This window comes from Hemicordylus capensis, chromosome 3 (genome assembly GCF_027244095.1).
Source record: "Hemicordylus capensis ecotype Gifberg chromosome 3, rHemCap1.1.pri, whole genome shotgun sequence".
NCBI lineage: Eukaryota > Metazoa > Chordata > Lepidosauria > Squamata > Cordylidae > Hemicordylus > Hemicordylus capensis.
The window spans coordinates 349,110,539-349,241,977 of NC_069659.1; the positions used below are offsets into that span (position 1 = coordinate 349,110,539).

General features: G+C 49.0%; 1 protein-coding gene and 2 non-coding genes across 21 annotated transcripts; all 3 read right to left on the reverse strand.

Annotated features, from left to right (window-relative positions):
- Positions 1-1,181: 1,181 nt before the first annotated feature.
- On the reverse strand, positions 1,182-105,959 carry EIF4G1 (eukaryotic translation initiation factor 4 gamma 1). Of its 19 annotated transcripts, XM_053306673.1 has the most exons (36): positions 105,822-105,903; positions 100,356-100,399; positions 92,306-92,365; positions 87,844-87,952; positions 87,345-87,434; positions 86,878-86,910; positions 73,983-74,003; positions 72,372-72,545; positions 69,018-69,117; positions 58,727-58,827; positions 41,003-41,095; positions 39,318-39,384; positions 33,798-34,655; positions 32,504-32,592; positions 29,946-30,120; positions 28,369-28,502; positions 27,764-27,883; positions 27,290-27,463; positions 25,446-25,643; positions 23,593-23,739; positions 21,660-21,896; positions 20,422-20,526; positions 18,564-18,720; positions 17,929-18,029; positions 16,033-16,135; positions 15,836-15,938; positions 13,755-14,014; positions 13,540-13,655; positions 11,629-11,801; positions 11,169-11,294; positions 10,989-11,070; positions 8,018-8,116; positions 7,723-7,857; positions 5,034-5,115; positions 3,401-3,541; positions 1,182-2,426 (listed from the first exon to the last, which is right to left on the reverse strand). In XM_053306673.1, exons 4-36 carry the CDS (start codon positions 87,916-87,918, stop codon positions 2,245-2,247), a joined length of 4,851 nt encoding a protein of 1,616 aa, XP_053162648.1. In that variant the 5' UTR covers positions 87,919-87,952; positions 92,306-92,365; positions 100,356-100,399; positions 105,822-105,903; the 3' UTR covers positions 1,182-2,244. The 19 variants fall into 19 exon arrangements, with proteins under 19 accessions (XP_053162648.1, XP_053162651.1, XP_053162654.1 ...); XM_053306676.1 differs by lacking the exon at positions 100,356-100,399 and having other exon boundaries at positions 87,844-87,948; positions 105,822-105,959; XM_053306679.1 differs by lacking the exon at positions 100,356-100,399 and having other exon boundaries at positions 87,345-87,431; positions 105,822-105,959.
- LOC128352705 (small nucleolar RNA SNORD66) lies at positions 27,629-27,705 on the reverse strand. Its single transcript, XR_008320599.1, has one exon. It is a non-coding gene; the product is annotated as a small nucleolar RNA SNORD66 (small nucleolar RNA).
- Positions 29,815-29,891, reverse strand: LOC128352704 (small nucleolar RNA SNORD66). The gene has a single exon (XR_008320598.1). It is a non-coding gene; the product is annotated as a small nucleolar RNA SNORD66 (small nucleolar RNA).
- Positions 105,960-131,439: the final 25,480 nt, after the last annotated feature.

Consider the following 131,439-nt stretch of genomic DNA (forward strand, 5'->3'; position numbering starts at 1 on the left):
AATTCTACAAAACACAGAATAAACCAATAAGTTTGTCCTAACAAATCAGGGGGGCACCAGAGGAGGCAGCACTGGTTGCTCCTGTCCTGGAGCAACATTAACCACTCCGCTCTACCTGATGAATGGCCAGCCTGCAGGCAGCATGGATGCAGCTCGAGTTGCAGAAACTGAGGAACAGCGAGCCCAAGCTGCCTCCTTTGGCTCCCCCCAGCTAGTTAGGACAAGCCACTACTGGGAGCTCAGCCATTTATGAACATATGGAGCTCTCTTAGAGAGGTCAGACCATGGGTCTATCCATGGGCATTCCAAGGTGATCTGCTGGTGTAAGACAGTGTCCTGGCCCTTCCTTGCAGCTCGCTTGCACAGAGAATGGTGTCTGCACACACTTTCCTTGATTCTGGTCTCATCCCTACTGTTGACATGTTTGATTATAAACTTCTAAGGGGAGGGGGCCTGGTTTGGTTTTGTGTTCTGTTTGCAATTTTTACTCCATAAGAACAGCTGGCCAATCTAGTCCAGCATCCTGTTTCACACGGTGGCCCACCAGATGCCGCTGGAAGCCTACAGGCAAGAGGTACGTGCATGCCCTCTCTCCTAATGTGGCTCCCCTGCAACTGGTATTGAGAGGCATTGTGCCTCTGAGGCTGGAGGTGGCCCACAGCCACCAGACTAGCAATCATTGATAGATGTATCCACCATGAATCTGTCTAAACCCCTTTTAAAGCCATCCAAGCTGGTGGCCATCTCCAGCCTTCAACTCTGTAAAACACCGTTGCCCGCTGATGACATTATAGACTTCATCGGCACTCACTCCCATACGAACTGCCTGCATTTTTTAACCCTGTAAAACTGAAAAACAGCAACACCCCAAATCCCACCTCCACCCAAGTGTGACGCAGCCCACAGCACAGATCCACCAGCACTGCCTGCAGCGTCCTCTGCTGCCAGACCCCTCCCCACTCCAACCCTGGGGAATCCCACAGGCTTCCGTTGGCACAAAAGCATGCATTCCCTTCCTTTCTCCCACCCTGGCCAAGTGCCCCACCGGCCCCATGCGGAGGGAGCGGCTTGATGCAGACGGCAACTCCTGGCCCCCTTTTCTACAGACCAAGGGGTGGGAGCCAGGTGCAGCAACTCCGCCAAGGTGAGGCAGAGTGGGACAGCAGCACACGGCACCTGGATTTAGCAATGTTCTTTTTTTTATTTCCAGTTTACGGTGAAAAGATGCCTTTAAATCTTCAATTAAATACTCCATAAAGAAAACAAAAAAAGCAAAAAAATATTTACAAATTCTTGTGAGCGGTAATTGAATCCTGGTTTCATTTTTGTTTGCTTCCTTGTTTAATAACAAGCGCAGCTCCTCTGAACCATTCGGCAGAGACCAAGTGGATCGCACAACCGTGGGCCTCCCTGGGGGCGTGGAGGAGGAGAGGGTGGATATGTGGAAGGGGAGCCAGGGGCAGGGCCGGCCCAAGGAGCCTGCGCAGCACTGGTTGGGGGGGGGGGAGGGGGCAGAGCTCCACCCCCACCCCCCACCCCTCCGCCGGCGACACTCCAGCCGCTCCCAAGCAAGGTGGGCGTCCGAAATGATTTCCCCCCCCTCTTAAAAAATAAAAAATAATAATCCATCAAGGTTTGTGTGATTTCAGGCGGTGATCCAAGGGTGCAGATTTGGGTGGGAGTAAGGAGGGCAAAGTTTCCGGACAGCACAGTCCCAACCTCTCAAACCTCAAAAGATTTAATAAGTCTATATTTATATTTTATATATATATATTTATATCATCTCTCTCTATTTCAGCAATAACTGGGAGGGGAGGCGGGGGGGAGGGGAGGCCTCCGGCTCCTCGCCTCGTTCCGCAGACAGACAATGTGTTTCAGGTACTTTGCACCTGCAAGAATTGGGCCCCCGCTCATTAAAATCAGCCAGGTGCCCGGGCGGGGCCTGGGGGTGGGGGGGCTGAGCGGAGTGCCCACAGCAACACCTACCTCCTTCAGCATCAATTTATTATCATCGTCAGACACAAACCAATACAGGCCTTTTAAAACAAAACCAAAAAAAAAAAAAAAAGGAAAGGAAAAAAGGAAATTAAGTCGTCCTAAGGGGGGGAGGGTTCGGGCAGCGGCACCCAGTCCTGCGCTCCCTTCCCCACACGCCGCCCCCCCAGGGAGTCCAGGGCTCCAGGGAGAGGTCAGAGCGGCCAGGTAGACGCAGCCCGGCCGCCTCCGCCTCCCCGACGCTGGCGCTCAGTTGTTGTCGGATTCATCCTCCGCTTCGCGCAGCCAAGTGTAGAACGCCGTGACCGACTTGAGCGCTACCCCCTTTCCTTGCTGTTCGGCCGGGTCTTTGCTCGACTCCCACTTGTAGAAGGCTTCCTCTTTAATCACATCCTCATCATACAAGGCATCGAAGAACATTCGAAGCAGATCTGGAAGAGGGAGGGAGAGGGAGTCATAACAGGCGGAGACAGCTGTCAATCATCTATACCGAAAGTGAGGAGGTGGCAGGTCAGGAACGACCCATAAGCCTCTGGGTGACTTGCATTCGAGCAGCAAATGTTTAGGGCTGCAAAAGTTTATCAGTAGTAGCAAGGAAAAAGGTTTTCTACTGCAGTCAGTAACTGGCTCTGCTTCCTCCCCACATTTCACAGTCAACTCCAGGCCAAGAGCTCACCTAGCCCAGCAACTGGCTCCACAATGGATAGTGGCCATCACCATATTTTGCAGCTGCAAATGCCATAAGCCAGGGGTTCTCAAACGTGGGTCCCCAGTCGGGGTGTGCGAGCTGGTCGGCCCAAGCTGGACTCGAACCCAGATCGAACCACCCCGGCTCTGAGCTCTACTAGTAAAGGAGAGGGGGGCTGGAGTGGGTGGGCGGGTGGGACGTAAACAACTACTTACAAGTGCCGCATCTGTCACACAATCATGCAAATGGCCTCTGTGCATGCAGGGATATCGCTAAAATGGTCTCCACACATACCCAGAGACCCGAACTGGGCCGAAGAAGGCCCAAACCGGGCTGTTCGAGGGAGGCTAGGGGAGAGCCCCCCACCCGTAGCTGCCATCAGCACTTGTAAGTAGGTACTTACTCTCCTCCCGCCTGCTCTACCCTTAGGGAAGCCCACCCCCTGCCCCACTGCTGTTAAAGGGGAATCCTCACTGGATTTCCCTTTACCAGTAGGGCTCCGGTTTGGTTGAACTGGCTCGGTTCGAACTCAAACCGGGTCCGGCTTGATCGGGCACAAAACCAAGCCGAACTGGCAAAACTGGTTTTGTGCACATGCCTAGCCCCCAGATGTTTTTGGACTTCGAACTCCCACAATCCCCAGCCACAAAGGCCCACGGTCACACAACTCCTCGATGTACCCAAGTCAAAGTTCAGCTTCCCAGGCCATAGACTTACTTGCGGGCTGGTCCAGCTTCACCACAAGAGCCTGTAAAGCGTAGAGGGCCTGCAGCTCCTTCTGTTCGTCACTCACGTATTTCTGCAGCAGCTTGGCCCGACTCTTGATTACAGGGCTGTCCATCCGGTAAGGATTTTCGACTGCAGCAGGAAGAGGGGAGTCAAGCGACACTCAGAAGTGGAAGGTTGCCTGACGCTTTGCATTCACACCACACTCCCCAACACCCAGTCCCACCATCCCAATCTTGTGCCTGTTGCTCGACCCAAACTCGGAGAGCATCCCGCCCCAACAGGATCCCGTTCTCGTCTCGGGTCTCATTCCTTCACAGGGGGAGCCAAAGCAGGCCAGCTAAAAGCCCAAATGACTCACCAGTGCTTCCAGTGGCGACAGTATCGGAAGCTACTGTGGTTAACAAATAGTATCCCAAAACCTGGGATCAAATCCCCACTCCATCATAAAAGCTCACGGTGTGCCTGGTCGTCATCTCTCAAGTTTAACCTACCGCCCAAACTTGTTGATAAGATCAATTGGGATGAATAATGCTATTTGTCAGAGACAAACAGCATACGCCACACTGCGCTCCTCTGAGGCAGGACGAAATAAGTGTAAAACACAGCAACACAGGAAGCTGCCTTGAATCAGACCCTTGGTCCATCTAGCTCAGCACTGCCTACACTGACTGGCAGCGACTCTCCGAGGTTTCAGGCAGGAGTCCCTCCCAGCCCTACCTGGCAATGCCAGGAATTGAACCTGGGACCTTCTGCATGCAAGCAGACGCTTTTCCACTGAGCTGCAACCCCATCCTCTCAGGAGAGTGTCTTGCAGTAAACAGTGTCCTCATGTAGACACCCCATTCAAATGCAAACCAGGGCAGACCCTGCTTAGCAAAGGTGGACATTCATGCTCACTGCCACATGACCAGCTCTCCTCCCCATCAACCAACAGGGCAGTTGGCTTTTGAACAAGCCAGTTCATCTGCTCAACTACCTGTGCATACCTGATTATACTACCCCCAGATACCCAATCCGGTATCTGGGCTGTTGGGAGACTCTGGGTGCAGCTTGTGGCTTACCAGCTGAACGCAGTCCGCCATCCACAGCCTGCCAGGCGCGCCCTCAACATTTCATAGCCCTGGGCAGGCAGCAAAGCGGACATTTATTGAGAGCCTGGCAAAGTGCTGGGATGTTTTGGCTTGATGAGTGGAAGTGGTCCAGATCTTGCCCAAGCCCTGCTCTCAGCTGGCAAGCCAGCAACCCAATTAAATTCCAGCTACAGAAGATACCTAGGAACATAGGAAGCGGCTTTATACCGGACTGGACCATTAGCCCATCTAGCTCAGTACTGTCCATGCTGACCGGCAGCAACTTTCAAGGTTTCAGGCAGGAGTCTCTCCCAAACTCTACCCTCTCATGGGTTGAACTGGGGACCTTCTGCATGCCAAGCAGATGTTCTGCTGCAGAGCTAGGCCCCATCCCTTGAGGGGAATATCTTATAGCACTCGCATGTAGCCACCCATCCAAATGCAAATCAAGACAGATCCTGCTTAGCAAAGGGGGACAATTCACCCTTGCTACCACAAGACCAGCTCTCCTCCGCTAAGACCTCAGCCCGCCCCGCAACACAAGTGCTTACAGACAACTGCTGAATGGCACACCGACATCATCAGGGCCCTGACAAACACGTTGGATGAGATCTGCTGTTCGCTCAGGTTTGCCTGGTGGAAGAAAAGGTGTCAAGGGTCAGCACTCAGAAATGCCTACTTGCAAGGCAAAGAAGGAAGACTGGGAATCCGTTGGAAAAAACCCAGAACCCTCTTGGAACCTTCTATGTCACAGAAGCGGTCATGTCCGCATTCCACCCTCAAAGCTGTGAGAGAGAGCAAAGGTTGGGAACCCCAGGCCTAACCAAGGGACCCCTTCGGGTGCAAATCTTCAGCTAAGGCTTAGTTCCCCACAGAGATTTAGAATGAGAGAGAGTACACACACACACACACACACACACACACACACACACACACACACACACTCACTATCTATACATACATGCACAGACAAATTTAAATGCTACCGAACTACTCTAGGCACTGACTCACATTCAGACTAAGTCCTTCATCAATATTCTCACGGAAGTTATTGGGACTAGGGGTGTGCACAGAACCGCGGAGCTGCGGTCCGGCACTGGGGTGGGGTGTTCCAATGAGGGCGGGGGAGGTTTTACTTACCCCTCCTGCGCTTTACAAATCAGGCGGCAGGATACCTCCCTGCCGCCCCTTGGCTTTAAGAAGCCTTTTGCAGCCAAGCCTGGAAAGGGGCAGCAGGGAGGTATCCTGCCGCCCGATTTTGGAAAGGAGCCCAGTGGAAAAGGGGCAGCAGGGACCTCCCTGTCGCCCCCTTCCCCACTGGGCTCCCTTTAGAAATCGGGCGGCAGGATACCTCCCTGACGCCCCTTTCCCAGCTTGGCTGCAAAAGGCTTTAAGAAGCCTTTTGTGCATGCACGCGCAAAAAGCTTCTTAAAGCCTTTTGCAGCCAAGCCTGGAAAGGGGCGGCAGGGAGGTATCCTGCCGCCCGATTTGTAAAGGAAATACGGCGCCGGAGTAAGGAAAGCACGGGAGGGGTAAGTAAACCCTCCCCCGCCCTCAATGGAACCCCCCACCCCAATTCTTCCGAACCAGACCGCCGCGTGTCCGGACCATTCCGCAGGCCTGTATAATGGCCTCCGAACCGGTCCGGGCACATCACTAATTGGGACTACTAGCCTGTTTCATAACTGTAACCATTAAATTTGTGAATATATAGACATATACTTAAACACCAGAAGTTTCGTTAGGGTTATGAAACAGGGTACTCCAAATCACTGACTCACATCCAGACTAAATTACTCATAAGCACTCTTGCTGAAATGAATGGGGCAAGTTTACTTGTCCTATTAATTCCAATGGGAGTGCTCCATGCTAATTTTCTAAAGCCTGTCATTCAGGGAGAGGAGGAGGATATTGCTGAGCTTCAGGACATAGGCAGCTAATCAGGAGCAGAGGAGTGGGGGTGAGAGGAGAGCTGCCATATACCGAGTCAGACCCTTGGTCCATCTAGCTCAGTATTGTCTACACAGACCGGCAGCGGCTTCTCCAAGGTTGCAGGCAGGGGTCTCTCTCAGCCCTATCTTGGAGATGCTGCCAGGGAGGGAACTTGGAACCTGGAACATGGATGCTCTTCCCAGAGCAGCTCCATGCCCTGAGGGGAATATCTTCCAGTGCCCACACATCAAGTCTCCCATTCAAAAGCAACCAGGGTGGACCCTGCTTAGCTAAAGGGACAAGGCATGCTTGCTTCCACAAGACCAGCTCTCCTCTCCCACCGCAGCAGACATATCATGGAGGATGCATCGGCTTGAAACCAGTGTCCCTCCGATAGGGAACAAAAAGCGTGGCTGCAGCATGGGGAAGCAGGAGGGCTCCGAGCACTGTTAAGCAAACCCTGGGGCTACTAGTACCCCCACTCGGAACTCCTGAGCTAGGTCACACGCCCCACACTGCCTGCTAATAAGGGTGCCCCCCCTCCCTCCCTGAAGGCCTTCAGCTTCAGGGATGTGCCAGAATTCTCCCAATAAGCCTCAGCCAACTGGCAACTTAGGAGAGGGGGACGGACTGGCAAGGATTCCATTCCTGAGCACCAAATGCCGGAGAGGGCAGGCAGAGCTTCCCGAGACTACAAAACGGCACGCCCCAGCCAGCACCAGATTGGTGGGAGGGTAACAAGTCCAGAGAGGCGGATAGTGAGGAACACAGGAAGCTGCCTGCTACCAAGTCAGACGATTGGTGCATCTAGCTCAGTATCGTCTGCGCTGACTGGCAGCGGCTCTCTCAGGCTCTCTCCTCTCTCTCTCTCTCCTTTCGGCATGCAAGCAGATGCTCTACCACTGAGCTCTGTCCTCGTATCTTGCAGAGCTCCCAGGTAAGTGCCAAGCCATGCAAGGACCAGCTCCCCTGGCCAGCCCTGGGAGCAACAGGATGTACCTGGCGGCTCTGCAGATCCTTCAACCAGGAGCCTGAGCTCCGGCTAGTAACTTGTGAACCAATGTGAGAGAGAAGGGGTCCCTGCCACTTCCTAGCCACCAGCGATCCTCCCCGACAGCAGCAAGAGAGACCAACCAACGGAAGGGCAGCCTCCTCCTCTGGCCCGCACCTAACTCCATCCCAGCTTTGCACTGCAAGAGCCACCTCCCAGGACTCAACACTTCCACACACTCTCCCACAACCTTCCAGACAGCAAACCCTCTGCTGGCCTGGGCAAAAAATATATATATATATTTTAAAAAATCTCACCTCGATCCAGTCATATATTCTTTGGTTATTTGCATTCTCTTTCAATAGTTTGTCTAGCTGCTTGCACAGCTCTTCGGAGGTGAGCTCTTTCCGGCTGGGTGCATCTGAACTGTCTCCCATCGTGTACTCCACTTTCTGAAAAACGGGAAGGCAGAAACGAGTCAGGGCAAAAGTCTGCGGCAACCCCCACCCCATCGCTGGCTCCGATCAGCAGAGGAGGCTTCACTGCAAGCGGCAACCCCTTTGAGTTACAGAAGCAGACCCTGGCCTGCCCACAAAGGCCCACTGCGCTCACCTGCTCTGTGATGAACTTATTGACATCCTGGTCCTCGGGCAGGAACTCCTTCCAACTAAGGCCCCCTTCTCTCCACAGCGATCCTGCCTTCTTGTGGCTCTACAGAGAAAGGAGGACTCTCTCAGGGCTATTCCACAGCACATGGGCACAAACTCCATTTGGCACTGAGCAGGCACTCAGTGGGAAGATGCAGCCTCTTTGCAAAGATCAGCATCGCCCCACAGGTACAGGGGCCAAACACGCCTGCCGCTTTTGCCCTTTGTGGTCTTTAGGTGGACACCTAACACACGGCAAGGATACACCTAAAGGTGCAACATGGGGTGTGGCCCCTTCTGGTCTGCAGACGTTGGGGGCAGGAAAGATTCTAACCTGGCAGCAGGGCAGCTAGCATGAGGAACAAAAACACAACCTCAAGCTGGTGCTTTAAAAATGCGTTTCAATACTGATCTTCCTCGGGACAAACACACACCATGGGCAACTCTCATCAGCAACCAATGGCACAGGTGTCCAATGCGGCATGCAAAATGGTTCTGAATGGCACTCACACTGCTAGGAAGACCAGCGGCTACGGAGCCTGATACCTGCCCCCAGCTGGTGTGTCACTGCTTGCTGTAGCAGCAGCAGACATGCAGGATCAGCATCAGAGATCTCTCTGGCTCTCTCGCACGAGTGTTCATTTCTTCCAGCGTGTGCATGTTCAAGAGAGAAGGCCAGCCAGCACAGCCAGAGAGACCTCTGCTGCTGACCCTGGATGTCTTCCACCTGCGGCAGCAAGTAGTGACAAGCCAGCCAGTGGCAGGCAGCGGGCGAGGTAGTGGCCAGCCTCTCTCCTCTCCAGCAACTAACCTCTGTATTTTGTCTGCTCCCAAAATGGAGGAGACAAAGCAGCAAGGTTTGCTGAAGAACGGAGAGACAGGCTGGCTGGTGATGCTTAATGCTGACTGGCAGACAGCACTGAACACCGCTGGGAAGAAGAGAGGCACTGATCAATGCAGGGCTTCTGTCCAGCAGGGTGAGTCAGGCAGCTGGAGTCAGGGGTGGCATCACAGCCCAGCTGACACAGGGGTGGAGCTAGCAAGGCAGCGACGCCAGCACCTCGCCTCAAGCCGCCCCTAAAGACTCGGCAGAGTGCTTGTGGAAGGTTGCCAGCTCCTGATTTGGACAATGCGCTACCACTGGGACAAAGCAGTGCATGATGGCTTTGCCCCACCAGAAGATAAGCACTGAGGAACACGGGACAGATTATAAGACATGTTCCTTTTTGGATCACGTGTGGGAGGCTTCACCTCTTTGGGGGATACTTGGCACTGGCCCCTTCTGCCATTAGGATAAACTTCAAAGGTCAACCCCGTTTTGTTCCAGCAGGCCGAGAGAGCCTTCTGCGCAGCTACAAGGCAGAACTCCATCATCAATTCAGGGGCGTAACTACTATTAGGCAAGGGGAGGCGGCTGCCTGGGGGCCCCCACGCCTCGAGGGGCCCCCCAGAGGCAAGTCACATGTGAAGTAAGTGTGTGTGTGTGTGTATCAGCGAGGGGCCCATTTTAAAATTTTGTCTCTGGGCCCACTCCAGCCTTGTTACACCCCTGCATCAATTGCTGAGAACATAGGGAGTTGCCATAGACCGAGTCAGACCCTTGGTCCATCTAGCTCATATTATCTACAAAGACTGGCAGCGGCTTCTCCAAGGTTGCTGGTAGGTGTCTCTCTCAGCCCTATCTTGGAGATGCCTGGGTGGGAGCTCAGAACTTTCTGCATGGTTCTGAAGGAAGGCAGATGCTCTTCCTAGAATGGCCTTATCCCCTAAGGGGAATACAGGTGAACAGCACCATTTGCAGACCCGGTATCTGCGGTTCTGCGTATCCGTGGTCAAGTAACTGACACCTGACTTCGGCATATGCAGAAAACAAAGTGTGTTCCGCGTATCATTTTGGGGAGAAAGAGCCATTTTGTAGTTCTTTAAAAAAAATATTCCCCGCAGAAAAATGGAGGACTGGGTACTTTGGGGGTGGGGACATTCCTGGGCAGCTGGGGACCCATGGAGCACGTTTCCCTTTATTGGCACGTTTCCCTTTATTGCAGTTTTGTGGCTATTCTTCCAGCCACCAGGAACCTAACTCCCACATTCCCATTGCCTGAATGCCCCGTGGAAATCTGTAGGATATCCACGGAAATTTGCAGTAATGGAAGCCCCATGGCTAGCGGGCTCCACCAGTATCTTCCAGCGCCCACAAAGGTCATCTCCCATCCAAATGCAAACCAGGGCAGACCCTGCTTAGCAAAGGGGACAATCCATGCTTGCTACCACAGGACTGGCTCTCTTCCTCTAATAGAGGAGGCTGGTTACAGAACAGTGGCCCTCTGTAACTGCTGCATCATTATTTCTGAGACAACTGCCGTTGAAGGCTTTAGCCAAGGAGCGAACTCTCTCCGGGTCTGTCAGAGGAGTGCTGGTTTTAGACAAAGTTCAGTGAGGCATGGGAAAGCTGTAGCTGCTAGTCAGCCACATGTTTCCCATCCCTTCCCTGCAAGTCAGCAGAGGAGGTTAATCATGGCACGAAGGCACAATGAGGCGCAAATCTAGGACCAACAAATGGAAGTACTTTTTCACACAACGCATAATCCACTTGTGGAATTCTCTGCCACAAGATGTGACAGCCAACAACCTGGATGGCTTTAAGAGGGGTTTGGATGACTTCATGGAGGAGAGGTCTATCAACGGCTACTTGTTGGAAGGCTGCAAGCCACCTCCAACCTCAAGGGCAGGATTCCTCTGAGTAGCAGTTGCAGGGGAGTAGCAGCAGGAGGGAGGGCACGCCCTCAACTCCTGCCTATGGCTTCCAGCAGCATCTGGTGGGCCACTGTGCGAAACAAGATGCTGGACTAGATGGGCCTCCTTGGGCCTGATCCAGCAGGGCTGTTCTTACGTTCTTATGAGTGAGGTGCCTGGTTTTCTCCAGGACAGCAACTTACCATCCCTTTGCATAGCAGGCCTAGGATCTCCAGCAGCAGAGTCGTGGCCTTGCCGATAGGGACCAGGGGCTTGGCAATCTCCCTGCAAAATGCACAGAGGGGCAGGTTACATTGCTGGGCGATGGAATCGGGCGCATGTGGGCAGTCCCCACGAGGGGAAGTTAGGAGGTGCCGGCTTACCTGAACAGCTCCTCCATGGGGATACCGCCTTCTCTCAGGATGGGCGTTATGATCTCTGCCAGGTACAGCCATATGTGTGGGATATCAATCTCCATGTCCTCCCCAATCTCCAGGATTTCATGCAGCCTATGGGTGAAGGGGTGGGGGTGGGGGTAGAGAGAGATCAGGGTTTCCGAAACCAATGAAGGCTGACTCTCTGGCCTACTGAGTAAAGTAAGGTATAAAGTGTGCTGTCGATATCAACTCCTGGCGCCCACAGAGCCCTGTGGTTTTCCTTGGTAGAATACAGGAGGGATTTACCATGGCCATCTCCCGCGCAGTATGAGATGATGCCTTTCAGCATCTTCCTATATTGCTGCTGCCCAATATAGTACCAGCGGGGATTCGAACCGGAAACCTTCTGCTTGTTAGTCAAGCATTTCCCCACCATGCCACACCGGCCAAAGCAGGGCGCTCTTACCCTTTGTAGTACTGTTCCTTGGAGAGGTTGCCTCCCTTGACCAACTGGTAGAGCAGCAGGCCCATGTGCTCGCGGGCAATGGTGCTCCGCTCCAGCGTGGACTCGATGCCGTTCCGCACAAAGATGTAGAGCTGAGAGGGGCAGCCCAGTTCCTGCACACACTGTAGGGCCTCCTATGGAGGGGTGGGGGGGAGAGAGAGCGAGCATTCAGCACTGCACCCTTCACGGTAAAAGGTCATCCTGGTCTGTCCAAGGCCCACGGCCAGCAGATGTCCACAGACTTTCAGAGATGCTGCACGGGCAATACTACAGAGTACAGACACACCCACAACAAGCACCAGTGTCCATAAGAGGTTGCTGTCCAGGTGTTAACACCTTTAAGCAGTCACTGATCACGCTGGGGTTCTAGTCTTCCACCCAAGAAAACCAAAGCAACTTACACTTTGCTACTTCCACACCACCCAATGTGGTAGGTTCAGCTCAGAGATCGGTGACTGGCCCAAGCTTCATGGATTATAGCAGGGATTTGAACCCAGATCTTCACGGTCTGAATCCAACGTTCCATCCACTACCAACACTGGCTCTCCAGCTAGCAGGGCCATTCATAAGTCCTGAAGGGGACCTTCTCCAATTTTATCAGTGTTCTCAAACTTGGGTCTCCAGATGTGTGGGACTACAACTCCCATCATCCCCTGCCACAGTGGCCAAATGCTGGGGATGTAGTCCAACACCATCTGGGGACTCTCAAAAGTTTGGGAACTCCTGAATTACAGAGGACAAATTTTAGTGCATCAAGTAATCTGTTTTCCAGATTGCCTTTTCTCGGGGAATCCTTGCCACATCATCAGCTGAGAAACCCCTGCACATCTGCAGCAGAACCCCTGTTGATGGCAGCAGGTTCTGGGGGAGAATCAGGGGCACAAGACTCTGGTCACACAGAGTACCAAATGCAGCCCGACAGGCACTTGCTTTGCATGCAGACAGCCCCAGGTTAAAGTCCCGGACAGCTCCAGGTGGGGCTGGGAAGCTGAAACCCTGAAGAGTTGCTGCCACCAGCCTGAACTAGATGGACCAAGAGTCTCCCTCAGTAGAGAGCCATTTGAGATGCTCAGCACCACGTAACAGTCAGGAGGACAGTGCTGTCTTGAAGGTGGTTTTCTGCCATCACTTATTTAGTCATCAAGACACCACTGAGAAGCTTTCAGGAATCCCGTTTGAAATGCCACTGACTTTGTTGATTAACACACAAGTGGTTAAAACTAAGCTATTCAACTGATCTGTTAACCTTCCTAGTATGATTTTTATACGAGAAAGTCCCAGTACCCCTGCTAACTGAGCAGAGGGGCACCTTTTAAAGTGTCGGCTCACTTTCGCGGGTGGTGGGGGGGTGGGGGAAGGAGAGCGCATCTGTCCCTATCCAACCCTGGCCAGTACAGCAGCTCTCTGGTGGCTGTGTTGATCTTGCTACTTCTTCTTAGACTGTGAGCCCTTTGGGGACAGGGAACCATCTTCCTTCTTTTTGTACACAAACTGCTTTGTGGCTTTTTTGTTGTTGAAAAGCAGTGTATGAATATTTGTAATAAAAAGCAAAATCAATACTCAAGGCCTCTGAGCAGGCAGGCAGAGTCAGGCTATGGGTTCCCAAACACAAGGACCAAAAGGCCACTGGCACTGGGGATGATGCGAGTTGTATTCCAGAAGCATCTGGGGACCCATTTGAGACCCACCCCCACCCCCCCAGTTTAACCGGATCTCCGACATCCAAACTGCACTGCACCATGCTGGCCATGCTCCAGGTTCCTGCCTGCCATCCTCCATAAGGGCAACATCTTTCCCACCCTAGAATGGTAAAAAAAAAAAGGGGGGGGGGAGGGCCTTCTCAGCAGGCTCTGCTCTGCAACCTGCACCAACCTTCATGTCATTGATGTGCAGGTATTCCTCAATGATCGCCTTGGCTTTCTTCTCCAGCTCTTCCTCAGACAAGGCAGGTTTGGAAGGCGCCTCGGGGGCCACTGGTTCACGCTTTGCTGCAGAGAGAGCAATCGATCAGTGCCGTTTCTGGGCTCAGAACTGGAGGAGAGAGAGAAACAAATCCAACCCTGTGCCTGTACCGCCCGATGCCTCACCGGGCTCTCTGCTCCGGTCCCGTTCCTCTGTCATGCTGGACACTTTCCGCACGCTTTCAAGGACTCCTTGCCGTTCACGCTCCCGACTCCTGTCGTCCATCTCCTTGCTGAAGCTGCGCTTGGTGACAGGAGTCCGGTTCCTGTCTGACCGTTCTGGCCTCTCTGACCGCTCAAGGCGCTCGCCTCTTTCCGGCCGCTCACGTTCCAAGCGGTCTCCTCGCTCGCCACCTTTTTCAGAACGGTCGCGGCTGGTGCTGCTTCTGCAGGGAGAGTAACAGACAGCTAGAACCCAACTGCTATCCAGGCTATTGCTGGTGCTCTGAGTAGACAACAACTCTCCACAAGAGAAGCTAGAGAGCTTTCTGCCAACCCAATTGCAGTGAGCTCGGGATTAACACAGCAGGATGAAGACCTATGAAGCTGCTTTAAACTGGCCATTGGCACACCTGGCCTAATGCGGGCTACTCTGGCTGTCAGGGGGATGTATTTCCCCAGCTCCGTTACCAGAAATCCTTTAACTGGATATATCAGCAGTTGAACCTGGGACCCTCTGCATGCAAAGCAGCATTCTACGAAGGCATGACCTTTTCCTTTTCCATTTTCCTTTCCCTTAAAAATAACAGCTTGTGCATAGAAAAAGGGGGTGAGGAAAACAGAAAAGATCCTCAGCAACAAGGAAAGGTCTTGAAACTCAGCCTGCACAGGATTCCAGAGTCTGGAAAAGTAAACCCTGTCCTGTAGTTCTTAAAGGAGCAGAGAGACACCTTCAAAGTGGGAACTCTCTTAAATTTAGCAGGATAAGAGCAACTGTTACTATTCAGCCCCAGCAGAGCATCCTTCCAGCAACTGTTGCTGGTGTCATATCTTAGATGTCTTTCTAGACGGTGAACCGGTCAGGGAACTATCTTATTCCTTTTCTATGTAAACCATAGTGTTTACATAGGACCCAGAGTTCTAGTGTTGCGTGAGCCGGAGAGACCTCTCTCTGTCCACCACACCATGTAGCACTGTATAAGTCTTAAGTCATGTGCCCCCTTGGTCATCTTTTTTCTAAACTAAAAAAGACAAAAACCCCAAACTGCAACCCTTCCCAGTAAGGAAGATGCTCCAGCTCCTTGATCCTTTTAGCTGCCACCTTCTGCACATTTCCCAGCTCTACAACATCCTTTTTGTGATGCATCAACCAGAACTGCACATCAAATTCCAAACATAGCAGCACTACAGATTTATATAAAAGTATTATAATATTAGCAATATTATTGTGAAGTTCTTAATTCTAATGACCCTCTAGCATGGAATTTGCCTTTTTTTCACAGCTGCCAAATGCTGGGTAGACATTTTCACTGAGCTCTCCACTGTAAACCCCAAGATCTCTTTCCTGAACAGCCACCTACAGCTCAGACCCCATCCCTGTCAGACTCCATCCACTTTTGCCCAAATGCACATCACTTCATTCTTATTTGTACTGAATTACAATGACAATTGTGTTGTCCATTCACCCAGTTTGAATAGATTCTTTCAGAATTCGTCACAATCCATTTTGGTTTCATCACCCTGAATAGCATGGTGTCATGCCCCCAGTTCCAGATCACTTATGAACAAAAGCATCAGTCCCAGTATAAATTATGGAGCAATGTTTCTTCTTCCCTGTTGTGAAGGTTATCAATTTATTTTTCTCCATTTCCTGTTCCTCACAGTGTTACCAATCCATAAAGGACTTGTCCTCTAATCCCATGACTGCTATGTTTATTCAAAAGCCTTTGGTGAGTGATTTTATCAAGAGCCTTTTGAAAGTCAATTGTACAATGTCAACCAGATCACCCTCCATCCACATGACTCAGCATTCACAAAGAACTCTAAAAGGTTAGTGAAGCAGGGCTTAGCTTGCAGAAGCCGTGCTGATTCTCCTTCAGCAAAGCTTGTTCTTCTATATGCTTAACCATTCTCTCTTCAACTATGCTTTAATATACCGGTACAGAGGCTGTTTATGGCAAAAACTGAACCCCTAGCAGCTCTTCTTCCAACTGGTCTAAGCAGCAAGAGGGTTCCTTTGCTCAAAGGATGGGAGGGAGGAGACTGACCTTTGTACCACACGCCGAACATCTTGACTCTCTACGGGAGCCGACTGTTGTAAGGCTGAGAAGCGATTCAAGGTACTCGTGGCTGGTCGGTTGGAGTCGGAAGCTGGGCAAAGAAGAGATGATGGGTCAGAGGACCAGCAACCTGCACAAGGAACACTCTCACTCTGCACACTTTTCCTTTCCACCAGCTCACTTACCTGGTTCAGCAGGCTTGGCACCTGATCCACCACTGCTGCCCTTTCCCCAGCTCAGCCGCCCACCAGGTGCAAAGAGCTGATTGCTCATGTCAAGTGAACCAGGCTGTGGGGGAGCGTAGAGGGGAAAAAAGATGGGTTACTTGCTGAATGGAGGAAGTAGAGAAGCAGCTGAAGCTGATTTCATGGGCACATAATCTGTCATTCTCAAGAACCTGAGCTCTTATTAGCAGTTTGTTTCTACACTAGGCCTGGGGCCGGATTCAGCCCCCAGGGGCTATTTTACTGGCCCAATATGCTCCATGGTGTGCCCAGTGAGGCTTGTTCCCATGTAAGCATGCCTAGCAATGCAGCCTGAAAGCAACAAGACTTTAGGGAGAGGAGAGGACTTGGCATTTGTTTGGGGCTGACATGCACTCTAGGGGCCCCACTGATTGAGCAGGGATGGGACCTATTCTCTGGCCACTATCCTCGGTTAAAACTGTGGGTCCATTGACGGGGAATAGATCCCCAAGTAACTAATAATATTTTAAATGTTAATGTTAATGTTTAAATGTTAATCTCAGCTTTTTAAAACTTGTTTTTAAATTGTTTTGATTATTTAATTGTTGTTTTATGATGTTTTTAATTGTTATTGTTTTATGCTTTATAATTTTTATTTAATTATTAATTGATTTTAATGGTGTTTTAATGTAAACTGCCCTGAGCCTTTTATAACCGTAGTCGAGAAGAATGAAAAACAAGTTAAAATAATCAACATGGCAATACCAGGGGATAGCAGAATAGAAGAAAAAGAAATAGAAAAAAATCACCAAATACAAAGATCTACAAATTGAAATTGAAAGGCTGTGGCAGAAAAAGACCCAAATAATTCCAGTGGTAATTGACGCCCTGGGTGCAGTTCCAAAAGACCTTGAAGAGCACCTCAACACCATAGGGGCCACAGAAATCACCATCAGCCAACTACAAAAAGCAGCTTTACTGGGAACAGCCTATATTCTGCGACAATATCTATAACCATTGACAATAAAATTCTGGCATCCCAGGTCCTTGGGAAGGACTCGATGTCTGGATAAAACAAACCAGTCAATAACACCTGTCTGACTGTGTAAACAAGAAATAATAATAATAATAATAATAATAATAATAATAATAATAATAATAATAATGTGCTAAAAATTTGACCTCAGCCCACCAAGTTATGGATGGTTCTGGCCCACTAGGGCATTTGAGTTGTGCAGCCCTGTTCTAGACATTCTGAATTTGGACAGAAACCTAGAAGCATATGGGCAGCAGCCTGTGGGGTAGGTGGATCAGATTAGGAGTTTTAGCAGGCAGCAAAACAGTGGGGCCATATTATTCCAAAGGATTAATATTGCTTTTCAAGCAACGATTTGTAAAAGCTTTAAAAAAAAAAAGGGAAAAAAAGGAGAAGGCAGGGGGTAGGTACAGCAGTCAGAATGTATAATTAGTAAACCTACCTGTTCCTTCTCTACCACCACCCCTATTTAGCTACCTGTGTACAGTGCAACACACTGATTTACCCCTTGCGTACCCTGTATGTGTCAAAACATATCCACCTCCTGTTAAATCCTGCCTTTTGGAAGCAGAACTATACCAAGCCAACTCAGACCAGTTTGCATGATCCCCGCAGCACAGCACGGAGGTTCCCTGGCAAAGAATCTGCTGCCGTCTCAACACAACAGCAGGCAAGGATGTAGGGATACAAGCCTGGGTACTGAGCTCCCTGCTGCCTGAGCGGGGCAAGCTTTATGTCAAGCTGGTTTATGCCTCGTTCATCACAACGGAAGGAAATGGGGCTTTAACCGAGAACAAAGACAGCAAACCCCCTACGCTGCGGCACCAAAACCCATTCCATCCCCACAGCCCACAGCTTACCTTGGTGATCTTGGTGATCCTGCTGGTATCAATCGGCCGGTTGCCCTTGCTGATGGGAACCGTGTTCCAGCCGTCGTCGGAGACAAGGCTCCCTCGCCCACCTGCAGAGACAGCCAAGTCAAGGCCCCGAAAAGGCAAGCCACCTGTGTGCGTGTGCATGGGCATGTGTGGGGAGGGTGGGTGAACACTTGGCCAGTATTCCTATTGGAGCAAGAAAGCAGACTGGAAGCCAGGATGCCATAGACTGCCTGCACTGGGGCTGGCAAAGAGCATCAGAGGAGCCCAGCTGGATCAAAGCATTCAAAGCCTGCCTTTCATCTCCCACCAGGGCCAACCCAGATGCTTCCAGGAGGCCCACATGGAGAGCCCAAAGGCACACACTATTCAGTAGCAGGCCATGCTGCCTCTGAACATTCAGGCTGCATTTTAGCAACATGGCTAGAAGCCATTGACAGCCCTCTCCTCTTCCACACATCTGCCCGTTCCCTTTTGAAGCCGCCAAAGCCAATGGACACTACCACCCCTCGGGGACCCCAAAGCTCCCCTTTCTGGTCCAGGTGCTTCAACACAGAGGGCCCCACAAAGGCACAATGGACTGAGGAGCCAAGATCCCTTCCCTGCTTCCCCCTACTCACCTGCAGACGACGGACCTGGAGGCCCCCTCCTCTTATCTTGCTTGGACATCAACTGCTGCACTTTGATGTGCTCGCGGTGTTCCTCCATCTCCGCTTCCTTGTGGATCTGGTCAATGGTCTTGGGACCCTGGTCTCCTCTCCTTGGCACCCAGCTGTTCTGCAAGAGGCATGGGGGGGGGGAGAGAAGGGGAGAGAGGTTACAGCACCCAGAGAGCTCAGCTGCAGGAAAGGAGACAGAGTCACCCTCTCCATCAGTGTGGCTGGCACCACTGTTCACTGTAACAGGGACTCTCAGATGCTGTTGACTACAATTCCCATAATCTCCAGCCAAAAGACCACTGCAGCTAGGGATTGTGGGAGTTGCAGTCAACATCCGTAACATTCCCTGCTACAGGGAACACGGCCTCCTCCTTCCCAGAACAGACTCCATCAGCAGCCAATCCTCAAGCAATCGCATCCCATGTCTGAAATGGCACGTTTTCTTCTTTCCCCTTCTGTCCTTTATTCCTCTCACTGTGTCCATGAAAGATCATGAACTGCAGGGCTCAAGAAAACCGCTTGTCTGTGACGAGTGAAAAAATGATGCCCAACAAGCAGAAAAAAGTATGTACTAACATAGTTCAACGAGTGAAAAAACTATCTGAATAATGAACAGAGCCAACGTTCCTTGACCCCAGTGAAGTGTTCTGACAGGGGCTTCTCCATCTTGAATCTGTATGCAGTGCTTAGTAAAATTTTAAGTTCACTGAAGTTTATAATAATTAGGGTTGTAGCCTTTAACTAGTTAGATTAAAAAGACACCCTCAATTTACTGGTTAACTCTTATGAATGTTATTTTTTTTAGTATGAGTACTTCTAAAAACTGCAACTGGCAAGCCACCCCGCTTTGCTCTCATGCAGGAAGCAACGCCTCTTCTAAGACGGCCCCTGCTGCGACACAGACATGCGTCATCTAAAAACGTGTGCTGCTGGTTTGCTCATATGCAAAGGCATGCAGATTTGGTCAATCAATGAGATTTCTTCCATTCAAGTGACAGCCACTGTTCCCTGTAACAGGGGTTCCCAGATGTTGACAACTACAACTTCCATCACGCCCAATCAAAGGCCACTGCAGCTGGGGATGCTAGGAGTTGTAGTCAATATATAGGAATTCCTGTTACAGGAAACACTGATGGTGGTGGTGGATGAAAACAAACCCTAGAATATACAGCACCACTGGGTGAAAACCCATGCAATGTAACAGCTCAGCCCAAACTCTCCTACTTTCTACTGCTGTTTGAGCTTTTCCTGTGGCCCCCTCCAGGTAGGCAGGCAGGCAGGCATTCTCCTCTGCATAACCTCAAGGTAGCCCTTGTATAGCAACAATCCTGAGCCCTTGCAGCATTTCCAGGGGCAAGACCCTTTGCTCTTGCAATTCACACGCCGGCTCTCAGACAGCCGTTTCCTCTAAGCGCTGTGATGCTTCTGAGATGCTGGCAGTTGCCATCTCAAGGGTTTGGGACACAGTGAGCAGAGACAGCCTGAGTGTGCTCCCGGCTAGCACCCTCTCCTGGGTTGTGGCTAAGGGTGTTGCAGCCTTTGGCACAGAAAGGGTCAGCATTGGGAGCCTTCCTGCATTAAAACCAGCTGCTTGCAGTACTATCAGTCCACTGCCCAAGCCACACAAGCCAAGGACTACAGGCTAGAACGGTGTCTAAGGGGCTACTCAAACAGGAAGAGAGGGTGTTGCTTTGTGCTCACCCCCAGCTAATCCTGGGGGGGAAGAACCTTACCCAGAGTCACGCTGGCCTATCCCAGGAAGGGGGCAGGGCTGCCATCTAGCCCGAGGGCCAGATGGGCACTGCGGTCTGCACCTTACCCGCCTGAGGTCGATCACATCCTGCAGCATGAAGCGGATGCGCGAAGAAGTTTTCTTCTCTTTGATGATCTTCTCCATTTGGTTGAAGTACTGATCCATACGAGGCTGAGTGAAGGGAGAGGAGGAGAAACTGAGAAGGGCAGCCCACAGCACTGCAGAGCCAAGGGCGAAGACTGGAGCCTGAAGGGGTTGATCCCTCCCACGGGCTCAACGTGTCTTCTTCTGATTGGCCCCGTCTCTGAGCAGGTGGAACAATCCATCCTTGGACACACTCCTCCGAACTGAGGGCAAATAAGCAGCCACTGCACTGTTCTCTGGAGCAGGGGTCCTCAAGCTGGGGTTGAGAACTCCTCAATGTTGCGGTGTGTATGTGTGTGACAGGAGTTTTAGTCCAACAATATGGGACTCAAGCTTGGGAAAGTCTTGCTCTAGAGCAGAAATCCAGCTTCCTGAGTGAGAGAGTGTGTGTGTGTGTGTGTCTCCCCTCTTTGTTGCAGCTGGACCCTTCCAACTAGGATATAATCCTGTTCCTCCACACAGTAGCACGGATGGGCAGGAAACTGCTCTCGCCAGGTTCAAGTAGGCATCGGGGGGTGGGGGGGTGGGCAGGGGAGAGAGGAAGAGAAAGAAACCAGCCCAGTTGGCCCTATAGGCCAAGTTCTGAGCCAACCACTAAGAGCCCTCTATACTGGGACTTGTGGTCTCTAAGCTACAAAGCTTGCATTCTCGAACAGAGGCTCTCATCCAAAGCTGCTTAAAGCTTGGGGGAATTTCCATTCCCCATCTCATTTTATGTATTGCATTTACAATCCGCTCTTCCTCCAAGGAGCCCAGGGCAGTGTATGTGGTTATCTCATCCTCACAACAACCCTGTGAGGTAGGTCAGGCTGAGTGTATGTGTGTGCGCCCAGCCCAAAGACACTCACTTAATTTCATGGTTGAACAGGGATTTGAACTCAGGTCTCCCCAGCCCGAGTCCAACACTTTAACCACTCCTACCCTAACTGGCACATGAGAAGAGAGGGAGAAAAAAGGAGAGAAAACCAAGGGCAAAAAGTTCTACCGGAAGAGCAGGAACTCTTTCCAGGCCCTGTTAGCAGGAGCAGGACAGGACGGAAGGAAGGTGGTGGTGGTGGGGAGCAGCTACCACTCGCAGCATTGCACAACCCAGTCTCTGTGGGGCAAATGGGAAGGACAATGGGAAGCGATACCCTCCTCCTCCGCTGTGCAAGAAGTACCTTGGCCTTCTCAAAGTCCAAGTCTTTGCCGATGGTTGTGAGCAGCCGACATAAGCACTCCAGCGACTCGTCGTCGTGGTTCTTTAGCAGCTTCACCACACAGTCATGCATGATGGCTTCCGTCAGCATCTTCAGCTTAAACAGCTCCCCGATGAACTTGATGTTGCCCAGAGAGCGCCGCCGGGCCTTGTCTCGGGCGTCATCCAGCTCCTCTTTCAGGCGAGCTCTCTCTTCAGGCTGTGGACAGAGGAGGGGTGGAGGTTAGAGCCGGTGGATTTTCTCTTTTTATAAAATCTTTCCGATTTCAAGTGCACAACCGTTCATCCCATAAAGCAGGGGTTCCCGACCATGGGTCCGCAGGTGCTGTTGGACTACAACTCCCATCATGCCCAGCCACAATGACCAAAGGCGGGGGATGATATGAGTTGTAGTCCAACATCTGGGGACCCACGGTTGGGAACCCCTTCCATAAAGCATAACATTAGGGAGAGGATACAGGTCGAGCATCTACTTTGCAGAAGACAAGAGCAGCTCTAGAGAGGAAAGTGACCCCTAAGTCAGTCCCCAGGGAAGTTCTTCTTCAGAAAATCTGTCTACTGGCGGGTGGAAAGGTAATGATTCTTCTGAGTCACATCCAGACCACTGGAAGGAGGCCAGTAGGGAGAACAAACCAATCCAAGTCTAGAGGCAAACCAAGCCAAGTCTAGTCCAACAGCACCTAAGGGAGCCTTGTGCCTTTCTCCTTGGACACAATACTGGCACTCCAGGAACCAGGGTGATTTCTGAAGAGTCCTTAACAATGTGCTCTATGTGGGGCTGCCTTTGTACATAGTCCGGAAACTGCAGTTGGTCTGGAAGGTGGCAGCCAGGTTGATCTCTGGGTCGTCTCAGAGAGACCATATCACTCCTATCTTAAAAAGATCTACACTAGTTGCTGATAAGTTTTTGGGCAAAAACCTATAAAGCCTTTGGCCCTGGGTATTTAAGAGAGTCTCCTTTGCTATGAACCACACCGCCCATTGGGATCATCAGGGGAGGTTTGTCTGCAGTTGCCACCGGCTCGTCTGGTGGGTACTCAGGGACGGGCCTTCTCCGTTGCTGCCCTGAGGCTTTGGAACATGCTCCCAACTAAAATAAGAGCCTCCCCATCTCTTACAACTTTTAAAAAGGTAGTCAAGACACATCGGTTCACCTATGGTTTTTAATTGTTTTAATTTTTAATAGTATTAACCTTTTAAATTTTACATTGTTGTAATGTTTTAATCTTTTTGTTTTTATTGTTTTGTCGTAAAACGCCCAGAGACTTGTGTTTTGGGCGGTATACAAATATGTTAGATAAAATCTAACTGATCATCTTCCATCAAATTTGCTGTGGAGAATCTGTTCCATTTATAATATTGTCAGCACTGTCTTTAGACGGTCTAAACCCCGGGAAGTTGTGTATCTGAAGTTTAACTTAAACAGACAAACTGGCAATGCTAGCCTAACTAGACCTAAGCTTTGTCGGTAACAGAGATTTTTATTTTTTAAAACAACAGGGTCTAAGGCAATGGATCCCAACCTGGGGGCCTCCAGATGTAGTTCAGAAACAACTGAAGGCCCCCTAGGTTGGGCGCCACTGGGGTCTAAGGTACTGGACATCCACAGCTCGTTCCCAGCTCTGTGACTGCCCACACCCATTCCTCCTGCAATGACCAAGGACTGAAGGAGAAAGAACCTTCCTCCTAGACCTACAGCCAAACCTTCCCATTTCTGACACAGTCCCAGAGGCTGACCCAGCTGATCTCCTTTGCTTTGAGTGTGTGGGAAGGAAAATAAGGGCCCAAGTCAGAGTGGCATGTAGTTCGAGCACAGAATTCTTCCAATACACACAGACTGAACGAATTGGCCAAAGAGCCCACGCCCCACAGAAGCGGGTTCAGGCACCACTTACGCCAGCTGTGTCGTCCATCTCCTTTTGCTTCTTCTCAAAAATTTCATCGTCGTCCTTGTCCTTCTCAAACTCTTTCTGGCACCGATTCAGGAGTACCTTGCGGAAGTTGGCCATCACGGTCGGTTTGTCAGTAGAGGGGACTTTCAGCTAGAGAAGGGACAAATGTGAATCACAGTGAGAAGAGGGTCCGAACAGGCTTTTGTTTACCCATCACTCCGAGCACCAATTAGGAATTGGGCCACAATTCCTAATTTGCCTTTAATAGACCAATATTTGTTTTAAGGATTTGTGTTCTGCCTCTCCATTTTAAGGAATACCCAAAGTGTTTTGCGAAAGAAAAAGAGAGTTTAAAAATGTTTGTTTTTTTAAAAAAAGCAGCTGCAAGAATGAGAAAAAAAAGACAGCAGCTTTTTTGGACAGAAAACCTACAATTAAAACAAAAACCAGAAACAAACACCTGTCTACATACTCAAAATAGCTGTAGTCATGCCCCAAAGGACAGATGGCAGCTTTTAATGTAAAAAAGTGTTACAGTTAAGTTCTTAAGAATCAGAATTCAGTTCAGATGCCTGAAAACAGGCTGGTCATTTCTGCTAAAAAGGGGTTGCCAAAAAATCTGGGTGGTGCACCAATCATAACTGGCAGCTTTCCAACACAGCCCAACACTTCTATGTGCTGGTCTCTTCATTCGGGCCTTCTACCACCAGCCACAGCCCTGTTTCCTCTGTAAATTCCATACAGAAGTACCTGCATGAAATACAAGTCTTCATGCTTGCCTAGAATGTATAACTGGGTCACCATTGGGGAAAAGGAAAAGTTTTTAATAGTTCTAAATCAGTAAGAGCAAGAGCCTACAAACCCTGAATCTTTTTAAAGCTCATCACCCACAATCATAGGGCCCTTGTGGCTGTGGATGATGGGAGTTGTAGCCCAATGACGTCTGGGAAAGTTAAAACCCCTGTTCTTAAAATAGTGCTGATAAATACCTCTTCTTCCTCTGCCCCTTGCTTCCCCTCTCATGGGTGGTCTTCCCCTAACAGGTAAAAGGGGCAGGGAACTGTCACCCTTGTGGTGTCGTCGTTAAAGGGTGTACCCAAACGAAAGAACCTTTATAGTCAGTCTCTAGGAAAATACCCCCTTTCCCAGAAGCGGTTTCACAAGGCCAAAGATGCCCATTGGTCAAGATTGTGGGGTTTTCTCCCAGGCTGCAGTGTTCCCTCACTGGTTTCTGAGCTCTGCGCCATCTCTTGTGACAGTTCTCAGGAATGGTGTGGCTTCCCTAACTGCAGGTCAGCCGTCCCTGAGCAAGGAGAGAAGATCTTAGGGAGGAGAGCTGGCCTTGTGGCAACAAGTATGAATTGTCCCCCTTGCTCAACAGGGTCCACCCTGGTTTGCATTTGAATGGGGGACTACATGTGTGAGCACTGGAAGGTATTCCCCTGAAGGGATGGGGCCGCTCTGGGAAGAGCACCTCCATGCTCGCATAAAGAAGGTCCCAGTTTCCCAGAACCTCCAGGAGAGGACTGAGAGACTCCTGCTTGCAGCCTTGGAGAAGCCGCTGCCAGCCTATGTGGGCAGTACTGAGCTAGATGGATTAAGGATCTGACTTCCTATGTAAAGCTACAAGGCAGCTTCCTCTGTTCCAATTTCTCGTTTCAATGGCCCACCTAACATGGTCAAGGGCTGTCAGCCCTGACTGCCAGCAGCTCTTCAAAGATCCCTCAAGTGGAGATGCTAGTAGGTAACCATGACAATTGAGCCGTGATCCTGGCTTAAAGAGTGTCTTTGCACTTCACAGTCCTTTGCACCCAAAGATAGTTGCCTAATTTTGGCTCGGAGCCTGCTGCACTCACCCCCATAAGGCAACGGCACATGTTGGCATAGGCAACGGAGAAGTTTGGCTCAGAGATGGCCTTCTCAAAGATGAGGTCGATGACGCCCTTGAGGCGCTCCTCTGTGTCTATCGCCAGCTCTGTGACCTGCTTCATCAGCTGCTGGAACATCTGCGGCGTCAGCTTGTTTAGAATGCTACGCACACGCCGGAACAGATCCTGTGGGAAGGAGATGCACAGAGACAGTGAGAGAGGAGACAACACTCCCTGCCTGTTCTACTCACTCTGTCCTCTCCAGGTACAGAGACAAGTGTCTATGGGGGCTCAGAAATCTCACATCCCAGAAAGCCAAGAGACCAGCCAGCAAGGAAAGATTCGTGCCAGAGCTGGTTCTGTCTTAACAAGCACATGCAGACAAGGGAAGGGTCTTTGAGCCTCAAGCACTAAATCCAGAGGGATCTTGCTTCACCTCTCATGGGTTGGAAGACGCCAATCTCCCTCCCTTCCATCAAAATTGTCCTTGCAAACAGAAAAACCAGCACAGCAGGCAAAGTGCTGGGGCAGAATCTTTCTCCCAATGCACCAGTTCTCTATTGGCAGGATTTTTTGCCAATTTGCATGGAGGAGCATTCAAATCTAGAACCCACCACCTCCAAGTCTGAAGTGTCACAGCTCTTCCTCTTCCCCTCCTTCCTAGTTCACACTCCTGCATATGTAGACCAGGCCTGTGTCTCTTGCTGTTGAGGGGATAAAACCTCCACTTACTCGACTGTCTTGGGGGCCTTGCAAGGGTTCTCAGACTTGGGTCTCCAGATATTGTGGGCCTACAACTCCCATCATCCCCCAACGGCCACTGCAAAGGTTATGATGGATAGGCCCACAGGACCCAAGTCTGAGAAGCCCTACCTTAAGGCTCTCTCATACTTTTAAAGCAGAAGCGACTTTTGAAAACCCTCCCTTCTCACAGGAACACTTTACCTCAAAAGAGGGAGGGAGGGAGGGAAGGAGGGAGGGAGGGAAGAAAGGAAGGAAGATGGGTGGGCCGCAGCAGGAATGTCAACCTCCACATAATATTTACTTTGTCCCAGAGGTTCAGGCAAGGTGTGAAAAGAACATGATGGAAGGGGGGCCGTTTCTCTACCTCCAGTGAATAAAATAGCAGACACCCATCTTTACCCCAAGGCAGAAAACAAACTGGAACAGAAGTGTCCCAAAATAGAGCTACTGAAGGACACCCATCGACAACTACCGTATTTACCCAAATCTCATTATCCACAGATTCATTATCCGTGGTCGGGGGAAAGAAACTTGATCTCAGCAAACATTGGGGGGGCGGGGGCGCGCACATCAATCTCACAAATCTGTGGGTCGGAGGTGGCCGGAAATGACTGGAGAGGTCATTTTTGGTTGCCATTTTGTTCATCTGAGCCACAAAATGGCTTCCTTCCTTAAAAAAAAAAATCACAATGGTGATTTTCAGCCAATTTTAGGGCATTCTGGGGGCACAGCACGACTTGTGGGGAGCATCAAAGCATGATAAGGAGCTCTCTCCCCCATCATTGCCCCCACCGAATTAGCCGATTTTAGGTAATTTTGAGGCATTTTCGGCTGACTGGGAACCTAACCCGCACAAATACATTGACTTTAATGCCTCAATATTCGCGGTTTCCATATCTGTGGTACAACTGTGGAACTGAACCACCGTGAGTACCGAGGTCCTCCATTATTTAGAAAGCAAAAAGATCCCCTTCTATTTTTGCTCACTGCTTTGAAAAAAGAGTGGTCTAATTTAGACCAAGTTCCTAGTCTCAGAACCACACTACATTCCCTGGCAGGACCGCTGGGCCACGCCTGTCCCTTCCTACCTGAGTTTTGACATTTTCAGGGTCCTCTGCTTCGCTCGCCCGCTTGCTGCTGGGCTTCCAGGCCTTCTCAGCCTTGTTGAGCTTGACGTCTTCGTTCAGGGACACTGTGGCAATGATCTTCCGGGTATCCTTCCGCAGGCTCTGCTGGGAACGGCGCTGGCCTTGCCCCGCAGGCTGCGGAGGCAAAGGGGAGAAGAGAAGCAACGTCAATGCTTCATTCAGGTCATCTCGGCAGTGGATGCAACACTGAGCTCAGCAGTGGGGCTGCCAACCCAAGGCTGACCTGACTCGCAGGATGCTTAGCTACCACAGATGGGGGGAGCCAACAGGCTCGCCTGTCTGCTCAGATCCTCAGTTCCATCACAGAGCATCAGTGGCCCAGACACGATGGCACTAACTAGGAGCTCATCATGCAGACAAACACGGCAGGGAGGAAAAAACACAGGAGAAAAGACAGAGCTTAACAGTACGTACTGGCCCACGGTTGGGCGGGGTCGGCCGGCCCAGATTGGCGAAGGAGGGTGTGAAGTCGGGTCCACAGTTCATGGTGCTCAGGCGCACGGGGTCCAGTGGCCGCAAGGGCATTTTATTTGCCTGTTAAGTCGAGAGACAGGGATTAAAAAGAAGGCAATATACACACAGAAAGGATTTGAGAGCCCAAGGCCGAGTAGCTGCTGTCTATTTACATGGGTAGTTTGCCACTGTGGATGTGCCCAAATTCCCCTTCCCAGAAACCCTTCCCAAATTCCACTTCCCCAGGCCTTTGTCCAGCAACAGCTGATGCCAACCATGCTGCCACTTCTCCTGTGTGCCCTTTGGGCTTTCCACTGGCCTCCCAATCCCTGGGGACTGAGCCCAACCTGTGTGGCAGGCCAGAAATCACGACCAGAGGTCCTTCTCTATTCAAGGGCTACACAATTCTGGCCCTCCTGCAGATGCAGGACTACAACTCCCATCAGCCCAGACTATTGGCCACTGTGGCTGGGGAGGATGAGAGTTGTACTGTAACAGCAGCTGAAGGGTCAAAGCCTACAAGAAACCAAAAAACATGGGCATATGGACTCAAAAGCACCACTGACCTTCTCCAGCACCACATCACTGATATGGGGCAATCCCTCAGGCTTCTGCATGCTAGCAAATATGAACTGGAAGCCCAACAGGAACTCTCGGTCGTATCTCTTCTTCTCTTCTGGGTTCAGGGGCTTCCATTGCTCTGTTAAGGGGAAGAAGTTGGAACACCACAAACTCAGGACACTGCTCTTGCCATCATGATTACATTCTAGACAGGAGGGGGTCAGGAACTACTCCCTAACCTTGTGGAGGATGAAGAGAAGCAGCAGCTCCACACGCAGGACAACCAGCAGCAGGTGTGGGGGCTCCTCCCCACCTTCATTTTGAAACTATTTAGTGGATTTCTATACCACCCAACATACACGCTTCTGGGCGGCTTACATGATATACCTAAACTTAAGAACAACTAGCAAGAATTAAAACCATTAGCACACATTTAAAAATAACTTAACTTTTAACACTTACTAACTAAAGGCCTGATATTTTATATGTACAGTGGAGGGTACCACCTTAAGGATACCCTTCACTATCATCTTGATTTTCTTGTACCTCCATTTCCAGAGATGTCCCTCAACCCCACCCTTGATCATTTAACACAGGCTGCCAAATCTTTAGATGGTGACTGCCATGCTTCCGTTCTGTATAGCAGCTGGCACAACACACACACCCTCCTCTCACCCAGTTCATCTTAGCAACTAATGCAAATTTAGGGCTAAGCTTTTAAGGCAGGGGTGCACAACTGTGGGCCTCCTGCAGACACTGGACTACAACTCCCATCAGCCCTGACTTGGCCACTGTGGCTGAGATTGACGGGAGCTGCTGTTCAACAGGAGATGGAGGGCTGCAGTTCCACATCCTTGCCTTAACGAGACACATTTACACACAGAATAAGAAGTCTCTCTGTGCCTGTAATGGCGCCTCTGGTTCCAAGAGCCAGTACAGGTACCAGAGGATGGAGTGCTGCTTCCTGCCCACACCTCAAACCACTAGCACCTTTTCATGTCCAGAGAAAAACCAGGACAACATTCAAGGGTGGCTGCCATTTCTTTCTAGAAATGGTTATCTGCTTTTCTCCCATCTTCCCTCGCCAACTTCGAGAAGTGGGCAGAATGGAGAGAGGCCTGGCCTGCCCTCTCTGGCAAGGTCAGGGCTGTTCTGCAGGGGTAGTGGGGATGAAGGAGGCTCTCAGCTTGCTAAGAGCAGGGGGTAAATTCCAAGCTTGAAGTGGGAAGCCCAGGCATAAGCGGCAATTACCAGCTGTTGGAATTTGAAGCCAGAACAGAAAAGGCCTTTTGTAGACATTTATTGCAGAGCAAATGCATGAAGCCACCCTTATGGGAATGAATGGCCGTTCTATTTAAGTGACCAGATCATGGAAGAGGAATTCCTGCAAAGCTACTGCAACGACCCCAGAAACGCAAAGGCCTTGGTGACAAGCTCAGGAGATAGCCGGCCCGCTCAGCTCCTCAGATCCATCACAGTGTGTCAGTGGCCCAGACACGATGGCTCAAAGCGGATGTCATCACAGAAGGCTCGACAGGAAGCAAAAGAAGAGGATGGGGGCCATCATCCAAGCCAGGCTCACCTTCCTTGTAGCGGTACTTTTGGTCCGCCTGCTTGGCCTTCTCGGGGTCAAGTTTGTCCTCCTTCTCTTCCCACGTCTCCTCATTCTCCTCCTGGGAGCGTGCCGGGGCAGGCTCCTCAGGCTCTGGGGCTGGCATAGGGGGCTGGTTCTCTGCTTCAGAGCCACCCTCGCTGACCTTCAAGGGCAAGCAGAGAAGAAACGCCGGTCAAGAGCGTGCCTAGGCAGGACCAGTGGCTCCAACAGGTCAACACACTGCCCACCTGTGGGCCACAGTTTCCTATGTGCCTCCCCCTATTCTCAACTCAGCCCTCCTAACACATCAGAAACTTGTGTGCAGCAGCGCACACATACGGCACATCTGCACGGCCAAATGCCAGAAGGTTGCCATCACCTAAACTGCCATGGCCTCCCTCAAGCAATTTTGGGATTTGTCGTTCTGCAAGGGGACCGAGCGATCCTTGAGTCAAGAATGCCCTCCATACACCAAGTTAGACTGGCAAGGGCAGGCAGGCAGACAGATTTGGGAGATGGTCCCTAGTTTGGGAAGTTCCACCCCTATCTAAAGCACTGTGAAACTTCATACCTCCCACAACTATCGCCCTTTTCGTTGAAGCAAGCACCAAGTGGCCGAGGATAACAAGACAGCTGGTTATTATGACACTTTCTGTAATTAGTTTTTAATATATGCAGCCTCGACAATAGCTTCTGGTTTTGAATAATCAACTATTTTAAAATTTGCTTTGAGTCGGTAAGGTTATCTTCATGTTGGAATGGCTACTCCACAATCACTACAACGACGACAAATATTTATATACCTCAAATATATGTATTTGAAATATATTTATATTTCAACAAAAGTTCACAAAGTGGTTTTAACAATTCTGTTCTACTCTAGTGTGAATAATCTATTTCCAGTGGTCGGGGGGAGGAGGCTTGAGGACCTCCCTAAGTCTTTGCCCTTCCACCTTGAGGAACAGAATATATTGTGGAAATGCCACAGAGAGTTCAGACACAATCTTGTAGTAAGGAATAACAAAACGTTTATCTCATTAAGGTGTGTTTTTGCTCCAAAGAAAATGAATCAAAACTGCCCATATCAACCTTTTCTCCAGGCTGAAGGTACTAACAATCATATGTTGGATGCAAATTAATTCACTCATATAATAGATGCCAGACACGTTTCTACCTTCAGGTCTTCATCAGTTGGCTAGTAATAGTAAATAAATGTATTTACCTGAAATGGACTATCCCCCCGCCCCACCAACCCCCAAGTTCTTTAATATTGAAAATTAGGGCTTTTCTTATATGTAAAGTCTTCTTCCTGTTATAACGTGTATTTTTAGTTCTGAACAGAGTCGGCTTCTATTTGCGTATTACCCCAAATATTACATAATGCTGGAAGTTACTTTAAATGGATTATGGCAGGGCATCAGTTCTTTCCGTCGGGTTAAATGTCTCTGTTTTCTCATCCTTAGTTATCTCCATATGTTGTCATTTTATCATAATAGCTGCCTCCTTTGTATGGGAAATTTTTTTAACATGTCCACAGTGAAGCCATTTTCACTGAAATGCAGCCCACCCCAATGCGGAGAATGCGGTTCAGCACCCTCCCCGAGACTTCTGAGGTTTTAACAAGCACTGGCCCACACATTTCCAAAAACACCTTCGAAGGTGGTTTATTAAAATATTAAATGAATAACAAAAGTTGAGGCTCATGACATTGATACCGACATCCAATGCCAATGCCAGGCTCTGCATTAGTTCAGTTATGAAATTCACACACCCCTCCACAATGTTTAAAAACCATCACCGCCCGCCCCATACCTTGGTTAAAAACCCACGTAACTAGACTGCTGGTGCCCCTTTCAGGACACAGACTGGCTCTAGGGCAGTGAACTCCACTCTTTTTTCAAGCAGGAGCCACTTGGGCAAGAGACCTTCCGCATGAGAGCCACTTCCCACAGTGCTGCGAGGGCCCTTTTAAGAGAGACGGGGCCCTCTCTTAAGAGCTCCAGGAGGAAAGCGCTGGGAAGGGCTACGCTCCCCAGCACTCTGTGCATGTCTTTCAACAAGGGTTCAAGAGGGCTCCGTTTCCCTTAAGGACCTCCCAGTGTTGAGCAAGGCACAGCCCTGCACAGTGGGCATGGTTGCCTCCGCATGGTGTCAAGGGCACTCTGCCAAGTATTCAGTGTTGGCGGAAGCTTCAGACAGACGCAATAAACAATTACTCAGAGAGCAGCGAGTAGGGTTGATGAGGGCCACCACTGGCCCCTGCGGCTTACAATTAAGAACGCTGCTCTAGGGGAAATGGGACAGGCCTCCTAGTCCAGCCCTTGACTCTCTTTCCGGGGGGTGCGAGGGGCTGCTTCCCAGCAGATAAAGAGGGGAACACCCCAGCAGTGGATCACCAGATGCAGACAAGGAGAACAAGATTCTCTTGGGGCCCTGGAGGAAATACCATGGAAGTTAAAACTAGCTGACATCTGTAGTGCAGACAAAGGAGGCAACACCACCTCTTCGGCTCAACTCATCTCCTGAAAAGCACGAGAACCACCTACCTCTTTGAATGCATCCAGCAGGTCTCCCACAGCCTCCTTCTTGTTAAGGTCCTTCAACTTTCGCTTCTTCTTTGGCACCGATACGGCTACTAAACAGTCCAAAGAAAGCAAACCACTCGTCATACACTTCCTGTAGAGTAGTTAGTCCCTGCCATGGAATGACATCCTCCACTGGCGAAGGGGTAACAGTACTCCAGAGGGAGAGCACAGACCCAAGACCGACTGGTGTAGTGGGCCAAGTCTTCTTTTATGCAGAAGGCACCCTGGCAGCATCTCCAAGACAGGGCTGAGGGAGACTCCTGCCTGCCACGTTGGAGAAGCCCCTGCCAGTCTGTGCAGACAATAGTGAGCTGCATGGACCAAAGGTCTGACTCAGTATATGGCAACTTCCTATGTATGTTCCTTGTGTTAAGGAGAGCTGGATTCAAATTCCCACTAAGCTCACTGGGTGACCTTGGGTTGGTTGGTCAATCACTCTCAGCCTAACCCTAGTTGCGAAGATAAAACTGGGGCGGGGGGGCGCACATATGCCCTCAGCTCTTTGGAGGATGGGGTGACATGTAAGTGTAACACATAAATAATAAACCAGCGCAAGGTACGCTTAATGCAGCCACCCCACTGACTCACTGTGAAAAGTTACGTTTGTGATGTATACCTCCCAGAGAAACGCTGAGGCTGTTATACGTACGTGCTAAACTGGGGATAGGGCTCTTAAGAATCTTAGAACAGTAAGGCTTTAAAAGGCCATCACAGTCAGAAGGCACTAAATAAGTGGCGATAATCGCTTCCTGACATACAGGAGATTCCTGCTCTGGAACAATGCCCAGCAGAACCTCCAAGCATACCTGAATTCTAATCCAGAAGCCATTGCTTAGGCTTCCCCAATCTATGCCACCTAGCTGCAGAAGGCAGTCCCAGATCATGGGAAGAGTTCCCCACGTCGGGTTCCCAGATGTTGCTGCACAATTTGTTTACTATTGTCCAAATGTGTCGGAAAAACCCTTCGCACCCCAATGCAATATGTTTCAATATCCACTTTCAGGGAATCGGCAGACTCAAACGGCACAGCTACCCTGCAGAAGACTGAAGAGAATCGATTGCCATGGAGAGCTGGCATTTAACTGGGCTTCTCTCTCCTGGAAAAAGAAATGTGATTCTGTGGATTGCTAAAGAAACATGCACGGAAGTGCTACAAGCAGCAATAAATGAGAGCTGCAGGCTATCGACGTCTTCAAGATCCCTTCTCCTGCTCTGTCCACTGGCTGCGGCTGGCTCAGCATCCTTCCACACTCACCTTGCGTGGCCACCTCCGTGCTCTCCAAGGGTGCAGCCTCTGGCTGGACACTCTGTTCTTGCATCTCGACCGCCTCCTCGCATTCCTCCTCCTCCTCCTCCTCTTGCTCTGGCTCCTCCATTTCAGCAGGAGGCGTGGCCGGTGGGGCCACCACCTCCTCGGCCTTGACCTCCTCAGGCTCTGAAATGGGGCTGATGTCTGACTCGGGCTGCTCCTCTGGCTCTTCAGCCTCCTGCTTCCCCAGGACTTCCAGCCCAAAGGGTGGTGCCAGCTCCTCGGGCTGAGCAATGGGGGACTCCACAGCCAGCTCTGGCTGGCACACGGGGGCCTCAGGCACAGGCTCTGGCGTCTCTTCCTCCAACACGCCGTTTGACTCCACCAGCCCTGCAGGGACCTCCTCCAGCAAGAGCGGGGTGGTTGCAGGGGCAGCCGGCAGAGGGACAGGAAGCTCCTCGGGTTGAGGAGCCTCCTCTTGGATAGTCACAGGCTCCACCGGTATTGCCTCTTCCTCCGTCAACATTTCTGTCGGGACTGGCTGGGGGGGAGGCTCCAAAATGGGGCTAGCAGCTGCCTCCTCTTGAGGCTCTGTGTCCAAGACGGGGGCTTCCTGGGGCAGGACAGGGCCCCCTGGCACTGTAGTGGTGGCGCAAATGGGCTCGAGGATGCCTGCAGGCTCCTCTGTCGGCTCCTCTGTAGTGTCCGCAGGAAGAGGGCTCTCCGCATGCACCAGTGTCACGTCGGCCGGCAGCGCGGTCTCTGCCTCTGCTATGAGGGGCGGTGGAGGAGACGGGGATGCCGATTTGCTCGGCTCCAAGGAAACAGGTTTACTGATTACTGGGCTGGCCTTGGACCGATCGTCTGCAAAAGCAAAGAGAGGATTCATTTCAGAGCCAAGGTGCAAGGAAACAGATTCATGTTGCTGGCCCAACTTCCAAGGATGGGATCAACCTTGAAGTCAGGCCTGTCAATAAATCCTTTTCTGGTTGCCTACAGGGTTTAAGAACTGTAACCAGGGTGGGAAAGCTTTAATGAAGCTAGTGGTTCTATCTTTAAGGTCACAACATAGGCATATGTGGATAAGCCAGCAATCTTTCTGGACTTCTTTGCAAAGACACTTTTACCAGGAGAGCAAATGAGCACAGGTGAACTCTGTGTGGGCAGAAGGATTCAAGAACACTCTTCCAAAGAACTCTAACAGAATGGCTGGAAAACAGCTCAGACAGCTGCAGGTAACAAAAAGCCGCCAGCCAAGGCCCCTAAAATCCCTCTCCCATCCCAGTTAGACTTCCTGCACGGTCTCCTTCTAGGGCCTTGGTACCGGCCCATTCATACTTTGCTGATCTATTTAGATTATAGGTCTTCAGCTGGTGAGCCAAAACCCACAAGCTGGTCATGCCAGGATCGCACAAGCAACTATTCTCTTTGTCCTTTGGGTTTTTTGTTTTTCAGAGGAGAAAAACAGGAGGTGGGGGAGGAGAATATGGCAATAATTAGAAATTGTTTCCATACTGCAGGTTTCGATTAAAGATGGAGTCCCAGATATAAAAGGTGGTCACCTCTCTTGCTTACTGCAACTATCTCAGAATCCACTTTAACATGAAGTCCTTCGTCCCCATGCCCTACTGCAAATAAGCCTAAGTGTCATGGACAGGGAAATAAAATCACACCTTCTTTCCTTCCTTTAAGCCATTTGATTCAGCTCCGGTGAAGAAAATGACAGCCTACTTACCTACAAGCTTTGCACCTGAAACTCAATGTTTTTCAAGCATGTTTTCAGGAACCAGATGTTATAGGATAAAGCTAACTAGTGTTCTTGCTCCTCAAACATGAGGATTAGAGATCCGAGTTAAACTAACAATAGATCAAAGGAGCAGTAGCAAACAAGTTCTACATGACAAGAAGTTTTCTATTACGAGAGCACTGGAATGCCAACATATTTCTCAAAGTTATGATTTTGTATAGGCATGTAAAATCTTAACATTAAAAGGGGATAGATCCAAATGCAGATGCTTTTAGCGCAGAGCTTGACAAACCCCAGCCACCAGAGAGCCATGGCAAATGCAAATATAACTGAAGCACCTAGACTAGGGACAGTCAGAGAGAGTAACTTAATAAATTCTTTATTTGTCCCGGGCGGCCCCGTTTCTGTTCTCAGTATGTAAAGGGGATAAAGAGAAGCCCCTTGACCCTCTCCCCTCCACAATTTCCATCACTACTACTACAAGCATTTATATACCACTTTATAAAGTGACAGTATACTACTACGCCTGTCATTCTGTCAGGCACCCATTGTCTGGCTCTCAAATTTTTGGACTGATTCCTAGAACCAAATAAAATTTGTCAAGGCCTGTTTTAGTGCCTCACTGGCTCTATAGATAATTTGCAAGCATGACCATGGTAGCCTTAAAGTAACAACTATGCTCCTTGAAAATCACTTTCATTAAGCCCTTTGTAGTCAACTGTGTTTTGATGCCTTATGCTTTGTCTTATGTTTTACGGTCTATATGTGCTGTACCAGAAGCTATAGAAGTAATCTAGTATTCGTGCTGAAACTTTCATCTCTCGAGTTCTGATCTTATATATTAGTAACTGTTGATACAATACCCTAGGAACACAAAGCTCCCAATGGATTCCTAGACTGCAGCCTTGCACAATAGTTTCCTGATAAAGTATACAGCTAATCTGAGGTGCGAGAAGACAGATAACTATAGGCAATCCGTACTGCAAGTACATGTAACTGAAAATACATGCTCACATTGTTCCTTTGGATCTGCAAACCCACTTGACAGCTCACAAGTGCCGAGTGCCCTGGCGAGAAGAACGCCCAACACCACAGCTGTCCACACCAGGGGTCTCCTTTCCATCGCCATTTTGGAGAAGGCAAGAAACAGCAGGGAGCCTTTCTGAGCTTTCTACAGAGAAGACTCCCATGGTTTCTTACCATCTCCATCTCCCAGTGAAAACAACAACAAAATACCTGCTTCTCTCCTAAGGCCTCTGCCTGTGTGCCAGAAAAGGATCTGGGGGAAGAGAGGGGGTTGGTGGTGACCACAAACAATGGCTGCCTAATGAGCCAAGCCCAAATTTGTGGATCCCTGTTTAGGGATAAAAAGCCTCCCCTTATGTAGATTTTTAGACAGTAAATTCCTTATGACAGGGACAACTTCTACTTTGAAAAGCACCACACAATTTAATTGTATTATAACAAACATATATAAATACTAGTAAAGCAGGGTTTGCAGTTTGCAAGCATATCAACACTTATAATGCTGTGACCAGGTCCGCCCTGGTTGCATATGAATGGGAGACTTGTGTAAGGTATTTTCCTTAGGGGATGGAGCCGCTCTGGGAAGAGCATCTAGGTTCCAAATTCCCTCCCTGGCAGCATCTCCAAGACAGGGCTGAGAGAGACTCCTGCCTGCAACCTTGGAGAAGCCGCTGCCAGTCTGTGTGGACAATTCTGAGCTAGATGGACCTATGTTCTGACTCAGTATATGGCAGCTTCCTATGTGCCTATGACGTTAGTCTTTATCTCTCTGAGGTATCATTTCCCATGCTTTCTAATGGGAGAGTTTCCCTGCATTTTCCAGGACACAAATGACTTTTTCTGCGGTTTTGTCTGAGGCAAGGAATCTCCCTGTGAAAATGGTATGTTTCTATCTTCTGTGGTTTGGTCTGGGAGCATGGCCTTTTTCATGGTGGTGTCAATGCTCTAGAATGCCTTCCCTACTGAGGTCCACATAGCACTATTTGCCTTCAGATGTCAGGTGACGATGACCTACGGCATTTGAGGAAGATGAACAGAACAGATGGGCAATTTTTACTGCCAATGAGCTGTATTATCCTGACTGTTGCTGTTTGTGGTCTGGTCACTAATTTTATTATTGCAGCATATCATTATGCCATTCTGATTATTTCCGTATTGTCGGCCGCTTTGAATTCTTCCCTTCGCGGAAGAAAAACAGGAAAGGAAAATTTAAAATATAGAGAGTCTGAGATAATTAAGCCAAGGAGCAGAGATGTTAAACTCTGCAACCTTCTTCTACACCAGCAAAGGGTCTCTGCTATGAGGAAGGTAACTCTTCCTCTAACCTGGATTGCCCTTTCTTTCCTTACCCTGTCTCCTAGGGACCAAAGCAGAGAACACACATGTCTGAGACCACCGCCCCACAATAAACTCAAAATCACAAAATAGGTGGCTTTTTGAGATATTGAACAAAGTTTTAGGATAACTTAACACAAGCTAACAACGAGCCATTACAAGTAAAGTCCTGCCTTCAAAATATTCTTTCATGCTCTGTTGCATCACAAATTAAAATAGCCTCAACACACAAATAATTGTGTCGTGAGCTGTTAGCCCCACTGATTGAGCAACTGAAGTTTTAACTGATTATTCTATTGATTAATCAGATCAAAAATTACAGCCCTGATTAGGAAGCATAGGGAGGGTCTGAAAGGCAAAGAAGCTTCACTCTTTGAACGTTAATGGTTCAGAAGGTGGGAATCTTAAACCAGAAGGAGCTGCCTGTACATCCCCAGACTAAAAGAACCAAGTCAATCCAAATAAACTCAAGTCAGCAACAAACTCAAAGTTCTGCAACAGGGAGAACACAGATAGCCCACAGAATTAATTTACTAAGGAACAGGACAGTGTGTGAAGGTTGATAATACCTGCTCAGTCTAATGGAAGATCCTTTGCTTTTACATCTTGGACACATCATCAGAGGAAAGGAACGAATGCTACAATTCATGTACGGGTCTCAAGATCCTAAATCATTCCATCCCAGAGGCAGAGCAGCATCTGCCTGTGAGCCCTCTACACTAGCAATAGCAATATAGCAATAGCACTTACATTTATATACCGCTCTATAGCCAGAGCTCTCTAAGCGGTTTACAATGATTTAGCATATTGCCCCCAACATTCTGGGTACTCATTTTACCGACCTCGGAAGGATGGAAGGCTGAGTCAACCTTGAGCCCCTGGTCAGGATCGAACTTGTAACCTTCTGGTTACAGGGTGGCAGTTTTACCACTGCGCCACCAGGGGCTCACTAGGAGTTTTGTGCCAAGATAAGCCGCACTCTCCAACAAGGAAGACTAAATCCAGCTGCCCCGTAAGAAATAAGCAAATGTAGCATGTACTTAATTAGAATATTTTGCATAATTTATTCTGCTCACCACAGAGAGGAGCAGAGTTCGACAGAGCACAGAAACTCCACCCACAGACTAATCAAAAACCGAGTTCAGCGCTGCCTGAGCATTGCCAAAACTAGATGTATCTCCCAGTGGCCTAGAGAAGCAAGAACTTGGGACCACAGAAACATTGTACAAGACCAAAAGTGGTCTCTTCTTCCCATCACACATGGGTTGCCTGTGCTCACCCATGGAGCAGGCAGAAACATTGTGGGCACTTTCTGGAATTACTTTCCCCTCACATTAGCTTAGCAGACTAGAGTGAGGAAGCCTCCCAGCCTCGTCTCCAACCGATTTAGCCAAACCAAACGCCGTCAAACCTCATACCTGGCCGGACAATAACTGCTACGTGAGGTGTCTCTCCGTTGGCCTGTGGCTCTGGACCGCTTCCAGCCTGTAAAAGCAGAGGGGAGAGCAAGGTTGGGAAAAGCAGGAAAATGATGACGTGTGCCTTGTCCTGCCCAACATATCCTGCTGCATCATCAGGGTCCCCAAATGTGTTAGCCACAGATGATGACATGTTTAACATCTGGGGGGGACCCCTGCTTGTCTCCAAATTCTAGACAAAACAGGGGTTCTCCCATCCTACTAGCTTCCAAGAGGTTTGGAAAGCTACTAAGGGCATGAGTGTGGGGCCTGCTCCTGTAGTGGTGCTGGGTCTTGGAGGCACTCTAAGTGCCTCTGGAATGCAATATGACATCATAGACAAGACCAACCCACCCCTTGGGGAAGAGAGAGGATTGGTGGCAAGCTGAGACAAAATATGTAGGAACCCCAAACAAAGCCTATTGAAAGAACAGGATATCTGCAAAAGTGTAGAAATGTTTAGCAAAACCTCTGCACCCTCTTCTAAATTTTGAGTACTTCCTTGCCCTCAAGAAAGCTCACCTGACATTTACTTAGTTTACTTGGAACCAGCAGCTTAAAAAATCTTTGCTTCCAAAGGAGTCCCCACAAAACTGAGGGATTGGACTAGTAAGTGTCTCTTTCTCCAGTGTCCTTATATACGAAATCCTTTGTGCTTTTTTAATATTTGCTTGATTTCTCAGTGGCTGTACACTGCTTTTAGTACTGCAGAACATTAACATTTATTAAAAAATTAAATAAAGAGCCTGGACTACAACCATCACCCCAGTTATGCCAAAAAAAAAGTTTCCGCTAGGTCATTAACCACCCAGCCACCCCCAGCACAAATGCTCAACAAACCATTAGCCACAGAAGATCTTGACCTCTCCAAGAAAAGGATCCCCAGAAGACAAAAGGCCTTTTTAAACATGTCATGCTTTCCCCATACAATGCAGACCAACTATTCTTAGGGTACATCCACTGTGTGGACCACATTAATAGCCCCCCAGAGACACAGCAGCAGCCACACAGAAGCCATTTCTACAATTGACAGAGGCCCAAAAATGTGCCTTTGTGGTCACAGAAAAACTTTCCAAGGAGCCACAGCTGTATCCATGGAGGAGACAAGTCCTACTTTAGATCAGAAGACAGGGGTGATGAATGGTACAAATGAACATTTTAAAGGCTGAAACTGAAAAGATCTAAGAATGGAGAAGCAGCTAGGGAAGCTCTCTACTGAGGAGAAGAAGAAAAACAGCAGCTGAAGGGAGAGGGAGATACAAAGTGCGCAATAAATCTTTGTGCGCCAAACCAGAAAGAAATAAGGTTATCCGTGTCAGTGGCCCATCACACTACAAGTTGGAACTACAACTTGTCCTGCCTGCAAGCATGTGCAAGTGGCCAGGGGCCATTTCCATCGTCGTAGCAACCTTCCTCCATTAGCCACCACAATGGCAGGAACTGCAAAGGTTGTGCGGGGATCAGTTCATATTATTTCCCTATACGAGCTTTCTCCAAGATGAACTGAAGCTCCTCACAGAGAGAGGAAGACTGGCCCCAAGAGTTCTCCATTACTAAATTGTAGGAAAAGGGCATGCATAGTAGCAGAAGCAGATTTGAATCCTTTAAGAGGAAGAGTCCCAAAGCTGAGCAACGGCATCCTTTACCTGTGGAGGAGTAGGGGTAGAGGACATTCGGAGGCCAGACATGATTTCCTCTGTGATATCCTTGCCACCCTGATTCGGATCTCGTATCCGGATCTGCTAGCCCACCGGCAGGAGAGGGGGAAGGGGGAGAGGAGAGAGAGAGAGAGAGATAATTGCTGTTAGCAGAGTAAACAAAGGGGTTCCACTTGTAATGCTACCTGGAAGAAGACACGTTGGTCAGCATATTTGGTTCCCATCCACCACTCTGTTTCAAGATCAACTTGGAGGGATGTCTGCAGCTCACTTGGGGTTTGAGTGGCTTGGTCTGGCCCAGAAAGCCTAAGCAGCACGCGCCCCGCTAGGATCAAGACATACAAAAATCTGCCTTGCTGAGTCAGATGAAAGATCTGTCTAGCCCAGTATCCTGCTTCCAATAGTGGCCAGTTACATGTCACCAGATGCTCACAAGCAGGGCAGTGAAGGCACCTGTCCTTCCCTGTAGTCTGCCCTCAAATATCTGGTCCCCAGAGCTATACCTCTGAAGGCGAGATTCTATTCAGCTACACACTGGTAGACCTATGCTCCATGTATTTGTCTAATTAATTCATGAACCAAGCCCAGGCATCTTTGGTCATTCTTTTCATTCTTTTTCATTCATCTTTGATACCATCTCAGAAGACAAATGCGCATAGTGATTTCTGGCAACACCTACCCCCATGATAGCACTGGGGCACTTACAACTTTCTGTGTGTCCTCTCCCCTTCTTTATCCATACCCCATATGATCCATTTAAAACTGCAGTTATCCGTCAGGACAACAGATACACGGAAACCTGGAAGTCTGGTAATGCTAGCCCCTAGTTTCCCTCTCAGGATGAAGAACTTGTCAAAAATCACTATGAGCATTCATCCCACCCGCCCCCACCAGTACCGACCGCCCCAGCTGGCTCACATCCCCTTTAGAGCCATCTCACACCTTGTGGATTCACTCCCCACCCTGCCCAAAACCTTACAGGTGCTGGAAGCCTTGGAGGCAGAGAGCAGGAAATGGGTCTGCCCAGCTTCCCGGGATCCGCGTCAAGGCCTGACCTCACCCTGCAACAACCTGTGCTTGGCAAGGACCTCACACCACCCATGACAGGGGGCCAACCTTGCTAAAGCCAGCTGCCATGTCATTCAAAGCGTGGCACCCTCCCCAGACTCCCCCTACTTCCCTCCCGCCCGGCCACAGGGCTGAGGCCAGGAGGAAGCAGGCTCCTCCTCCTGGCCCTGAGCGCCCAGGGTGGGTGGCTGCTGGATGGAGCAAGAGGAGGGCAGATCCTTAGCAGCAACTGATGAGGTCACAAGCGAGCTCTGTTGAGCAGGCCTGGACTCAGCAGCAGCTGAGTCAGCAGAGGCAAGGCCCAGGAGGCAGCTCTTCTCCCCCCAGGGGGCCCGGCACTTGCAGCTGAGCCACAGGCACCCGGGGAAGCAGGTCGGGGTACTGGAGAGGAACACCACATGTACCTATTCTCTTGCCTTAATGGGACATCCCCACCCCGCCCCACCCCCCTTTCCCAGTAGGACAGTCCATGCATTCTGACGTGACCCGGGCCATGTCACAATGCTCTGGAAAATGCATACATTCATTGGCTAGCTCTGCTTCTGGATGGAGCAGTAATGCAATACCTCTTGGGGTGCATTAGATATATTGCCCTCCTACTGATACGAGGGATGCCCACAAGATAGTAGGGCACAGTCTAAGCTTCTACATGAAAGGACCAGGGATCCTTGGCTCTCCAGCTGTTGAACTACAACTCCCATCATCCCCAGCCACATTGAGGCTGGGGATGTGTAGTTCACCCAACTCCCCCTATATACACTTTGCATGTATCTAAACTGAGCTTTCATATATACCCAGGAGTGCCAGATCTTGGGGACAAAAACAACGAGAAACAGCCATAACCAAACTTTCGTGCCCCGCTAGTGAGCTTCCAGGATAATCTATCTGGCCAAAGTTTTTTAAAAGTCCCACTGATTTCAACTCAAGGGCTGCCAGTGTGACAGCCACTATGTTGAAAGTGCGTAACAGTGATTCATACAGATCTGTTTTGTTTGCATTCAGCAAGTCATTGGGTGCATCAGCTGATTACTTCTTCCCCCTGCCATGAGAGGTGTGGATGTGGGGCAGAGGGGACTGCTTATTCCACTTGCTGAGCTGCTTCACATGATCCACTCTTGTGGGAAACACTGCATTAGCATTAATGTTTGAAAAAATGTTTTTGTATTTTACTGTAGCTTTTTGCTTTTAACTGTATTTTATACTCAACTGTTTTTGTTTGTGAGAGAAACAGAAAACAATTGTTATGGAGCAGCTAATCAAGTTGTTATTGGCAGGTAAAATAATTTAAAGGGTCTCCATTTGGCAACCAAACGACATAACAGCAGCCCTTTCTTACAACACCAAGTGCACAGGACTACAGCCCTATTTCACACCAGGGACCGGAGAGTGGGGGTGGGGGAGAAAAAAGACAACCACCACTAGGCATGGAAGGGATATTACTGCTTTCTCACCCTTACTCTCAGCTGCTCCTCCTTCAAATCCTCTTTGGCTTCACCCCTTCGCTCTCCTCTCCAGTGGAAACTCAGCCTATGCACATGTCCCTGCAGTCTGTCTCTCTCCCATTCATCACTTCTAACACTCATCTCGCCCTCCCTTTCCGGTGTCTCTTCCATCACTGAAATTTAAATATCCTTCTAGACAGGAACTTGATTATTTAGCTCTGCCAGTGTTCCCTCTAAGGCATGCGCATGTGTGCACACAGGTTTTTCAATGCACACTCAGTTTCAGCTCCTGGGAAGAGCATCTAGCTTCCACATTCCCTCCCTAGCAGCATCTCCAAGATAGGGCTGAGAGAGATTCCTGCCTGCAACCTTGGAGAAGCCGCTGCCAGTCTGTGAAGACAATACTGAGCTGGTTGTCCTATGGTCTGACTCAGTACATAAGAACGTAAGAACAGCCCTCCTGGATCAGGCCCAAGGAGGCCCATCTAGTCCAGCATCCTGTTTCCCACACTGGCCCACCAGATGCCGCTGGAAGCCACAGGCAGGAGTTGAGGGCATGCGCTCTCTCCTGCTGTCACTACCCTGCAACTGGTACAGTATATGGCAGCTTCCTATGTTCCTGCTCAGGTTGAATCAGGAAAGCCCCACTCTGAATGCAAAAGTGCACACACTGCCTTATATTGCCACCCAGAACAAAACTCATTCTTTGCATAGATGGAAAAAATTAAGAGGGAATGCTGCTATGTAGAGCACCAAGCACAGTGATAATGCTGCATCAATCATCCCTTTTCACAATCTAATGCACAGTTTTCCACCAAGCAAGAGAGGAGTGCAAAGTGACCTGGTGAGCCTCCCCCTCTGCTAGAGTTCCAAAGGAGGGCAGGGATCCCAGGGTACTGAAGACAAGCATGGCAGCTGCCCTGCGCAACTTGGGGTTCTGCTACAGCCGTGTGAAGGCGCACTCATTTGCATCACAAATGCAGCAGTTCTCTCTCCACTACACAGCTACGGGCGCAGAGCCCAAGGTTAATGGCATCACCCTTGTGCCCCCCCCCATGTGCTCAAGATCACTTAAGCAGAATGAGATACTTCATACCTGTTCCTTTATCTATATATATAATTCTCCTAGGTGTGCCTTGGAATGTGCGTCCCAGCACCCAGCTGACTGGCTGGGCGGCGGACGCGCCTGATTGGCTGAGGCGCACCCAGGAGGATTGGTTGCTGTGGCGGTGGCGGGCCTGGCTGTGGAGGCCAGAGGTGGTAGCAGGCCTGACCCAGACATGGAGGCAAGGCCCAGGGGAGGGGGGGAGAAAGCGGGGGGGGGGGGAGAGAAGTGGCGGTGGGGAGGAGAGGCGGCTGGGCCCGGAAGCACAGAGACTGGGGTAGAAGGTGGGGGGGGGGAAGAGGTAACCGCTGGTCTTCTGGTAGTAAGCATGAGTTCTCCCCTTTGCTGAGCAGGCTTCACCCTGGTTTGCATTTGAATGGGAGACTACACGTCTAAGCACTGCAAGATATTCCCCTTAGGGGATGGGGCCGCTCTGGGTGCTTGCATGCAGAAGGTTCCAAGTGCCCTCCCCGGCAGCATCTCCAGGTATGGCTAAGAGACTCCTGCTTGCAACCTTGGAGAAACCTCTGCCATTCTATGTAGTCAATACTGAGCTAGATGGACCAAGGGCCTGACTCTGTATAAGGCAGCTTCCTATGTAATATCATGTAGCATTTGAACCATAGAATGTTAGAGTTGGAAGGGATCTTGGAGGTCCTCTAGTTCAACCCTATTTAGAGGGGGAAACTGCTATAGCATCTCTCATAGATGGCCATCCAAGCTCTCTAGATGAGTCCACCACAGCATGAGGCAGGTTGTTGCAATGTCCAACATAATTGCAATCCATTGGTTCTAGTTTCGTCCGCAGGAACAACAGAGGACAAGTCCACACCTCCTTCAGATGACCTCAGAGGTCATCTGAGGAGGTCCGTCTCCAGTTACCGCCAACTTGTTTGGTGGATACACAGAGACGGGCCTTCTCGGTCGCTGCCCCGAGATTGTGGAATACGCTCCCTGCTGAGATACGATCGTCCCCATCTCTGGAAATTGTCAAAACACACCTGAAAACCCATCTTTTCGTCCAAGCTTTCTCAGCTTCCTAATATTTTTGAGTTTTAATTTCTGCTTATTTTTAAATTATTAAATTGTTTTTAAGTTTTTGTATATGTTTTTAACTGGTTTTATGTTATTGTCCCATCACTCGCTCATGTTTACACGCTGTCCTTGAAAATCCCTTGATCTTTTCACACATACAGTTGCCAAGTCAGGTCTCTCACATTTGTGCAGCTGAGTTTTCTTACTCAAGTGTAGGACAATATACAGTTGTTGAACTTCATTTTGCTGGCTTGACCCAACATTCTAGCTTTTCTGGATCAAATTGAAACTTGTTTCTGTCTTAGATGTTAGCTATTCGTAAGAACAGCCCTGCTGGATCAGGCCAAGGCCTATCTAGTCCAACATCCTGTTTCACACAGTGGCCCACCAGATGCCTCTGGGGTGCCCAAAGGCAAGAGGTGAGGGGGCCATGCCCTCTCTCTTGTTGTTGCTCCCCTGCCACTGGTATTGAGAGGCTTTGTGCCTCTGAGGCTGGAGGTGGCCCATAGCCACCAGACTAGTAGCCACTGATAGACCTCTCCTCCATGGATTTGTAAAGTGAAAGTGTGCCGTCAAGTCCTGGAGCCCACAGACCCCTGTGGTTTTCTTTGGCAGAATACAGGTGGGGTTGACCATTGCCTCCTCCCGCGCAGTATGAGATGATGCCTTTCATCATCTTCCTATATAGCTGCTGCCTGATATAGTACCAGCGGGGATTCGAACTGACAGCCTTCTGCTTGTTAGTCAAGCATTTCCCCGCTGCACCACTTAAGGTGACCCATGGATTTGTATAAGCCCCTTTTAAAGCCATCCAAGCTAGTGGCCACCACCATACCCCATGGCAAAGAATTCCCCCCAAGTTTCTTGTCATCAGTAAATCTGACAAGCACGCCGCTTTTCTCTCCTCCTAGAATACTGAACAGTACAGAGCCCAAGACAGAGTCACGCAATACTCCACTCGATACTTCTCTCCACATGGAGGCATTAGTGAGCACCTGTTGGGTGCAGCTGTTCAACCAGTTGTAAATCTACCCAACCGTAGTATAATCTAGCCCACCTTTTACCATCTTGTCAAGGATATTGTGGGAAATTGCCAAATGCCTTGCTAAAATCAAGATGCACTATATACACAGCATTCCCATTATCTATCAAAAAAACGAAATAAGATTAATCTGGCATGTTTTGATCTTGACAAAATCATGCTGGCTCCTAGTAATCACCACATTCTTTTCTAAGTGCTCACAGAGCACCCTCTTAATAATCTCTCCTAGGATCATGTGAGAGATGCATGTCAAGCTGACCTGTCTAGTTCCTCAAATCCTCCTTTTCCTTATTTGAAGACAGGGACAACACTTCCTCATCTCCAGTCTTCCAGTACCTCACCTATTCTGCAGTAGTTCCAAAAGACTACAGATCGTGACTCTGAGATCACTCTGCAAGCTCCTTCAGTACCCCGCGGTGCAATTCATCTGCCCCTGGAGACAAATTCGTTTAAGGTAGCAAGGTATTCTTTTACCATGTCTTTACGCATCTTGAGCCATAATCCCCTTATATATCTGTTTAGTACAACTGTTGCAAGGTTGGGCCACATCTCTCTTGTGGGAGAAGACGCATGAAAAACGGGTGTTTAGCAGCTCTGCCTTCTCCCCATCACCAGTTTCCATTTCTCCATCTTCCCAAAGCAGCAGACCTACCACTTCCTTGACCTTCCTCTTGTTTGGGACCTATTTCAAAACAAAACCCTTTTTCTTGTTTTTGACATTAATCCCTTGCAAGCTTCAGCTCATTCTCAGCCTGAGTCTTCCTGACACGATCCTAACACATCCGGGGCACTCGGTTATTTGCTCTTCTTTCCATTTTCTATAAATGTTCTTTTTGCTTCTCAGCTGTTCAGAGACCTCTCTGTCCACACTAGTTTCTTGAGATGTTTCTCCAGTGAATTGCCTGCAGTTATGCCTTCAGTGTGTCACTTTTTGGAAAGCCCATCCCGTTTCGACTATTTTCTCCTTTAGAACTTTTTGCCATGGGATCCTACTCGATTTTTCTCTGAGCTCATTAAAATCAGCTTTCCTGAAATCCAGGATACCCCTCAGACTTCAATTTTCCCTTCCCAATACCATGAATTTCAAGATGGCATTGTCACTTTCTCCCAGGATTCCCCCCACTTTCACTTTATCAACCAGTTCTTCCCTATTGGTAAGGATTAAGTTCAGGGTAGTTGAGCCCACTAGTTCCTTCTTCCTCATTCTGAAAAGGGAAGTTATCAGCAAGGGAAGTCAAAAATGTATTGGTCCTCTGACATTCAGACTTCCAGCAGATATCAGGATAGCTGAAGTCCTTCATTATCAAACCAGTCAAGTCATAGCAGTAATTTGGGTTAGAAAAGCATTGCCCATGTCTTCTACTTAGCCAATTCCCCCAATGGTAACACTTTTCTCTCTATTTTTAGCCTACTTCTAAATTATGATTTCGCTTATGAGTTCACATGGGTGGGTGGGTGTGTCCCTATCAACTTCGCAACACCTGGACCAATATGAACCAAATCAAGTACAGCTGTAGGGGACACCTGAACGGCACAGTTTGTGATGATGTCATTCACCCCGATCTAAGATGGCGGACACGTAAACTTTTGAGGCACAAGTGGGCTAAGTTGTGAACCACCTAACTGATTTGAACCAAATTTGCTACAGCTGTAGGAACACTTAGGAGCATTGTGTGATGGTGTCATGCAAGTCAAGATGGCAGGCACGTAAACTTTTGAGGCGCAAATGGGCTAAGTTGTGAACCACCTAACCGATTTGACCCAAATTTTCTGCCGCGACACAGAGGGACACCTCAATGGCGTAGTTTGTGATGTGTGAACATCTGAGGCACAAGAGGGCTAACTTGTGGACTGTCTAATATGAACCAAATTAGGTACAGTTGTAGTGAGTGACACACAGGGACATCTCAGTGGTGTAGTTTGTGATCATGTCATCCACCCTGATTCAAGATGGCAGAACCATAAACATCTGAGGCGCATCCATCTTATTTGTTTGTTATTTCTCCGTGTAAACTGCTCTGAGCCATTTTTGGAAGGGCAGTATAGAAATCGAATGAATGAATGAACTGAGCTAACTTGTGAACCGCTTAACTGGTTTGAATCAAATTTGCTATAGCTATAAGGACACATATGGACACTTCAATGGCGAAGACTGTGATGATGTCACCCACCCCCAATTCAAGATTTGAATTGTGTGTAAGTTTGTGATGTCATCTACTCCAATCCAAGAATGTGGACACGTGAACATTTGAGGTGCAAGTGGGCGAACTTGAGGACTGTCTAACCGATTTGAAGCAAATTTGGAACAGCTGTAGTGGGTGACACACAGGGACACCTCAATGGTGCAGTTTGTAATGATGACATCCACTCCGATCCAAGACAGTGGACACATGAACATTTGAGGTGCAAGAGATCTAACTTGTGGGCCTCGATTTGCACCAAATTTAGTCCAGATGTAGAGACAGTGAAAGGAAAGTAGGCCTATTAGTTCTTACTAGAACAACTTGTTATTCCTACCCAGACCCTTTTGGTAGGGCCGCCATGTTCACGGATTTCTGTGCAGGTGTATATAATCTTTACATAAAATGCAATTCCTCCTCCCTTTCTGCAGGGAGGAGGAATTGCATTTACTGTATTCCAATTGAATCATCCCGGGTTTCAGGGATACCAATCTGATTCCATTTATCTTCCAAAGACAGGACTTCAAATTCTTACTATTTGTTTCCCCATACACTGTGCCCTTGTGAACAAATACTGAAGACCGTGGGTATCACTGCCTACTGGATTCTGTGCTGTACTTTCTTGTGAATTTCGCCACTCCCCCTCCCCCATTCAGCTTCCACCTTTGCCACATGTTTTCTTGTCTCTGGTACTTGGCTTTATACTCTGTTCTGGCCTTTTATCTTCCTCCCCCACAGGATGCAGTTTAAAGTCCTTTTGATGAGGTTAGCAAGGCTCCTGCCAAACACGTTCCTCCCAGCCCTTGGGAACTGCACCCCATCTCATGCCAAGAGTCCTTCATTTGGGTAGGACAGGCTATGGCTCAAGAATCCAAACCTCTCTTGGTGACGCCATCTTCACAGTCAACTGGCCTAAGGCAGTTTGTTTGTTTTTTAAATTCACATTTTGTTTTAACAAAATGGCTACCATTGAGATCCAAATACAAGGTTAAATAAAAAAGATCGCCGGTACCTCCTAAACCAGGGGTGGGCTAACTTGGCCCTCCAGCTGTTGCTGAACTACAACTCCCATCATTCCTAGCCACAACTTACTGTGGCTGGGAATGAAGGAAGTTGTTGTTCAACATTAGCTGGAGGGCCATATTTGCCTACCACTGTCCTAAACCCTCAGCTACTAAAATGCTAGCTCAGAGGTTCCCCAAACTTGGGTCCCAGATGCTGTTTGACAGCAACTCCCATAATGGGATTTGCAGTCCAACATTTGGGGATGCAAGCTTGGATCCCCCAGGCTAGTCAAGAACCCGTCACCTCTACAAAACAGTTTAGCTTCTCTGATGGGGAGAGCCACATCCCTAAACACTGGGAGATATAGGAACATACAAACTGCCTTGCTGGATTAGAACAAAGTCTGTTTAGCCTAGGAGCTTGCCAGAGGCTCGTGCAGTGCACAAGCAGGCTATGAACATGAGAGCCTTCCCTTGTTTGTTTCATCTCCAGCATTTGGCACTCAGGAGTACGTGACCTCTGTATAGAGAGGATTCATTTTGTAATCACGGCTATCAGTAATAGAACCATCCTCTAGGAAAGGATATAATCCAGAATTTCTCCAACCTGGGTCCTTATATGCTGTTGGACCACAACTCCCATCATCCTCAGCCACAGCGACTGATGGGAGTTGCAGTCCCACATCTCGGGACCCAAGGTTGAGAACCTCTGGTCTAATCCCTTTAAAAAGCTATGTAAACTGGAGTAGCTTACCACATTTTGTGGCAGTGAGTTCCCCAAGTAAATTATGCACCATGTGTGAAGCACTTCCATTTGCCTGTCTCATCAGTTCTACTAGGTTGGAAGATCTCAACTCATCACAGCTCCCTCTTATGATGTGCTTCTACTAGCCAGTCTGCCATTTATTGTGGTACGCAACGGTGGAACCAGACTTATTTTGCAGGTTCAAGGGAATATCAGAAGCTGCCTTATACAGAGTCAGACCACTGGTCCATCCAACTCAGGATTGTCTGCACTGAATGGCAGCAACTGTCCTAGGTTCCAGGCAGGAGTCTCTCCCAGCCCTACCTGGAGATGCTGCCAAGGACTAAGCCTGGGACCTTCTGCATGCAAAGCAGTTGCTCTTCCACTGAGGGACAACCCCATATCCTGCCTTGCCATTCGAGTGATGCTCAAGGCAGCTAACTATATTGGAGATTAAAACAATGAAAACCCATATAAACATAACAAAGATAAAAGCAAAACATCATTCATGGTAGAACTAAACAAACAAGAGAAGCAGGTTTAATTCTTTGAATAATGAAGAGCTTGATGAAAAAGAGAGAACAGCCAGGTTGCACTGGGGTTGCCCGGTCTCACTAGGCAAGAAGTTCCAAAAGGTGGGAAGCGCTATTGAGCAGGGGTGGATCTTGGATCTCCAGCTGTTGTTGAACTACAACTCCCATCAGCCCCAATCACAATAAAGTGTGGCTGGGGATAACTGGAGCTATAGTTCAGCAACAGCTGGAGGATCAAGATTGTCTAACCCTGCAACCAAGAAAGCCCTTTTAATTTTGAACCACCTCACAATTCACATGGTCTGTTGGTCCAGATGGCCAGTGGTCCAACTTGGCATAAGCTAGCCCCATATGTTTACACATGCCACTTTGCGAAGAAAACAGCAAGCCAAGGCCCTATAATGAGCCATTTCCAAAATTATGAAGGGTTTCCGACTGGTAACTGCCCACACAAGGGCTCTACTTGAGTGATCATACCCCCAGTGCGTTCTCCATGTGCGTGCTTCTTCAACATTATGCTATTCACAGAAGTACACGCAGTTATTTACACTTATCAGGAAAGATTTATCACCTCTGCATCTGCTTCTGCGCAGAGCTACTGCAGCAGCAGAATGTAGAGTCTCGCTCAACACCATGACTCAGCAAGTTCCTGCCGGCAGCCTGCAAATGGGCGCCAATACAGTCTTTGCTATAAGTCAACACACAACAACACAACTGCTTGTAGCAAGCATAGGGCCACAGCCTCACAATGGCCTAAATCAAACTTCCTCTTCTAGAATAATCTGTTTGAAATAAATGCCATTTCCAAACGGCATATAAAGGCAACAATCCACTTTCTAGAGATAAATATATCTAGAGAAAATGGGGGAAAGGGACCCATCCTTTTAATATCTTCATTTGTCATTGAGTCAAAAGCTTAAGGGGTGTGTGTGTCCATTTTATTTAGAGTTTTATAAGTGTGACACACACACCCCTGTTCTCCCATCAATAGCAGGCAAACCTGAATCACAATCATGTGGCCAGTCACAACTAGTCTCAAACATGTGGACACATGACCATAACTAGTCTGTCTGTCTCTCTCTCACACACACACTCACACACACACCCCTATTCAAACTGACTGATGAAATCCTCTAGTACAATCACTTTCCCCCATTAAACATAATTACTCTAGCCGGTAGCAAAAAGACAATGAAATCTAAACAGGGTGGATTTTATTTAAATCATTAGTAAGACTAGATTTAAATCTTTTTTTTCCCCTTACATAAAGACTCATTCTTGCTGGTATTATCTTAATATTTACAACCAGTTGAAGGTTTCATTTTTGGTCCTCTTCTAGATAGAAAAATTGCCCAAAATAATCTTACAGAAACCTCTGGAAGAGCATGACATTGTGAATGGATTAATGGAATTCATTTACCAAAAAATTTAAACATTGCATATATACAGCCTCATGCTACATAATTAAAAACTAATCCTTATGATTAATAACCTTTGGATTATAATGTATTTTAAATAGAAAATTATCTTTAAATAGTTTTTCCTCAAAAAGCATTTTATTTTAAAAAATCTTATTTAAATAAAAAAATCTTAAAGCAAAAAAATCCCAATTTACATTTTAAAAAATCCTCTACTTTTTTGATGATGATGATGATGATGATGATGATTTTAAACCCATTTATTTTTATCCATCCTGAATCCAAAGTAGGTCTTGGGATCATGTGCTTCCTAGCAGGGTGGATAAAAATAGATGTGTGTTGTTGTTGTTTTTTAAAAAAGAAGTTGACTTTTTAAATTTAAGTTGGATTTTTAAAAATGTAAATAAAATACTAAAGGTAACATGGCTAACGTTAAATCTCATCCCAAACATGCTACACCTTCCAAAAAATGAACTAATGACTCTATATTGCACGCACTGAGTTGCCTACCAATACAACATGGGCACTCATTTCCATTTCATCTCATTAGAATGGTTCTAACCTGCCCAGTAGTGCCCAGCACTCTCTTTCTAAGCCAATTTCTCATGTGCAAAGACGCAGGTTGGCTAGTAAGGCAGCAGTTTGTGGTGGGGCTGGGCAAAGGCAGAAGGGCTAAAACAGACACAGTATAGGAGAGGAGACCAAGTAGAAACACAGTGGGAGAGAAAAGGGAAGGCATTATTCAGTACACAGCTTCCTATACGGCCCCACATTTTGCCACCAAAAAGCTGTCCTATCTTCTCTTGGTAAAAAGGAAATGTGTCAACTGTAAGCACTGCAACAATGAGATCCAGGGCAGCTTGACTCAGGTAATGAGAAAGGTATCTTTTACATTAAAAACTATGTTATGCTGTACTAGAGATGTGCATGAAACAGATCCTGCATTCCGTTCTGGGCTCGGAACAGAACACAAGATCCATGGACCATTTTGCCGTTGTAAAAACCAGGTCAAGCTGGTTGTCAGAGCACCATTTTTGAATCCAAAATGGCACTCTTCTGGCCACTGAGCGCATACAATGCAGCCAACTTTGTGGTGGTGCTGACCATGCAAATGGCCGCCATGCATGCACAGTGGCCAGAAGAGCGCCAAAATGGTGCTCGGTTGTTCCGTCCCAAACTCAGAACAGGCACTTCATCTGAAGGGCATTTTGTTCTAAGCTTGGAACATTCCAACCAGTGTTCCCTCTAACAGGGATTTCCAGATGTTGTTGACTACAACTCCCAGAATCTCCAGCTGCAATGGCTTTTGCTTGGGGATTCTGGGAGTTGTAGTCAACATCTGGGAATCCCTGTTAGAGGGAACACCTGTTCCAACCGCGAATCGTTCTACAACATCCTTATGTACTATTCCCTAAATTGGCAAATCAAAATTATGTCAAAAATTACATGAAGTATACCCTCCTAGATATTGTAAATGCTCTACTGAGTTATGAATTAACATGTTTTGGTGACCAGATTTGCACCATCATTTAAGAAATATGAAGAAGCATCAGTGGGAAAGCGGATTGAAATCAACCATTTAAATTGAGTCTTTCTCCATGGTTATTTAAATCAATTCACCCCGTCCTCTAGCCACACTCCCACTCTGTCCTCTGGCACATAGAATGCAATTCCTGAAAAAGGAGATTCTGCACTTATTTAAATGTGCACTCTCAGTATCCTCCTGCTCAGACATTATGTTTTATGCAGAGCAGCACAAGGAAGGTGGCAGTCAAGCCCCACTCCTGATCTTGCTGTGAAGAGAAACTCTGGGTCTCTAACCACGTAAACAACTGTGATATAGTGATTCATATTCTACTGCTGGCAACAAGAGTGTCACTTCTGCACAGTCCTAGACCCACTCATCAAGTTTCATTTTATTACTCTATCAATTCCTATTCCACTAGGGCAAGTTTGTAACATAACAAAACAAAACAAATCCAATGTTATAAACAACAGCAAATTGTTCTTTTTAAAAAACCCACCAAAACTACTAGCAACATTTGATAAAATAGCCTAGAACCAGTAGAAGCAGCACAATTTTCAACAGCTGAGAAATCAACAAAACACACACAATGGACAGGACAGAACAGTCCTCTACATTCTTTAGAAAGAAAAGGTTGAGCCAGCAAAACAGGTTTTACTGGGGAAGGAGATCCACAATGAGGGTGCCATTACCAAGAAAGCCCCGCCCTTCAGCCCTGCCACCTAGCTTTGAAATCAGAGGTGAACAACCTGAAGTTCTCCAGCTGTTGTTGGACTACAGCTCCCATCACCCCCAGCTGCAATGGACTGCAGTTGGAAGTGGCAGGATTTGATGTTCAACCCCATCTACAGAGCCTCAGGTTAGCCACCCTTGCTGCATAGCAAAAAAAGAGATCCAGAAGTATAGCAGAAGGTTCACACCAGTATAAGCACCCTCAAAAGAAATCCTGGAGCTCAGGTAAAGGAGTCCCGTTGTTCAGTTCTCTCACCTGGTTCATCTTCAGACACGCTACCAGTGCAGTGAGGAACTGGCTCGGACGTAAGCCGCTCTCATGCCATAACAGTGATGGTAAGATGAACAAGCCACCGAGCACCTACGGACACACGGCCCCTGCCTGCGTGCAACTCCAACCTGTCCCAGGGCTGGATTCCGCACTGAGCCACATTCCAGGCTCCTGCTCCTTGCTGAACTCTGACCCAAATTGCCACACTCTTCCCAGCCAGCAATTGCACAAATACGCACAGAGGTGGGGCCCTGTTCTCCTGCCCTGCCAAATCCACAGCTGAACTCTTTTGAAGGCAACAGGAGCAACTCTGTTCTTCTAGCAGGTAGCCCCCCCCCCCTTTTTTTTTTCTTTTTAAAGGGAGACGGACACTTCTCCCTTCACATTCTAGGCTATTTCGCTAGGCACACCCAAGCTTTGGAACGCATCATTTCTTCTTACCTTCCGGCGAGGCTCTCCTGCTGGGCTTTTGGGCCTATCTGAGGCTGGAGCTCCCTGAATGCTGATTTCATTGTGTTTTAAAGTGCATTTATAATTGGCTTTTGTTTTTAAGCAAGTTGTGAACCACAAGAGGCATATAAACAGAGAAAGTAAGAGAACAGAGACCTTGTTAAGAGCTAAAATTGTCAAGTGCTCTAGAACAGAGAGCAGAATAAGCCAGTTCTCCAAACAAAGGCATATTCCAATCGTTACACAGAAGCGGGGGCTGGAGCTAGCTAGGCCTCTCCAGTGCAATGCATTGGAAGGTGTCAGCTGAGCCTCCCCTCTGAGGGAGACAAGAGAGCTGTCAAAGGAGTTTCCCTGCCTCTGCTCAAGGTAATCTCATGTGGGCCAGGAAACAGGGCAACAACCTGGAATTCATTTGTGCCAGGGCCTGGAGCCTGCTGCCAACACCTGGAGCAAAGCCTCTAAAGATGTGAAACAACCAAGTGCCTGAGCATGTGCAGAATGCCCTATCATTAAGCCACCACAGCCAACCCCCTCACATTCCGGATTAAGGAGCATGATGTTCACATGTGCCATGGCTTCCTGGCAGGCCTATGTATGAACGTGACGTGCTCAGAGTCAGACCAGTGGTCTTATCTAGCCCAGTAAAGGTAAAGTTGTGCCATCGAGTCAGTGTTGACTCCTGGCGACCACAGAGCCCTGTGGTTTTCTTTGGCAGAATACAGGAGGGGTTTACCATGGCCATCTCCCACACAGTATTAGAGATGTGCACGGAACCGCAGAGCTGCAGACCAGCACTGGGGTAGGGGTTCCTTTAAGGGCAGGGGGAGGGTGTACTTACCCCCCCGCCCGCCCCCGACTCTTTTCGTTAGCAATTGGGCAAGCCCCCTCTCGGCTGCAAAAGGCTTCAGGAAGCCTTTTGCATGTGCGCGCGTCATGTCTCCACAACAGCCACGCACGCAAAACGTGCACACGCGCAAAAGGCTTCCTGAAGCCTTTTGCAGCTGAGAGGAGGAAGGGGCGTCAGGGAGGTATCCTGCCACCCCAATTGCTAACTAAAAGAGGCGCGCAGATGGGGGGAGAAACGGCGGGAGGGATAAGTACACCCTCCCCCCACCCTTAAAGGAACCCCCACCCGTCTGCTCAAACCACCCATGTCCGGACCGGTCCGGAGGCCTGTAGAATGGCCTCCGGACCGGTCCGTGCACATCACTACTCAGTATGAGATGATGCCTTTCAGCATCTTCCTATATCGCTGCTGCCCAATATAGGTGTTTCCCATGGTCTGGGAAACAAACTAGCGGGGATTCGAACCGGCAACCTCTGGCTTGCTAGTCAAGCCATTTCCCCACTGCGCAGTACTCCAACTCAAAGTGGTTCCCCGGGGTCTCAAGCTATTGCCCATCTCCTGCTACCTAAGATCCTTCTAAGTGGAGTTGCCAGAAACTTAACGGCAGCAGCTGAACTCCAGCACCCTCTCATTAGAAGCATGGTGCCAATCTTTACAATACCAGAGGCTGCCCCCAATGAGCTGATCCTAGTCCTGGGGCAATTCCTACATCCCCCCTGCCTGTCCCACAACTTTGACTCAACCTTATGCACACATACTCTGGAATAACCCTTCTTGAAACGCACAGGACTTACTTCTGGATAAATATGAACAGGATCGCAACATGCTCTGAACTCACATGTGTGTTCCCCATCCACACCCACCTCTGAGTCACTTTTCCTGAATCATGAACACGGGGTGGGGGGTGTTTAGATGCCAGCCAGCCAATCCCTAGGTTCCTGAGCAACCACAGTGCTGAGGGTTTTCCCCAGCCTCACAGAGAGACAGGAAAGAGGAGCCACTGCCAAGAAAGGCCGGGGTGGGGGGGGTGGGGGGGTGGGAGAGAGAGATGTATGAGCCAGGGTGTGGGTTATCTGGATGTTTTTCCAATCCTTGAAATTGACTAAGATCCAATCTAGCATGTTTGAATATATACAACTATTTTAAAACTAAAGTGTAGTATACAGGCAGACCTGAACAGCGGTTCCGTCCCACAGCTGTACCGTGGATATGGAAACCGTGCATAAGGAAACATTGATCCCTATGGGATCGCGCGGGTTACGTTCCCGGTCAGCCATTTTCAGCTGGAAATGCCAGAAAACCAGCCGGTTCTCACGCAAGGCGGGGGGGGGGCGCCTTACCTGTCTCTGCTGCTCTCCCTCAGTCGTGCTGTGCCCCCTAATGGTCAGAAATCGCACCCCTCTCTTTTTTAAACGGGAGCCATTTTGTGGCTCCGGGTCCTAAAATGGTGGCCAGAAATGACCTCCACAGTCATTTATGGCCACCCCTGACCCATACACACACAAACTCAACATGTTTTGCTTTGTTTTTGTATATGCCGGGGTTGGGTGTCATTTCCCCCCAACTGTGGATATGTGAAACTTCAGATAACGAATCCACGAGTAAGGAGGTCCACCTGTACCACATTAGTTTTATATGCTGTGAAAATCTTTTTTTAAGGTGAACTGAAAAGCACACCTGAAAGCTGCAGTCCTAAACCTATTTGTACCTATGAGTAACCCCCGCCAAATTCAACAGGACATACTTCTGAGTAGACCTACATAGGAGTGCACATTAGAACACCATCTTCTGCATGCCTATTCCGTAATAAATCACATTGAATTAAATTAGGCTTACTCTCAAGTAACTGTGCACAGAACTGTGATCTTAAGCTGGTTTAAAAGTTATAGTCAAATTCAAAGCTTTACTGGGAAGCTATTTTTACTGCAAAGTTTGTATATATTTTAAGATACTGTGTTTACATTTCAGAAACAGATGATGGCAATAAAACCTTTTAGAGCGTCCCAAGTGCTCTAGACTAATATGCATTATATGTGCTCATCATTCCAGGGAGAGTCACCTGAAAAGTTAATTACAACTTTTAAGAACACCTAATTTAACTGGTATTGTATCCATTCATTACACTACCTGTTAATTTTATGAAAAAGCGCGTTTTTAAAAATGGAACATTTTTCCGTGGAAAAATATAGCAGTGGACAAAGTGTTCCCGCTTACATTTTGCTGGGCGTGAGCAAACCAACCAGAAAAACAAGCAGGCTTCACATGATGGGACTTTTAACTTCCTGTCCCTGAACCGCCCCCAACTTCTGACTTACCGTCTTGCGCTCTCGCTTTGGCGGGATTGGTGGTTGCTGGTTCATCATAACCTGGGCAGTGGGGAACTGTTGCACACTCTGGGCAGGGTAATATGCACCAGCTGAGGAAGAAAAAGAAGGTGGTGGTTACAGCGCTGCGGTCCCAGAACCCCAAGAGGTAAATCACATGGGATCCGCTCGCTCTAGAATGTTCCAACGTCTGTTCTACGCAAGCACAGACGACGACGACTACAACAAATATTTATATACTGCTTTTCAACAAAAGTTTCCAAAGTGGTTTACATAGAGAAATAATAAATAATAAATAAAGATGGATCCCTGTCCCCAAAGGGCTCACAATCCAAAAAGAAACAGAAGATAGACACCAGAAACAGTCACTGTATAGGTTGGACTTTACAGAGACCATGAAGGAGGACTGTAGAATCTCACACGTTTAAGGAATATGTCACAGTGGAGAGCCATCCAACAACCCTGTCAGGTACCTTGTTCAGTGGCCAAAATGTCCCCTTGGCTACCATGAGACAATCCACATTTGCCCTCCAAGCCCCGCTCCACTCACATATTCACAGAGGGCATCTCAAGCTGGTGGAGCACCAGCTCCCAACAGAGGCAGGAGGCCAGAGGGTGGCACCTTCGCCTCTAGCCCCAGCCAGAAATGCCAAACACCTGACCAACCAGTTCAGCAAGCACCATCACTGCATTCTTTCCCCATGATAGCGAGCATCCCTGGGCCACCCCACTTCCCCACCCGGGGGGGGCACCCCTGTTTTGAGGCTGCCCCACCCTGCTCCAGCTTGGATCAAAGCAGGGCTGCTCCAATTGCAGCTTGTCAAACCAGCAGCTTCATATGCCTGGAGGCACGGAAGGAGGCCAGGAATACTATGGTCTGGAAAGACAGTTCCTGGGAGGCCACTGGGCCACCTTCAAAGCTCTGCCCCACACACACCCCACCCCTCCAAACTCCTTTCTGAAGCAGCTGCATGGGCAGAGAGACTTCAACTCTCTCTCTCTCTCCACACAAATAAAACAAAGCAAGCGGGAAACCAGCCCAAGAGCGGGCACCAGTTCCAGACATCTCCTCCCACAGCTGCCCTCCAATTCTCATGACCTTATCTCTCTGCCCACATTCACTGCCCCGCCCCAGTCCTGCCTATGGGGCGTCAAAGCCAAGCTGATTTAGGTCTATGGTTCCATGAAACGAAACCTACAGACAGCCAGGGCATGGTAGGGAGTTCCGGAAATGCACACTGAGGCAACTGTGATAAGAATCACCACCTTTGGAGCTAACTCCCAAAGAGAAAGCTTGTAGCTGCAAGAAGTCAGAGCTCTTCAGCACCTTAAGAGACAAAGTGGACACACGCCTAGATGAATAATTCTAAGGAATGCTTTAGCCCTGGGTCCGAAGGGCACATGATTCAGCCACCTTGCTGAAGCACAGCAGGTCTTGTTGTGGTCAGTGCCTGGATGAGAGGTGACACCTTTGGGGATGGGGCCATAGCTCAGTAGTGGAACATCTGCTTTGCATGCAGAAGGCCCCAGGTTCAACGCCTGGCAGGGCTGGGAGAGACTCCTGCCTGAAATGCTGGAGAGCCACTGCCAGCCAGAGTAGGCAATACTGAGCTAGATGGACCAAGGGTCTGACCTACATTCCTATTCAGGGAAAGGAAAGGACCAAGACCCACCTGATGCTAAGCCCAAGGTGCAGCCATGAACAAAGTGCTCCCGGCCCCCTTGCAGGGGAAGCAGCCATGAAGTTTAAGCTTTGGTCACGGTTTTGCCATAATGATGGGAAGGCAGGTGTTGGCCCCTATCCCATGAGGAAGGCACAGCCATCCCAGCACAATGTTTTTCTAGGAGTTACTGCTGGTGTCTACGTTACTTTTCTTAGATTGTGAGTCCTGCTGGGACCCATCTTATTTCATTTTTATTTTTCCAATGTAAACCGTTTTGAGAACATTTGTTGAAAAGCAGTATATAAATAACCAGAGTAGAGGTAGTAGAGGAAGAGAGGTACAGTGCCTGGCTTCTGTTCAAATTCCTCACCCTCTCCTAGGTGCTCCTGCAGCCCCAGCCAGGCAACCTGGGCAGAGGAGAACCTGGACTCCCTGTGCCAAAACATAATTTGCCAGCCTTCCCTGTGCTCATGAAGATCACCAGCTTGGTCGGCTCGTTTCAAGTCCCAGTGACAGTTTCACTGCAAACTGAAACCAGTTTTAGAGCAATCACCGTTTCCCTCAGAAGAACATGAGGCAGCCATCTTCTGTAGAGATGACTGCCCTCAGAGTCAAGTTCAGCCAGATGCAACCAGCCAGAGTTCTTCCTGAACTCTGAAAGAGAGGACCAGATAAGCAGAAGTGGCAGAACAGTCAAGGGACACTGAATGCTGTTGGGCTGCTGGACTCAAGGCGGGGGGGCCTCAGCCACCACTGGAAACCCAGAACAGAGGTTCTCAACCTTGGGTCCCCAGATGCTGTTGGGCTTCAACGGCCATTGTGGCTGGGGATTATAATGTCTCCCCATTGTGATGCCTCCTGCGGAAGACCCCCCCCGCACATCTTTTTTTAATCACAGGGTGGGGGGAGGCCGTTCATCTGAATTGCTGCAGAGCATTCCCCCTCTCCATGCGATAACAGGACGCCCCGGAAGGGCATCGGGACACCTGCAAAGATGTCACAACACTCTTGGCCTGCCCCCTTTTCAAATGCATGGGATGCGAAGATGTCATCTGAACTGGACCATTAGCTACTCAGAGATGTCTTAACAAGGGAGGGAGGAATGCAAGCAAGCAAGCAACCAACTGCACACAGAAATACATAAGCAGGAGCTACTCAAAGACCTGCTCTGGACTGAAACCAGTCACTGAAAGCACTGTGTGGGTCGCCTCATTTGCCTTCACCCAATGGCACAAGCTCCAGACACCTCTCATCTCCTGCGTATATGTGCACGTGTCCGACCTTAGACCTCGGAAAAGAAGAACAGCTGTGCTGACTGGTCAAGCCTGTTCCGAACACATGGAGGCAGCAGACTGGCTGTGCTGAGTCATCTGGCCTAATAAACTTTATGGGCTGGGGAGAGCAGCACGGCACCTTCTCACACCGACACCACCCCCGACGCAGAAGCGTGGCAGGCCAGCCATGACACAGGTCGCCTTGACATCCTGCAATCATGGAAAGTTACGATGCCAGAGCCTGTGTCCGGAAGGGCGCACCTGTCTGTGCCTTGAGGATCTGAGCAGCGGGTGGAAGTTCATCAGGTTCAGATGCCCCAAACACCAAAGCTCCATGAGAGAAGCAAGCAGGAACTGCTTCCTGCCACTCCAGGCTTCGGCACGGGAGCCGTTTTGTGGCCCTGAAGAGGCAAGCCTCTGTGCTGCAGGCCCCCAACTCCCACCCCTGCCAGAAAGGGCAGGCCCAGCAGCAGCTCAGCCCCCTCATTGAGGAGGCCATGGCAGGAAGAGGGAGATGCTGACAGCACCTACCTTGTTTTGGGGAGGGGGCTACAAGGTGCTTCCTCTTCAGCAGTAAAGGAATGGTGACATGCAGGACTAGGATGGGACCAAGGCCTCAGCTCACATTTCCGAGGCTGCAGGAGCTGCCTGGGACACGTCCAGACTAAATATAGCAACAGTCCTCAGTGAGCATGTGAGCACCGTGTGGGCAGGGAGGGGGAGGGCCAGAATCTCGGGCATCTCAAACACCACAGAGTTGTGGGGGAAACATCAAACTGTGCAGTTGGGGGGTGGGGAGAGAGAATGGGTACAAGAGTGGCTGTTCTGGGTAGGGGGAGTCTCACCATCCACATTTACAGGTGTCTACAAATCTACTTGCCAGCTCACCAATGGTTTGCCCCCAGCCAGCCCTTTGGCAAGCAGGACGCCCAGCACATAGCAGATCTGCTCACCAGAGGTCTCATTTCCACGACTATTTTTGAGATGGAAAGAAACAGCAGGGATCCTCTCTGAGCTTTCTACAGAGAGCGCTCCCTCCATTCCTTATATCTCCATCTCCCAGGGGAAATGACAAGACTTCTCACCCAAGACTAGATGTCTCGATCCCCGAAGATTTACATACCGCTTAACAACAACAACAACAACAACAACGTGTCTCAAAGCAAAAGCTACAAGAAAGATGGTTCCCGGTCTCAAAAGGGCTTACAATCTTCACACACCCACCCTGAGAGACACCAGCAACAACCATTGCAGAGATGCTATTCTAGGCTGGATGGAAGAGTTGCTCTCGCCCTCCTAAATGTAAGAAAGCCACCCCTCTTGAAAGGCATCTCTTTGCCCAGTTCGCAGGCATTGCCAAGTTAATTTGGGGTGGGTAAGGCTTGTTTCTCTCTGTGTACACACATCATACATCAAACGTATAGAGGCACAGAAGCAACTACCTAAGGAGAACATGGATCAAGGGCTGCCCACAAGCCCAGAGTTTGCTTCCGTGCTGTCGCAGCAACCCAAGAGCAGGCCGGGGCGAAAGTCTGCAGAGCCTCTGGCAGGGCAGTTAAACATTAAACTGGCCTTACCAGAAAGTGGAAAAGCAGAGGAGGGGAAGGAAGCCCCAGGAGACCAAGACACAGGCCTGTGTCTGCCCAAACACACAAAAGGGGTGTGATCTAGAGTAGGGATTCTCAACGTTGGGTCCCCAGATGCTACTGGACTTCAACTCCAATAATACCCAACCAAAAGCCAGTGGGGCTGGCGATTATGGGAGATGAAGTCCAATAACATCTGGGGACCCAACGTTGAGAATCCCTGATCTAGAGCCACCAAGATTGAATGAAAGTGGCCCAAGCAGAGTGTGGAGATTTGTTCCTGGAGAATTCCATGCAGGAAGATGCTCCTGGAAGCCAGCTTCCCAGGCTTCCTGCCAGGACTTCCCATCTCACAGCAGATGCCATCCATCATCTCTTTGTGTTCACAATTTCAGACCAATTAATCATCCATCATCTTTCTGGGTTCAAAATTCAGACCAAATAATTGTTAATTATTTCCAGAGAAGTTGTGTTTCAAGAAGGTGCTGAAAAGCTTCCAGGACCTTCTCTGGAGTCTTCGGTCTCAACTCTTCACCTCAGATAATCATAAAAGCAGCTGTTGGCCTAGAATCAGCAGAGGAATTCAGCCCAAGCCACCAAGGATCTCCAGATCAGGGACTCTGGTAGCCTCTTGCTCCCTACACCTCCACAACAGCTCCCACACAAAGTCATGGGGGGACAGGTCTATCAATAGCTACTAGTCATCCAGGCTCAGAGGCAGGATGCGGGGGGTGGGGCGGCAACAGCAGGGGAGGGGGCATGCCTTCATCTCCTCCTTGTGGGCTTCCTAGAGGCATCTGGTGGGCCACTGTGGGAAGATAGGATGCTGGACTCGGCAGGCCTTGGCCTGATCCAGCAGGGCTCTTCATATGTAAAGAGTTATCAGTCAAAACCCATACCGCAGCTCTTTAGTCCAGGAGTTCCAAGGAACCAACCAGGCCCTGGCTGGCCCTATGTAAGAGCTTGGTCCCTCAGTCTGAGCAACCTCACTTCACTGAGCAACATTACAGCCTCTACACCATGTCACCAAACCAGTACTTGGCCATCCACCATGACTTCCACTTCTGGCCCTTCCTCTTCCTGATCTGGTACTCAACCTCAGCCTGTCTTGACCCCAGCTGCCTCTGGCCCTCATCTGTCTACTCTGCAATCGGAGATATCTAGCAGCCATTTAAAAAAAAAATATATATATATATATATATATAATTCTCTAAGGTGTACCCGTGGCTAATCCCGTGCGTGCCAGCTCTTGCGAGAGTATGCAAGCAGAAGCACAGAGGTGATTGGGCAGTGGAGATTCCATATACAGATAGGGAGGAGGAGTCTGTGAAAGCAGATGCAGCATGGTGATTGGGCAGTGAGGATTCCATATGCAGATAGGGAAGAGGAGCCTGTGGTACTGTGGTGATTGGGCAGTGGGGATTCCATATGCAGATGGTTAAGGTCAATTGGAAGGCAACTGTTACTGGTGGTAAAATGTTCTTGATTGTAGAGGAGAGAGGGGGTGTGTGTGTGTGTGTGTGTGTGTGTGTGTGTAAAAAACAGTGAGGGAGGAAAGAGCCCCTTCAGGAGAGGGAAGCCGCTGCTGTGTGAATTTGATGAGGAAACAAGATCAACAAGATCTGTTAACTTAGCAAGGGAGAGAGAGAGAAAGAAAAAAAGGAGAGAAAGAAAGACAGGGGAAGAGCAAGTGGAGGAGAGAGAAAAGGAAGGAGGGGAAGAGAGAAGGAAGGGCAGGCAACGGGCCCGAGCCTGTCAGCGGCCTGAGGAGAATGAGCAGCCACGGCGGCACCTATTGGTAGCAAGGAAGGGCCCAGACAACCACTGCTGCTGTTTGGGGCTACCAAGGCCATTGGTGGAGGGAGGGAGGCAGGCAGGCAGGCGATGGGCCTGGGCCTGTCAGAGGCCTGAGGGGAACGAGCGGCCACGGTGGTAGCAGCAACAAGGAAGGGCCCAGTCAACCACTGCTGCTGCTGCTCCTGTGGAGAGGAGCAGGAGCAGGGCTTGGGTTAGGCTGGGGTCTTCTGGGGCTAGGGGGGCTGCAGCTTGGCCAACAGGCACCAGCAACACTGCAGCTGCGACCAAGAGGGGTGAGAGGGATGGAAGCAATGAGATCGAGGAGGAGCAGCAGGAGTGAGGCTCAGGTGAGGCTGGAGAGATCTCTGAGGTGACGGGGCTGTGGCAAAGCGTGAGGAGGAAGCAATAAAGTACTAGCACGCAGATGCTCTGCGTGGGCTAAGCTAGTTTATTTTATTTTTGTTCAATTTATATATCACTTTTCATAAAACTTCCCAGGGCAGTTTACAAAAATCAAAATACAATAAAACTCCATAAAAATCAGATTAAAACATCAAAAGCCAGTTAAAGCAATAAAGCAATAAAACCATCTCTCCCCACCACCCACCCCCACCCCCACCACTACTACCTGCCTCTCCAGCTTAATTCACATTGAGGTCCTTAGCCAATGCCTAGATTGTACTATTTCAGATTGGAGGCAGAAGTTCACAGGCCTGAATGCTCAGGAGGCAATAAATGTTGGCTCTGCTCACCAGCCATACAACATTTTTTTTACTCATCGAGCTATGTTGGTACATCACTTGTCAGGATTTTGTTCACTCGCCAGGCATCATTTTTCACTTGTCACAGACAAGCAGACTAGTGGATTTCCTGAGCCCTGTGAATGCTCCTCCAAACATAATTCCCTGCACATAGAAAACCAGTTTGTCAGAAACAGACTCCTTTCCCCCAATATCTAGTGTTCTATGTGCAAGGAATTTCTTATATTCTGTGCTATTATATTCTTAGATTCCCTGACTTCCAGTCTGAAGCAATACAGCCAAGACACCGGTTTTCCACCTCAGCAAGAACAAGGCCTCCCTTGTGGCCTCCACCTTGGGGAAGAGAATTTGCCTTGCAGTAGAGAGCACAAACTGTCCCCTTTGCTAAGCAGAGTATGCCCTGATTTGCATTTGGATGGGCAACTGCATGTAAGTACAGGCTGCTGTAAGATATTCCCTTAGGGGATGGGGCCAGTAGATCATTTCTAGAGCATCTGCTTGCATGCAGAAGGTCCTAGGTTCAATCCCTGGTAGCATCTCCAGGTAGGGCTGGGAAAGACCCCTGCCTGCAACCTTGGAGAATTGCTGCCAGTCAGCATAGACAACGCTGAGCTACACGGACCAATAGTCTGACTCTATATAAGGCAGCTTCCTATGTTCCACATGTTGCCCTTCTTCGCTCACTTGCACACATCTCTTCTCTTTTGTCACTGTACTGTTCCTTCCACATTTGGGGGAAAAGCAGGACGGTCAGAATAACTGATCAAGTTAATACTCCTCCACCCCATGCAGAACCCCATACGCCAGGCCTGCTCAACTTCCGCCCTCTGCAGATGTTGTCCTACAACTCCCATGATCCCTGACTATTGGCTACTGTGGCTGTGGACTATGGAAGTTGTAGTCCAAACGTAGGCAGCCGGGGGTTGGGGGGCTAAGTTGAGCAGGCCTGCCATACGCCTACACACACCAAATGTTATGGCCAGTTTTTTACACAGAGTAAGGTGCCAGAATCCTAAACTGTGTCATGTCACTTGGCAGGTGAGGAGTCGTGTTTCTTAATACTCTGTCATACAAATAGCTCTAACCCAGAGTAAGCTAGCACATTAACATAGTCCTGTTGTTGAGCCTCACTTCCTGATATGTAACCTTTCCACACTAAGAGCATTCAAAAATGTAAGCCTTCCCCCTTCAGTCTTAAATGGTACAGCCTAAGACCTCTGCCAACTCACTCAAAGTGGGTTCTATCTCTTTGTAGAAAAAGTAATACATTTGGGAACATAGGAAGCAGCCTTAAACAGAGTCAGACCACTGGCCCATCTAGCTCCGTACTGTCTAAACAGACTGACAGCACCTCCTTCAAGATTTCAGAAGCCTTTTCCAATCCTACCTGGAGGTACCAGAGACTGAACTTTCTGTATGCAAGCAGATGCTCGACCACTGACCTACAGCCCCATCCCAAAAGGTGGCATACATGGGTCTCACCACACCAAGACCTGCTTAGCTTCATCAAGCTGGCTGTATCCTGACAATGGCCCTGCAAGGTAGACCTGTATCATCTTCATCTCCATATTACAGCTGACACCAAGGGCCCATGGCTTGCCTTAAGCCACCTGGCAGTTACAGGTCAGAGGTGAAATGTGGAACAGGGTGGCTTCTTGGCTTACAGCCCAATCAAAATTGCTACACCTGGTCTCTGCTGTACTCTCCCTTGTTTTACACTTACAGAGCTCTCTCCTGTGCACATGGAGAGGGGCATCTCATTCCAAGCTCCTCCACGGAACTCTTTTCTACAAAGTCTTTTACTCTCATCCCTTCTGACAACAGAACAGAACAGAACAGAACAGCAACTTGTCACGGCATTTAGCGAACAGTCTTGTGCCACCACAAGGGTTCCCTCTAAGGCGTGCGCTCACACAGTTTTTTATGTCTGCTTAGTTCAGTTTAGAACCCGCTCAGGTTGAATCAGGACGGCCCCACTCTGAATGCACGTGCACTCACACTGCCTTGAGACTGCCGCCCTGAACAAAACTCATTCCACACACAGATGAAAAAAGTTAGAGGAAACCCAGGCCGCCGCTGCCGCCCCTCCCTTTCTCACGACTGCTGCTTCCTTGGTCTAATTTCAGACTAGCTAGGATGGCAAGTGTGATGGTCCAAAATTGTGCATGGCCAGTCTCACCACACACTCTATTGAATCCATCAGAATCTCAAGTGCTTTTGTTAAAAAAACAAGCTGGAAGTCCTCAGGGGCCCAAATGCGGAATTTAGCAGGAAAGCAATGTGTGTGTGAGAAGTCCATGGGTCAGGAAGTGATCTGGGTGGGACTTCCTCCATCTTTTCCCAAACACCCATTACTCAACAGTATCCCAGGAGACCAGCTCCTGCTCTTCCAATATTCTACTCAATCAGGGAAGCACTGGTGCAGGCGGGGGGTGGGGAGAAGCAAATTCCTCTCAGGGGAGGGGAGGGGATGCATTCACAAATCTTCAGTCAAAATAGAGGTTGTAAATGAACATCATGATCATTTTCCACAAAATATTCCAGTCACATCACCATCTTTTTGCACATAAAACTTGGCAGGGAGCATGTATATTAAGGACAAAAAACCTAGCATTCTTCAGTCGAACACTTAAAGCTGCCAGATACTGAGTCAGACCCTTGCTCCATAGCTCAGTGCTGTCTACACTGACTGGCAGCAGCCCTCCAAAGTTTGAGAATGGAGACTTTTCCAGCCCTACCTGGAGAGGCCAAGAATTGAATGTGGAACCTTCTGCGTGCCAAGTAAATACACTACCCCAGGCGTCACACTGGAAGATATTCACAACAGAGACCCAACTTTCACTCTGCTCTTGATGGGCTTAATCTTAACTAACCTGCTCTCCACCCCACACCATTCTCCTTACTCTCTTCCCAACCCCAAATGCCAATTAAGGTTAGCACATGCCTGGCAAACAAAAATCTCAGTTATTCAAGTGAAGCTGTCAATGGATGTTCATACCTCAGCTAAGCACTGCTCACAAAGATGGCCGGGGCCCCCACGTTAGCATGTATCCCAATACAGCACCCCTCCCACCACCAGGGCCCAGTATGCCCAACTCCTGCATATGGCCCAAGAAGCATAGCTTAAGGCAACACCAAAACCACCCAAATGCAGCTGATTTAAGCCACGTCTTTCCACCCACAAGCACCCATCCCCTTACCATAGGTGCCAAATTCTGTGGGGCTGGCTCCAGGGTAAAAGCTGGGGGCACCGGGCTGTACAGGATACTGTGGAGTTGGAACGACGTATGTGGAGCGGCCCTGGGTTGGAGAGAAGAAGGAGGGGGGAAATGTAGCAGGTTACTGCCCAAGAAAGTGGCGAGAGGATTCAATATAGTTAGGGGAGGATGTGGCAGGGGTCCCGCAGGGGTCTAGGGGAGAGCAGAATCGAGTGAGCACAGGCTGGCATCACTGCAGGTCAACAGCACACCCCTCAACAACAGGCCATTCAGGCAAGGCCTTTGCCAAGCCCGCCTGGAGCTCACAAAGCCCGCGAGTCCCTTCGGGGGCTGCTCTCCAAGCTGAAGGCGAGCCTCCTCAGAGTGCTGCAGGCACTTGCTGGATGCGCAGTTATTGTTGCATGGATACGCCGCCTTTCCTCCATCATGGAACTCAAGGGGTTCCCAGGCAGTCACCCATCCAGGCACTGACCAGCCTGAGCTCTGCTTAGCAAGCAGACCAGGCCTCGGAGCCAAAGCCAAGGCAGGTCTCTCCCCAGCCGGGCTCTCTTTGCACCCGGCTCAAGTGAGCCAGGAAGTGTGACGCGCACCCACCTACTCCTTGCCCAGTCCGAACAGGAGACCTGTGAGCCGCCCTTGGGGTTGACTGGACCCAGGAGCCTCCCAATACCAACTGGCCATAAGCTTTTTGCTTCCCTGGGGTTTCTGCCCAGCAGCTCAGAGGCTGCCGATGGACTCAAGGTCACCATTTGCCTTTTTAAACCCGCCTGCCCTGGGCAACAAGACGTGTCTGTTGTAGGGCTGGCCCAAGACATGGCAGCACCAAGGCATGGAGACACCAAATACTGCCTGGCCTCATGCCCTCCCCCCCCGGGGGGGGCAGCCCCCTTTCTAAACTAAGCCCCGCAAGCTTTGAAAGCAACGTGCAGGTTGTGAGGCAAGAAGGCGGCCAGCAGCCTCCTCTTCTCTCCTCCTGCTTCTTTGCAAGCTTTGCAAAGAGTGGGAGGAGAGGTGCTCCCTGCAAAGCCAATCGGTCCCAAAGAGATGCGCCGACAGTGCTTGGGAGAGAGTCAGCGCCCTGCTGGCGCCTCAGTAATCCCCTGCCTAAGGAGACCACCTCACCTTGCCTCATGGAAGGACCACCCGTGGCCTGCTGTGTTTTAAAGCAGGGGTGCTCCCCCCCCCACTTCACTCCTGATGCAGGGCGGCTCCTAGCAGAAACTTTCAGGCATTTGTGGCTTGGTGGCATTGTGATCGCATCCTGTGGGTCCGAGGCTCCAAGGAAAGTCATGGTCAGGCACTTCTTGTCAGACAGGTTCGGGTTTCTCTGCCTTGGGCATTAGGCAAGGCAGTGCATGGGATTCCTTCCCAACCTTATGAGAGATGCTGGCATTCAGCAAGGCTGAATAAGGGGCAGGTTCCAGTCAATAAAGCCAGTGGTAAGACCCCCACCCGTGATATACTCAGGGTGGGGCTTGCTCACAGGCATCTGGCAACACAGCCCCCTATATACATGGCGACCACTCTGCATTATGGATGGGAAGTGGCAGCAGGGGTGTGTGTGTGTGACACTGACGGCTCAGAGGCCTGGACAGATGTTACATGTTGACAAAAATGGGGCACTCTTGGAAAGGAACTCCAGGCTCTAATTGGGAAGAGGAATAGAAGGACGTAGATGTCACAGAATAGTTTGAACATGCGGAATTTAGAGCTACCCAATGAGACCTTAATTACTCGTAATCAGACAGTCAAATTTGTTCATATGTACATACGGAAGAATATGCAGACGTTCTACATTAATCAGCACACAGTATTTACCAGAATTCGAGACTAGCCCCACCCCCAAAATATGTGATGTTAGAAATCAAGGGATCATCTTGATTTTCCTCTTTCTCTTGGGAAAGTATAGGTATGACCTGCATTTAACCTCTATTTTTTAAAGGGCCCATCTTAATTTGAGAGTTGCCTTGTATTTGGGTAAATACGGTACTTTTAGATGGCGTACACATGTTGCAGCAAGTAACATCAATGGAAAACTTCTCTCCCTCTCTCTCTCTCTCTCTCTCTCTCTCACACACACACACACACACACACACAGAATACCTTTTTAAAAGCAATGCTTGAAAGGACTTGTAGTAAAAATAGTAACATTTTAAATTTGCTACTTGATTAATCGGGGGCACCTTTTCAGTCAACATGCTTTCAATCCATTAAATTGACAGAATGTTGCAGGCCTAACAGAACTGACCCATAATTAAGCAGCCTGAGCCCAGAATACCCCTCGGTTTCCCGCCACAATCTTTGAAATCGGCCAGGAGTGCTCTCGTAAGGATACCATACATGCATCCAGTTAAGCTGCCCAGGGTGCACACAGAGCTGTTCTTGGTCATACTAGGAGATTCACAAAAGTCCAAGCATGTACAACTCCCTTAAATGGTGCAAGATGTTTTCATTCAGGATGCTTAGAAGTGATAGAGGGGGAGAAGGTAGAACAGGGCACCTCAACTTTGGCCCTCCTGCAAATGTTGGCCTACAACTCCCATAATCCTTGGCTATTGGCCACTGTGGCTAGGGATTATGGGAGTTGTAGTCCAAAAACAGCTGGGGGGCCTAAGTTGAGCTGACCTGGGGTAGAATAATGAGCATGTTTTTGCCCACCCGAAGCTCTTGGGACAGCATGAGCTACAAGTCCAGTAAGGCAAATAAACAAACCACAAGCAGGGTGGTCAAAACACAGCTTCATTGCCCAAGTTCCTAGTCCTTAACAAACAGGACATGGGTCATGTGAGACATGCTGAATCTCTGCTAACACCCTCACCAGTACCCCTGACAAGCAGTGCCCCATTTATGACAAATACATTTACCCAAGATATTTGCATGTGTAAGCCATGTCAAAACACTCCAACCTGCTAAAAAAAAAAAAAGCACGGTTACCCACCCCTGCTCCATCAACAGATAGCCGTGCCCGAAGATTACCCTACAAAACCCTGCAGCCAGAAATAGGGTGCTATCAGCACAGGTATGCAATGAAGGCAAAGGCACCGGGAAGGTGGGTCTGAAAGCAGTGTCGCTGGAAACAGGGATTCCCAAATCTTGTTGACGACAACTCCCAGCATCCCCAGCTGCAACAGCCTTTGGTTGGGGATTACAGGAATTGTAACAAGCAACATCCGGGAATCCCCACTACAGGGAACACTGGTCCAAAGCCTGCCCCGCGATGCTACAGGAGCCCCAGAAGAAAGCGAGCTAGTGACAGGTTCCAGGCGACAGAGCTCCCTTGGGAAAGCACCAAGAGCTCTCTGCAGAGGAGACGTCTGTCCCCATTCTAGCCCTCACCTGTCCGGGGATGTAGTAGGCGCCTTGCGAAGCAGGGTAGGAGATCTGTGAGGGGATCATCATCACCTGGGAAGCACCTGGATAAACATGAGTGGGTGGGCCAGGCCGAGCAGACGTGTTACTCTGCACCCGGGAAGCACTTGTCGGAGGTTGGGCCCTGCTGTGGTAGAACTGCTTCAAGAGAGAAAGGAGAGACAGGGGCATGCTTGGTTAGCAAGGCCTGGCCTGAGAAATCCGAGAAACGCAGCTGCTTCCCCTTCACCAATCCAGCAGCCGCCGCCACCGCCCCCCACCCAGATTCTGACCGTGGTTCTTGGAATGCCATGTGTAGGAATCAGCCTGGGCTGGAAGCACAGTACTGATAACACAAAGCCTGGAGGTTCCAGAGAACTCCCCACAAACCAAGCTTTAATTTGAAAGAGAAAGCAAGTTTCTAGACCACAAGGCTGCAGAGAAAATCCTATTGCGTGGATAGGATCTGTACAGCGCTATTTCCTGCTTCGGCCTTCCAAGAGCAAGGAAATGGGGCTCCTATGCTAAGGTGACCCAGGTCCTCAAGAAGAACTCCTTTCATTCTACTGTCTTGGTCAGCAATTCATTTACTCGAGAAGCCAGTTTGAAGAGCAAAAGAGTGGTGGTAGGCTGGGACCTCCACCCACCCACCCAAAGAGACCTTCCAACAGCTTTTTTTGCTACAGCAATGTCACTGCCCCAACACCTCTGTTGCTACGAGGTTGGCATCGGGAGTACGGGGGAAGAGGAACCAAAGAGGAACCAACCAGTTGGGATTTGGCCAGGTTGACCATCAATCCTGAAGATGGTTGTACAATATTCTGTGCACCCAAGTCCTTCTTCCCCAGTTAAATGATATAGCCTAGATTCTACAAAACCAACCCAGAGTAACGTCTAACAAGGATTCATCATGCAAATCAAGTAGAGCAAGGATCTCAAACTTGGGTCCTCAGATGCCGCTGGACATCCAACTCCCATAATCCCCAGCCACAATGGCCACAAAAGCCAAAGGGAATTATTGGAGTTGAAGTCCGATGACATCTGGGGCCCCAAGCTTGAGAACCCCTGAAGTAGAGAACAACCTGCAGACTACCATCCGCCAGGAAACTGCAATGCTGCGCAAGCTGCAAGCTCAGACCCCAAATTGCTTGTAATCAACAAACCGTAACCCGCAGCCAACCTGGGATGCTACATGTGCGAGAGCTTGGGCACGTTACAAATCCCAGGATGCACTGCAGCACCACATGGCCAAACAGAGCAAGGAATTCTGCAACATACAGACCAAAACACTTTCATAAGGGTTTTGTTTTGTTTTAAAGGATGGAGCAGAAGCAGCCAAAGCTGGGAAGATTTCTCCCAGGCCTGCCCAGGATCCATATGGGGAGCATTATCACAGCATTTCGCAACGCGGCTCCCTTTCCTAGACCCCTACAGGAAAAATAAAGATGGGGAAGAGGCGGCTCTAGTCAAGGCCTAAATAGCAACAGAGTTAAGTGCACAAGACACAGACTGCAGAAGAGAGGACACGACACAAAGGGCACTCATGCACAGACCCCCCCCTGCTCCCAACCAGTGTTAGGGTTACAGAAAAGGCATTACCTGAAGAGACCTGAATCCGCCCTGTTAAGCGAGCACACGCACGCGTACACACAAGGAGGAAAGGAGGAGAGAGAAAGACAGGAGTTAGCTGCAGCCAGACAAGTTACCAGGCCCAGGGGGGTTGCCCCAGCACCTAGCAGGAAAGCAAAACAGCAGCCATGTGAGAAGGGAGCTGAGATTCAAAGGGGTGGAGAAATAACAAGAGGGCTGGAACTTGTACCAAAATCTGCAAGACCAAAGCAGCACTACAGGGCAATATGAGAAGAAACTTAAACAGCAGCATCTCAGGGTGTTACCCTGTGACGTCCCTCTGCCAGGCTAGCACAACTTGGGACCCACTAGTCCAAACGCAGCGTAATCAGCCATGCGGGAGAGCACGAAACCCCTGCATCGTCCCACCAGCACGACTGCCAAAAACATGGGGTTTCAGCCTGACGGGTCACAAGTTGTGCAGGCCTGCCCCACACCAACGATCATGTTCAGTATCAGGTTTCTAGTCCTTGCCAAAGTGCTCCACCTGTGTTTCAACTACATTTCCTCACAGAAGCTCATCAATAAGCCACCCCTTCCTCCCACTCATATCATGGTGGGTTCTATTCACCTATAGCATCAGTGTCACATTCTTGGATGATATCAATTTGGATCCTTTCCCATCTGGCTTTTGACAGAATTTTGGTGGATGACCTACACTGAGAGATGAATGGGGGAGCGTGGCCCTCTTGAGTCTCCTGGACTCTCAGAGACATATGATACCAACTGTCCATTGTAACTTTCTGGGCTGCCTTGAAGAGATGGGGTTAAGTGACACAATTTTGCAGAGGTTCTACTCATTCCTAGGAGCAAAATCTCAGAAGATAACAGGAGACCCACCCTGTGGCCATTAGTTTGTGGGATGCTCCATCTTGTCTCCTATGCTTTTTCACATCAACATGAACCCTCTGATTTAGAAGAGTGCTGAGAAGCTTGGGCTCAAATCAGGTGAGGCGGCCTTGTTTCTCCAGCTTCTGTTCAATTCCCATCATCCCCAGCCGTGATTTACTGTGGCTGGGGATAGTGGGAATTGTAGTTCAGCAATAGCTGGAGAGCCAAGGTTGCCTAACCCTGGCTTAAATTCTATCAGTAAAATGATGACACATAGCTTTCTCTCTTGCATTTCCATCTTCCAATCTTGAGAAAGCAGTGGAAGTGGAAAAACTGGTGCCTGAATTTGGTTCAGGACTAGGTTCGAATGAACGAGAATAAGACAGAGGTCTTGTTGGTCAAATGTTCCAGCCATCTGGGAGAGAATACAAAAGCTGATCTGGAAAGGGTGGCACCCCACTGAAGCAGCAACTGGCTTGCTGCTTCAGGGGGGGTGCCACCTTTTCCAAATCAACTTTCATATTCTCTCCCAGATGGCTAGAACTTTTGACCAACAGGACTTCCATCTTACTCGCATTCATCTGGACAATACTTGGGAGCAGTATTCCCTGTAACAGGGATTTCCAGATATTGTTGATTACAACTCCCATAATCCCCAGCTGCAATGGCCTTTGGCTGAAGACCATGGGAGTTGTGGTCAACAACATTTGGGAATCCCGGTTACAAGAACACTGCTTGGGGGACTCTCCTTGGCCCACACTTTTCCCTGGAGATGCAGGAAATGGCAGTGATGAAGAGCGACTTTTACCACCTCTAGCTGGTTTTCCAGTTGAGGCCTTACCCAGAAAAGACTGAGCAGGGATCAGTTACCCAGCTTCTTCAAGACTAGATCACCCAAACATGGTCCAGAACAGTCTTTTAAGATGATCTGGAAACTCCAGTTAGTGCCAAATGCACTGTGAGGCTCCTATCTGGCACTAAAAGGTCAAAACACAGTCCTCTGCTATTTCATCTACACTGGCTACCCATTTGTTTCTGGCCTGATTTAGAGCACTAACGTTGGCCTTTAAAGCAGCTTGGGACCAGATTCTCTTAGAAACTGCCTATTCCCATATAAAGCGCTCTGGCCCTTTATGATTAGCCTCCAAAGACCTGCTCTTTGTCCCATGAAATTAGGAGGTGGCTACAAGGGACAGGAGGATTATCAGTACTTATTATGATGGTTTCTTGGGGGCATCCAGGGGGAGTTCACTCTTCACACTTGCTCAAGGCAGGACTTCTGCTAATTAGCAAAGGCTTTAAGAACTTGTGGATGAGATCCCTCCAGGTTTTCTGGACAGAGTGTGGCTAAGATTTAATGAAACTGTTTGTAAAATTGAAAGAAAAGAGAGATCTTAAATGTGACTGGACATATTTTCAACTGTAAAACTCTCTAAAAGGATGAAAGGAATTCCTAGAGCAGGGGTTCCCAACCTGTGGTACTCCAGATGCTGCTGAATTACAACTCCCATTATCCCCAGCAACAATAAATTGTAGCTGGGAATGATGGAAGTTGTATCCAACAATATCTGGAATACCACAGGTTGGGAACCTCTGTCCTAGAGTTTCCTAGTCCACTGCTACTTTTTTGGATTCAGGAGTGATTTCATGTCCTACCTCAGGAGTAGAGAAGCTATTGGGCAGGGCTAAACACTCTCATCCACCAACAAGAAACCTTCACATGCTCTTTCTCTATTGGTGGAAGCAAGCATACAATAGAATATCAGATAATCTGAAAACCTAGGTGAGATACGTCACTGTTCCTATATTTTACAGTACATTCCTGAAACAGGAAGCTTCTGCAGAAGCAAGTATGTCCAACTTGTAATGCCCAGAAAGATCGAGACTGAATGCCAGAACCATGTGGACCCTTCACATGTTTCTTCCAGAGGGTTGACAGAGCTGAAAGCTACAGAGGTGACAGTCAAGCAGAGTAAATACTAATGCTGTCTGGAACTGGGAAGTGCTAGACTCCACAAGCCAGTATGATGAAGGCTTCATCCATCCAGCTAATGTAGATTTCGAGACTCTGCCTCACACTAAGTAAGGGAGAAAGAAGAAGTACACTGTTCATTTGCTGGAAGAGTGCTTGATATAGATACATAAGGATCTGCACACATCAGGTTTGTGCTACTCCCTCTCCCTCAAGTGAAAGACGTTGAGGCAGGTCAATTGCCCTCTTTGGTCCTATGCAAAGAGGTATTGCTCCTTAGAATAAGGGATCAGGGCGGATGAGTAAGGGGTGGAAAGTGGTCCTTGACAGAAAAAGGGACCTTAGCTCGGAGATCCTCCTGGCTGAGGTGATTGCTATGAGGAAAGCTATCTCGAAACATAGGAGAACAGTGGAATTGACGTCAAGAGTTCAAGATGGGTCAAGACTTCAAGGGATCAAGAACAGAGTTTTATGCAGGTCCCATGAGGAGAATCCATGCATTATTGTGGGGGATCAAGCATTCAGTGCTTTGCATGAACATCTGAAGATATGAATAGGAGCCCAATAATCTGAACCTAGTTTGGCAAGAACCAACGTTGGAGCAGAAATTGTCTTCAGAGAGTATTAGGAAGGAGTCCCTGTTCCAGATCCACCTGAAGGAATAGGAGTAGTTTGTAAACCCAGCAGAAGAGAGGTTTTGCACCATCTAATGAACATCTTCCAGGGTGTCTTGTAAATATGATGTATAGATAATCTTTTGGATACTAGTAGAATGTTTTGCATAGATGAGTATTTGCATGCTGTCAGAAGTCTGCATTCACCTTCCAGATGACAAGGCAGAGCAACATTAGGTCTTGATGACTGAAGGAGCCCCGAGTCAGGTAGCAGCAGGAGAATCCAATGTGGGATGCCAAGTAAACCATGTCAGAAAGTGGTCAGTATGCCTGTTCTATGCCTTTCTCCCACCCCACCTTAGCAGGGACCACAGGATAACATGCATAGAGGGGGAGCAACGGGACTTGTAGGGCATCAACTACTGGAAATTTGGTCAGGAATGATGCAGTTCATGGTTTGAAGGAGAGACAAATAGGTCTAGAGTAGAATGATGGCAGAGTGTCTACATCATTGCAAATAGAGGAGCTCCACCTCTCAGGGACTGAGGTCTTGTCAACAGAGCCAGTCTTTCTGTGTGTTCTAGATGCCACTGACAAGATGGGCTGGGAGGGAGTTCTGCCCATGACTCTTGATGGAGGAAGCAAGATCTGATGTTGCCCATGTGGTTCACGTGGGCCTTAGCCATTGTATGGCCTCTACTGTCTAAGATGTCCCTTCAGTAAATGAGCAGCTGAAAAGCTACGATGGCTAATCTGACGGCTCAAAGTTCTAGCTGACAGATGCATGCCTTCTGACCATCTGCCCTGTGCAGAGGCGTTCTAACACCCGGACCTTGGGGCCACAGTCCGTGGCCTCCAAGGTCTGGGTGGGCCTTTCAGAAGTCATCCCGCCCCACCGAACCTCTGTATTATTTTTTCATTACAGCTGCCAGGCGGCCGAGTGGTGGCTGTGGGGTGTGCATGAGCGGAGCCGTCCTTCTCCACTCTCCCCTATCCACCCTTCCCTGGCGGTCAGAGCGACGCTGAGCCCATCAACTCGGGCCACCGTCTTCTACCAATTGTGCAGCTGGTATCGTCGCACACCCATGACATCATGGGCGTGCAACCCTCTCTGAACTGCGCAGGAGCACCTCGCAACTGGTAGAAGATGCTGGCCCGAGTGGATGGGCCTGGTGTCACTCCAGCCACTGCCACTAGGGAAGGACTGCTCCGCTCACCCCCAGCAGACACCCCTTGGCCACTGTAATAAAAGCAAAAAAAACCAACAACAGAGGTTCGGCAAGGCGCCCCAAAAGTAGGTTTGGGGGGGCCTCTCACGTGGGGGGACTTGCGGCTGGGAGGTCCGGGCACCCAAATCAACTAGGTGCGCCCCTGGCCCTGTGCCACAATGGTGATACAGTGAACCCTGCATCCATGAGAGGCTCACAGTCATGATCATTAGGATTCTGTCAGGGTCTAAGATGAGAATGTCCCCAGTCAAACTGATAGGGTCTGTCAACCAGACCAGGTGGACTTTGGTTCAGACTTGATGTGGCAGAAGCCACGGCAGATCTTCCATATGGAGTCTCACCCAGGGGCCTGTATCAACACAGGCCACCAGTTGCTCAAGTGAGGATATCTATCATGGATGTTTTGAGAACTGGAAGCACTCTGGAGTTGAGTTTGTGTGCATTGTCTAGTGGAAGATGCACTTGACCCCAGCTGGTATCTGTCAGGGTGTATAGGTGTAGTAGTCTCCGAGTCAGATGAAGGTGGCTTTTCTGAGAGTTGATGAGAGAGTTGCAATTCCTCAGGCAGTTCAGAGTGACTTGAATATCTTCAAGGTCTCAATCATGAGATGGCAAATATGAGAGGAGGCTATCCAGGTAGGTGGAGGAGTGCACACTGAAGATGATGAGCAACAATATAAGCCATCAGAACTGTAAATACCCATGGCACCAATGACAGACGGAACACTCTGAACTTGAAGTGGCCTGTCATATACTAAATGAAGGACTTTGAAGTGGTTGCTATGAACAGGAACATGCTGGTACACGTCCTTCCAGTTGGTAGAAAACAGGAAATCTTGTGGCTGAACTGCTTCCATAATCAAGTGAAGGGTTTCCATTTGAATGTTGTTGATTTACAAATCTGCTGAGGCATTTTAGGTCCAGAATAGTTCTCCGGCCACCATCTTTCTTGGTCACCACGAAGAATATGGTGAAATACACACCTGCAGATATCCAAGAGTCAGGAGTTGGCTCTATGACATGTGTGTCAAGTAGATGTTGGATACCTTAGCATGGTAGGACCGAATACATAACCAGTATTTGGAACTGGCCTTTGTAAAGTGGTGGGCCCTTAAGTCCCTTAGCCAGTAAGTGGATCTGGAAAGACGGGAAAAAACCTACTGGTATTCCTATGTTCCATCTGTCCCTTCTGGGAATGGCTGGCATGGTCTCACATTTACTTCTGGTTTAAATTAACATGTCTGAGGGCTTCCTCCACAAGCAGTTTGGCTTGGAAACGGTATCAGTGCTCCAGTGTCTTAGCCAGAGGTTCCTGGCCCTAGTGGAAAAATGACTAGCATCTAGGCTGGCACTGGCTATGAAGGCAGCTGGTTTTGATAGTCTGAGAGCTTTACGAAGCCTTTTTTGGATTTGTGGGGGCAGGGATACATTGGAGATACATGTCTGCCCACAAAATGGAGGCTCATGCAAATATTAAGAAGCAACTGCCAGAGCTCTCAGGGCTAGTGCAGAGGTCGAGTCGTGTCCAATTTTTCATCAGAAGGATCTTTAAGGTTGCTATCCATCCTGAACAATTGAAAGAAGAGCTAGCACAAATGCATTTTTTAAAAATAAAAAGTATATAAAATGATGCTTCCATAGTTGTTTCAGGAAGGACACAGAATGTGTTTGGTGTGAAGCTGAAGCATGCACTGGTTAGGAGAGCCTTCCATTCGGATTTCATGGCCTCCACAAAGCATTCAGGGAAAGGAATTATACACTGTGGGGCTCTGTTTCTGGGGGAAGCTAGAAATTCCTTAGAAGGTTTGTGGTGGCTAGGAGAATCCAGATGCAAGGCTTCATCCCCTGACCATTCCTCCTCTTCCTTGTCAGAAGCACAAGGGACGCATCAACTGATCAGATAGGAGACGATGCAGGTATCTGGATATGGGGTGGTGAGGATTGCCCCCCGGCCCAGCAGTACTTTGGTACTGGAGCTTTGCCAGGAATGCGATGAGAGTCCCGTAAAGACACTTCTGAGGAGTAAGAGGAACTATGAGGTACATGTTTGTGGGGGATATGTTTGAAAATCTCCTGCCTCCCTTCTTGATACAGGTCAGCCAACCCTCTTTATCCATTCACTAAAACCTGAGTGTACAGACTAGCTCCAGATTATGGGAGTTGTACAGATCAGCCATCTACAGTTGTGGGTGAGGGGAGTTTATGTCTGAATGATATGCTGCCGGATCAAGGTCTGGAGTCATGGATGTCTGATTGGCGTGCCATTTCATAATCCTAAGAGATAATTTGGGACATGGCTCTAATTTCCAGTTTTCCTACCCTCAGGAAATCTAGGTAGGGAGAGGAGGAGAGGTGAGTGCTCAACAGCGCTCACCCATCCATAGTCCTTTTAAGACAGAAGAAAAGAGATCTGTAAGGCCAGAACCCAAAGTGAAGATTGTGCCTTTGGTTTGAGGTCAGGAGTGAGTGGGGCAGTGCTGGTGCAGAGACCTGGTCCCTCTTGGATGTGCAGCTCTCTGTGTGCTGAAGAAAAGAGGCAACATCTCTTTTTCTCCTGAACATTGTATCTTGTGGGGAACAGTGCAGAAGCCATTCCACAATGTCTCTGTGGGTTGATCAGAAGGGCAGGAGCATGAAGTGACGGCATCTCAGCAGTAGCTCTATCTTCCCTATGCATTCCAGCTGGCCTGCGAGTTGCTGGCAGCTGCAAGGAAGTGACCGACTCTTTCTAGTGGTCCCATTGAGATCGTACAGAGACGAGGCTTGAATCTGTTTAGAAGCCTCTTTTCCTGAGGAAGAGGGACTTTTTGCCTCAGGTCAGAGGCCCAGTGGCCTTCTTGGACCAGTGAGAAGGCAGGATAAATAGCCTGAATTGCAAGTTGTATTAAATAGAGTGTTGGGGTTTGTTTTTTTTAAAGAGAAGAAAGTCCCCACTCTGAAGAGGAGAAAAAATAAGTAGCAAGACAGCCAAGGCATGCAGCAAGCTCCAAACCAATGCCTTAGAATGGGCAGACAGGAAACTGGGAGGGGCTCCATCACAGGCTCTTCAAGCCTTTCCCAGTTAGACGTAGTCCTGCTTCTTGGACAAGTGGAAACAGAACATACTTTGGCAACCCCAAGAATTCAGGTCTCCTTCTGGAGGAGATACAGTAGGCTCCTCTATAGCCCATCTTAAGACTGCTAATCAAAATGTCCTTATTCCTATCCACTTTTAATCTGTGATGCGTTTTCCACTGTTATTGCCAATTTTTCATTTTTTAACAGCTGTTTATCATTTTAATTAATGACATGTTACGTTTGTTTTAATTTTGTTCTACTTTATTGTGTTTGGTTGTATTTCTTGTACTTCGTTATTTATTCAACTTCCTCCCAGCCATTCTGATCTTCCAACAGATTGTCACCTGTGTGTTCCGTACAGCAAATAGGACACTGTGGACCCTACATTAGTGCTTAAGCAGGAAGAGTTCATCCAGTGCACCTCCCATATTAGGAGACAACACATTATATTACTTAGAGAAGTCTTAAGAGGCATAGATATTGTAACAACTATCTTTGTCTAGTTGCCAACCTCTTTAATGTTCTAATTTATGTTTAATTTGTTTTATGTTTGCTGTAAACTGCCCAGAGATGTGAGTTTGGGGCGGTATACTAAATAAAATTAATAATCTTGTAATAATAAATCTTGTATTGGACCTGAGATAAACAGAACGGAAAAACTGCACCAAATGTATCTTCTTCAGCATTAGTGTTGAATAAAATATTTAATTTGGATCAACACCTTCAGCACTTTTGATATATGGAAAGTGCATAAATTAGATTGCTATAAAGATCTCTCCAAAAAAGGCAGTTTTATAATAAGAAAAAAAATTTATATCCTGAATGCTTGGAATGCAAGCAAAAGATGTTCTACTCATACAAGAGGGAGAATAATTTACAGATGCCCTCTTCCTGCTGCAGCTGCCACATGCCCAACCCTCAGGAACAAACGGGGGGGGGCCCCCCGCAGGCGCCTGCAGAACGAATACAAGATCAGTGAAATTTGCTCCTCCCTCTTGCACAGGCAGAATTTCTTACATTCACACTACAAGCATCGAGGATGTAATCCAGTATGGTTAAGTTCAAGACCACCCAGGACCCTCAAATTAGGCACTTTTCACCTATCCCAAAGCCTATACTGAAGACAGTTAATAGTTTGTAAAACTCAGCAGTTGGGGAGAATTAAAAATACTATTTAGTATGTATGGTAACCTTACTTGGACCAGTATAAATCATACAAGGTGGAAATGGAAGAGAGCTCTACAGTGAGAAATCTCAGGTGACCAGGTTTTTTGGGTTTTTTTAAACTCCCCAAAGGTTTCCCATTGCAATTGGCTTGGATATCAGAGAGAAAAATTTTAAGATGGCATGCAATGCATTTTACCATGGAAATAATTAAGAAATGCAAGAATAGTGATGGAAGGTGTTGGTTCTGTGCAAACTCCAGGAGGGATTTCATCCATAAGTGGTAGTTACATGATAGAGCTAAATTTTCTTGGGAAAACAGTAGCAGAAACAACTATTAAATGTTCATTTAATTTGAGAGCCTTGTTTTGGTGAACTATGTAAAAATAGTTTCCTTTGACAAGTCTTTATACAATCCAATTCGAAGTGCTCTGGTGACAGTAAGAAAGTGATTTTGGCATTTCAGAAAGTGATCTTTGCACCAGGAACAACTGAATGAGTGAGGAAATGATAGGATGTGTTTATTTTGGTGAGATATGCAGCTTATCAAAGATCACTGATACAATACGTGAACATAATATGCTTGGAGTTCAACATGTGCTAGAATGGCATAACTATGTGCTGTAAACAACGTATACGCTATTTGACAGTGAGAAATGTTATTCTTTGAATACAATTGTTATTTTGCTTAATACTTATTTCAAATTCTCAAAGCACTTGAAAAAAGGAACCTCAACTGTTTTTAGCTGGTCCAGTTTTTCTCAGGAACAGTGTTCCCTGAATAACTCCCATAATCCTCAGCCAAAGGCTACTGCAGCTGAGGATGCTGGAGTTGTCAACAACATCTGGGAATCCTTGTTCAGGAAACACTACCCAGGACTAAACCAATAATCTTTGTTACTGAAATCCTCATATCTATTACTACAGAAAACAAACACCTTTCAGCTGCTCCCCACTATGAACACTATTCCTAGTTCAACTGCCTCCTGAAATCTTTGGGCAGCCCCTCGAAGAAAGGAAGAGAGCCATTCTCCAGGTCCCGAAGAAGTGTGTGCGCAGTAACCAATACTGGACCCCTTGCTGCCTCCTGAGCATATCCCAAGTGAACAAGATCTGAGTCCAAGTAGCCAGAGTCCTCGGGGTAGCCAGGTATAAGTACTAAGCAGACTCACAGAGAGAAAGGGAATCCAAACGCCAAGGGAAAGGGGGGCACAGTGTCATGGGCATTATGGTGTGCCATCAATGGCCAAGCACCATTTCTTGATCTGTAACAACGAGTGGTCCCAGAGTCAGTATGCATCTGTCGTGAGTTACATTAGCAACAGTTAGAGCTGTAACCATTGGCCCTGGGTCTCTCTAGTCCTCCAATATACAGTTGTGGGGTGGAGCTTCCCAGTAGCTTGACCTGCCATGAGTCAAAGGGGAGGAGAGCTGGTCTTGTGACAGCAAGAATGAATTGTCCCCTTTGCTAAGGATCTAGTCTAGTTTGCATTTGGATGGGAGACTATATGTCAGCACTGTGAGATATTCCCCTTAGAGGATGGGGCTGCTCTGGGAAGAGCATCTGCCTGCTTACATGCAGAAGGTTCCAGGTTCCCTCCCTGGCATCTCCAGATAGGGCTGAGACAGACTCCCACCTGCAGCTTTGGAGATGCCACTGCCAATCTGTGCAGACAATCCTGAACTAGATGGACCAATGGCCTGACTTGGTATAACGAAGCTTCCTATGTTCCAAAGCGCTCTTTGCTTTGTGGCTCCTTAGGAGGGCGCACATGCAACACATAATGGCCACCACCCACTTGTAAATGAGCATCGAGCATCAGTACCATAAAGGAACATGGCAACTAGGATAAGCCTTAATCATCATCAACATCAAAATATTTACATACTGCCTTCAAATGTTCGGAATGCACTGTTCATAGTGATCTTAGAACAGTTCCGTAATTTAGGCCAATATCAAGCACGAGAGACTGGGGTTTGCTGAAAGCCACCAACTAAAAATACAAGCAGAGGCAGAATTTGAATCAGAATCTTCCTGGTTCACAGCCTAGCAAACGACTAGAAAAGGGATTCTCAATCTAGGGCCCCCAGATGTTGCTGGCCTACAACTCCCATCATCCCCAGTCACAATGGCCCACTGGAGATTATAGGAATTGCAGTCCCACAACATGGGACCCAAGGTAAAGAACACCAGGACTATCGGAGATCTGATGCAGCCCGCAAGCTCCCAACTAAAAACCCAAGTCCTCGACCCTTGCATGGCCAGTGGTGGCACACTACCACACACGTGCGCGCTAACAAGAAGGGCCATCTCAACAATCGTAAGTGCCAGCTTGGTGATGGGTGACTCTGCTTGAGTGCAGGCACAACTCGAAGCCTGGCCAGATTAGCAAAGGAAGCAGCCAGAGTCCAAGCTAAGGGAGCCGCTGTCTCCATCACCACCATAGCTGGGATTCAAGAACCGGACAAAGGAATTGAGGCACCCATGGAGCAGCTCGGAATCACAGACCTAGCCTTTTAAAACTCCTGAACAGTAGCACGCGGGGTGCGGGTGGAGAGTTAAAGGTTGAGGGTTTTATGAAGCACCGCCTGAGCCATATTATGGGGCACAGAGCTGTGCTGAGCAGGAAGTGAACTTCAAACCTTTGGCCAGATCTCCTCCAAGTTAACATTAACTGAAGCTCAAGGGACAAAGCCTTGGACGACGTCCTGAAAGCTCTGCTGGCTCTCTTGCCCCCTCTCTCAAGCCAAGCCAATGGCTGAGCACCCTAAACGTGGAGGCCACCACAGCCAAGGGGTTGCAAGGAGAGTTGGGAAACTGGGGGCAGGAGAGGCTCTTCTTATTCGCAGCATCAGGCAGTTTGCTGGAGAACACACTAGGAAACGTCCATAATGCAGCCCATGTCCCTAGAACCGCGAATCCCAAAGTGGGAGCCTCCAGATGTTGCTGAACTACAACTCCCATCAGCCCCAGCTACCATTTATTGTGGCTGGAGGTGATGGGAGCTGTAGTTCAGCAACATCTGGGGGCTCCCACTTTGGGAACCACTGCCCTAGAAGGACAATACACAAGAAAGCAATCGTGATGGCGAGGGAGAATGAGGAGCAGGCCAGTGTTCTCTCTAAATTTTTTCCATCTGTGTGCGGACAGAATTTTGTTCTGAGCGGCACTCTCAAGACAGTATGTGCGCGAGGCCTTCCCGATTTAACCTGAGCGGAATCCAAAATAAACTGAGCAGACATCAAAAAACTTGGGAGCGTGCATACATGCGCACGCCTTAGAAGGAACACTGCCAGTGGCTCTGAATGGTCCTGAGGCCCACCACTGGGTGCAGAGGGGCAGTTAATTCCATGGGGAGGGGAAATATGGCCTGGAAGGGAGGGGCAGCAAGTCCTCTGATGTTGAGAGAGGGTGGGGAGGACACACCAGCAGAAGCAGCATTTTCCAAGGAGGTGAAACAGCAGCAGAGAAGCAGCTATCATGAGTCAGGCACCATGCATGTCACATCACGGGAAGAGAAGAGGTGCTATGCTATGGACACGGCAGGGAAACTGGCCCCTTTTTTCCATGCGCTTCAAGGCTGGGCAACCTACAGAAGGTTCCTTTTACAAAGAACACAATCTTTGGCATGTATGCGGCACCTCACATATATATCATCTTGCAATACCCTAAAAGGTGGGCCAGTATGTTTATCATCCCCACCCTGAGCACAGGGAGCCAAGGCCGAGTGAACATGGTCAGCCCAGGGCCACCTATGAGTAGAAGGCAGATGTAACCTTGGACCGGGGGCTTCATCGCTCAGCCTCTTAGTAACGGCGTCACTGCCAGGCCTTGATGTCCTTGCAGGCCAGGACAAGCTATCAGGAGCCCTTTGCTCTCCAGCCAGTTTCCCTGCAGTGCCCAAACACAGCCCTGCGTGGCTACAACCCACCCACCCCCCCCCAGGATTGCAGACAGCATGCGGAGAGGGAGCGGGGAGAGACAGAAGGGTTAGTACCTGCTGGTGTAAAGCACGAGGCCCTGCTGGAAACTAAGACAAGAAAGAGCAGGGGGGAGAGGAGACAAGAGCAGATCATCATTCCGTTCACAAGCCCACCCCCCACACTCCTTGGAGTGGCCGAGCTGCCCTGCCTGCCCATTCGCACCCTGCCCGAGCCCGCCTTGCAAGGGCCAGGCCATCAGCCAAGGACAGGACCCGGTTCCACCACACCTCTTGCCTTCGTGGCTGGCTCCGCTGCGCTCGCCCTGACCAGCATCCCCACCTGGCACACGCTGCGGAGGCATGCCTGAGTCAGCGGCGCCTGCAGACCGAGTCAGCCCACAGGGCTCCTTGTGCCCTGCAGCCCCGCGGAAGAACCTGTTTGGCAGCCCGGCGGAGAGGTCCCGGCTGCCACCTCGGAGAGTCTTGTGGCCTGAGAAGAAGGAGAAGAGCAGCAGCCACCCTCGCCCCACCTCCCCTCTTACCTGCCGAGGCTGGGAAGGCGTATTCATTTGGGTAGCTTGCGCTGGGTTAAAAACCACAGGTGCCGTCTGGCCAGGAGGAAATGCTGACTGCTGGTTGGGGGGGGGGGGAGGCAGGCAGAAGGAAGAGAAGGAGGTTAGCCGCTTCAGCAGCCGCCCCAAACCCCCAACCACCGCCCAGGCAGGAGATCGGCCGCGCAAAGGTTCGCCGGAGTCCGCAGAGCTCGCAGCGGCTCTAAGCCCAAGCTCACAACAGGGCCGGCCTGATTAAATCCCCTCTTGCAAGCCTGTTCAAACCACCCCACACGCTCCCAGATCACAAAAATGAGCCCCAAGCAGAAGAGAGGCGTGTTGTTGCAGAAAGGTGCATTTGGAACAACTCACACAGAACGGGGGGGGGGGGAGTCTTTTAAGCCACTAGAGAAGGCAGAGCAGGCAGCGGGGGCTGGGGGGGGAGACCCGTTTCTCTGCACTATCCTAGGACAGAGGGACGACTGCTTACCTGTGGAAGTCCAGGAGAAGGGGAGGGGTGTGGGGCTGATGGGGTTCCTCCTGAGGGCTGTGGAGTTTTGTTCATTTCACGTGGTGCTGCATAAGGATCCCCTTGCTACCTGTCGGGATAGAGAGCGAGAGAGGCTTCATGAATTGGGTCTAAGCACATCTTTAGGAGCCAAGATCCCACCAGAATAAGGTCCAAGCCCAGAGAAGGGGATGGAAAAGCACCTGGGAAGGGAGCACCCGGGACTCAAATGGCACTCACAAGGCCACAGGCCAGGCCAGGCCAGAGGGTGCCAAGATGGCTTCCACACATGCATGGAACCCTGCAGTGCAAGTGACAAGCAACATCTGCCCTCCTGCAGACATTTGGCCTACAATTCCCATCAACTCTGACTGCTGGCCGCTGGGGATGATGGGAGCTGTAGTCCAAAAACAGCTGGCAGGCCCAAGCTGTGCAGCTCTGAGAAGAATGGAACATGGGTGCCTGCTGGTGAAAATCCAGCAGAAGGGCATTACAGCTGCCACCAAGAGTAGGCCCAAGGACCTCATAGGCAACCACACATCTTTGAAACCAAACTGGGATGCCCACCACACTTCTGGTAGCCTAGTAACCCACTGGAGGCTTTCCTTCTCACAAACACACTCACTCTGTGCCTGTGCTTAGCCAGTCTGACACTGCTTTTCTGCCACCTGAAGACGCCCTGCATTTCTGTAGCACCACCACAGAAGAGCATCCTAACCTCTGGAAGCCCCACAAATATTAGGTGGTCAATTTCAGTACAAGCTTCTCATGGAATGATCTGAATGAAGAACAGCCTTATTCATGTGTTATGTTCAATGCACGAATAGTCTGTGCAATGTACGCAGGTACAGTTATGCATTATGTCAAATGCGCATACAGCAATACATTGCCTATCTGTATCCTGCATTTCTGGGTGCCTGGAGCCAGATTCACTTTTAAGTGAACAGAGGGAAAGTCATTCTCACACACACACGTATGGACTCCTGAGTGTACATACAGCAGAGTGTCTGAATAAGGGCTTGAGATTTACCGGTCATAGTGACAACAGCAAAAAATGAGAAAGCGAGAGGTACCTCTGAGATCTGGTTAGTTGCTACCACTCTCAGAAACAGATCCAACTCACTTGGTACTACTATGTCCTCTCCTTTCCTCTGTCTCCTGCTAATAAGACATTTCCGAATTATTATCCTCCTGCCCATCCACTCCAAAAAACCAGTTCACTAACTTTCTCCATGATGTGTACTATTTAATTGTGGGCACAAAATCTTGCAAGCTCATGGACAGCCCCAATTAACCTTAATTAATAACTTCTCAAAAACACACAAACAAAAAGGTACCAAAGGGGTCCTGAATCGGCTGGAAGCTCCCCACCTCCAAATCAGGCAGCATCCAGTAATGAGTACAGACAAGATTCCACACAAGCTTCAAAAACATGGCGGCAGCGCCACACGGCACCTCTTCCAGCTCACGCCCAGCCCTGCTTCGCATCCCGGACCAACCGGCCCAGCCCTCAGAGCCAATCCTTATCCTGAAGTTACAGATAATTCTCACATCAAACCTCTCCAACGAACGCCCAGTGGCTCAACATTGTCTCCCTAGCATGCAGGATGTAGAATGCCTTTGGACTCAAGCAGTCCCAGAGTCCAGTGTCTCCACTAAGCAAAAGGACGGACAATCAACATGCAAGGGTTTCTCAAATGTATTGCATTTATAAATGACACGGCCATCTGACATAAGAGTTCCTAGACAATCTGCCATCCAGGTAATGACCAGACGCAGACCTGCTTAGCTTCAGCACAGTTGATGCATCATATGCCTTCAGACCACAGTCATGGCCACCAGGGCACTGCAGTTTCTTCCACTGATTTTGATCGGATGTGACTGCCTGCGACCACAACAGCAAGCACCTGCACCTTCGGCGGCCCTACCTGCAACCACAACGAAAAACCAGTCGGGGAACCACTGATCTAAACCACATCTTCTAACCAGACCCCCGACAAGCCACAGAAGCCAGACCACTTGCTAAAGCAGCAACTGGAAAGTCAATCCCTCAACTCAGCGTCTCTGCAGGAGTCGTCCTTTCCCCTGTGCATTTCAGAGCCTGCTGCACATCATCTCATTCAGCTTTAGGTTGCTGGGGTAGGTGAGTGGCCAGGCTGAGCAAGGACTTCAAGGTCAGCCTCCTCCTCTGAACCCAACACAGAAATCCACAGCACACTCCCTAGAAGTCCCCCACCTCTGCCACGCACTCTCCAAAGCTGCACGAGGCTGGGACCAGGACAAATGGAGCCCCTCGCACAGCTGCACAGATTCAGCATGTCTCCACTCTCCTCCCTACTGTGCTCCCTGGTACAAGGAAGGACAGGCAAGAGACAAGCCAGCTCCAGGCCTGTACCTAAGCCAGGGCTATTAATTCAGCAAGGTGGGAATGAGGAGGAGGAAAAGGACTGTTGCTTGGGCAATCAACTCCTGTAAAGTAGGAGGGAGAGTGGGGCCGTAGCTCAGTGGCAGAGTATCTGTGTGGCATGCAGAAGGTCCCAGGCAGTGATCCCTGTAACAGGGATTCGCAGTTGACTACAACTCCCACAATCCCCAAAGGCCACTGCAGCTGAGGATGCTGGGAGTTGTAGTCAACAGTATCTGGGAATCCCTGGTAACAGGGAACACTGGCCGGGGGTTCAATGCAGGTGGGGCTGGAAAAGATCCCTGCCTGAAACCTTGGGAAAGGCACTGCCAGACCATGCAGACAATACTGAGCTAGATGCACCACTGTTCTGACGGTATAAGGTCGCTCCCTAAGTCCCTAGACACCCTCCATCTCTAGGTTTTGCCAAATGCATACTTGGGGAGGGGGGGCAGGGGGAGAGAAGAGAGCTTTCAGAAACCTCCTGACAGTCTACAGGCCTCAGTCTAGCAAAGACTAGCCAGCTGCAACCCCACCAGCAGCAATACACACACACACACACACACACACACACACACACAGGTGCAAAGGTCAGGGGGAGCTGCAGCCAGAGCAGCGAAGAAGAAGAGTAAACAGCAACACAGCCATCCTGTGGAATCTCCTGGGGATCGACTCCTGTGGGCCTGAATAGGGGGTGGTGCAGGGCCCTCTGCCACCTAACAGGAGGCAGGAGCGAAGAGAGGGGGCACCCAGGCAGGGTGGCCTAGAAAGAGGGCCCTCCTCAGCCGCTCTACCCAAACAGACCCAGAGCCTGGCTGTAACCCGACTCTTGGGCTGCTGCTGTCAGCATTTCAGGCGAGGGAGACTTGGGGGAGAGGAGGAAGCATACGCAATGCAAAAAAAAAAAAAGCAGGGCAGGGACCAGGAAGCTTCTGCAGGGCTTCCAGCCAAGCACACGGCACAGCCCGGCCCTGGCTAGGTGGACCCTGGTGAGGACACCCCGACAACCCCAGAGGCAGGTGGGAGAGCACCCAGCAAGGATCTCTACTCTGCAGATTTTGCAGAGGACTGGCAAAAATGTGCCGGGGGTGGGGGGGGGAGAGACAGCAGCACCGATGTCTTCATCTCCACAGCGGGGGCTACAGCTACCAGTTTCCAGAGACGCCCTTTCCTTTGCCTCAGTCTTCTCAGCTCTCACTAGACCAGGAGGCCACAGCTTGGGGGTTTTGTTTTTTTCTAAAAGGACCAGCATTTCCTGTGTGCCACCTTCGGGGGGGGGGGCGGGGGGGGGAGGCAGGAGCTACACCAACCACAACTATACCGTGCACAACAACCCTGCCCCCCCTCCCCAAGCAGCCATGAATGATGGAGCAGCATCACACACACACCCTTAACGAGGGCACAGACTCCAGCCTCTTCCACAGGAAGCAGCCCCCCAAGTTGCTATGGGGCCCAAGGCCGTCGCAAGAGCTGGCCCCAAACAGTTCTGAACTTCCAGGCATGGGGGCCACCCTGTTCCAAGCCCACAAGCCGCAGGAGAGCCTTCCGAGGACAGAGGAAGGGGGCCATCCCAGAACGCCAAAGGCCCAGAGGGGCTGGAGGAGGCCAAGCTATGGTCTCGGGGTGGGGCTGGGGGCTCCACAAACACCTGCAGTCGCCTGACAGGCTTCGACAGACCAGTGTGAAGTTCTGAAGCACAGGCAGTGCTGCCCAAAGGCCTAGGAGGTGGCCATTCTGCGGTGGGGGTCATTTTTTCCTCCCTGCCATGAATTCCTTTTCAGGGGGGGGTCAGCTCCCCAACAAGCCCTCCCCCTTCCCCAGGCCAAGCCATTCTCTCAGGACAGGTTCAAGCCCATCACTAAGCAGAAGAAAATATTTGGGCTCCGGGATTCATTTCTCCCCCCCACCCCACCCCAAATCTTCCAGAATGCTAAGACAGGACTGGGGCAAAAGAGAGTCCGGGGCTCCAAGGGGAAGGAGCCTCCCTCCCCACCCCCAGACCCACACCAAGAGCAGGAAGAGAAGACGGAAAATACTCACCCCTAAGTCGGAAAAACCCCGGCCAGTTTCGCGAGCAGCGGAGACTTTTCATCCGACAGACTTGGAGGAAACGACAGAGGAGGGAAAAGAAGATCAGTCTGTGAGGCTGCGGCAGCGGCGGCGGCGGCAGCAGGGTCGGGCTCGCCAAACATGGGCAAGGCAGGGGACAGCCCCCCACCCCCACCCGGAGAAGGCCGGGAACATGAGTGCCGGGAGCTGCCGGTGGTGTCAGATCGCAGAGTCTGCTGCACTGCAGAGACACCGAGACGGAGAGAGAAGAAGCGAGAGGCTGAGGAGAACCAGGGAGCACCCAAAACCCCACCCACAGTCACAGCCATTCGGCCCCAGCACTGCCCAAACCAGTCGGAGACAATCCCACGCCTAGAAGCCTGAGTCACTGGCATTGCACAGGCAGCCACAGCAGGAGGAGGAGGAGAAAGGCAGGCAGGCAGGCAGGCAGGCATGCTCCCGGCCCAGCCCAGCCCAGCCTCTCCCCCCTTGGCAGGGCCAAGCAACCAGACACCCACCTGTGCTACCAGAGCAAGGACTAGACAGCTGGTGGGGGGAGCCCAGATGCTGCTGCGCCATTTCACAGCGCCGACACCCACGGGAGGCCTCGCCTCACCCGGGAGCGGGCCCAGCCTCGCCCCGTCCCAAAGTGCAGAAGGCAAAGGAGAGGAAGCGGCCCACCCCACAGCACCGCCCTCCAAGTCAGCACGTGCAGAAGGGACTGGACGAGGCGGGGCTTGGACCTTCGGCTCCAGCGGGAGAGGGGGAAATACGACTAAGGCCACTTGGAGAATAAGACCGTGCAAGCGGCTTGGCCGGGGCGGGATGTGGAGATGATCGGGGAAGCAGGGAGGGGAGTTCACGGAGGCATCGCTCCAGTGATTCAGGATATCAAGCCTTGAGAGCCAGTCCCCCTGCAAACAGCAAGACGCCTTGTAGCTTCAAGCAAAATTACTCTCCGCCTCAGGCCCCAATCTGGACCCACCACATGCACAGGTATGCACAATAACTAGCCAACACGGAAAAACCAAACCTCTCTATTAGGACAGGAGTTCACAACCTCGGATTCCCAGCTGTTGTTGGACTGCAACTCCCATCACCCCCAGCCACAATGGAAGAAGGCTGGGGGTGATGGGTTTTGTAGTCCAACAACAGCTGGGAACCCAGGGTTGAGAACTGGGGACGTGCACGAACCGGTTCAGCACTCCTTTTCTGGAGTGCCAAGCCAGTTTGGAAGTCCAGCATTCAAGTCGGTTTGGAGGCGGGGGGAGGGTTCCTTTGAGGGGCAAGGAGGGTGCCCTTATCTGCCCCACCACTTTGCCCCCCACCGGCGCTCTCCCCAAAAGCGTTGGGTGTGGGGCTGCAGCAGACCTTCTTGCAGCCCCAGTGAATGTCACCACGCAAATGGCTGACGCGTGGGGTGCGGAGGAACAGCGGGACAGGTCAGGGCACACACACCCCGCCTCCCGGGAGTGCATGAACTAGTTTGTGCACATCCCTACTGAGAACCCCCAACTTCAGTGATAGCCAGCAGTAGTTACCCTTCTAGTACTGAACCCTGTTTTAAGCAGGGCTCATGCCCTGGCCATATTGGGGTTTGAACCGTCAAGATGGGCCTGCAGCTGCTCAGTCAATCCTGTAACTTGCCACATCTCCAGTTTACTCTTCTACCACCTTCCTGGCGTCCACCTGTTTTCCAGAGGGTCCAGGCTCTTCCCTGGCCCTCAGATCTCCAACCCACGTAGCCCAGAGTCTCCATCTTCACAAGCTGACCCCTTTCCCTGCCAAACTCGAGGAGCACAGGGGCTAAGCGGCTGGGAGCCTGGATGCTACAGGATTCACCTCTTCCACATACCAGGAACTCATTAGGCACAGGCAAGCCTCTCTCTTTCACTACCTCGCCCCTCCCCATCAGCCAGAGGAGGAGAACACCACTGACCTGCTTTACAGGTTGCTGAAAGGATGATAACAAGATAATGTATATGAAAGACTTTGAACATTAAAAGCCACTAATTACTACTGTTCACCACCACCACCACCCCCTTCCTCTCAAGCATACTCTCCTGGAAGGAAAACACAGCCAAAAAGTCCGTTGCCACCCTGAGAGAAGTGGCAAGCAAGCAACACCCGCGCGGGGAGAAAGGAAGGAAGCTTGTCCAGCCCGGGGCACCCGCCTGCTTGCCAGAGCTGGGGCTTTACGGCGAAGCAAACAGCTGCAGCAGCTGCCTTTCCAAACAAAACCAACAGCCACCCAGGCTCAAAGCTGGCCCAGAGTCCCAGACCTGGCTGGACTGGAAACTGGGCTCACCCACCAAGACCCCTCTCTGCTCCCATGCTCACTGAGCTATTGCCAGCTGGGAGACCGCACAGGATCGGGCTCAGGCGGGACAGTCAGACACATGCATTCCGTCTCCAGCCACTGCAGCTACAGACAGCTTTATATAATCAGTGCTGGCCTCTCCCCCATACATTTAGACTGCTTGCACGTGAGCAAGAGAAATTGGTGCTGGGCACTTCCGCAGGGATTATTCCGCATAGTGTTGTGCTGTACTGGAAGGTGCCGAGCGGCAGAGCACCTGCTTTGCAGGCAGAAGGCCCCAGGTCCACGCTCTGGCATCTCCAGGTAGGTCTGAGCAAGACTCCTGCCTGAAACCCTGGAGAGTCACTGCCAGTCAGAGCAGGCAAGACTAGGCTAGATGGGCCAATGGTTGAACTCAGTAAGGCAGCTTCCGATGCTCCTAACGAATCCGCCTGCCTTTCCCCCATGAGGAGGACCATTTTCAGTAAAGCCACATGAGAAGATCCTAACAGGATTCCCTGACAAATCGAGCACACTGGCTGAAGCAGTGTGAAAGACCCTTCTCTAACGAATACTCAGGAATGAAGACTCAGCCCTCCCCACTCCTCTCTTAAGGTTGCTTCAGTCAGGTCTGCCCCAACAAAGAGCTACAGCAGCCTTTGCACCCCACAAACATACATGCTGCAATCTTGTCACACTCTCACTTTACATGTTTGAGTGTGCACCAAAGTCTCTTGAGTAGAAAATGGCTCTCACAAAGAGCAATACAACACTTACTGTATGTTCAAGCAGGTCTTCATAGGCTTGGATAACCAGATTTTGTTGGACTACAACTCCCATCATCCCCACCTATCTGGAGACCCAAGCCTGAGAACTCCTGTATTACGGGGCTGTTAACCTGAACACTGTCTGATGTTCCCAAAGGTTCCATGATCAGCCCAGCTGCTCTGTCTGCCAAGCACAGCAGACAGAAGCGTGCTGCTGCCTCACAAACAGGAAAGCCAACTTATGAACTCCTTTAAAAGTGCATCAGCGATCCTGCAGGGGGCAGAGCTCAACAGGATCTGCGCAGGTGAACTGCCAAGTTGCCCCTAACAGAAAAAGCCAGCCGGCCAAGGAGGCAGGAGATCAAGGAGGAAGGAATGCACACTGCATGTGCTCAAGGAGTATGGTTTCATTCCAGGAAAGTGCTGTATTTTCAGCTGCTTTTTCTTCATTGTTGAGAGAGAATATTCTTATGTATCTGCATGACTACTCTTGCACTGTGAATCACAGAATATAGTTTTAAGTCTAATCCTCACACTGCCGAAAAGGTGGTGTTGTTTTTACTAAGAACCCAGGTGAGCAGTAGCATAGACTTTTCAGTAATAGTGGATATTTGCCCCTCTAATCCATGTTATGTTGTTTTTTCCTCCCTCTAATTTTTCGGGAGATCCAACTTGAAAAAAATAATGAGTTTTCCCTTCCTAGTTAAATCTTTTGTGAAAGCTCCAGATGATCACCAGTATATTTGGCCTAAAGAAGGAATTCCTGTCAGACAGCCCAAGGTAGGGAATGTTGCTTTCCTTTGTATTAGTTCATCTGAACTGTGCTAAAATCTGGCAGGCACCAGTTTCAACCCCTCTGTCCACAGGCACCATAATCTTTTTGACGAAAGTTAATACAGGAAATGGGATGTGAAAGGCTCTGCCTAAACCACTCTGGGCAGTATCTCAATTATGGTGCCCATTTCACAGAATGAAAAATTAGGCTAGGGCACAGCCTGGTTTTATGAAATGAAGCTGCATAATTTAATGCAAGCACAGACAGGCAACAAAATGTTACAGTACCATATTTTTGCACATACACTCCGCAGTTGATTATAATCTTTATAACCCGCAGAAAATTAGGATTTATGTTTTTTAAAAATGCATAACCCACACCTTTATAAACCGCCCAGAGACTTGCGTTTGGGCCAGAATACAAATATGTTAAATAAAATAAATAAATAAAAATATTGCCTGTACCCGTTAGCTGAAACAAAGCCAGAACCAAAACACAAGCATGGAGCCCTGCAAGATCCAGGTCATGGCCAAGGCAGGGAATGCGAGCTGTTGGCTGGTCAAGCACAAATGGGGCCCTCTGGGCTCTGAAACTCCACCCCACATGCATTCTGTGCCCAGAGCCAGGTAGGGCAGGAGGAGGGCAGGTGTGATGGAGCCCAGCCAAGGCTGATCCGCTCCCAGTGTTGAAAAGCTCTGGTTGCTTCCCTGGCTTCCCTCTCCCTCCAGCCAAGAGTAATACCAGTATGTAAAAATGAATTTGTGTAACCCACAACCACTTAACTAGACACACACACTAGCAAAAAAACCCCAAAAAAACTGTATAGCCCATGCAGTATATGCACAAAAATATGTGCGAATGTTACCATGTGCTGGTTCGATGCGGGGGGGGGCTACCTTTAAGGGGCAGGAAGGGCGCTCTTACCTCCCATCCCCGCTTCGCCCGCTGGCGCTGTGTTTAAAAATGGCCCCAAGAAGGTACGCTGCCACCCCGCGTGACCATTTTTAACCACATCACCAGCGGGGGAAGCACCCTCCCAGCTCCTTAAAAGGTACCCCGCCACCGTCAAACCTTCGAACCAGTTCGGAAGTCCGTAAAAAGGCCTCCGAACCCGTTCGTGCACATCCCTTCATGTTACCTGAGCCTGTGCCTGAGCAAACAAAAGTCAGCATCAAGACAGGAGTCCCTGTCATAACTTGGGTCTTCTCTGCATATGCAGACTGTTTTTTTCTGTTGGGGGAGGGGGGCACTGATGCAAGGTCCCAATTCCTTTTCTTCCTACTGTGGCTGTCTTAAGGGCATATTCTTCAAGCTGAGAAAGTTCCCACTCATTTTGTTCAAGCCCTCCTTACCACCCCCTTACCATTAGCACCGCCCATTTGGTTGCCTGTCAAATGCCCTCTGAGTCCACAAACATGCCTCTCCATTGGGTTACAGTGGGGCAATTTTGGAGGTTTGGGGCCCCTTATGTTCCCCCATTCCCTCCAGATTTTTGTGAAACCGATGTATCAGCAGGTTAGCCCGAGTCTGCTGGAAGCTCTCTCCCACCTGCAGGTGCTCCAGTTATGCATCCATAAAGATCACAACACTTCCAACTCTGGGAAATCGATACATTTGCAGTATTTGTATGTATGGGTCAATCTGTCAAAGTGGGATAGCAATATCCTCTTGCTGAACAACAAATGCAGGTTTGGCCAAAACTTCACAAGGGATCTTGGACACAGCAGGAACTGTACCGTTTTCAAGTTGCTTAGGGTAGCTTCTACATCCATTCACAGTAGCATCTGCAATGCTCAGCCCTTCAATCCCACAGCATTACTGTCTATTCCCTCTTCCCTTTGTTTTATCCCTCGCCAGCAAAACTTCAGATTGTACTTCACGGCAGGGACCTATCTCTTTTGTTTATGTTATCCTGTAAAATAAGGTACAGGGATGATGCTATACAAAGTAATAAATTATACAATGATATACACATTATTTCCCCTGAATGGCATCAATACGTTTTTCCCTTTACCAGCCCCTTGTCCATCAAGTTTCTCCCACTGTAGAGGGGGCTTTTATGCATCCAGTAGTTCCATCTCTTGCACAAGTGGCAGAAGGCAAATTATAAAGGGATCTCCCTCACACTGGAAGGCATGCATAAGGCAGCCTAGGTTACTGAACTGGGAGTGGGGAGGGGAGGTAAAGCAAGTAGACACTGACATTTCTTAGATACAGCTGCCTAAACGCCTATATCAGGCAGCAGCAATATAGGAAGATTCTGAAAGGCATCATCTCATACTGTGAGGGAGGAGGCAATGGTCAACCCTTCCTGTATTCTACCAAAGAAAACCACAGGGCTCTGTGGGCGCCAGGAGTCAATACCGCCTCAAAGGCACAACTTTACCTTTACCTAAGCACAGGCTAGAAATTGCACACCCAACCTGCTCCCCTGTTTACCACTCCTATACCATGAAGCAACGAAGATAAAACAAAATTAATAAAGATGTATTATAGGATAGAAGGCTGGAGGTTTAATCCTGGGGTCACATCAAAATCCTAAACATCAGGCTTGACAATGGATAAGGAATATTGGGGTGGTGCAGATCATTGTTTTGACCTGTGACTTGGAGCTCCCTGGTGCCAAGTCTCACTGCAGTTTTCAGCCAAAAACACCAAAGAGGATGGCATAGAATTCTGGACAACACATTATTCTTGAATGCTTTACGCCAGCTGTCTTACAGAGTCATTGCCCCAATAAAGGAAAATCATACCCTTTTACTCTGTATTAATCCAGAATAATTGCTACTTTACTAATGTCAATTAGAATCCTCACTTCACTCATACACGAAAGGACGGGCATGAGGGCGGTTTCTTTTTGCTACTCTTTAACCAACTTGCCCGTAAATAGATGACAGGGTGGCAAGGAGGAACTAATCAAATCACCTTGAGCAGGTGCCTTGGAAGTTGCCGGGAACACCTCTCTCTCCCCATGCCGGTGCTATCAACAAGATAACCAAGGGGCCTTAGCTGAATGGTAGAGGGCCCCTGGTTTGCTCTCCACTTAAGTGACCTTCCACACAGACAATTCTCTGTTTTCTCCACTGAACGCAACTCTTTCATCTTCAGCAGATGCCTGCCTAGTCTTTTCTCAGGAACAAAGGGAAAAAAGACATGCAGACAGTCCAGGAAGCGTCCCCTACTGTCTGAATTACTTTAGAGTAAGTTACTGTTGCACTCACAACCTGGGTCCAACTCCTCCTACCCTTCCAATGAAAGCTCATGGGGGAAATGAGGATTCTATTAGCAATTGCACATATGGAATCCGAAGGTGGTGGCATCAGCAACACTGATGCAGCACTTCATAGCATCCCACATTATTTTAGTACCTTATTACCTCCCACATTGTAGATAGGGGACTGAGTGGGAAGTTGCTACACCAGCTCTCAAGGTAGCCAGGGGGCTAGTTTTTCCAGATTAACAGTGTCCTGTGTCTCTTGCTGGTAGCAGTAGCAGTTACGGAAGCGTCCCACTCCTACAGGGCACCTGGTTGGATGCAAGACACTCTGGACAGGCAGGAGTTTCCCCAGCTAAAGAGTAAGGGAAGGGGAAGAGGAAGCATTTTACACCGCACCCTGTCATCAGTCTCTTCCTTGTGCTCTGCCTCAAAGGTAGCACTTCATTCCTTCTGCTGTGACAAGAAGTGAACAAGGAACAAATAATAGCAGGCACCATCTTCAAAGGGAGATAATTAGGAGAGAGCCTTAAGACTACAAGGTAATGCAAGGTGTGGACTTGTCCAAGAGTATGTCAGCAAGAACGCTGAGCCCATTTTTACTCCACAATTTATAGTCAAAACAGGTCGCTTCTAAAGAGATTTCTCAGGGATGCTTCACAACTTCTGTGTAGGGAATCGTACACACCATTACACGATGAGTACACAGCTGCATTTTACCAGGTGTATCCTCCCAATTAGTACACACCCACTAATTTAGGCCTTTTTCAGGATGCAGACTATAAAATGCAAACATATGCACTCACAGATCACCCGCACAAGATACAGCGAGCCAGGGTAAGCGCAATTTCCTACACAGAAACATTACTGGTGACAAATGTTGTTTGTCTTGGGTGGAGGAGAGCTAGTATGGTTAGGAGAACCAAGTTGCATCTTTGGACTTGAGCAGACCTGGACTTAAACACTCAGCTTGGCCACAGACTCACCAAATGGCCTTGGAGAAGTCACTCTGTCAGCCTCAGCTCCTGAACTGTGTAATGAAAACAATAACATTTAGTATTTAGACAGGACGTTTCCTATGTGCGCAAGTTGTTACACCCATTATCCTAATGATTTTTACAACAGCTATGTAAGGTAGGCCAGCATTAGCTTCATATTTCAGATGAAGGGCAGATGGCGGCCCTCCTAAGCCCCACCCTCCCCTAAGCATATGGCAGAGATGAGATGGCTTATTCCTGGAAGTCACAACACTTGCAAACACTAGTGACAGCAGAAAATCTCACAGAGAAGTTGGAAGAACACATCAAAAGAACTGTATAGCAAGGAGACACGAGTACTATGAAGAAATAAAGAGGCCTTACCACTTTGCCCCGAGGAGATCTGCTTTCCAGAGGACAAGGTCAACCACTAGCCCAAAACTACAATGGCGCCATCACACAGGTCTGCTGTCCTGAACTAACGTGCCAAAGTAACTAAAAAGACCCTCCATTCGTGAGGCAGCTCTCTTAAGATACATGCAAGCGAGAAACATTTGATGCTAGCTCCTATGCACTGTCACACTTTCCATCCCCCTCTTGAGAGAGGGTTGGTTCCTAAGAAGTGCATTGGGAGCCTAAGAATTTGAAGTATTTCCCCAGCCCTTTTAATGAAACACACACCCATGGGCTCGGGAGTTATGAAGAAGAGCCACGATGTTTACCCTACCCCTCTAGAGACCTTCACTCTGCTAGGTAGAAGAAGCCAGCTTCAGGATGTGACCAGCTGAGCACCCAGACGTCCCACCTTCCCTCAGAAGTATTCACAGTCAAAATGGCAGAGAACGCTGCTGTTCACCCCCACTGCCAGAAGCAGCCCCAGAAGCTGCTTCACACAGTGTGAACTGCAGGTTGCCAACTTTCCCTGTAGTCTACCTCTCCTTTGGGGTAAAGGCCAGAAAGCCAGGAAATGTGCTATGGAGGCTGAAGGGTCCTCCCTGCACCATTTTTTCCTAAGACAGCTGGAATTACTCCACACTGTAAACCCTCTTCAAGCACCACCATCCAACCACCCTAAAAAGAAAAGACATCCTTAACAGCCACCCTTTCACTGCTTAAAAATAAAAACACATAAACAGCCTGACAGAGCAAAATCTTAAGCGATCAGAGGGGAAACCTGGCAGGAGCCATGAGAAATTGCCAAGTAATGTTTTTGCCCTGATCTATGGGCAAACAGAACAAACAGATGTTTGGAGACTGGAAAGGAGCAACCAACCTGAAGCAAAATCCCCAGGCACAAAGCCAGAGATCCAGCCGAGGAGGTGGCCAGTTGGGGGAGGGCTGAGGGAGTGCAAAGGCTGATCTACCCTCTGCATTTTTACAAAGGGCCGGAAGGCGAGCCTGAAGAGCCATCCACTGAGGAGGGGCGGTGGGAGGAGAGCGATCAAGCAAGGCAAGGCCGACCAGAAATGTACTGGGGAGGGGGCGCACGCCTTCAAGAACGCAGCAGTGCCCAGACCCCAACTCTTGCTCCCCCCACCCGCCTGCCTAAGAAAAGCCCCCAATCTCGCCGCGCCAGCTAGGGAAGAGGCCCCCAGCGCCCTTCCAGCGGCAGCACATGGGAGCCCCCCAAGAAGCCCCCACCCCAGGCTGCTTCCCGGCGTCCTCGGGGGCTCCCCTCTACCTGCCCCTGGCCAGCAGCCAGCCAGGAAAGGAGGAAGCCCGGCCGGCCAGGCACCCGGCTGGCTGGCTGGCAGGCCCCGGCCCGCCCGCTCCAAGGACACGTGTCCCAGCCGGGCGGCCCCACCGGGGAGGGAGAAGCAGCCAGGCCCATGCGGCGGCGCCTGCCGCCAAATGAGCCGCGGCGAAAACGACGCGCCGCGCACGGCTCGCTCGGGTCCCCCCACCCCCACCGCGGACCGTACCGGATCGGAGCTGGGACGAACACGTGGGCCAGGGCCGGATCGCAGAGGCCGACGCCGAACCCCGGCAGCAGCAGCCGCCAGCCGAGGAGGGAGGAGAAGAGGGAGGAGCCGCGGAGGGGCCGACCCAGCAGCGGCCTAGGGCTGGGCGCAGCCAGCCAGCCAGCGCGGCGAAGAGCGAAGGAAGGCAGGGGGAGCACGTGGGGCTGGTGGAGAGGCCGGGCGGCCCTCGGGCCTAGGGAGGAAGAAGGGCCGGGCCGGCCTTTGCTTTCCGGAGCCGGCTGCAAACAGGGCCCAGCACCAGAGGAATGCGACACCCACAGGGTCACCCGACGCCGCCGCCACCCCGCCTTGGAGTCCGGTTTATGCAGCCTCCCCCCACGTGCGTGCAATGGGGAATAGAAAGGATGCCTTGGCGCACGCCTGCTTGCAAGTTGCGGGGCCCCGCTCCTTGCCCGCAGAGCCGAACTGGAGTCGAGAGCTTGGGATCCCTAGAAACACTCGGTGCATGCAGCACTAGTAACAGGCAGACCCTAAGTCTGTAGTGCGAGGGGGAGGCGGGCGCCGCGCAATGCTCCAGGCACCTAAAGGCACGCACTCCAAATCCCCGCGAGGCAGGAAACCAGCACTCTATCGAAATGAAGCGGATCAGGGGGGAAAGAATGTTCAGCCTTATTGAGAACTATCTTCGGATCCTAAATATGGTTACTCAGAGGAAAGTCGTGGGAGAGTTCAGTACAAGTTACTCCCAAGTAGATATGCACAGGATTGCTACATGGGAAACGTTTTCAGAGGAGAACCTCTGTTGTTGCATAAGATAGATATTTGAAGGTCACACATGTATGGTTAAAGGAGCCTTGGCCTGCAATCCGATACATACTTGCCTGAGAGTAAGCTCAACTCAGTGAGACTTGCTTCTGAGTAAACACATAGGACTGTGGGGATGCCAAAAAACCTAGGACAAAAAGATGGATTCCTATATATACAAAAGATCTGTGCCAGAAGATCTGAGGACATCCACCAGTGTTCCTTCTAAGGCGTGCACATGATCACAAGCTTTTTGATGTCCGCTCAGTTAATTTTAGATCCCACTCAAGAAGGCCCCATTCTGAATGTACCTGCACAAACACTGCCTTGAGACTGCCACCCAGAACAAAACTCATTTTGCACTTTCACATGTATATATGCAGCACAGATCTTAATCCCCATTACTTACAGAAGGCAGGACTAGTCATTGTTCTGGATTAAATTACCAGGATGTGGCACAGTGAATCTAAGGACACATCACAACTCACAATGTTTTTGGAATAGTATAGGGGGGTAGGGTAACCAAGGAGGATGGTGAAATTCAACTGGAAGGAAGGAGAGCTAATCTCACAGATAATATGAGTGCAGAGAAGGCTCAACTACAAAAGATCTGGCACTGCTAAACTTGGTTATGGGTTGGATCAAGACCCTTATTTATATACTTCCTCCCCAGTGTTATTTATATCTGAATGGAATATGATTTGCAAAATGAAATTGTGAGCTGCAAGCATCAGACGGATGCTTTATAACCTTATAAAAGTTTGCCCCTATATTTCATGCAGCTGAATCAAGCTCTGAAAATGCAGCAGGTAGTAATGGGCAGATTGCAGCTTCCAAGTCCCAAGAAAATATAACCCTGTAAAAACACGGGCTGCCTATAAGATGTAGGCTCCTTTAGACTTGGCTGTGAGATGTCCTATATACACCAACAGAAAATGCTATAGGACCCAAGACTGCCTATACTCAGTGACCCAGGATAACATCTGAGCCTCATATATATTGAATTAAACACGACCAATGCCAGAAATGGAGCTGACAGAGCTGTCTGCAACATTTAGACCCTGCAACTTTTTGCACAAGAATGTGGCAAATGCCTCCTAGACAGTGTGCATATGAGATATCCTGATCTTAAAGATTAGAGGGGAGGGAACATGAACAAGGTTACATAGAACTGCATTTTAAACAGCCATGTATATTATATTGGACAAGAGCTGGCCTTAACTTTCAAGACGTTTTAAACATGAAGTATAGCTTTGAGCTGTCACTCTACAGATGTTGGATCATTATATATAGATCAATCGAGTTCAATCCAGTACTTCTGTAATTCCACAGATAGTCTGGATGCACAACATTTTAAGCACTATGGACACAATGTTGGCGATAGAGCTGGTATGAATGGAGACAAAACATCAAAAAGAAAAAAAGGTTGAGGCTTAGATTCAAGCTCCAGATTATCATAGAGCTTTGGGTTCTTTAACTAAGACCCTTTGGTTTCTAGGAACAGAATTTCATATCTTAAATGCTTTAATTCAAAGGAGGAAAGGATTTCTACCCTACAGATGCTTGTGGGGGCAGACAGCTAACTGTAGGGTTGGCAATGCTGCATGTGGATTCATTAATCACTTTTGAAGTAAAATGTTATTCACAATTCTTGGTTTAATCATTTGTGTATGGAATTAGGGCATTGGACCCACACACACAGTATAAGAAAGTGGTTAGTTGCAAAACACAGCCTCTGCCCAAGCTTGGGTTTAAGGGCCTACTGATACTGCTGCAAGAATGAATGTGTTTGTAGGTACAGCTTGGGAGGCCTAGCAACTGAACCAAGGCCACCATACAAAGCAACAGTTTTACATCTTAGAGATCAAGTCCCTACAGGTATGTGTGTGGGATGGGGAAGGTTCAGGACTTTCTCCAAAAGAAGATTATGTACAAGACTGGACTTTGCCCTTAGCAGTGCTATGTCAAGGACATATTTGCTTGCAAGATTCAGGGATCTTCAGGGCTGAATTCAGAAGAGGAAAAAGCAAAGGCATAAAGCTGCGCACCAAAGATACCCTCTAGGTCGACGATCCAGATTTGATCGTGAGGTTCTAGCCGCCTAGACGGGAGAACAAAAAGTGAAGAGCTGGCCGGAGGAGGGGGGGCACGCCTAAATCCCCCACAAGAGAGATCGTCAGGAGCATACTACCCCGTTTTAAGATTAAAAAAATAAAATTAAAAAGATGGCAGGGGCTCGTGTTATCGGCAGCCTCTTGACCCCAGCTAGAGACAACCGAGGCAGGGCGGCCACGGGCGAGAGACCCTCTGCCCATGCTCAGAGACACTCCTCCTCACTGACACGTGGCTTCCAGGCAGAGCCAGGAGCACCCCCCGTCCGCCCGCGCTCGAGAGCGCAGGGCCAGCGCAGAGGCCGGGCCGCTGCATCAGGGCAGCCTCGAGGGCGGCCGGTTGGATAGGAGGAAAAGGAGAAAGAGGAGCCCGACTCGGCTCCCTCAGAGACTGGAGAGGGGATGGCGCCTGGTTGCCCGGCCCTGTCGGGGTCTCCCCCCACGTGGTGCTGAGGCAAGGCCTGGAGAAAGGCAGGCGAGAGGAGAGGCAGCAATGGCGGCCAGAGCCCAGGCGGGGCGCGGCGTGGGGGGGAGAGAGGGGGGCGCCCGGGCAGCGGGGGGAGAGGACGGCACGGCCCCGCCCCCCGCGCGCGCCACCCCCGCGCGCCGCGCCGCCTCCCCCCACCCCCCGCGGTTACCTTCAGTCTCCTTCAGTCCGGGGAGCGGCAGGGCCCGACGCAGCCGCAGCGCAGCCCAGCACGACCATTTCCGGAGCCGCTCCGAAGGGAGGGGCGGGGCAGAAGGGTGGAGGGAGGAGGAGGGGGCGGGCCGGTCACGGGGCGAGGGCGTGGGGAGGGGGGCGGAGCTCATATGAGGCCTCGCTGAGAGCAGGAAGGAGCCCCTGGTCACGTGGCCACGGCCATGCTCTTTCCTTCCCCGGCCCTGGGGGCGGAGGAAGGTCGGTCAGGTGATCGCCCTCGCTCCGAGTCACGCTCTCGCTTTTTTTTTTTTTTTTAAGGAATTTTCCTTTTCCACGTGACCACCTTCTACGTCGCGCGACCTAAGTTCCGCTTCCGTTTTATTCTTTTTTTTAAAAAGTGTCTTCCGCCGTTTGCTGGCAGGCCTTGGGCCCGAATGACACGTGTTGGCGGTGGGGACGGAAGGGCAGTGGGCAGCCGGATGTTCCCTCGGGCTCTGGGGGCGCGCTCAGAGGGGAGCCAGGCTTCAGGATCTCCCTTTCTTTCTTTCTCTCCCGCCTGCCTCGTGGCTGTCTCCAGCCTTCGACCCCCCAGTTCTTCACGTGTCGCAGGAGGCCACTACGACGGCGGCGGCCCCGTTTCCTTTCCTCCACCAGCAACCCCCCCCCCCAAAAAAAACCACGCTCTGATTCCTTGCGGTACTCTACCAAGGATAGCTACGTGGAACCTCCATGTGCAGGGGCATGTAGCGCTGAAGATTAGTTCCTGGGGAGAGAGCGCGGAGAGAGGACTATTGCCCTCGTGTCCTACTTGTGGGCTTCCTAGAAACATCTAGTTGGCCGCTGGTGGGAATACGGTGCTGGGCCCGGCAGGCCTTAGCTGTGATCCAGCCGCTCTCCAGTCCCTGCTAGTACGGGTCGGTGGCTACGCTTTGCTTATGGGGCGGGGGGATGAGCATGAAATGGGTGCCCACTAAATCAACAGCAAGAAAATACTCAAAAGTCCTGCGAGGCTGTGGCGTGGGCGTGAATGGGCAAAATAAAAGAGTTATTTCCCTGAGGGGTACGCGAAATGGAAAGAGGTTGGTTAATCTTGAAGCACAGTTGACCAAGTTACAGTCCTGGGAAGCGGCGAGAGAGGCTTGAGGGTGAGAGGAAAGCGTCTGCCATAGCTACCTCCGTCTCGCTGGGGAGTTCCTTCTGTCCTGGGAGCTCAAGCGTGAGGATGAAGCGAGCTCCTGTCCTGAGGCGCGCCTGGGCAGCGTGGGGCGTCCGACGATGGTGAAGTGCAAATGCAAAGATACCCCAGGCCGAGTGCGGGCTTGCAAGACTGCTAAAAAAAATGGGGGGTCGACGAGGAGTGATCCGATGTTGGGGGGGTTATATGCAAAAACATACCCTGAGGCTAGTGGAGAGAGACTAGTAAAAGGTCTCCGCTAAGGGATTCCTGATGGGTTTAGGAGTTCCTGCAACAGATAAGGTGTGAGCAGTGATTACTGATTAGATTGGGTGGCTCCCTTGTATGATTAAAAAAAAAAGGGGGGGGGGGTTCATGAAAGAGTGATCGCCTTGGGCAATCACCTGAATAGAGATGGGAAGGAGGCACATCACACATTATGGCATATGCTTGCTGGTACTGATAACTACGGGAGGTAATACCTACAGGAGGAAGAGATCTCACATTCCTTTCCCTTTTGTCTCTTTTCATCTCTAATGAATTCTGCCATGCAGCTCCCTCTCTGCCTATGCTCTGATTGCAATCACAGAGGGGCATTTCCTTTAGCCCATTGCAAGTCGTTTGCAAGTTGACCTAAAAGGCTCTATATGGAAATGCCTCTTCAGAATGACCTTTTATCTGGAATGCTCCCAGCATTTTTCTTCCAAGCAGGCTAAGGGAAGGAAATGGCTAAAAGGCTACGTTTGAGAGGTACACTAACACACCCCATAATGGCATAGTGAGTGTGGCTAGTAACAAGGAATGCTGCAAGTTGGTTTTGTTTTGTTTTTTTGGTCTATTTTCCACAGGAACTTGTGACCCAAACGAAGTCCATGTGATTCCCTATGATTCTCAATGCAAATACTGCTTGATTCCAATTGATTCATTCTTTCCCCACCTCTCTCAGGCCCCATTCTCCCCAAGTCCCTTGTCTGAAGTGTATCTTTTCTGTAGATTTCTCACTTGTTTCAAATCCCTTAGTAGAGCCTGAAACACTGTTCTTCATTGTAAAGCCTGGGGTCCAGTGGCAGCCCCCATCAACCCTAAGTGTGGCCCCTGACTGATTGTTAATTGGACCTGTGTGAAACTTTAGCCAAAGCTACCATGCACAGGGTCACCTTAAGTGGCGCAGTGGGGAAGTGCTTAAATAACAAGCAGAAGGTTGCCAGTTCAAATCCCCACTGGTACTATATTGGGCAGGAGCAATATAGGAAGAGGCTGAAAGGCATCATCTCAGACTGCATGGGAGGCGGCAATGGTAAACCCTGTATTCTACCAAAGAAAACTACAGGGCTCTGTGGATGCCAGGAGTCGAAATCAGCTTGATGGCACACTTTACTTACCATGCAGAGGTGACCATTCTCACCATGCAGTGCTGTGCTTAAACAGAGCCACCCTCTTGAGCCCCTACACCAGGGATTCTCAAACTTGGGTCCTCAGGTGTTATTGGACTTCAGCTCCCATAATCCCCAGCCTCAGTGGCCTTTGGTTGGGGATTATGGGAGTTAAAGTCCAATAACACCCAAGGACCCAAGTTTGAGAATCACTGCCCTACACCATCCTGGAAAGATTGCACACAGTACTGAGAAGCATAGCTCTTCCTAGTTTTCACACTCCATCACACTGAAGGCTTTTTGCCAAAGATGCTCCCACTTGGAAAAATAGTGAAGACTGCTGTTGTAAAGCCTCCAATCCCACTGCGTAATGCTGTCTTGTAAGCTGGCCTGGTTCTTCTGATAGAACCAAGGGCAAACAACATGGTATTAAGGTTAATGTATGCTTATTTCTTGTTTAACAAACAGGACAAATATTTATATACCACTTTTCAACAAAAATTCCCAAAGCAGTTTACATAGATATAAAATAAATAGAATGGCTCCCTGTCCCCAATGTGAGCCAAATGGCTCACTATCTAAAAAAGAAACATAAGATGGACACTATCTAAAAAAGAAACATAAGATGGATAACAGCCACTGGAGGGATGCTGTGCTGGGGATGGATCGGGTCAGTTGCTCTTGCTCTGCTCAATAAAGAGAATCACCACTTTTAAGAGGTACCTCTACCTCTCTCTAGGAGGAGAGCTGGTCTTGTGGTAGCAAGCATGACTTGTCCCCTTAGCTAAGCAGGGTCCACCCTGGTCACATATGAATGGGAGACTACATGTGTGAGCACTGTCAGATATTCCCCTTAGGGGATGGAGCCTCTCTGGGAAGAGCATAATATTCTTCAAGAGCAGCCCCACCTATAGCAGTTACAGTAATCCAGCCGTGACATGACTAAGGCATGGGTAACTGGCCAGATCTGCCTTCTCGAGAAAGGGACACAGCAGGCGCGCTAGCCGAAGCCGGGCAAAGGCACCCATGGCCACTGCCTCCACCTGAGCTTCCAAAAGCAGAATCGGGTCCAGCAATACCACCAAGCAGTGTAGCTTCCTGTGTCTGTATGACTACTCCAGTGGCTGTTGCTGGTGTCTTTAATATCTTTCTTTCTTTTTTTTCAGAATGTGAGTCCTTTGGGGACAGGGAGCCATTTTATTTATATCTGTGTAAACCACTTCAGAAACTTTAGTTGAAAAGTGGTATATAAATATTTGTTGTATTGTATTGTACTCCAACTTGGCCCACAGGGTGATGTGCATATCCAGTTTAGCAGATGACAAATCAATCATCAGAGATGCTTCCAAAATCTACAGTGTTGGATGGTCCAGTGATAAGACTCTAACTACCATTCATATAGTATTCAACACAGCAGTTCTCAAAGTGGTTCACACAGAACACAAGTAAGAAGAGTGTTCCCTATCCCTAAAGGCCAACCTTGACAACCACCTCGCACAGACAGAGGGATATGTAACAGGTATAGCCACAAAACGGATATGGTTGCAACAACAAAGAGAAACTCGCACCATAAGCCCGAGCAGTGCTGAGTACTTCAAGCCAGTTAGTAAATAAAAGTATAGGAACATAGGAAGCTGCCATATACTGAGTCAGACCACTGGCCTATCTCGCTCAGTATTGTCTTCACAGACTGGCAGCGGCTTCTCCAAGGTTGCAGGCAGGAATCTCTCTCAGAGACCCATCAATCCAAACTTCAGGGGAGAAAGACCCCAATGTGGAAAAATTGGACCTAATCCTAGCCCAGATTAGTGAAGATACCGCAGAACTTGTCGATAGACTCGAGTTACAGCTGTCAGCTTGCAAGAATAAGAAACATACAGGAGGAAATGGAAGAAATTAAAAGCATCCTAGAGGACCCCCGACAGGGACACGAAGTAACTACCTTGGCCAAAAATAGTGTTACTGATGATTGTATCATGACAGAAGAGAATGTGTTAGTGGAAGAAGCGACAGATCCTAAAAACAGCTTGAACAAAAATGTAGAAAAAGAACATCCCTTAGAGGCCTCCCAGGAACCTGGGAGCAAAAATGGGTCTATTCTCATCCCAAACCACCCTGCCTTGCCTTCCGGCTCTGAACCCCAAACCCACTCCCCCTCACCAACCCTCCCCGGGGCCCATCTGCCTCAAAGTGGGTCTACACTTTCACGTGAAGTAAATGTGGAAGGGGTAGGAGGTAATACTGTTATCATGGAAGACATGGAGGTAAGGGTTGAATTAACCCAATAAGCCCCTTTGAGCAATACTTGACACGATCTGAGAGCTAAGGAACAAATGCCTACTATCCTATTGCCTTGCTTCTACGTGAACAGCGACTTTGTCTGAATGGGTCCATGCCTTACACATAACACCCTCCTATCATGGGTTGTCGGGCCAATTCCTATAATATACTTACATGGAATGTTAATGGATTAAGGTCACCAAATCGTAGGCAAGAGATCCTACATTTTTTAACAAAATGGAACTATCACATCTATGTTCTGCAAGAGACCCATTTTGAAAATGAGAGCCACCACTTTTCAGTATAACAGCGATGGACAGTGGGCCCATCCTTCTGGCCCTACGATGGGAGCGGCAATGCAGGGGTAGCAATATTGTTTAAAGACAGACCTGATCTCAAAATCGAGAGGGTATTGGAAATTGATCAGGGCAGACTAATGTATGTAGATTTTACTGTCAGGGGTGACCCAAGCTCGGCAACCACTCTAAGGCTCGACTGAGCCTTTAGACTCTGTGCCATATATGCCCCAGTACAATCACACCTTAGGAAGGCTCTTTGGGCTAAACTAAAAGATATATGTGACACCAAGCGCCACCTCCTGATCGCAGGGGATTTTAATAACAGAGCCCAACTGAGCGACAGGAAAGCCTTTTCGGGAGGCCTCCCAGTCTCCCCCTCAAGTCCCTCTCTAACAAATGAGGAAAAAGCTCTCCAACGTTTTCTGAGTGAAACTCTGGGTTTAGATGATAAGGCCTTGGCGGTATATAATGATTTGGATATTTTCCCAATCCATCACGAAGAGAACTTTAAATCGCAGTATAAACATAAATTTAAAACCGGAGTCAAATTTACATATTACCACCCGAGATCAGCTAGCCAGCTAGATAGACTCTGGGCTCCCCCTTCTTTTGAAGTCTACAGGTGTAAACTAGTACTTACCCCATGGTCAGACCATGCGGCTGTGGGATTTATTTGTAATCTCTCTGAGGTAATTCCACATGGTAAACCCTTGTGGCGATTACACCCAAAAATGTTAAGTGATGAATATCTCAAAGGTGTCCTTTTATCAGAACTGAGGCGACAGATCCCTCGGCTATTAGAGGCAGAAGATGATCTTTTGGGAGCCTGGGAGACACTTTAAAAAAGGGCGTGACAGCCGTACTAGGGCAGTGACCAGCCGGACATATAAGAGAGGGGTCAAAAATTATCAGAAAGTGATCACCCAACATCTGAGGATTGTTGATAAGATGAACAGGGGAGAAGCCTTCAACGTGGAATCATGCCACCGCTACAAAGAGACAATCAGGACATTTCAAAATGAGCTGCGGCACAGGCGTTTAGAAAATAGGTGGTATCGCTTCAAAGTCTGTAGTTGAAAAAGGGGAGTGGGCAAAGGACAAGATGCATGCATCTAGTTTGACATTCCAAGGCCTGTGATCGGATGGAAGTAGCCCACTAATGGCCGACCCCCATGATATGTTAAAGATCATGGCCCAGTTTTATACAAACTTGTATGCATTGAAGGATATTTCTGTAAAGGACATTCAATCTTATCTAGATAGGTTCTGCAGTCTGAATGAATATGGTCTCGGCTATTCCCTCACTGAGGGTGGGGAAAGCTCTTTGACCCATCCTGTAATGATAGAAGAGGTCAGAGCAGTTATCTCAGCGGGAAAAACACATCAGTCCCGGGACCTGATGGTCTGACATGGCCTTTCTATAAGATTTACGCAGACCAGCTACTACCAGTTTTAGTAAAATTATTTAATTTTGTCCTAGACAATGGGCTTTTAAATAGGTCCTTTGGGGACGGCCTCTTAATTTTTTCCCCCAAGAAAGGTGACACCACTTTACCACAAAACTGGAGACCAATAATCCTCACAAATATCGATTACAGAATCTTTGCCAAAATCCTAAATAATAGATTGGCGAAAGTGGCTCCTAAATTGGTCCACAGCTTGCAGTCAAGCGCTATCTCGGGAAGAAAGATGACAGACTCATTGTGTCTGCTGAGAGAACTTTTTAACTCTATACAGAATGAAAGTTGGAAAGGTCACCTCCTCTAATTGGATCAAGTTAAGGCCTTTGACAAAGTGAACCACAATTATCTGTGGACATAGTTGAAAGCTAAAGGTATACCACCCCTATTCATGACTTGGATACAGCTGCTCTATACGAATGCAAAGGTGACACCACAGATTAATGAATGGCGGGGTGACTCGATCATTTTGCATTCGGGTGTCCACCAAGGATGCCCACTGAGCCCAATCCTTTATGTTTTTGCCCTGGATCTGATCCTGATCAGGATTCAGAGAGAACCCCATCTGCAAGGACTCTCGGTCTCTATCCCTCCACCCTGTGAGATCTTCCTGGGAGGGAGGACGAGGGAGAGTGAGGGGATAGCCGAACCACCTGTCCACTCAGAACTGCACTCTGAGTTTAGGGTAAAATTTGTAGCTCATGCCAATGATGTTACATTACTGTTATCGAATGAAAATGAAATCTCTGTAATACTAGACCTCTTCTGGGAATATGGCAAGATCTCGGGCTCAGAATTAAATGCTGACAAAAGTGTATTTGTTAAAATGGACCCCGGACACCAGCAACTCTCGTGCCTACCCATCTTTGAATGTAAAAGCGAAGGGGCCCCAGAATCCAAACTGAAGTGGGTAGACACAGTAAACATTTTGGGGATTGAATATGGGATTAAGGAAAAAGTCGGGGGGGGGGGGAATTGGACAGATTGGGAAGAAAAAGTAATGCTTAAAATCACCATGTGGAAAAAATGGAGCCTTGCCATGTACCAGAAAGTGGTTTACATCCGGACTTACCTGATACCCCCGGTGCATAACCTGGTGGTAGTCTATCCTCCCCCGCTTGATCTCCTTCGGAGAGCCGAAAGCCAAATCTTCCGTCTAGTATGGCACACAGCGTCCTTCCCTTTGGCCCGTGCGGTAGTATTTAAGGTGGTTGAGCAGGGAGGCCTAACCCTACCTGCCCTGCAACCCTATTTTGTAACTGAATTCATGTCCTACAAGTTTGGAAACTGGATTTTCGTGAATGTCCATAATATGTCCAACCTCCTGCAAAAAACTTGGGTCTCACTTTTCACTCTGCATTGGCGCAAGTCAGCATGGGGCATAGCATAGTGGGGGAAAGGATCTTTCAATGGTAATATCACACAAGTGTTAAAAAGAGAACACCTGGACTACTTGAGAGATTTGTTATTCACACTTTAAAAATGGAAGGTTGAACCGAATCTATTTAAAGGATCCTCCTCAGTTAAGCAGCTAAGGAAAACAATTTATGGAGAGATTCTAGAAGTGGGTTTCTTAAAACCTGATTTAGAACGTAAACGCTACAAACACCGCACTTCACAGTACTTGTTGCAACCCGATCACCCTATCGCTCTCTTTAAGGAGAAAAAAGTCCCTTTCCATTTATGGGAAACAAGGTGGCGCTTATACCATCAAGTACAACCACTTAATGCGGCTAAGCCATGGCTCCCAGAGGACCAGCAAGAGTGCCCTAAAATCACCTGTAAACAGAAAGCTAGTGAGCTAGGCAAAACATTCAGGGAAGCCCACTCACATTTCTTAAAAGAGTGTGTGGTAGCCAAAAGAGTGTGGCAGGGAGTAAGCAAGCTGTTAGAGTGGCCTGATTTGGAAAAACAGACTTGGGAAGAACTTAACATCGGGTTTGAGAGAGAGAACTTCTTTTCGAGGTCCCAGAAAGAAACCTTCAAGGAAACGGGACAGAACGGGTGCCCTCATACTAGGGAATTGGAATGTTCCCCTCCTCGTAATCAGGTTAGTAAACCTGTATGTCATTTATGCAATGTTCCTGCATAGGAATAGGGAGGGAAGACGCGACCAAGAGGTTCACGCAGATGGGACAGTAAATGTCTTCTGGAAAAGTTTGTATGGTTATGTGCAAAAAGACAAGAGTATCTCTTCTAAACAGCAATGGAACAAATTGTGGAAATGGACGTCAGGCATAACCCCCCCCCCATTACCTGATGTGCCTTGAAATCCCCCACCCCCGAGTTACAGTACTACCTTCATATACTTCATAACCTTGTGGGTTTCCAAATCCTTGTGTGTAAATCTTTGTAGATATATCATGTACAAACAACCACTTTGTATATAATTGTGCTTTGGCAACGTACTGTATGCATTGGTAGTTAGTTGGTTCAATAAAAAAAATCTTGTCCTATTAAATTTAAATAAAAATAAAAATAAATCTTGTCCTATCTTGGAGAAGCCAGGGAGGGAACTTGAAACCTTCTGCTCTTCCCAGAGCAGCTCCATCCCCTGAGAGGAATATCTTACAGTGCTCACACATCGAGTCTCCCATTCATGTGCAGCCAGGGCAGACCCTGCTTAGCTATGGGGACAAGTCATGCTTGCTACCACAAGCCCAGCTCTCCTCACAGAGTACCATTATCTGTGGTACTCATTCCACATCACATTCACACATCATACAAGTCTGTGAATCAACTACAACATTTGCTTCTTCCCTGTGCTCGAGTTAGGAGGGAAGGTTGCTTCTCAGCTTTCTTTTCTCAAATAAACCTAGGGAGAGACACTCAGGACTGAAGGGTTATTTGCTTTAGAATTCATTGCTATGCAGTCCCTCTGCAGTTAGATCAGTTGAGTGTGGTCCTGTGCTTCCCTACACCTTGTATCTCTCTCACCTGACTTTCCAAATCCTGGCCTTGGCTTAGACCAGTCAACCCCCTCCACCCACACACACACACCATGCCCTGCCTTTCTATTCCTTTGTGCAAGGTATGTGCATTTGCTCCCAGTCCTAAACCCTGTTGTTCTCCTCTCATCATTTCTTCCCTACACGGATCAAGTCAACTGGGATTGGGGCCATGGCTCAATGGTAGAGCATGTGGCTTTGCATACAGAAGGGCCCAGGTTCAATCTCTGGAATTTCCCTGTGGGGCTGGGAAAGACTCCTGCCTGAGACCTTGGAAAGCCACTGGGTTGTCAGATCAGTCAATGGCCTGACTCTGTATAAACAGAAAACAAAACCCTGTTTGGGTTAGACAATATCAAGACATCAAACAAGAATCCAAATGCTATATACTAGGATTTTAGTGTCATAGTGATAAAAGTGGATGGTTAAAAATCATCCATACAGTGTTATATATAATAAATCCAAATCAATGCATCTATATACTCTAATAAAGTAGATGAAAAATGATCAATAACATTTCATTAAAATGGTCGCTAGGTGTCCAGCTGAAAAGATATAATCCGATAGTTCATGTCCTCAATGAATGAGAGAAATGTTGATAGATGTTCCCAAGTAGCTGCAATTTTGCATAGTAACTGAGAGATAAAAGTGTCAAATATTGGTTTTACCTATCTATCAATCTTGTGGTGTTGCCAAACGCATGTCAACTAAAATGTCTTCATCAGTGGCAATTATCTATAAAGGTTTTGCTTCTACAGCTAATCTCTAGTACCAACATGGGTGTTGGAACAGCACTAGTTTCTCCCTTCAGATTCATGATATATAAGATAGTCTGGATAATTTCTAAACATCCATTTTTTTCATCACTATATTTTATCAATATTATTTTAAAATACTAGTATATAGCATTTGGATTCTTTTTTAATGTCCTAACTCTTTATAAGGCAGCTTCCCTTGTTTCTAACTTACAGCATTAACACGTGTCTGCTGGAGTTCTGGGTGTGTTCCATTTTCCCAAAAGGCTTACTGGAGCTCTTGAAACCAACATACCATTCACACAATTTTCTAGCTTGCAAATACCATTCACACAATTTTCTAGCTTGGCACCATTCTCTGGCCCTGCTCAATCCAAACCCTGTCCTCAACTCTGCTCAGAGTTGTAGGTTTTTCAGGCAGCCTTATAGGGAGGGAGATACCTTTGAATAGCCTATGCAGAGCAGATTTGTCCTTGCCAGTTGGGAGCCCTTGAAACCGTGTTTTGGATCATGTTTTGTCAGACTGTCAGTTCTATAGAGATATCCATCACCTTTCTATAACTTCAGTTTTAATCAATTTCCAGGTAGGTCGGACAATTTTTACACCTCCCTTCTTCTCTCCGATTCTAATACTGACATCACTGTTCATGTTGCAAAACGTTGCTCTAGGGCTTGCTTGATTGGGAAACAGATGGCCAGATCTGTAACTTACATTCCTAAGAAGCATGCTGGTTTTTTAATCAGATTGTGTAACAAATGAATGACTGATCTAGTTTTATAGTAAGAAGTAACAGTCTTTATAACTCTGTATTTTTGTTGCTTGTTGTGTCTGTTGCTGTTCTCTGATCTTGAACCATAATAATAAAGCTACAAACTTGGTTTTTCAGGCCCTGCAACTGTAGGGACGTAGGAGCCTGTCTTAGAGCATCGGTTCTTCTAGCTCAGTATTGGCTACACTGACTGGCAGTGGCTCTCCTGGAGAGGAGAGCTGGTCTTGTGGGAGCAAGCATGACTTGTCCCCATAGCTAAGCAGGGTCTGCCCTGGTTGCATATGAATGGGAGACTTGACATGTGAGCACTGCAAGATATTCCCCTCAGGCGATGAAGTCGCTCTGGGAAGAGCATAAGGTTCTAAGTTCCCTCCCTGGCAGCATCTCCAAGATAGGGCTGAGAGAGACTCCTGCCTGCAACCTTGGAGAAGCCGCTGCCAGTCTGTGAAGACAACACTGAGCTAGACAGACCAATGGTCTGACTCAGTATATGGCAGTTTCCTATGTTCCAAGCTTTCAGGCAGGAGTCTTTCCCAACCCTACCTGGAGATGTCAGGGATGGAACTTAGGACCTTCTGCATACAAGCAGATGCTCTACCACTGAGCTACAGCCCCCCACCCCCTAGGGGAATACCTTAAAGCAGACAGTGCTTACAGATAGTCAGCCATCCAAATGCAAACCAAAGAGGACCCTACTTAGCAAAGGGGACAATTTATGCTCACTACCAGAGGTTCAGCTCTCCTCCCGAGAGAACTGGGGTTAGGATTCCAAATCTCGATGATTTCAGATGTATAATTTTTTTTAAAAGAAAACTGTAAACGTAACCACTTTGACAGCCCAACTGAGCTAAAAACATGCAGTATAAGTTTAGAAAAACAAAGATAGGGCTGGCAAACTCTCCAAAGTAGTGGGGAGAAATTGAGCAAGATTGCTAGAGGCAAATGTTTGTAAGGTGTTCCCTTGCCTGTTCTGACTGTCCAGGCTAGCAGCACCAAAACTACTTTGCATCAGTTAGGCCACAGAAACTTTCTTCCTTCCTTTCTTTTTTTTTTTAAGGGTGTGGTTCATACATGGTCCTGGCAGCTGCTTTCTTCTCCACTTTGCATCTCTGGCAATTACCCTTGAATGGCTGTGCAGATTCTAAAGCAAATGATACTTCAGCCCTCTCAGAGAGCCTCCAGGTAGGTGTCTTTAAGAAAAGGTAGTTCAGACCTCTCAAGGCATTGCAGCTTTACTTTCCTGGTAAATGGCCATATCTTGGCTTAGGTTTGAGTCTCTGGGGATAGGAAGTAACTAATCAGTCCAACCCCATAGCAGATGTGGGGGTGGGGTGGGGGAGACCTGAAAAGAGAGATTCTATCTGCCTACTTTCTAATCATGCGAGACAAGCAGCTGTGTGGTTAGCCATGAAAGACTCTCTCATGACCTCCAACTACGCATTTTTAAAAAACGTTTTTAACATGAATCGTTTGCTAAAGTGTATATGATACTAAAGCAAAGGTCGACTTTGCCTGTTAAAGAGCCCCCCACAAAATGACAGCAAACATTGATGCTACTGCAAGCTATTGTAGCTACACATAGGAGTGATTTAAAGGCACACCCACAGTTCCTACATGTTTTGGGCTATAAGAACACAAGAGCCCTGCTGGATTTTTATTTATTCGATTTCTATACTGCCCTTCCAAAAATGGCTCGGGGCGGTTTGCACAAATAAGTAATATATAAATAAGATGGATCCCTGTCCCCAGAGGGCTCACAATCTAAAAAGAAACATAAGACAGACACCAGGAACCATCACTGGAGGTACTGTTTATATGGAATTGTTTAATCCAGGCCTACTAATAAGTGGATAAGAGTTTGATTCAAAGTTTGGTTAAGACTATTAAACAACACAAAGAGTCACTAGGCTTGAAACAAAGAAAATTGTTTGAGTCAGGAAAAGTGTTCAAACCAAGAATGTGGGGCCCCTCTCAAAAATGTGAGATAGGAGGCCAGAAATAACAAATGCCAGAACCTGTTAGGAGATAGATAACATAGGTATGCAATTAGCCCATTAGCCAAATCCCTCACTTTCTGACTCCACCCCTCACACTCTTTATAGGATCCTCACTGGGACAAACTTCTGAACAAGAAAATATAACAATGTCCTCTCTCCTGCTGTTGCTCCCCTGCAATTCAGAGGCAACGTGCCTCTGGAGGTTGGCATATAGCCACCAGACTAGTAGCCACTGATAGACCTGTCCTCTGTGAATTTTCCCAAGTCCCTTTTAAAGCCATCCAAGCTAGTGGCCATCACCATAGGCAGAGAATTCCATAGCTGATGTGCTATGTGAAAAAGTACTTCTTTTTGTCAGTCCTAAACTTCCTGGGCCATCTTAAGTTGCACAGTGGGAAAATGCTTGACTAACAAGCAGAAGGTTGCCGGTTCGAATCCCCGCTGGTATGGGAAACACCTATATCAGGCAGCAGTGATATAGGAAGATGCTGAAAGGCATAATCTTAGACTGTGCAGGAGGAGGCAATGGTAAACCCCTCCTGTATTCTACCAAAGAAAACCACAGGGCTCTGTGGGTTCCAGGAGTTGAAATAGACTTGACAGCACACTTTGGATGACCCCTGGTTCTAGTGTTGTGTGTGAGAGAGAAGATTTTCTCTCTGCCCACTCTCTCTACTCCATGCATAATTTTATACACCGCTGTCATGTCTCCATGTAGTCACCTCTTTCCCAAACTAAAAAACCCCAGGTGCTGAATGTTACAAGTTATCCAGATTTTAAATTATGTTAAAACATTCACAAGCTTTGCAGGCTCATATGCTTAGCTGGTTCAAAATCTTGTCACCAAAATGTTAAAACGTCAAAAGTTAAGACCCACCAGATACAAGCTGCAACTAAGAGCCTCTCCAAAGAGATGGCTCTTCAACAGTTTCTCAAAGATTTGGTGTTTGTTTCTTTTGTTGAATTGTGACTTTGTAGCATGTGTGTCACAGAAATGTACTGACACCATACTGTATGCGCTGTTCAGAGGTTCACACAAAAAGCAAATGATATAGGAACTGTTCCAGATTTCATTCTGCTAGTAGAGTAATGACTACTGAATGCTTCTCAGAGCAAGAACTCCCTGCCCCTAGAGAACTAGAACACCAGTGCTGAGTCTCGTCACTGACGTGCTGGTTTGGTATATGAATAATTACTATTTGCAAAGCATTGTGGGGAGAACCATCTTATATTTTTTTCTGTGTAAACCACTTTGAGCAGTTTCATTGAAAAGCGGTATACAACATAAATATTCATAGTAGTAGAATATAGAGAACACGTATCTATTTGCATCTCTTCCACCTTAAAAGAAAAGTGGGCTGTTTGTAAAGAAAATGTGACTATATAGTGTCTGCACCTCACTCTCAAGGAGCAAGGGGGGAAATGGAGACGTTCTGCGTGTGAAATGAACAAGGGGAGAATAGGTCAGTGTGGGTACCAGGAAGTGGATTGCTCAACAGAAGTGCTGTTAGCTGAGGGATCTCCACAATCCAATTGGACTGAGGAGCTGAACTCCTATCCAGCAGGTGCCTAGGGGCCAAACCCCAAACCTTTCCACCAAGTGGTCACTACATTTGTGATGGTGTGGATGAATATGCAATGACCGGACCAGTGGATAACCTCTAAAAACATCCCTCACTTTTCCTGCATCATCTTGCCTTCAACAGCACCTCAGTTTCCCAACTCCTGGGCTCACTCTTCTTCCCGGCAGTATACACATTGAATATATTCCCTTGCATCACACTCGGTCCCATTCCTCCAGGACCTTGACTGCCAATGGGCAGGAAAGGCTTGATGCCAAAAGATGATAAAGTGATTTGTGTGAAGTGTGCTGGAGATACCAGAGGGTCTGATAAGGCCCTCAGCAGCTGCGGAGCCAGCCGGACGGCGGCCTGGGTCTGGCCCCGCTCGGCGGCCCACGTGACGCCACACGCATGGGGTCATGACTCGGGCTCCGGTGGACCTCAGAGCAAACTCCCCCTCCTGCCCGGGCTACTGAGAACCCAAACAAACTCCCCATCTGTTATTTTAGGCAGTGCCGGCTGCCCGATAGGATGTTTCCTGCTTTCTCTCCCAAGAGGGAGAAAAAAAAGGGGGAAAGTCCTATTGGACAGTCGGCGCTGCCAGAAATAACTGATGGAGAGTTCACTCGGGCTCTCGGCAGCCCAGGCATGGAAGGCGGGAGTTCGCTCTGGGCTTCTCCGGGGCCCGAGCTACGGGGCTTTGGCGGCCCTTTTCATTGGCGGCCCGGGTTCTTTGAACCCTGGCCCTCAGGCCTTCTTTGGCAGTCCTGCTTTAGCCCAACACCTTTTGGCTAGAAACCCTTTGTCAGGGACAAATCATAGTTCTGATCTTGCCTTGTGGCAGTCTCCAATTAATTCCTCCTGAAGAAATCTCATTGCTCCAGATCCACTGGGCTACAGCAACTCCTTTTCATTACTGCCCCCACTGAGGTCCACCCTTCTCTCATTTCTTGCAGCTTCTCATTGCCAACTACCTTCCCATAATTGGGAACGAGGTTCTGATGTTTCCTTCTCATTCCCTACATTCTCACTCAAGTCCCTTTCCCATGGAAGGAAGCACACCGAGTGGACATTTATTCTGTTTCAGCCTTCTCCAGAGTAGCTGCATTTATTTGCTGCTGGCTTGGAGAGCTCCAACAATGTTCTGTGCCCCGAGTCTGGTGTTGAAATCGCAATGATCTCCCCAAGAGTTTCATTTAGAGACCTAGGTGGGCCCCTAGGAAACAGGATACTAGACCAGACAGGCCTTGAGTCAAGGTCTGGCCAACTGCCAAGGAAGATCACGAGACAAAGCGAAGCTGCTGAAACTGGATACGGCTCAGGAGGTTCATCTTGACCGGACTTGGCTGCACGCTGTCGACACAAAGGTTGACGAATGTTGCTTTTCAGCAGTGAGTAGAAGGCTGATGACGTGATTTATAGTGCAAGCCGAGAGCTCCAAGCTGGCAGGAATTCAAGGCTTATCAGCCCTCAGCAAGAGGCCTTTGCTCCTCCTAATAGTCTCCAATTGAGTTCTGCGTCTTGTGAGCCTCTGCTGTTGTAGAGTCAGTGGTGTTTGATTGCATAGCTCCTCTTCGGATTGGTCTTTCACGATTTCTGCTGTCTCAGGTTGTTGTGCCTGCTCTAAATTCATTAGCTGGATCTACCACAGCCATTTCATGAACACTGACAGCCAGGCTCTGCCCCTCAGACACTCCTGAATCGGCTGGAAAGTTGACAGCTTTCCCTTCCTCCTCGCTGTCGGAGATCGAGGGCATGACACTACACCCCTCCCCAGGGTGCTCCCCCTCCGGGGCCAGGGGTTTGGGTTTGGCGGGATGAGACCGGTGAAAATGGCACACGAGCTCAGGTGCATGAACATCACTGGCATTTTCCCATGAACGTTCTTCGGGCCCGTACCCTGACCAGTCGATCAGGTATTGTAGGTGTCCACGCCGCACCCGCGAGTCCAGGATCTCTTTGACTTTTATTCCTCCTCTCCGTCCACCAGCACCGGAGGTGGAGGTACTTCCTGCCCATGCCAGGGATGGGTAGGGCCCGCTGGGACTAGCAAGGACGGATGGAAGACTGGGTGAATGCACAGGCTGGGGGGTAGGCGAAGGCGGTAGGCGACAGGGTTGATTTGGGTGACAATCGGGTAAGGCCCCATGAAGCGGGCGTCCAGTTTTCTGCATGGTCTACGTGTCTTGAAGTGTTGGGTCGATAGCCAGACCTGATCCCCCACTTTCAGGACTGGACCTGCTTGTCTTTTGGCATCTGCAGCATGTTTGTATGCATTCTTTGCGCGATCCAGTTGTTCTTTTAGGATATCTTGTACAGCCCGAAGTTCCTCAAGGAACTGGTCAACTGCAGGGACGGAGGAGACCGAAGTGCAGGTGTTTGGGAAGTAGCGGGGATGGTACCCGTAGTTCGCATAGAAGGGTGTCTGTCGGGTGGATGCATGTGGGGTGTTATTGTAGGCGAATTCTGCAAGAGGGAACAAGTCCACCCAATCTGTTTGTTGGTAATTTACATAGCACCGTAGGTACTGTTCCAGCGTGGCATTTGTCCGTTCGGTCTGACCATCAGATTGCGGATGGTACGCCGAGGAGAGGTGTACTCACACATCAAGGAGACGGAACAGAACTTGCCAGAAACGGGCGATGAATTGGAGTCTGCGGTCGGAGATGATCTCTTCAGGCAAGCCGTGGAACCAGACGACCTGCTGGATGATCAGTTTGGCCGTCTCTTGGGCTGAGGGGGTTCCTGAGCACGGGATATAATGAGCCATTTTCGACAACAGGTCCACAACCACCAAAATGGTGTTGTGGCCTTGAGAGGTTGGCAAATCAACAATGAAATCTAGGGAGATCGTTTTCCATGGGCCTCTAGGGGTCGGCAGGGGGTGGAGTAGTCCTGTGGGTTTCCCACGTTGATCTTTGGCTCGCCAACACGTGGGGCACGTACGTACGTAATTCTCTACATCTCGGCGTACTTTGGGCCACCAAAATTCCTGGGCAACCAGGTTTAGGGTCTTGTAGAGGCCGAAATGACCTGCTGGGCGGCTATCATGACATTGTTTCAGGACCTGGGCTCGGAGGTCTTCTGTTGGTATATACCAGTGATTCTCAAACTTGGGTCCTCAGGTGTTATTGGACTTCAACTCCCATAATCCCCAGCCTCAGTGGCCTTTGCTTGAGGATTATGGGAGATGAAGTCCAATAACACCTGAGGACCCAAGTTTGAGAATCACTGGTATATACAATCGATCCCAATAGTACAATAGACCATGTTGGAGTGAAAAGTCTGATGAATTGTTTGGTCTGGCTTGGTCCAACTCTCTGATACGGTTTTGCACGAAGGGGTCCTGTGTTTGTTGAGCTTGCACTAGGTCTCTGGTCATGGGACTCTGGTTTGTTGCAGCGAAATTCTCAGTTCGTATTACAGTGGCTTTCTGTTCCGTTACGGGTTCTATGGCATCCTCTGGTTTCTGGGAGAGAGCGTCCGCTTGTTTATTGTGGGTGCTAGGAATGTACGTCACTTTGAAATCGAAGTGGGCAAAGAACTGGGACCAGCGAATTTGTCGCTGATTCAGTTTACAGGCAGTCTGCAGGTATTCTAGGTTACGGTGATTGGTTCTCACCTCCACGGGATGTTGTGCTCCCTCTAGCAAATGCCTCCAGAATTCAAACGCTGCCTTGATCGCCAGCAGTTCCTTGTCCCAAATGGTGTAGTTCTTTTCTGAGGAGTTCAGTTTTCTGGAGAAGTACGCACACGGTAGTAAAGTACCCTCGGGGAGGCGGGGTTGCAAGAGAACTGCCCCGATGGCTACGCTGGACGCGTCCGTCTCCACAACAAAGGGGGTGCATGGGTCAGGATGCTGTAAGATTGGTTCGGAAACAAAAAGGTGTTTCAGCTGGCTAAGTTCTTTGCACCTCAGGTCCCCAATGGAACTTTGTCTTTTTCTTGAGCAGATCCGTGATAGGGGCAGTAAGATGGGCAAAACTGGGGATGAATTTCCGATAGTAGTTGGCGAATCCCAGGAAGCGTTGTACGTCTTTCACGTTTCGAGGAGGTTGCCATGACACCACAGCCTCGACCTTCACTGGATGCATCTCGATCCCCCTGTGTGAAACTCGATGTTCCAGGAAGTCCACCACGGGGAGATCGAAGGCACATTTCTCAAGTTTGGCATAGAGTTGATACTCTCGTAGCTGTTGTAACACTGCCCGGACATGGTTATAATGGGTTTGGGGGTCTGGGGAATAAACCAGGATGTCATCTAAGAAAATGATCAGGAAACGGTCGAGGTAGTCCTGGAAAATGTCGTTCATCAGATGCTGAAACACGGCTGGGGCATTGCACAAGCCCAAAGGCATTACCTGGTACTCAAAGTGTCCATATCGGGTTTGAAAAGCCGTCTTCCATTCATCCCCCTTACGAATGCGCACTAAGTTGTATGCCCCCCATAAGTCCAGTTTGGTATAGATAGTAGCTCCTTGAAGCCTCTCCAAGAGTTCCGGAATGAGCGGCAGCAGGTACTGGTTTCGGATGGTGATTTTGTTCAAGGCCCGATAATCGTTGCAGAGCCGCAGTTCCCCGCATTTCTTCTTTACAAACAACTCAGGGGCGGCCACCGGGGAAGAAGAGGGTCGTATGAAACCCCTCTGTAGATTTTTCTTCAGGAACTCCTGCAGAGCGTCCAACTCTGGTTCAGAGAGGGAGTAGATTCGCCCTACCGGTAAGGGCGCCCCGGGTACCAAGTCGATGGCACAGTCATAGGGCCGATATGGGGGTAGCTGGTCCGCTTCTTTTTTGTCAAAGACGTCAGTGAAGTCCTGAAACTTCTCAGGAAGTTCCACAATACTGGCAGAAGGTTCGACCTCCACCCCTGCCCTGGCAGCAGCAATCGGCTAGCAATGCGTCTGACAATAGTCCGAAGTAAAGACCACCTCACCTTGAGACCACGTGATTTCAGGATCATGGAGGGCTAACCAACTTAGCCCCAAAACCATGGGGTAAGGCCCCACCTTGGTTCCCAAGAAGTGCAGCATCTCAGCGTGACCTTGGATATCCAGCTGGAGTGGCTCTGTCTGCTGGGTTACAGGTCCCGTAACCAGTGGCCGCCCATCAATAGTTTCTACTGTCACTGGTGCATCAAGGTGTTCCCATTGTATCTGGTGTGCGTTTGCAAAGTCTAGATCGATGAAACAGTTTGTGGCTCCCAAGTCGATCATGGCCCTGGCTTGGACTGGCCATCTCCCTGGACTACTGAGGGTGACTGGAACTTGGAATGCGGAAGGAGGGAATCTCAGGAGTCCTTTTTCTCGTCCTTCACTGCCCGGGCATAGGATCCCTACTAGGTCCGGGCTTGGTCGTTTCCCGCAGCCACAGGACGGGACCGCTTTGTAGGGCAAGCTGCTGCGTAATGACCGGCCTGTCCACAGTAGAGGCACAAGCCAGCCCGTCTGCGGCGGTTCTTTTCTTCCGTAGTCAAGTGGGGCCGGGCCCCGCCTAGTTGCATAGGTTCTTCCACTGGCAGTTCCGTCAGCATCAGGGAGTCAGAGGGAACACCACGGGGTAGCTGTCGAACCTCTCTCCGTACCCCTGTAGCACGGCGGTTACGCCGACGGCTCTCCAAGCGGCCATCAATTCGGGTACAAAGTTCAATCAGGCCTTTCAGAGTAGGGGGGCGTTCCACCCTTGCAAGTTCATCCAAGACCTCATCTGATAGCCCCTCCTGGAACTGGTCCATCAGGGCTGCCTCATTCCAGGCCAGGTCTTGACTCAGCAGCCGAAAAGCTGTAGCATAAGTTGTTACAGAATCCTTCCCCTGGGTCAGACGACAAATCTCTCGGTTAGCTGTCTCTGGCTTTAAGAGGTCTGCAAAGGCAACCCTAAACTCAGCAACGAATGCTGCATAGTTCTGCAAGAGAGGTGCCCCCTGGCACAGGAAAGGAGTAGCCCACCTGGCAGCTGTTCCAGTCAGGAGGCTGAGCACAAACCCCACCCTGTGCCTTTCACTGGGGGAAACCTCGGCTCGAAGGAGCATAAACAGTTCACATTGTGCCAGAAAGGTCTGGAATTTTTCAGGAGACCCATCAAATTTATCAGGCATGGCTACTGGACACTTACATCTGCCAGTTTGTCCTTGGTTGCCTAGCTGCGCCTGCAAGGCTGTGACGGCAGCGGTGAGTAGGTCTACCTGGCTCTGAAGTTGCTCTGCCATTTCTCAATCTCCCGCTGCAAATGTGGCTGAAAAGCAAACTGTCAAGGTCTGGCCAACTGCCAGGGAAGATCACGAGACAAAGCGAAGCTGCTGAAACTGGATACGGCTCAGGAGGTTCATCTTGACCGGACTTGGCTGCACGCTGTCGACACAAAGGTTGACGAATGTTGCTTTTCAGCAGTGAGTAGAAGGGCTGATGACGTGATTTATAGTGCAAGCCGAGAGCTCCCAGCTGGCAGGAATTCAAGGCTTATCAGCCCTCAGCAAGAGGCCTTTGCTCCTCCTAATAGTCTCCAATTGAGTTCTGCATCTCGTGAGCCTCCGCTGTTGTGGAGTCAGTGATGTTTGATTGCATAGCTCCTCTTCGGATTGGTCTTTCACGATTTCTGCTGTCTCAGGTTGTTGTGCCTGCTCTAAATTCATTAGCTGGATCTACCACAGCCGTTTCATGAACACTGACAGCCGGGCTCTGCCCCTCAGACACTCCTGAATTGGCTGGAAAGTTGACAGCTTCCCCTTCCTCCTCGCTGTCAGAGATCGAGGGTGTGACACCTTGGGCCTGATGCAGCAGGGCTGTTCTTATGTTCTGGAAAGGTAGCATGTGTGCTGGCAATATTATATGGAATGAAGGCTTGGAAACCAGGAGCGGGCAGAGTGTTTCGCAGGCTCTTCCAACAAAACCCGCTTCTGTTCTCCATCCAGCTTTGTGGTCATCTGCAGTCCTGCAGTCCGTGTCCTCCAAGGAGCCTTTCCTTCCTCATATTTTCACAAGGAAACCCCATATATTGTAATCAAAATGAGGCGTAGTGTTCAGAAGACAATAACGGCAGCTACAAAAGCTCCTTCACAACCTTTCACAGGTTTCAGTTGTATCTGGAAATGATGGGCATTCCCTGCAAGGCATTAAGGCAGGGATGTTCTAACTTGGATCCCCAGTTGTTATTGGGCTATAGCCACAATGGCGAAAGGCTGACGATGACACTTCTAGTCCAACAATATCTGGGGACCCAAGGAAGGGAACCTCTGTACACAAGTAGCTCAAGATCTGTATCTTCCCCCAGGGTTGATGAAAAACGATTATTTTAAAAAATTTAAATTGGATTTTAAAAAGTTCATAAAGAATCTAGGTCAAAGAGATCATGAATATTAATCATAACCTCTAATTATATTATATGAACATGTTAACAGCAGTATATGGGGATGAGAAATAAGACCTGAACAATCCTATTCTGCAGGTGGTGTACACGCAACACACACAGTCAAGAGCTTGCCCACGCCCCCTCTCTCAAAGTTCAAAGACAAAGAAGGCCAATGAACGAAGAAAGAGGATTTGGGGGAGATGGAGTATATCTGGGCAAGGCATCGGGGAGGGGAATAGAAAGTGAAACCAAAAGTGAACAGAACACATTCATACAATCCTTAGGAAACCTTTTTTCAAGTGTACCCTCCATTGTAAAAGGGAAACACCTATCACAGCAGCAGGCCATAAGAGAGACCCAATTTGGGGACATTTTGATGAAGTTCTTGTTCCTGTGGGTAAGGCAGGCAAGCATGCAAAATATAAATGCAACAGAGAAATACAAGGCCTGGTTGCCCAAATGAAGCAGCATTATGAGATGTGTGTACCTACCTTCTTTAAATGAAACCTACATCTATCCTTGAATATGTATTAAGGTTTTATTAAACAAAAATTGACACTCTATGGATGCAAAAGCTGGACTTTGAAGAAACAAGATAGAAAAAGTATTGACGCTTTTGAACTTTGGTGCTAGAGAAGACTTTTGAGGATATCATAGACAGCCAGGAAAACAAACAAGTGGGTCATAGAACAAATCAATCCAGAATTTTCGCTCAAGGCACAAGTGACCAGGCTCTAACTATCATACTTTGGACACATTATGTGAAAACCCAGCTCCCTTGAGAAGCCACAATGCTGGGAAAAGTTGAAGGAAAGGACGACCAGCAGCCAGGTGGATGGACTTGATTACAACAGCAATGACTGCACCACTGAGAGACCTGAAAGGCCAAGTGGAAGACAGATCATCCTGGAGAGAATCTATTTATGTGGTCGCTAAGAGTCGACACCGACTTGATGGCACTTAAACAAAAATGTACTTTTACTAGAAAATGATGATTAAATAGATGATTAAATGATGATTAAATAGAATCAACTTGACTAGTAATTTAATTGCGATTCAGATCATTAAAACCAAGTCTGTTGTTGAAACTGCCTCGAGGGTGTTTGGTTGGCACCCCCAGTTCAGGTGAATGTGGGGAATTTTGCTCGAAAGGGGAGACAGTTCTAATCAGCCCCAATTTGTGCAAACATATGAACTCAAGAATATCGGCTTGAGAGAGAGAGGTTTTAATTAACAAAAAGTTTATTGAAAGAAATGTAATTTACTCGGTGGTCCTAACGTAAAAGCAATGCAAATATGTTTAGAAATAGACTATTTTAAGTTCCAAATTCTGTGTAAATTCCCAGGCAGGATAGAGAGGTACTTTAAGACAGAGGGGCAAGGTTTCAGAAATAAGGGAAAGGGATAGGTTCAGCCCTGAAGAAGCCAGGCAAGAGGCTATATCACCTGTCCTGGGGAGGAGAACGCCAAGGTGGTCTGCTGGAGTTTCTACATGAGGAAGCACACTGGGTCATGTGTATCACAAAACTTGTGTCCCAAAATGCACCTTGAGGGCACCTTTCTTTTGTCATACTTTGCTGAATAGGATAGCCCATACAGGCTTCTTCGGGATGCATTGTGTCCGATTGTCCTTTCTGAGTAGGAAGGTATGTGAATCGCCTATTGTATTCAAGGAGGGGTGTGCAGGTGCATCGAGAGTATCCTGTGCTGGGGAGGGCTTCTCAATGGTTCTATCAAGAGTTTCGATGGGCACCTCTTCAAAGTTACATCGCTGACTCATCCCTATTATAATGGAGTCTGCTGTCTTATCTGCCTTCCCTTCCTGGCCTGAATGCTTCATTAACAACAGGTGTTATCTCTCTTGCAAGAGGAAGAGGGGAGTTTAGATTCCATTCCAAGGCTGAACATAAGAACAGCCCTGCTGGATCAGGCCCAAGAATGCCCATCTAGTCCAGCATCCTGTTTCGCACAGTGGCCCACCAGATGCCGCTGGAAGCCACAGGCAGGAGTTGAGGGCATGCCCTCCCTCCTGCTGTTACTCCCCTGCAACTGGTACTCAGAGGCACCCTGCCCTTGAGACTGGAGGTGGCCCACAGCCCTCCGACTAGTAGCCATTGATAGACCTCTCCTCCATGAAGTCATCCAAACCCCTCTTAAAGCCATCCAGGTTGCTGGCTGTCACCACATCCTGTGGCAGAGAGTTCCACAAGCGGATCACGTGTTGTGTGAAAAAGTACTTCCATTTGTTGGTCCTAGACCTCCTGGCAATCTATTTCATGGAGTGACCCCTGGTTCTAGTGTTGTGTGAGAGGGAAAAGAATCTCTCTCTCTCCATACCATGCATGATTTTATAGACCTCTATCATGTCTCCCCACAGTCATCTTTTTTCTAAACTAAAAAGCCCCAGGTGTTGTAGTCTTGCCTCATAAGAAAGGTGCTCTAGCAATACCAATAGCAATAGCACTTACATTTATCTACCGCTCAATAGCTGGAAGCTCTCTAAGCAGTTTACAATGATTTAGCATATTGCCCCCCAAGATTCTGGGTACTCATTTTACCGACCTCGGAAGGATGGAAGGCTGAGTCAACCTTGAGCCCCTGGTCAGGATCGAACTTGCAACCTTCTGGTTACAGGGCAGCAGTTTTACCACTGCGCCACCAGGGGCTCTTCTCTAGGCCCCTGATCATTTGGTTGCCGTCTTCTGTACCTTCTCCAGTTCAACAATGTTCTTTTTAAGATGTGGTGACCAGAACTGTACGCAGTACTCCAAGTGTGGTCGCACCATAGTTTTGTATAAGGGCATTATAATGTTAGCCGTTTTATTTTCAATCCCCTTTCTAATGATCCCTAGCATGGAATTTGCCTTGTTCACAGCTGCTGCACATTGAGTCAACACTTCCAACGAGTTGTCCACCACAACCCCAAGATCCCTCTCCTGGTCCATCACCGACAGCTCGGATCCCATCAGCATATACTTGAAGTTGGGTTTTTTCGTCCCAATGTGCATCACTTTACACTTGCTAACATTGAACCGCATTTGCCATTTTGTGGCCCACTCCCCCAGTTTGGAGAGATCCTTTTGGAGCTGCTCACAATCCGTTTGGGATTTCACTACCCGGAAGAGTTTGGTATTATCTGCAAATTTGGCCACATCGTTGCTTACCCCTGCTTCTAGATCATTTATCTGAAATGATCTTATTTTTATTTACTGATTTATTTTATATCCCGCTCTTCCTCCAAGGAGCCCAGAGGCACCCAGCAAGTATCATGGCTGAATGGGAATTTGAACTCAGGTCTCCCCGGTCCTAGTCCAGCACTCTGACCACTACACCACGCTGCTTCTCCTGGGTTTGCCAGGGCCCCCTCACAGAAAGAGGGAGTGTGAAGCTAATCCCCTTTCCAATTTGTGGGGCTTGCAGCCAAATCTAGGGGCAACCAATCCAAGTAAGCGATTTGTCCCCATATATAACATAGACTGGGAGCTCACACTGTGGTGCAGCTCCTGAGCATAGCAAAAATGCAATTTCCATGCCTGGAGATCTAGTTGCAACCTGAGGAGACAGCGTGGTGTAGTGGTTAGAGTGCTGGACTAGGACCAGGGAGACCTGCGTTCAAATCCCCATTCAGTCATGAAACTAGCTGGGTGACTC

What these genes read in the sequence shown, in the direction of transcription:
- EIF4G1 (XM_053306676.1), bottom strand. Translation starts at nt 87,918, where the DNA reads ATGAACAAAACTCCACAGCCCTCAGGAGGAACCCCATCAGCCCCACAC. An exon ending in CAAAGCGAGAGCGCAAGACG is followed by an intron (nt 41,096 to 58,726) that starts GTAAGTCAGAAG and finishes GTGGGCTAGCAG; the next exon opens with ATCCGGATACGAGATCCGAA. An exon ending in TGCCAAGCCTGCTGAACCAG is followed by an intron (nt 15,939 to 16,032) that starts GTAAGTGAGCTG and finishes TTCTTTGCCCAG; the next exon opens with CTTCCGACTCCAACCGACCA.